The sequence below is a fragment of the Schistocerca piceifrons genome, chromosome 7 (assembly GCF_021461385.2).
Source record: "Schistocerca piceifrons isolate TAMUIC-IGC-003096 chromosome 7, iqSchPice1.1, whole genome shotgun sequence".
NCBI lineage: Eukaryota > Metazoa > Arthropoda > Insecta > Orthoptera > Acrididae > Schistocerca > Schistocerca piceifrons.
In genome coordinates, this window is record NC_060144.1 from 475,971,677 (window position 1) to 476,115,855 (window position 144,179).

General features: G+C 42.6%; 1 protein-coding gene across 1 annotated transcript; it reads left to right on the forward strand.

Annotated features, from left to right (window-relative positions):
- The first annotated feature begins 22,126 nt into the window (after positions 1–22,126).
- On the forward strand, positions 22,127–115,577 carry LOC124709026 (transcription factor SOX-5-like). Its single transcript, XM_047240673.1, has 10 exons — positions 22,127–22,293; positions 44,159–44,381; positions 63,360–63,479; positions 75,320–75,418; positions 102,672–102,824; positions 107,501–107,852; positions 108,974–109,150; positions 111,112–111,159; positions 111,264–111,416; positions 111,646–115,577. The coding sequence occupies exons 1-10, from the start codon at positions 22,127–22,129 to the stop codon at positions 112,137–112,139; spliced, it is 1,986 nt and encodes a 661-aa protein (XP_047096629.1). The 3' UTR covers positions 112,140–115,577.
- Positions 115,578–144,179: the final 28,602 nt, after the last annotated feature.

The window sequence follows — 144,179 nt, forward strand, 5'->3', positions numbered from 1 at the left end:
CTTCGGCCGCCCAGCAGTTCATTGTGAAGATCATTAATATAATTTCTGCTGCTTTCCACCGTCGCACGGAGTATTCCTCGTGTTATTATCGATCTGTTTCCCTCAGCTGAATTAATAGTACATGAAGCAATGCGAAAAAATAATCAAAGACCCGTTGGAATCGTTTAGAAGCGTAAGTGGCAACATGTTTGCTTTTGCCTGTCTTGACGCCTTTGTTCTCTGTGTGCGACTGTTGCTGCTTAATGTACCACGTCAGTCCAAATATTTCGAAACTGTCTTAATAAAAGACAGGGAAAAGTAAAGATAGTGCATTTAATGCTCCAAGTGATTCATAGTCTCCCCCACTTGAGTGCAACGCACCGAACGTTCATACAACCATGCGAAACTGGCAGAAAAGTCCTTCTTTGGAATGTTGGCCTACTCGCGCGTCACATTTGCACCTTTTTCGGTCTTAACGAATCATCAGAGACCTATTCGCACTTTGTCATTTTGTGGCTGATTCGTATTGTCAACACCAAGTTTTCTTTTTTTTTTTTTTTAAGGAAAGAACCGTCTGCGGTTTTCACTCCTACCGAGTCGCGGCTGACTTCCACGTGTCGTTGGCTTCTGTTCGGTAGTCAAGATGTGCCTGAGAAATTGTGCTCACACTTTTCTCTTCTTCAAACCATTGTGGAGATTGTCTTGAAGGCGTTTCTCGATTGTAACTTGTGACACAGCAACGTTGGCACACGACAGTCGCACGTCGATTACTTAACCACTGACTGCTCGCAACTGACAGATAACAAATGCAAATTTGTTATTTACAGTTGTTAGTTCAACCTACCACAGTAGTTACTGTACTGACCTCGCTTACAAGCCAGGAATAAAATCGGTCTCGGAACTTTTCGGATGGACGGCGTATATTTTTACCGCGAATAAGTGAGTATATAGTGCCGTGCCGTGTTTGTGTAGCTGATTACGAAAGGAGAGAGTAAAACCAATATTATTCAACATAGCCTCCTCTCGATTAACACAAAGTGAGCCCTAACACTCCACGGCTATATCCAATAAAAGGATCATCATCGGCAATTGGTTTGTTTCGGGGAAGAGACCAAACAGCGAGGTCATCAGTCTCATCGGATTAGGGAAGGATGGGGAAGGAAGTCGGCCGTGCCCTTTCAAAGGAACCATCCCAGCATCATCATCGGTAGTGTCCTACTTTTATGAGACGCTGTAAAGGGCTTTTGGATTTAACGCAGGACAATGGTGCACAGTTTGGCGGTTGGGAACTGTATACGTAGATCTTCCGGCCTCAGTTCAGTAAGGAAAATCTCTCTGGACATAGAAGTTACATAGCTACAGCTCACTTCTTATTTATATTTGTTTTCTTCCCGTGCTGGTTTCAGGACAAAGCACCTTTTTTCACACATTCGGATGCGTTTTTCTCGTTAACCTATAATGTTATTGTGCAGAAATTTCCTGTAGGCACTGCCTACTAGAATTAGTGTTGGGATAAGAGTAGATTTAGCTTCTCGTCTTTACTGTGACATCTGGATTGCGTTATGTTAATATCTAGTTCTGTTATCATCTTCGCCGGCCGAAATGGCCGTGCGGTTCTAGGCGCTGCAGTCTGGAACCGCGAGACCGCTACGGTCGCAGGTTCGAATCCTGCCTCGGGCATGGATGTGTGTGATGTCCTTAGGTTAGTTAGGTTTAACTAGTTCTAAGTTTTAGGGGACTAATGACCTCAGAAGTTGAGTCCCATAGTGCTCAGAGCCATTTTTTGTTATCTTCTTCGCGTAACCTTACTAGTTGTCCAGTGGGGATATTAACCGATTATGTCCATGATACCATTTGGCCTTCCTAATAGTGTTATTAACGGGTTGTCCGATCTCCTGGATTTCTTGTACAGGTCCTCTTCTCGTTTCCTGAACCTTCTCCAGTTTGGTGATTCCCCTGCGGCGTCATGTAGGTATTGCGTCGGTAAATTCGTAGGCACATAGTAGATCTTACGGAGTGTTTTATTCTGCTGAGTTTGTAGCTTGTTCAGATGTGTCGCTGTCGCGTTGCCCCCTACTGCACTGGCGTAGTCCATAAACGGTCGTATGAACACATATTCCTAGACTGGCCGATAGCTCGGAACTCAAATTGATCAAAGGGTACACGGCACCAAGCATTTGCATCTTCTTCTTTCTTACTTCCTGAATCTGCTGCCTCCAAGAGAAGCTCTCTTCGAGAAGAATTCGAAGCTATTTAACTGCAGTTGGTAAACGTGTATGGCTTGTACAGCTAGTGAGAGTCATTTCGTCAGCACCATTGCCTGGCCTTTGGCGTTAAAGCCAACACACCATTTGTTCGACCAATTTTCTACATCGCGGCAGGCTTCCTGGAGTCCGCGGCGCGGCACCTGGGGCCACCTGCTCCGCCTGATGAGCTCTGTATCGTCGGCGTAGATGGGTCTGTTAACCTGCACCGTCTTCTGGATGTCCGTAGTATAGAGAAGCATCATTCACAAGCACACATTCTTGTTTAAATTGTCCAACTATAAAACCGCAGTTTGGCATCGTCAATGCTCACGCCTAAAATGATCAAGCCAGGTTGTAGTTTGCCATCTACGCTTATTGAGAACAGGTCCGCGACCACAAAACAATCAGCAAAGAAACAAATGTAAATAAAACACTTAAACCTAGTTGTGGAACTGTTATTTCCAGAAAAATACTTAATCACTTGAGTACCTACTAACAAAATTCTCCATATAAAATAATGGAGAAGATCGTGAAAAAAGAACCATTTCTTTCACTGCCGAGACTGAAACCGGTTATCTGCAACTCGATCTCCACCACGTTGGTGTACGCTATTCACCTCCTTTACGGGAACAAATCGTAATGCTTTTTATCCTGTAGTTATGGACGAATACAACCGGCTTCGTCAAACACCGTGATCCGTGTTCAGATGACATTCCCCAGTGAAAATCCTGTAGTATACTGGTCGTGAACGGTTCATTCAGCGGTCGGCCTGGCGTTGGTGGCGGTGCTTACAGAAACGGACTGGGCGTGGGTGGGCGGCCATTGTGGCGGCTGGCTCGCCGCGACGCCCCACCCCGGCTGTAAACAAAGCGACGAGGCGCACGCGCGGACAATGCCTGCGGCGCTCTCATTAGGCGGCGATTGGCGGATTACGGGCATGCCGTGGTCGCGTAATTAGCTGCAGCTACCTGCCGACACCACCGCTATGTACAGGGCCCCACCAGCAGCTCCACCTTACTGCCCCCCCTCCCCCCCTCTTACGTTGTCTCTCATTGCGCATTGTCGTGTTCCCCATCTCCTCACGAACGAAAGGACAACGGTACTTTCTTCTTACTTTGTCAGCATGTTTCGAAGTCAAAATCATGCCATACGGCTCAATACCACAGATACATTTAATCTCTTCGTTAGAGTCTCATGGTGTAAAACAGCTGAGAATCAGACAGTTCGCAGCGACAGTCCTTTCTCTCAGAACAACAGTCGGTTACTGGTTGAATTACAAGTTTCCTCAAAATTCAGATGAAACTGCAGGGTGTGATTCGCTAGAGATGCAGATGAAGCTGTATATATTGTGTGTGAAATGCATGTGACATATGCTTCCGCAAGCGAAGCCGCGGGCAAAAACCTAGTATTTAATCAGTCATATTTGTGAAGCGCTAAGAACGGCTGGTAATATAACCTTTTCCCTATCTGTTTCGACTGAAACGCTCATTGTCATGCAACTCGTACACAATAATTACTGCAGCAGATTCGCTATCACTCTTACTGTAAACGCAATTAAAATAAAATTATAAAAATGCCATTCTGTGCCACTAAAATTGAAATACCAATGTCCGTAGTACGAAATTGAAGAATATGATATTTAAAAAGTGTTTGTTACCTGTCGTCAAATGTAAAAGGAACTAATATGATGCATTTTTATTTTGACGACAAGCAACATTGTGCAAATTTATCTCGTATTCAACTACTTTGCACTACGTATTTAATTTTCTCTGATGCAGAGTGGCTTTTATACTTATACTCTAATTAGCGTCACACTGAGAGTGAAACGATATAGCCGGCCGACGTGGCCGTGCGGTTAAAGGCGCTGCTGTCTGGAACCGCAAGACCGCTGCGGTCGCAGGTTCGAATCCTGCCTCGGGCATGGATGTTTGTGATGTCTTTAGGTTAGTTAGGTTTAACTAGTTCTAAGTTTTAGGGGACTAATGACCTCAGCAGTTGAGTCCCATAGTGCTCAGAGCCATTTGAACCATTTGAAACGATATAAGCTGCTATAACAATTGTAGATTACTTTCCTTAAAAGAATTTAAGTTTCGCAGTTTCTGACTTCCATAGTTAGATGCATTATCGGTGACTTGTAATTACTTTAAGTACATGTACTGTTCACAGATTCGTGTCATTTTTTAAAATATTGACAGCAGGTTTGGAAACTTCAGGTTTTGTGTGCCTTTGTGAGTTTTTTATGTATGCTACCGGTATTCTGAACAACTGCTTCGTGTTACAGTTATCCGTCCTCCGCTGGCTACGCCACACCATTACACACGTGAGTACACAGGGACACATAAAGTCATAAGATTCTGGTGAAAGAAAGGAAAGAAATGAAATAGCGTCACTAAAATTACCATAGATAACGCTTTTATATATGAAAACAGTGTACGTTTTTTAATATATCCTCTGTTAATGTCTGGATTGTCCGTCCTATAGAAATACCAATAGGTAGAGCGTCCCAGAAAAGAATTACGGGTTTTAAAATTCTGTTATGCACAAGATGTTCTTGGTTAAGATGTACATTTAGGACATAATCAAAGAGAAAGATGTAAGCTGGAATTAAGAGCGCTTCGCGCATAAGATGTTAAACATCATTTGGATGTTATTTGCGAGGTTTTCTCAGCGATATTAGCTGTCGGTACGTTTTCAGGTTCCATGCCGATTTGACGATAGCATTTTGTACACAGATGATCCAGTCAGTAATCTCATGTGCGCTCGCTGTATTAATTTCATCCATACTGTGCAGCATAGAAACCTGAAAGCACGCCTCCAGTTAAATCGCTACACTGTTTCATGCCATTATCTTGTCAGTTGGTCGTGAGTTACGAATTCACAACGGCACCAATACGAATACTCTGCCTTCTGAGTGAAGTAAACGTTGACTTGTTTTTGTCATAATCGTACAGGCAGAAATTAGGTGTGACATCACAAGACCCGGTCCCTAATCTTCAGTTCCACAAACAAATTTATTCAATGTTGTTAGCGCTTTCGGTCGGTAGACCATCATCAGACATTTGCTAAAAGTAAAAAGAAGTCATAAGACGAAAAACGATAGCATAATAACTGCACAATACAATAAAAGGGAAAAAAGAACTGGAATATGTGTTACATTTGAGGCAGCAGCAAGATGGGCAACTTCAGTATGGATCCGTAAAAAACATTTTAAATGTTCCAAATTCCTGACTATACTACAGATCAATAATTTTAGATATGGTGTGTATCGAGCTACTGCAATTGCTACATCTCGATTGAGACTGGTTTTACTCGTAACAGCCGTAGATATTATGCAGTTCCACAAACATAATGGCTAGAATTATAAGATGACTTCAATAAGATAGCTCCCGACTTACAGAGAGGGATACCACCCTTGACGGACTAACTACACTGAAGCGCCTAAGAAACTGGTATAGGCTTGCGTATTCAAATACAGAGATATGTAAACAGGCAGAATATGGTGCTGCGGTTGGCAACGCTTGTATAAGACAAGTGTCTGGCGCAGTTGTTAGATCGGTTACTGCTGCTACAATGCCAGGTTATCAAGATTTAAGTGAGTTTGAATGTGGTGTTGTAGCTGAGGCACGAGTGATGGGACACAGCATCTACGAGGTAGCGATGATGTTGGAATTTTCCCGTACGACCGTTTCACGAGTGTACCGTGAATATCAGAATCCGCCAAAACATCAAATCTCGGACATCGCTGCGGCCGGAAAAAGATACTGCAAGAACGTGACCAACGACGACAGAAGAGAATCGTTCAACGTAACAGAAGTGCAACCCTTCCGCAAATTGCTGCAGATTTCAATGCTGGGTCATCAAGAAGTGTCTGCGTGCGAACCATTCAACGAAACATCATCGATATGGGCTTTCGCAGCCGAAGGCTCACTCGTGTGTCCTTGATGACTGCACGACACAAAACTTTACGCCTTTCCTGGGTCCGTTATCACCGACATTGGACTGTTGATGTCTAGACACATGTTGCCTAGTCGCACGAGTTCAAATGTTCAAATGTGTGTGAATTCCTAAGGCACCAAACTGCTGAGGTCATCGGTCCCTAGTCTTACACACTACTTAAACTAACTTATGCTAAGAACAACACACACACACCCATTCCCCAAGGGAGGACTCGAACCTCCGGCGGCAGGGGCCGCGCAGTTCGTGACATGACGCCTCAAATCACGCGGCCACTCCGCGCGGCTCGGAGGAGTCTCGTTTCTAATTGTATCGAGAGAATGGAGACAACCTCATAAATCCATGGACCCTGCATGTCAGCAGGGGACTGTTCAAGCTGGTGGAGGCTCTGTATTGGTTGGGGCGTGTGTAGTTGGAGTGATATGAGACCCCTGACATGTCTAGATACGACTGTTACAGTTGATACGTACGTAAGCATCCTGGCTGTTCACCTGCATCCATTCATGTCCATTGTTCATTCCGACGGACGTGGGCAATTCCAGCAGGGCAATGCGACACCCCACGCGTTCAAAATTGCTACAGACTGGCTCCAGGAACACTCTTCTGAGTTTAAACACTTCTACTGGCCACCAAACTCCCCAGACATGAACATTATTGAGCTCATCTGGGATGCCTTGCAACGTGCTGTTCAGAAGAGATCTCCACCCCTTCGTACTCTTACGGATTTATGGACAGCCCTGCAGGATTCATGGTGTCAGTTCCCTCCAGCACTACTTCAGACATTAGTCTGGTCCATGCCACGTCGTTTGCCGTACTTCTGCGTGCTTGCGGGGGCCCTACACGATATTAGGCAGATGTACCAGCTTCTTTGGCTCTTCAGTGTAGTTGTGTGGAATGACACAGTAAGCACTCTCGATGACAGCTTTTATCACGAAGGAGAAACATTACTAGCTCCAAGGACACAAAACACATCCGCTGGGTCTCCTTAATAGTATATAGATGAAGTCACGAAATCCAGTCGTCAAATTCATGCATTGTACCGTGAACTTTTTTTCATAAAAGGAAGGTCACTTGAAACCAAAAAACTAAACAACTTTAAAAGAAAAAGAAAATTTTCATTTTGCCGATTTAAAGCTATTGCCACAGATAACTTATAAAGCGTGTACTTGAAGACAGAATCATTTTCTGTGAATTGCAGCATAAAAAAGTTTCCTCTTACGGTGTCATGATAAAACAGCAGATTAAGCATCAAAATATCAAATCTAGCTCAAAGCAAAATTCTAACTTCTTTGTAGCATGAAGAAACTTCAGGATTAACGCTGCCTGACTACGTGTAAAGATTTCTCCCTGTAAAAAAAAGATGAAACATGCTTTGCATTATAAAACTGGATGTGATTGGAAGTCTGGGAATTATCATGTAGTACTGGGAAGTCTGCTACAAATAATGCTCCACGAAATGTTTATGCTTCAGCTCTCGCTTTCACCTTTTCGTTTCGTGTGCAGTTTCTTCAACCTGTGTATTGGCCTTACAGACGTCACAGAAGGCGACTCATTTCCAGGAAACTTAACGTCTGACACGCCACCACCGCGTATATATACACAGCGACAACGGATCACGTCGGACAGGCACATTTCTCATGATAAACAACGTGCTGCTCAAATTGAGAGACAGGCGGGTCGCCGGTTGAGAGTATTTAGCTGGCCCGGCGCTAAGAAATTTTGATGCAGAAATTTTGTTTGTTGCTGCTGTCGAGTAGCAGTGACGTCAAGTGAAAAGAGGGCCACCGGTCTGCAGATAATCTGTCCGGTTCCACGGCGCGGCGCCGTTCCTATTTCAACACGGGTCGCAGCAGCGCAAAAGGAATGGCTGGTGCCGATGCCGCCATTAGGCAGCTGTTATTGTTTATGCGATCCGCCTAATGCACGTCCCTCATCTCTGGCGAGTGGCAGGCGGTCGTTTTGACTGCCGGCTGCTGTTTGATTGTTGCGTCACGCCTTATTGGATGCCACCGATGACGGATCCTGGCGCCAGCGCCTCGCCTGCTGTTGGCCGGCTCTGCCAGACAAGGCACCTACTGAATAAGCACGCCTTTCTGAGGCAACGAGCTCTCGCTGACTAGGGAACTGTGACGTCTCGCGGCGGTTAGCTGTACTCCAGGCTACATTTCTCCCTTACGCCAACCAGTGGGCAACGACGTTACTTCATCACGTACAGTGTGGCCAAAATAATACCAACCTTAATATTACGCAAAATCTGTCCAGCATACTGATGAAGATATTTTGATGCATAACGCCGCGTGTTGTGTGAGTTCACATACCAGAACAGGATTAAACAGGTCGCACCTTAAAGAGTACCACAATAACTTTTGATAGAACTGACGACCACATGCAGCTTAGCAGGTTTAACTATTTCCACAAAGAAAGTAAGGACATCCACGTCTCATCCATTGTCACAACCGACGAAAAGAAAGTCCCATTCATGCTGTCGTTGCGCGTCAACATTGCTTGGCAACATGCCACACGGGCAGCCATGTGGTCGTCCGTCAGCATTCGTGGCACCCACCTAGATGACACTTTTCGCATTTTCAGGTCGTCATGCAGGATTGTGTGCACAGAACCCACAGAAATGCCAACCCTGGAGGCAATCTGTTCAACAGTCATTCGGCGATCCCCCAAAACAGTTCTCTCCACTTTCTCGATCATGTCGTCAGTCCGGCTTGTGCGAGCCCGAGGTTGTTTCGGTTTGTTGTCACACGATGTTCTGCCTTCATTAAACTGTCGCACCCACGAACGCACTTTCGACACATCCATAACTCCATCACCACACGTCTCCTTCAACTGTCGATGAATTTCAATTGGTTTCACACCACGCAAATTCAGAAAACGAATGATTGCACGCTGTTCAAGTAAGGAAAACGTCGCCATTTTAAGTATTTAAAACAGTTCTCATTCTCGCCGCTGGCGGTAAAATTCCATCTGCCGTACGGTGCTGCCATCTCTGGGACGTATTGACAATGAAAGCGGCCTCATTTTAAAACAATGCGCATGTTTCTATCTCTTTCCAGTCCGGAGAAAAAAAATCGGAGGCCTTAGAACTTGAATGCACCTCGTATGTCAGCCATAGGCAGCCCGCTCGTTAAACACAGACTGGACTGCAAAAGTGATTGTGTCTGGAGTGGAGAGGAGGGAGCGGTTTTGGGACGGCGGCAGCTGCCGGTGGGAGGGCCGGCCACAGAGGTCATCGAGTGACGTCATTAGCGCGGCGGCTGCCAGCTGGAGGGCGCAGGAACACGCTCCAGCGGACTCTGGAGGAGGCGCGCGTGTCGCCGCGAACCAGTTCCAGCGGGGAGGCGCCAATTGTGCGAAACGCGCCGGCCCCAGCTCAACGCAGAGGACGTTTCAGATGAAACATGTCTTTGTCCCTTTCCCTTTAGCGCTCACCTTCTACGGCGATACTAAATTCGCACTCCCGGTACGCTCAGCAAGGCTGATTGAAATACTGCAAAGTAAAACTTTCCATTTCAAAGACATGTGTTTCTCGACCGTGACTATTTTCAGAAACAGGAAAAGATGTTTCAGAGACTGTTACCACTCACAAAATTTGGTGACTTAAACTATTTAATGAAGGTAGATGTTTCGAGGTACAAACCTACAGTGGTATTACGAAAACGTTTAACAAAAGTAGACAGTTTAGGAATGGTTCCTCGGATTCCTGGATGCTACGTTAATATATGATAGGTACAGAAACGATTAAAAATGTAAATCAGATCTTGTGTAGAGCCATAAACTAAAATACACACCACTGGTTTAAGCTATCCTTGCCACCAAGAAGAGTCGAGTTGCTGTTTCCTGATAACAAAATCCATGTCTGGGGAAATGTTATCAGTGGACGAGAGGGGAAAAGGGTCGGGCTCGGAGGGGAGAGGCTCGGCGCGAAATCTGCTGCGGCCGTGGTTGCTCGCGGGCGGCATCCGGCCCGCTGGCCGCTATATAAAAGTTGACATATTCCCACCCGCGCCCAGACTCCCACACCGGGCCGCGCCACCGCACAGCCCAGCACACGGCACGGACGGCAGCATTTCTCGTAAATATAGTCAGCCGGCGTCCGTTTTTACCTCATTTCGGGCCTATTTTTAGCGCCGCGCGCCGCAGGAATAGGCGTGCGCGACCGGCCGCGTCGCTCGCCTACAACACGGGGACCCGCCCACCGCGGCCAATCTCAGGGGCAGCCACCGGCCCTGCAAGCTGCAGGGTCTCGAAGTTACCGGCCACGTTCTGCCAGTAGTAGGATCAAAGATATTTGCGCTGTGGCTTACTGAAACCATCTCTTAGTTAAAAAAAATCCTTAACAACAAACTGTGTTGACAGATACATGAAACAACACAAAAAGCAATATAAATAAATTAAACCATCTAACAACGCTCTCAGTGTGTGTGTGTGTGTGTGTGTGTGTGTGTGTGTGAGAGAGAGAGAGAGAGAGAGAGAGAGAGAGAGAGAGAGAGAGGAGAGGAAAGGAGAGGAGACTGCAGAGGATGGGACACTGGTAGTGGTGGAGGCTCCGTTGTGCAGCAGAGGAGGTGCAGTTTGACAGCTGAAGCCTTTGTGCGCAAACGTATGTCTCACATAGCTTGTAGGCTATAGTCGTCGAGTCTCCACATGGTCGCACCAACAAGTTTTGTCAGTACCGTCAATAATTCGACAAACACAAACGTTCAGAGTCAACAGCTTTTCACTAGAGTACGGAAAAAGAAATAGTCGCATAAACAAAGCATGTGCCGAAGCAAAACAATCCGACCATAAGCTGCTAGAAGGAAATCTTGTAAAACAAAACAAAAAATAAAACTTGTAGTGTACTGGACAGCTTCGATTACTACGGTACTGACGATATAAAACAAAGAACAGAGATCACATGACAACCTGTACGGCAATATTAACTAAGAACAGAATTTTCTTGATCTTTCTTTGCGTCTTCCAAACTAATGAAACCTTTTGAAGTAATTTTATTATGTTTTCTCTCGCATTTTTTACTCTCTTTACCGAGTGATTGGAATTGATAGCGGTTCCTGCAGTCCTCTAAAGCACAGCTTTTAACACTTCTTTTATTAGATCACTTACTCGTCTGTTTCTCTGTTCGGTACAAATTTTCAATTGATTTTAAGCTTACTTCCCGATGAGGTAGAGACTTGAAATTTTCAACATAGCTCAGAGTTGGATGACTATACAATATTAACTCGCCTTCCTATCTGGTGTGCGGCGGAGGGTACTTTATGTACCACTGCCATTTCCCCCTTTTACGGTCCCGGTCGCGAATGTTTATTTTTATGCCGAGAATGAGCTTTCTGATAAGTTACTGACCTGCCATTTCCTCTGTTAGTTGTTCAATGAAACAGAATTCCGTCGCAGTTGCAACTGCATTAGCATGTAAGTGAAATGAATCCTTGCAAACTGTTCTGAGCTATGGCAGAAGACGCAAATTTCAACACGGTAACAGGGTAAGTATAGAAGTTACTCAAAACATGCCACTGATGACACACTCCTGCACACTTTAGTAAGGGCACGAGTTAATAATTGGGGAGCGGCCGCAGAACTATCGTTCCCCGACTCGTTATACTCGCACAACTATATGGTGAAGGAGAAACGCCAGTGTAGCACTGACAGAACGGCGGCGCCTTGATTTCTAATTAATGCAATCTTCAACATTTATCTAGTAGTCATCCCGTTTTTGATTTCTAGTTTAGTTTTCTATCGATTCAGTAATTTGCATCAGTCACTGTACAGAGTCTTCTTAGAATAAATGATTAATATACTACCCAGCTGTTTACCTGGCTGCAAACTATTGGCAGCCCACCAATAATATGTAATGGCTGACGTAATACGTTAGAGGTACATTTCATAGAAGTTTCAGGTTATCGCTCAGGGTAACTGGCAAGTTACAATGCGCAATTAACAATTATTTCGTCGAATTGTTTAAACAATCAGCTAACGAAGTTTTGAATCTTACATTTCACAGTAGCTAAAAGCATAAAGAGTACGACTCACACAGAGCGGTATTCATCTCTTCGCTTGCTTCTGCTGCAATAACCATTAATTGAGATGCGAAATTAGAATTACAGGCCAGTTATCGATTTCAATAAAAATCTTCCTGGTTATGTCCGCCCATCATATTATAATTTGAACCAACGTTTCTGCCTCTACACATAATGATCATCGTCAGAGTGTCGTTTTAGCTACATCTGTAATCTGTAAATCCGTTGGAAGTGCCTGGCAGAGGGTACTTCCCGTAGTATCACATATTAGGGTTTCTTCCTGTTCCATTCCCGTATACACCTCTTTACATGCTGTAATTAGACTAATACTCTCTTTGTGGTCCCTACGGGAGCATAACGTAGAGAGTTATAGCATATTCCTAAATTCCAAACTGAATACTAATTTTTAAATCTTTGTAAGTATGCTTTAGCGGAATAGTAGGCGTTTGTCTTCAAGCGTCTGCAAGTTCAGACTTCCGTGACGCTCTCCCACGAGTAGAACAGACATGTGACCATTCATGCTGCCGTTCTTCGCATACGTTCACTATGCCCGTTCACGAAGTGTTTCTGTATTTTGAACGTTATGTGAAATATTGGTTCTATTCTTGAGGCGTGTATATGTGGCTCCAAAACGTTTGCACCCCTGACTGCATAGAGAAAGAGCGAGATATGAAGTGGCGACACTCTGGACTCGCATAATTTCTAGTCATGGAATGCTCACCAAGCTGGAACCGCGAATGCTCTTCATAAACTTAGGAATCGAGGCTCGTACATCCTGAGAACATCACGCGCTCCGTGTCGAGTGCTGCCGGGTCCTTAGTGATGCAGTGCTATTAGTCATTAACCAGTAACCCCCAACTGCGGCTCATTTAAGAATTGAACTACCATATACGAAACAGTTTCAAATGTATGATTACTTTACGAATGAGTTAATGTGTTAATGTTTGACGTTAAGCACGTAAAGGCTTTACGGATGAAAACGCACAACCCTAATGGTACTGGTTTCATCAGTATCGGTTTATTCACACATAGGCCAATGAAAAAGTTTAGAAAAGGTTTGAAACTATGTTTAAAGTTTGTTGTAAGTCTTTATGTGCTTTCATTGCCAAACACTGGACGTGTATAGTTAGGGTATTTTGTGCGCCGTGAGTTACAGTTCCTCTTGACATATACACAGACTCTAATTATAATACTTACCTTATAGTGTTAAATATTCAACATCTCTTAATGAGTAGACTACGACACCATTTAAAATTTTAAGTTCGGTCAACAGTTATATGAGATACTGAAAATGCCATTTTTGTTGCCTAGAAGCAGTTAGATACGCCACCTGCAACAGAAACCGTGCACCGGGCCGGGTTAGTCGTTTAGGAACTGATACCCTGTGTTAGGCATTTTACGTACGCGGCAGAAACTCATGATAGAGGTTCCAGACCACTGCGCCGAATCCTGCAATGCGCGTATCAGCGTCTACGCCGCTGCTGGATGCGCTCCGCTAGGAATGCCGCAGCCGCGTTCAGAAATAACGGGAGCTCCTATCGCCTCCTCCCCTCTCCCCACCCCCCCCACCACCACGCTGCGCTCCTCCTCCCCCGCCTATAATCCGTCTGGCCGACCCTATTAATCGCCGCTCGCGCTGGCGGACAAAAGGCTAATTCCGTTCCGCGCCGTTCTTCGAGGAAGTCACGGGGCGTTTTATACGGCGACAAGAAATACGCGCGGCGCACTTCGTCCTGCGACCGTTTATTTTGTCACCCCTCGCGGCCCCTGGGCCGTTTATCACCGCATTTCTCATGCACGCGCGCGCGCATGCAGGCGCGCACACGTACGCGTTCTCGACAATGCGCGGTCAAGATCTGCTCGCGGCTGCCTCCGCGGTAGCCGGATCTGTTATTTATACTGGGCCGGTCGCTTTTAAGTGGCCATCCGCTGGCGCACCGGTGGAGAGGGCCCCTAGACCCCAGCACCACAAATATTTACCCGCGCCCGCTCCGATAAACCCCACCGAGAGAATTATTCCTGCGGCCGCTGATTTATTCCTCGCGGAAGACGCCTGCTACATTATGGTATTATTTCTAGCCGATACTGACAGATGCGCTGCCAACGTAAACAGCATAATGTCTTTCACTGGCAATGGCGATGCCATAACAACGGAGCATCGAGTCTGCCCTTCCGAACTGTCCCGGACAGACAGATAGTCGCCCACTGCTTTCACAGAAGAAGGAAAAGTGGGCCCTAACCTCTGCTTGTGGTTCTGTAACCCATGATTAACAACTGTTCAGTTTCTTATTTTTAAGTTTTCGTGATTGAAGAGGCTTCCCCGTTAAGATTTCTTTCCCTAGTAACAGAGGTGATGCAGTAGACTGTGTCCTCCAGATTTACATTTTCCAGTTTTTGTCCAATACTAATGGACCAAAGACCAAATACCGGGAGAGTTCCTTTAAAAAGAACACGACACATCCTCTGTCCAATTTTCTTTAGTCATTGCTTGTGCTTGTGCCATCAGTGTTAAATCATAATTCATTCCTCGATGCCTTAGGACTAAACTATTCTTTTTTTCGCTTTATTTTCGATATATGAAGCACGGTGGAGCTGGTTTTCGCCAGTAACACAACGGATAGCGCCGCGCCTGGGTAGCCGCGCGGTGAGAGTCTCCTTGTCATGGTCCGTGCGGCTCCCCCTGTCGGAGGTTCGAGTCCTCCCTCGGGCATGGGTGTGTGTGCTGTCCTTAGTTTCAGTTACGTTAAGTTAAATTAATTAGTGTGTAAGCCTAGGGACTGATGACCTCAGCAGTTTGGTCCCTTGTTACTTACCACAAATTTCCAAACAACGATTAGCTAGTTCGTTTCACAATCTGAGAAATGATATTTTATAGCCTGTGTAATTGAACGCCATACAATATCACAGCAACAGATATATGAAGAGGGCATGTATGTATGTATGTATGTATGTATGTATGTATGTATGTATAGAACTGGAGACCTAGAAACGACGGAGAGGCTTCCTCCCCGCCGTTGCCCTCAGTGGTTCACAACTCCACAACAGGCTACAGCAGTCCACTCACCCCACCGCCGTCCCACACCGAACCTAGGGTTATTGTGTGGTTCGGCCCCCAGTGGACCCCCCGCCCCCCGATAATGTCTCATTCCAGACGAGTGAGCCCCAATCTTTGCGTGGTAGAGTAATTATGGTGTACGCGTACGTGGAGACAGTGTTTGCACAGGAATCACCGACATGGTGTAACTGTGGCGGAATAAGGGGAAACAGCCCGCATTCGCCGAGGCGGGTGGAAAACCGCCTTAAATACCATCCACAGGATGGCCAGCACACGGGTCATCGACACTAATCCGCCGGGCGGATTCGTGCCGGGGACCGACACGCCTTCCCGTTGGGAAGAAGTGCGTTAGACCGCACGGCTAGCCGAGCGGGCTATGAAGTGGGCATAATACCATATGCGCTCGGTAAATATACTCTCAACTTGGCAGTTGAGGGGATTTGCCGATCGAATTAAATCGGCCGGTGTTATTTCCAATTATAGTCATCTTGAAGTACCAAACAACGAGGTCTTTAGTGTATCTATGCTTACGAAAACAGAGTTAAAGTTCGCAAAATGTAGTATGTAATTGCGTATGAAACCATCTTTTTCATAGACATATACAAGAAAGATATTGTTATTTGCAAAGTAAAGTTGGCTATGATAGGAAAGCAGGCAAGACCAGTCAATTTCATTCGATTTTTATCGATTCAGCTATTTTCATTAGCCACTTCGCTGGGAGTCTTGGATTGTACGTATAGTGCGTCTACGTAATGCGGATACCGTTAGTATATATTAAACCATTAGTATATATTATACCATTAGTATGTATTAAAACTCCTGATTCGCTTCTGAAATATCTTTCTCCGCATAGAGACACTCATTCTTAAGTTTTTCTTATTGAAGCTCATTTTACCAATTTACTGGGGTATGCAGACACCTAGTTAGTAGACCGTGCTAGTTTGGTGAAATCTCCTGCATATGATCATGAGTACATGACACTCGATACCTGCCCAGACAGCCACGCATGTTCAGGCGCCGATTCCGGGGCTCGGACGTGCACTGGTCGCGGAACGAATCCATCCGCCGGTTAACGACGAAGCCCGGTGTGAAGGCCAGCTTGGAAGTGGTTTATAGGCGGTTTCCCACATCCCAGTAGGTGAATACCGAGCTGGTACCCATGTCTCGCCTCAGTTACACGGTTCGCAAACATTTTGAAAACATTCGCACACTTTCACATGAACAAACGCTCAGATAGTTAGGGTAAAGATATTCCGTCCCGCGGGGCAACGGTTTGGCGACAGAAAGGGCATCCCACCACCTCTTAAACTAATCATGACAAATCCGTTCATAGCCATGCCGACGCGGTATAGAGGCACTAGCAAAAGACGCTTGATAATAACCACGTGGTGACGTTGGTCTGCAGTGTCGAACTAAACATTTTATTCAAATAACAGTAAATGTTAGTGAAACTATAACTTATTTTCAACCGATGTGGTGGCTGTGGACCCAAGTATAAAAATAATATTTTTTTTGTGCCCTGAATGGTAATGGTCATACAGCTCTCCCTTAGGATACGTCCAAGACGACGATGCTCACGCCTTGCGACAGAGAAGCTGAACGCAGTGGTAAGTAGATTGAGCTAGACGTAGCTTTAAATACTGTCTAGAGGCCTTAGCGTACTACGGTTCTGTGGCGAGACGAGAGCAAATGTATGCCTAGTGCCGGGTAGACTAGGGCGGGCGTGGCCCCTCCCCAGGAGTCTGGGAGCTCGCTCGGTGGGCGGACGAGGTCTCCAGGGAGTCCGCTGGCGGGACAAGAGGCATTTTCAAACAGCGGCTGATGACACGCTACAAAGGCAGCCCCCGACCCGCGCGCAAATGTATGTTTATTAAAGAAAAGCGCGTCCGACGCGCCGGCACCGGCAGCTGGCCGCCGCCTGTGTGCGCGCTTGTGTACTTATTAACGAAGTTCTTTATAACAAACCTCGGGTCCCCTTGCCTGGCAGGCACCCTTTGAGGAGCCGGAGAGTGTATGAAACATGGAAATGCGCAGCGCCCTCTTGCCCGCCGTGTATGCCTGGCTGACGTTGCGAGGGGCGGGCGCGCTGCTGGAAGCATCTCCAGGGCGTCGCTGGCCACCGTCCGACGCTCCACTCAGTCCCTCTCTCTCTCGAGGGCTCACCTCGATAATGTACTGAGAAGCCGTATCTTCGTGTACAGCTGAATTATTGATTCCATCTTCTGCACAGTATTTCGATGGTCGACTCAGCCGTCTTTTTCATGTGCTGCGCCGGCTCTGTTATGTTTTCTAGCTGTCTGGACTGGAACCAGACTGAGCACTATTGTTGGTATCGCACCGTCATTTACACCCTAATTCGACTTGCGGCACTCACAACGTTTTTAGATGTCGATCTGTTTTTCGTAGCCAATACAGTTATTCCGTGAAACGCACATTGTCTCAGCGTTTTCCAGTTCTAATGCATGAGATCGTCGGCGATGTCTTAATGAACTGAACGCCAGTCCCCAAGCTTTGTTTCAGTTTAAATATCCGTCATGATTTGTTAGTTTTCCGAACATCTTTATTTCGACAAATTTCGTAAGTACTTTGTCTCAGAAACTTGGCGATTGCACTATGATAACTGGTATCGTCGTATTTAATGTTCATAATCGTGTCAGTGCAAGGCGATAGGTGATTTACTGGGTCGCTTCAGTCGAGTGTGTCACAGATGGTTCATTTGCCTCTCTTCGATTGTTTTAATAGTCTGATTCACGTACAACATTTCTGATTCGCATGGAACGCGATTCACTTCCTGATTTTGACATCGTAAATCGTCTTTAACATTACAAAGAGGGCTTTTCATCACTGTTGTCGGGTGTGAAAACAGTAGAACGCTGTACTTCAGAGCCTGGCTAGAGTACATGCAGCGCGTAAGCGTAATAGCTGGCAGTAAATGAAGAAGACGAGTGTGTAAGTTGTAGAAATTTTGTGCATAAAATGGAATATACAGCTCGCTATATATCCTAAGGCGCGCCATTAATCAGTCATGCAGATGAAACCTGAGGCAGTGGGAGAGGGACGGGCGGGGAGGACGCCAGTTCAAATCCTCGTCCAACAATCCAGATTTAAGTTTTCCGTGATTTCCATAAATCAGTTAAAGCAAATGCCAAGATGGTTCCTTTCAAAAATGAACGGCTGCTTTCCTTCCTGTGCTCCTTCTCTAAAGATCTGGTTGTCGACGGGACGTAATCTTGCCATTTTTTAGAAACCTGAGACAGCACAACTGAGAAGCTGCTATTCGTATCATCTCTTGCTAACTAACTGTCAAAGACTTTCACTTTCAAAGTTACATGCTCTCGGTTTAAAAACTGAAGCTGGTGAACCGAAGTTTCGTGTAGCGGTAAGGTTATGCTTCGAAAAGCAAGTTGGCGTCCTTTTTGAGCTTCTGCACGCAAAACTGATGTACTCTGTATTATCTGGGATGCATAGCCACGCTGATGTCACATTTTTCAGCACCTGCGGAAGATAACTTGGTCAGTGGTCGACATGTTGTGTACATTAATCGTATCGCTAACGCGCTGCTGTTCAATCACGGCTGCTACAGGGATCACGTACATTGCATTGTCTTGGTCGCATCCCCATTATGTGATTCTGGTTATAAAGAGAATGTCAACCACATATTCTTTGGCTGTTCGAACAGATACGATGCTACAAGTCAACTGCAACAATATCTCGTCAACGTAGGGTGTCCTCTGCCGACTTCTATAACGCAGCTGCTATACCTAAAAGACTTAATGTGTAACACTGGAAATTGTTAAATACATAGAACGTTACTTCAGTTTGGAAATCCCACGGAGTAAAACGACAAATAACTGCAGAATAGTTCTGAGGTGCACACTGTAGCTCTGTGTTCTGTTAAGGAACTTTCCAGTAGGTGTGAGACGTCTAGGGTATCCTATACTCCTTTGCGCGGGCACTAGCATGTTTTTCTAGTGATTTTTTTAATGAGGCACCGTCTTCAATTAGTTAATGTGAAACCTATACACAAAAAGTTTGGCGACGACATTTCTAACATAAGTTTCACACGTTCTTTGTTCCTATCGGCGGCAAAGCTCAATCAGCCGTAACATTTTACCGCCTGACGCGTAGGCATCGCCGCACAACATTTCACGATCTCCTAGCGTGCTGTTACATTACTCAAGTCAGTGCCAACTTCTGAATCACTACGCTTCCGCATCTGTAGTTTCGAAAAGTAACGGGAAACTTTCATTGTGGCACGACGTAGAAATCGTCTCTGTAAATACTACTGCAGAGAAAGGTTATAAAAGAGCAGTTTCGAGCCACAAAGCTGAATCAGAACACATGACTAACGTGTACGGAACAGGTGAATCAAAATCATTAATTACGGCGACAGAGCCGGTATGAATCTCCTCGTTAATATAAAACAACACAACATGCATTCTGAAATATACGGGTATTTATCAACACTGTCTTCCTTTACCTAACCTTTACAGTCAAGGAAAAAGTGTTCCAAATTGTTTCTTCTTGTTTTCATGGTTTTTTTTCCACCCAGAGAAATTCAACGAAATGACAAACGATAAAATGGGAAACAAATTGCCGACTGCATTTGGTAAACCACTCAGAACGAGATCAAAGAAACAAGAAGTATTATTCAGGCTAATGGTAAAAGGAGACAAGCAGAAGTACTGGAAAAGTAGAGTGCAGCTCACCTGACTTTTCCACACCATCAACTGATACTCTCGTTCAAAGACCGTAATAAGTTTCATTTGTGTTTCATTTCCTTACATTAAATAAAATTGTCTATTCTTCAAAAAACTTGTCTTGTAGTTCATGGTTATGGACAAATTTCCGCAATGTCTTGTTGCGAATAAGGCGATACTTCGACTCGAGTGACTTACAGGGAAGGCGTTGTCCCCATATTTTCGATTCTCCGTAGCATCGTTGTAAGAAGTTTCCGGACATAATATCACATATTCAATTAGTTCTTCCACGAATCATCTACAATGTTTACAGGCTTTTCGGTATCATTTTAAAATAGTTATTCTTCCTCTACATGGCACAAGAAGTGGTCCTGTCTGATATGGATTTATTTATTCCGGTTATATCCAAAAATGAAATAAAATTATCGATCATACGCCGTTAAATCTGGAAGTGTCAAATAAACTTAAAACCAACCAGCAGCACCAAACGAAGGGTTCAGTAACAAGACAGTTGAATTCTGGTGCCTTCAGTTCTAATAATTATATCCATGAGTTATAAAGCTCTGGTTTTAACACACGTTTGCAAAATAAATTTCGTGCTCATAACTCAACTTTCTTCAAAACACGAAAGTTACTTGTCTCCTTCTTTATCTAGACGTGTTTTACACGTATGCGCTGGTTTGGAGATTCTCACTACACTTCTTTAAAAATATGTTGCAGAGCTGACTGACTTTGAAGATCGTTAGTTCAGACCTACAACTAGAAAATGTGCGTCTGTTTTATTTGTAATTTGTCAGGTGAAGGTCAGCTTAGTCTTATATTTGACAAGTTGGTGTCGTTCACCGTACTTACAGCATCAAGTCTACAAAGTAATAACGCAGAAGTATAGTGTCTTTTCTCTGACAATCACTTTCGCAGAAAATTTCGCGAGGTACGGTAGTGGACGTGCTATATTTACGTTTCATGTCATGTCGCACTTCCTTGTGGTGTTGCCTATGTTGTAGTTCTCTCTCCATATCTTTGGTTAGTGAGGATTCAATACCGAAACGAGTGAAGAAGAATTTAGGTGCCGCCGACTAAAAATATTATGCTACTAGCGTTGCCCACGTCTTGCAGCATTGAGATTATTAAATGTCTGATCTGAATGTGCGCTAGTGGAGGTTTGACGTAACAACATGCGGCTTTGTGTGCGTGTGTGTGTGTGTGTGTGTGTGTGTGTGTGTTTGTGTGTGTGAGAGAGGTGTAAGCGTTCTTTGCTCTTCTTGTATCATTTCAGGAAAATAACAAAATGTTGTTGAACCAATGGGATTTCTTCGCGCCTGTTTCCTTGCTACAAGTTCTCCTGCTAAGTTAGTTTCCTGATTCCACAGAGTTCGTTGTCAAAAGTATATCACAAAAGTAGTACAGTCGGAAAAAGGAAACAGGCAGGGGCACATAACTGGGAACTTCGCAGACCTGACGAGACGGGACAGAAGGTCAGCAAGGACTGTATTTCATTCGAGGCTTTCCAGTTGCCGGCCGAGCCGGTTCATTCCGCAGTCGCCTCGCTGGCTGCAAAAATGGAACAAAAATTGCGGGGATTTCCGGGGCGGCGCGCGGGACGCGCCGGCAGGGGGCGCAGCCGTGGCGCACTTGTGTTCTCTTCTCGTCCCGTCTCCTTATGACAAGTGGTGCGTGAAATGACAGCGGCGGGGCAGGCTCCGCTTAATGTGTTCTGTTGTGTTGCTCCTCCGCAGGCGGAGATAATTTACATTTCCCTGCGGCGGAGAGCCGGGCAGGCCCAGGTAGGCCGCCGGTCCCCCTCCCCTTTGTTCCCTCTTCCCTTTTTCCTTTATACATCCCTCGCTCCGCCGGCGACACCCACCCCCTACCCTGCTCCGCCTCTGCACCCTTTCTCCGCTTTTCGCCCCGCCGGTCGGCCACTCCCGCGGTGACTCGCCGTCTCCCTTTCCTCCGTTGTTGCGTCTTTGTTTTCGACTCCTCTTGCCCATCTCCTTTTCTTTCCCTCGCCGTGGCCGATTCTCCCTCTCTTTTGCGTCGGGGATTGGTTGCTCGCGGCGGCGTCCTCCCGGGACCGGCCAATCAGAAAACACAGTGCTTTGTTCCCCGAAAGGATGTGTGCGAGCCGCGCCAGGAGGAGAGAAAGGGCGAACCCTGCGGGGGTGGATGTTCGCCGGCCGCCGCGCCCAGAGTGAGATTGGGTATGAAGTCTCGCGGGAGCCAGCCAATCGGAAAATAAGAGACCACCGCGTCCCTGTCCGGACGCCAGAGAAAGACAGCGAGGAAAACAAAGATACCCCGGAGGGCTGCCCCTGCCCTGCAGCTAGGGCGCAGTAATTTTGTTTCCCGCAGGAAAGTCCGCTAACCCTTTCCCGCTCCCGGACCTCTTCTCAGGCGGGCATTTATATTCATCCCCATTCGCGTCAATAATGGAACTTGGCGTGGAACTCTGCCTCAAAGGAAAACTGCAGCATTTCTGCCTGCTCTCCCTCCTAGGGCTTTCAGAAATTGTGAACAGAAGCCGCGGACCCAGAATCGCTGGGAACTTGAATAGTATCAGATAAACACAACTGTCGTTAATGTTAGCAGTAACAACGTCGTAACGGAACTGGCGCTGCTATATATTACTTTCGCGCTAAATTTATATTTTATGGTAACTCATGGAAAATTAAATCATAATCATCTAACTGCCTATTGTCTCCCAACATGGCACTTCTTTGCCGTGTAGAATCATTCTGCCGGTCCTAACCACAGCATAGGAGATAGCTTTTCACCCATCGACATAATCCGCAGTGCTTGAAACTCTGAAGTTGTATATGGAATATAACAATCCGACCATGCTGATTTTTCATGCGAAGGCCACGGAAAATTACATCTCCCTTTCTTGCCTTACTGCCATTCCTTCTAACATCGGCCGGCCGCGGTGGCAGAGCGGTTCTAGGCTAGAAGTCCGGAACTGCGCGACTGCTACGGTCGCAGGTTCGAATCCTGCCTCGGTCATGGATGTGTGTGATGTCCTTAGGTTAGTCAGGTTTAAGTAGTTCTAAGTTCTAGGGGACTGATGACCTCAGATGTTAAGTTCCATAGTGCTCAGAGCCATTTGAACCATTTTTTGAACCTTCTAACATCAAATTATATCCAGAATGAGATTTTCACTCTGCAGCGGAGTGTGCGCTGATATGAAACTTCCTGGCATATTAAATCTGTGTGCCCGACCGAGACTCGAACTCGGGACCTTTGCCTTTCGCGGGCAAGTGCTCTACCAACTGAGCTACCCAAGCACGACTCACGCCCCGTCCTCACAGCTTTACTTCCGCCAGTACCTCGCCTCCTACCTTCCAAGCTCTCCTGCGAACCATGCAGAACTAGCACTCCTGAAAGAAAGCACTATCAGGAGTGCTAGTTCTGCATGGTTCGCAGGAGAGCTTGGAAGGTAGGAGGCGAGATACTGGCGGAAGTAAAGCTGTGAGGACGGGGCGTGAGTCTTGCTTGGGTAGCTCAGTTGGTAGAGCACTTGCCCGCGAAAGGCAAAGGTCCCGAGTTCGAGTCTCGGTCGGGTACACAGTTTTAATCTGCCAGGAAGTTTCATCAAATTATATTGTTACCTCATATGTAATGTTACACCAGAATGGCTTTTAATTTCGTGCTACCAATAGTTTATTTCTCTATCTTTTCAAATGCGCACTTATTTCAAAACAAATGTGCAGTTGCATTACACTTTCAGCTGAATAGACGGAGGATGGAAAGGTTGGGTCTCCACCTTCATTTTCCATTGCTTTAGGATACATTCTTCTCATACAAATGCGCAACTATCTCCGAAATCTATTTGTTTATCAGAAAATAAATATCTCGTTTCGACTTTGTAACGATGATAGAGGGTGACTTTTTCAGCGTACTCGAGACACAGTCCACGCGGATAAACTAGACGATAAATTTTGGAGATTCCATACTGTAGCGATTTTACAGCACATGAAACACTGTTAGCGTCATCTGACTTGTAAGCTGTAGAAGCTAGATAAATATAAATCACACTGAACGGTTAAGTAAGCAAAGCTATCCTCAAACTAAAGACTGGTTTATATGTGATACTCTTTACTAGTCGCGATACTTGGCTTCCGACCCTTCAACTGACTTGACCAGCCATTTATAGCCGGACCTGCAGCGCAACGTGGACTCCAACCACGGCGCACAGCTGTTTCCAAGTTTCCAAATCATTTCCAAAAGTGAAAAAGCGATAAACGTCAGAAAAAATCTTAGGATCGATCAAGGATTCAGCTCCTGCTCTTTGTATTTGCAGGATGATATTTACCCACTGTACGATCAAAGGCACACGATTAGCAGCTAAAACTGTCGATGGACTTGTCATGAAACGATTGCTAACTCTCGCTTTTTCTTGCGAATAGTAGTGCTGATATTTATTATATACCCGTAGATTATCACATTTCAGCCCCAAAGCAGTATGTATAATTGTTTTCCTTATTTTTCAAAAATCTAGCAACATTCACTTAAAAATGAAACTAGAAACCATACATTACTTGCCCTATTATTTAAGCTAATTCTACGAGTGTAGTTAAGACAAGGCATACAGTATTGTCCACTACAACAAGAAAAGGACGATTTTACATTGTGTCTGTTAACTGAAGAGCATGCTTCCATGTCATATGGTTTCCAGTAATCGAAAACATTAAAATACTTGCATACCTTATTGCAGCTGATCATCTTTTACCCAGTTATGTTACTGCACCGGGGATGTGAATTAGCGATGGGCTTGTCCGGCATCAGTCGTAACTAACTAATTCATGAAAATTAGATACTTTAAAACAAGACCACCACGAATGGATTCAAATACGAATGCAGGGCTTTATCACTTCTCTGGAGCAATCGATTTCTCTTTCTCTTTAACCGATCAGAAGAGAAAGAAATACTGGTGTACAATTCTGTGACCAGGTTGTTCAGCGGAGTACACGGTGACTCAGTTCCTGAAAAGTATCTGCTTGTTGCACAATGTGAGGCAACTGAGAATGTGACCGTCTTTTTATAGTTTTTAGTCTGCCATCAAGGGGTCGACAATGAAACTCTCTGACTGCAATTCATTACTGGTTATGAGTCAGACATCTACTGTATGTCTGCACACTTTTTTATGAGGCTGAGAAAATTATATCTTTTAACGATCTTTTCTCCAGTGCAGTCTAATGACTTCGATTTCTACGGCACGTTAATACTAACCTTCAATTAGAAATAGAAAACACACAATAGTCACACAACACGTTAAAATTTCAGTTTATAATTAGTTGAATCTAAACATTATAATCAATGGCTACTGCGGAGACCTATTGCAGTTGATGTTTCACTTACTAACGATATTACGCCGTGTACACCATGGGAAGATACAAGTACGGTACATCATCGCTGTACGATTCTTACGAGCTCACTTCAAGGACTTAGTCTCCTACGAACCAAGCGTGACAGCTGACAAATCGCTGAAAGTGAATTGGTATGGAGATATTCAAGAAAAGAAAAGTGATGACTCCATCGTAGACAATTTTAAACGTGGCTGACATAAAAGTTTTCTGAGTATCGTACCGCGTCATAATGGGGAAAAAACACTATACTGAGGAAACAAACGTTTCGGCTGCCATTACAATGACCTTCTTCTGGATCTACTGATGTACTTTAGCAGTGAGGAGTCGCTTATATTTCGTTATTGCCGTTCACTGAGCATGACGTTTCGTCATAATTTTAAAAGGTCGTAGTTATAATTGGTCACTTGAGGCGGAAGGAGAGAGAACTTTATTAAAGTAAGTTTCTACGGTGGAAGATATATGCTGTTATCTATTGCTTCGCGCATTGTTTGTTATGACTGATGGTCATCGGCGAATGAGACGAGACGTGGGCTTCTGTTTTCCTCCTCCTGGACGCAGGCCGCGCGGCTGCGGCAGCTACTCGCCGGCAGCGCTCGCATCACCGCTCGCATCACGTTTTGGTGCGGCCTGTCGGACTCTGTCGGCTGACAGCCAGGATGGGGCAAGCTTATATCCATCCTCTCTGTTCATATTGTTAGGGTGTTTTATTGTTTCTATGTTTATCTGATCTTGCATTACGCCAAAGCTGGCTGCTTAGCCAGTACGCGGGTTTCGTTAAACTTGATTTCCTTGCCACAGCCCTGTCGGTGTTCGGTCATAGCAGACTAGCTGTGCCGCCCCAGACGAATGTTCTCGTATGCGCATTGCTATCACCGACGTATACTTCTCCACACTGACATTCCACCTTGTACACAATTGCAGTGTGCAAAGCATCTTTATGGAGCCTAGCAAATCCTGAATCTTGCGGCAGCTGTGTTAGACAGGCTGGACACCAACCCAACGGACGAGTCTGCCTATCCGGTAAGTGACATTTGTCATCCAAGGTAAGCACGCTGCTGGTTGTAGTTTGTCAATTTCTTGCTTGCTTCCGTTTGTTGCCATGACTGTTTGGACCGATTTATAGTTGCAGCCATTGTCCACGGACATGGTACGCAGCCTTTTGAGCTAATGTTTTGAGCATGGCATAGGCGCTGCGCAGGCATGGCCAAAGAACGGACAACTGAGTTCTTCCGCAATGGGTGGTGGTTGGTGGTCCACAACCCCACAACAGGCTACAGCAGTCCACCCACCCCACCGCCGCCCCACACCGAACCCAGTGCAGTTCGGCCCACAGTGGACCATCTTCCCTCCCCCCTCCCCCCCTTCCCACCCCCAGGAACGTCTCATACCACACGGGTGTAAGCCCAAATGTTTGTGTGGTAGAGTAATGATGGTGTACGCTTACGTGGAGACAGTGTTTGAACAGCAATCGCCAACATAGTGTAACTGAGGCGGAATAAGGGGAAACAGCCCGCATTCGCCGAGGCGGATGGAAAACTGCCTTAAGAACCATCCACAGGCTGGCCGGCACACCGGACCTCGACACAAATCCTCCAGGCAGATTCGTGCTGGGGACCGGCACGCCTTCCCACTCGGGAAGCAGCGCGTTAGACCACGCGGCTAGCCAGGGGGCAAGTTTAGCTCAGTCGACACTGAACTTTGGCACCAAATATAGTGCGAATGTTTATTGTAATTTCTATTCTACTGTTTAATTTTAAAAATGCCATATCTTTAACACATCGAAAGATCGATTTAAATCATCCTTCATAGCATGATTCTTACGAGCTTAAGCAACTTGACCTCCTACGGATCAACATAGGTAACAGACAAATCGCTGAGAGTGATTGGTCTGGAGAAATTGAAGAAGAGAAATGAGAGAATGTATCGTGGATAAGTTATGCTCCTGCTTCGTCGCAGGGAATAGGTTTATCTGCGGCTATGTCCCCACCACCACCTCCCTAGCACAGAACACTGGCCGTTTGGTTTAGTAACAGTGCATTACTTACCGGGCACGCCGCCGCCCGATTAAGCGCGCACGTGGACTCGACCGCGAGTATCGCGGCTGCTGTTGTGCTTATATTTAGGATTGCGCTGCTGGACGGCGAAGCGTGGGTGGATGCTAAAGTGGAGCCACCTGCCTCACGCTGCACCTGTCTGGCTGACGCCGCTCTGCGCCCTGGACGTCCCGTTCTCCCCTCTCTCTCTCTCTCTCTCTCTCTCTCGAAAGAGGTCTTCCCTCCTTGTCAGCGGCTAGTTAACTGGCCTCAGCGTGCTTCATTCATCTCCGTACTGATCCTTACCCGGCGCTACGACATCGTTCTGTTATAGCGCTGGAGGCATCGCATTACACACTTTTCCTAATCGTTGGCTGCTCATCGCAGACTGATTTCCACACGACAGTGAAACTGGTCTGGAGGCGTGACGTCTCAAAGAGTACTTCGCAGTTCGACAACTCACGGTAGGGATCTGGTAATCTTTTGCGTAACCACTGTACAATTGTACCACAATATCAGTAATGAGATGATCACGCACCAGTTATGCAGATATGAGATTTATTTAGTTTAAAACGCACCGTACTTCCGGAAATCGATATCCTGTTATCAAGTTCTATACGCAAGAAACACATGAATTATTATTTTGTATACTAAAATACGTCTAATGGATATTTGTTTACGTTTTACATATAACATTACGTACCCTAAAAGTATTATGCCATTACGGACAATCAAAAATACGCAAGTGTCAAAAGTGCATTGTCAGACATGTAATTTTCTCCGTTATGCTCGTACACGTAATGGTATATATTGGTAGTTCTCAGTACTTCCGCGGGCAGCTGACTTTTGTATCTGATTCCTTTGATTGGATAAAGATAGTTAGTTAGATAGTTACATGTTCCATAGATCATTAGAGATTCTTTTATCGAACTGGCGTGGAATGATTCAGTTTACAGGATGTGTATACGTACATTTTTAGTGCTAACATAAAAGAATATATTATTTTTAGCCCTAATCATGCAACTACACTTACCGCCTGGCGTTTTATGTTTTATTTTTTTAAGACTTCTAGTTTTAAAATAGAAAATCGTCCTGGAATAGGAGGAGCTGGCCAGGAGAAAAGATTTTAGGTTAGACTTAAAACTTCCTATACTGCATGCCAGATCTGTTATTGGGAGCCGGCCGGAGTGGCCGTGCGGTTCTAGGCGCTACAGTCTGGAACAGAGCGACCGCTACGGTTGCAGGTTCGAATCCTGCCTCGGACATGGATGTGTGTGATGTCCTTAGGTTAGTTAGGTTTAATTAGTTCTGAGTTCTAGGCGACTGATGACCTCAGAAGTTAAGTCGCATAGTGCCCAGAGCCATTTGAACCATTTGTTATTGGGAAAACGATTAAAAATTTTTGTTGCTGCATATTGGACTTCCTAGCAACTGACACCCTGAATAACTGGTAATAATGGTTAAATTTCCCTCTAGTGTTGTAGTTCTGGCTATCACTTTTGTGTTTATTTATGATGAATTTCATTAACGAATATAAGTATTGTGATGATACATTTAAAATTCCTAACTCCTTGAAGAACTACCTACACGACGACTGCGGGTGAAGACAACATATTATTATTGTGCGCTTTTGTGCAATCAATGTTTTCTTTCACAATGATGAGTTACCCCAGAAAATTGTTCCATAAGACATTATTGCGAAGAAATATGCAAAATATGTTAGGAAGCTGATTCGTTTGTTTTCAAGACTAGCAATTATACGAAGAGCGAAAGTGGCTGAAATAAACTGATGTACCGTATCTTCCGTATTGTTAAGGATGAAAATCTCTCATACAGCACAAGGTCTAACAACATCATAATCATATACCAAGCTCACCTGTTCCTTGCCACATTATGGACGCTATCCATCCAACATGACGGCTGCATCTAAGTTATATAAGTTAAGTTCATGCAGTCCCACTATCATTTCAAAAAATCATTAATTGGAAACTCTTAGAGACAGAATTTAGAGGTTTGTTGTAAAACGTTTAGCAATCCTGAAAGTTACTTTCTGTTATGCCAGAATTTCAGTGTGTGTCCCATTCGTCGCTCGTAGAACATCAAGGCAATATTTGAGTTCTGCCCTCCTGCGGGTCAGATTTGCAACATCAGTGGGTCTGATTGCTTTATTGATTGGTGGACGAAGAGTAGCAGTGTCAATGACTGGTTCTGTACACAAGCCATCCTTCACTTAACGACACAAATAGAAGTCTGATGGCTTGTCGTCGGGAGAGCGCGATGAAGGTGTTTGATACTGACTGGCCCTTTCAACACAGTCACAAATTTGGATTCTGCATACCAGATGATACCTTCTCCTTGTCTGTCGTTATTTGGATGTACTCCTAGTTAAATCTGCAACAAACGACAAAGGATAAAAAACTCCGTGAATTGCTAAATCTTTTACAATAAACAACGATTCTCTGTCTCTGATTGCCTCCGAGTTATGACTTTTTTTAAATGACGGCGTGGCTTTATAGACGCCCAATGGGAGGACATAAAAGTTCCACTGGTTGGCTCCTCAATGTAAGCTCAGTGCTTGTCTGAAGTTTTATACCACCACACGAAGTGATATTTCTAGATCAACTGATGTGCGAATCAAAGCCGCGCATGTTAAGAGTGTGCCGGGTTAAACTGCGAGAGTATACGACGAAAGATGTGCAGTGACCTACTACACGCGTTCAGAGACTTTAGCGTCGTAGAAGCTGCTACCTTCTCAGTGTGAAGTGAGGCGTGTGGAAGACGGGCACGTGTAAACAAAACGGCGCCGATCGGTTTTCGTCGCGAGCGCCGTCAGCGAGCAAGGGCTGCGGTGTTTACGGTGTGCGCGTCCTCGCATTGGCAACACTGATAGCGCCCTGGACGCTGGCCAGCGGCGGCGACAGGGGCGCCAACTTTGCTGGCCAGCCGACTCCCTACGGCCGTGGGAAACACATCGCGTGATGTGTCCTGACTGAGAATACTGATTAATTGTCCGTCCTTTTATACGGTCAACATCAATTACATACCGAACTACACGACCTTTCCGCTTTATGATGCTTATTTCGTAACTTGACTCGCTGCGAGAAAATTTGTATCCGCATCACGGCAACAATTATCGCATTTCTTCCCACTTGCTTCCAGAGAATTCCAGAAAACTAATTAATTAAAATTTCAGTACGTGGGAAGTCATTTATGTACACCTCGGATTATTGCTTTAATTAGGATGGCAATCTGACGTTAAACGAGTGTAATTCGTCACACTTAGGTTTCCGCTTCGTGCACGAACTAGCCAGATGTAATTACAAAAGCAAGCGTCTACTCGCTGACGCGAACACGCAGACACCTAAGAGAATACGTTTGAATTCTTTTCCATACGGGATCCAAAGGATCCACCTGGATGTGTCTCCAGTCGTAATAATTGACCGAATATGTACCCCTTTGGTATCTTCCACTATTTAGGGCATTCTTTCCTTCTACATCTACATCTACGTCCATACTCCGCAAGCCACCTGACGGTGTGTGGCGGAGGGTACCTTCAGTACCTCTATCGGTTCTCCCTTCTATTCCAGTCTCGTATTGTTCGTGGAAAGAAGGACTGTCGGTATGCCTCTGTGTAGGCTCTACTCTCTCTGGTTTTATCCTCATGGTCTCTTCGCGAGATATACGTAGGAGGGAGCAATATACTGCTTGACTCTTCGGTGAAGGTATGTTCTCGAAACTTCAATAAAAGCCCGTACCGAGCTACTGAGCGTCTCTCTTGCAGAGTCTTCCACTGGAGTTTATCTATCATCTCCGTAACGCTTTCGCGATTACTAAATGATCCTGTAACGAAGCGCGCTGCTCTCCGTTGGATCTTCTCTATCTCTTCTATCAACCCTATCTGGTACGGATCCCACACTGCTGAGCAGTATTCAAGCAGTGGGCGAACAAGCGTACTGTAACCTACTTCCTTTGTTTTCGGATTGCATTTCCTTAGGATTCTTCCAATGAATCTCAGTCTGGCATCTGCTTTACCGACGATCAACATTATATGATCATTCCATTTTAAATCACTCCTAATGCGTACTCCCAGATAATTTATGGTATTAACTGCTTCCAGTTGCTGACCTGCTATTTTGTAGCTAAATGATAAAGGATCTATCTTTCTGTATATTCGCAGCACATTACACTTGTCTACATTGAGATTCAATTGCCATTCCCTGCACCATGCGTCAATTCGCTGCAGATCCTCCTGCATTTCAATACAATTTTCCATTGTTACAACCTCTCGGTACACCACAGCATCATCTGCAAAAAGCCTCAGTGAACTTCCGATGTCATCCACCAGGTCATTTATGTATATTGTGAATAGCAACGGTCCTATGACACTCCCCTGCGGCACACCTGAAATCACTCTTACTTCGGAAGACTTCTCTCCATTGAGAATAACATGCTGCGTCCTGTTATCTAGGAACTCCTCAATCCAATCACACAATTGGTCTGATAGTTCATATGCTCTTACTTTGTTCATTAAACGACTGTGGGGAACTGTATCGAACGCCTTGTGGAAGTCAAGAAACACGGCATCTACCTGTGAACCCGTGTCTATGGCCCTCTGAGTCTCGTGGACGAATAGCGCGAGCTGGGTTTCACATGGCCGTCTTTTTCGAAACCCATGCTGATTCCTACAGAGTAGATTTCTAGTCTCCAGAAAAGTCATTATACTCGAACACAATACGTGTTCCAAAATTCTGCAACTGATCGACGTTAGAGATATAGGTCTATAGTTCTGCACATCTGTTCGACGTCCCTTCTTGAAAACGGGGATGACCTGTGCCCTTTTCCAATCCTTTGGAACGCTACGCTCATCTAGAGACCTACGGTACACCGCTGCAAGAAGGGGGGCAAGTTCCTTCGCGTACTCTATGTAAAATTGAACTGGTATCCCATCAGGTCCAGAGGCCTTTCCTCTTTTGAGCGATTTTAATTGTTTCTCTATCCCTCTGTCGTCTATTTCGATATCTACCATTTTGTCATCTGTGCGACAATCTAGAGAAGGAACTACAGTGCAGTCTTCCTCTGTGAAACAACTTTGGAAAAAGACATTTAGTATTTCGGCCTTTAGTCTGTCATCCTCTGTTTCAGTACCATTTTGGTCACAGAGTGTCTGGACATTTTGTTTTGATCCACCTACCGCTTTGACATAAGACCAAAATTTCTTAGGATTTTCTGCCAAGTCAGTAAGGAAAACATTTTATGGGAAATTGTAGTTCATTTTCACGGACTCTTACAATAAAAACAAGTATCTGGGAGAGACTAGCACCAAACGACATCATTTATGTTGATTACACCATTGCAGAACAATTACTGAAATCAGACAAAACCACCAAAAAATTACAGGTGTCCGCCACGAGATTTTCAAGGTGGAATAACAACATAAACTCAAGCTTTAGGGAAGGCAAATGCAAACATGAGATTCACTGAGAAATGCAAAGGAAATGTATTTTTTCTCTCACGACGGAAGTCGATTACAAAATTCTCGTCTGAATCCTAGAGTTTTTATTTCACTGAACATATTGTCAATCATTTTTGATACTACGGTGCATTTCAAAGGCAGCTCCTGTTCTTTTTCTCTTATGTAATTAACCGTTTTATCCACAGAAAGAGCTATCCCAAAACATTAAACCGCAAGTGAATAAAAACATTCAAAGTTCGTTAATTTACCGTTTTGCTGTGACCAAATGTTGTTAATTTACTCTTTTGCTGTGACCAAAGATGTAAATTATTGATGTAGCAAAAGTAACGTCATTAGAGACCTTTTTTTTTGTCTCGTCAATATATACTCGCAAATATTCAGAATACCCCACTGTCTTTATTTATTCCCATCTGTCATTTTCGTAGTTCATTTGATGATGTTATACATTTTCCAACAGAAAACTAAGTACAGATAAGCTGTCATCAGTTATGGATACCAGTAAGCGTAAAACGCCCGGAATGTGCACTACTGGTTGGTCTATTTGTATACCAGTGTGACAATATTGCATAATCAAAACTTTCACATAATAAGGAACTGACGTCTTGGCAGATCTATAAATTCCAAGTGGACCATTAATCATTTAAAAGTGCGTGATGCCTATCAGCATCTGTTTCCTTCCGTGTCTGAGCATGACTGATGATATGGCTGACGCAATTCAACGAAAATGTTGTCAGATGCTGTCAGTTGCAGATATCCAGTGTTACCTGGCAAATCGGGACGCTTACATAAAAAATACGAACATGTAGTCGCAAAATCCTCCGAAGTACTTGCTGATCTTCGCAAGAAAGGATGCATTAGGCTGTGGCGTTCAACATCCAGAGGCGTGAGGTTTATTTTTGCTCTCAGCCGTTCCACGTTTCGATCAAAAACAATAAATAATAGCAACAGGAGTCCACTTCCAGTTAAGAGGCAGCAGGCACGCTCGTATCTTTGTTTACCTCCACTTTCCTCCTGCTGGCTTTCATTAAAAGCTTCACGGCGGCTCTCTGACTTGCCTCCGGTGTTCTCGGAACACTTCACTTACGTCCACAGTTTTCGAACCAGGGAACTGTGGAAACCGGAAAGTTAGAAGTTTATGCGCTTTTCTAGTCTGTTCATCGTGTGTCTTTTATGCAATATTTTCCCCATCATATAAAACTCCAGTTGCAAACACAACAAGAGACTCGTCGTGTACCACGGAGAGGTTTACTACTGAAGTTCCGAGAGAATACGTTCCGGGGGGAAATCGGGCAAGGTATTACTTCCTCTCACATACGTCTTGCGAAATGACCGTGACGAGAAAATCAGGGTAATTACGGCAAATACTGCAGTTTACTGATAGTCATTCGCAAATAAAAGAGTGAATGGGAGAGAAGGTATTGACATTAGAAGTAGCCTTCGTCATGAACCGTAGAGTGACTTACGGAGTATAAATGTAGATGGTTATATAAACCAGTTGATAATAAGCTATTCCAATTTATAGTCTAGTTTCTTTCTTAACTACTCTAAACAAAGAAATATTATACTGTTCCAATGACCCGACAGCTGGGCGTAGTGTACTTATTTTCAATCACCAGCATGACCGTAACTGTAGAACGCCGAACACATGATAGCAAAGTTTTGCTTCGACACGCAGTATGGCCACCTTCGTTAAGATTGTCGGAAGTCACTGTAAATTATTTTATGTGAATGAGGGATGATCTTTCAGCCTAGACTATGACCTTGCTTTTCCATCACTGTTGCCAAACCTAATGCTAAAATTCACCTCAAATGATCCTGCTGTCGAAGAAAATTTGAAGATTAAAGCAAAAACGAAACGAATTATAAAAATGCGTTTGGCAGAATTGCAGTTACATACTTTGCAATTCTTTTCGATATTTTAATTGTGATTGATTTCTAAAGAAGGATAAACAATTTTAAACTGAGGTATACAGTGATTCACTGGTCGTGGAGGTCTAGCGAGTGGAAGTGACGGATACAATCCCGAATAGGGGCGGCGATTTTTCCTCATTCCAGCCCCTTCAGGACTGCCCCAAGATCATACAGCTTGCCATCAAATGATTAGCGAGGATCATTCCTGGGGGTAAAACGCGCCCGAGGCAGGGCAATAGCCTGGTCAAGGACTGGCGTCACGGACTTTTATGCAGGGGATTAATGAAGCCATTTCTAGTAACTAGCCGACCATAAATATAAATGGTCGATTTCTTCCCATGCACTTTTCCCACTAGATTAGTACTTCGTATAAGAGCTTCAACGCTTACGAAACCAGTTCCAAGTTTTCTACCGTCCTTTGTTCTTGAACCAGTTTTCCTCGTAATACAGCGTCTGTAAATTCACATAGTCTCGCAGTGTAGGACCTACTCTGTCTCCACTGGACATGACTGACCATTCGACACATTTTCAACCATTTACATGATGTTCACATTAGCTGATGCCACCAGGATGACACCTTTGGCGTTTATCATAGTGGTGTTTTTCCACCCTCTACAGCTACATAGATACTCTGCAAATCATATTTAAGTGCCTGGCAGAGGGTTCATCGAACAATATTCACAATTCTCTAGTATTCCAATCTCGTATAGCGCGCGGAAAGAACGAACACATATCTCTTTCCGTAAGAGCTCTGATTTCCCTTATTTTATCGCGGTGATCGTTTCTCCCTATGTAGGTCGGTGTCAACAAAATATTTACACATTCGGAGGAGAAAGTTGGTGATTGAAATTTCGTGAGAAGATTCCGTCGCAACGAAAAACTCCTTTCTTTTAATGATGTCGGCCCAAATCTTGTATCATTTCAGTGACACACTCTCCCGTACTTCGCGATAATAAAAAACGTGCAGCCCTTCTTTGAACTTTTTCGATGTATTCCGTCAGTCCTCTCTGGTAAGGATCCCACAACGCGAAGCAGTACTCTAAAACAGGACGAACAAGCGTAGTGTAGGCAGTCTCCTTAGTGGATCTGTTACATTTTCTAAGTGTCCTGCCAATACAACGCAGTCTTTGATTAGCCTTCCCCACATTTTCTATGTGTTCCTTCCAATTTAAGTTGTTCGTAATTGTAATTCCTAGGCATTTAGTTGAATTTACGGCCTTTAGATTTGACTGATTTATCGTGTAAGCGAAGTTTAACGAATTCCTTTTAGCGCTAATGTGGATGACCTCACGATTTTCGTTATTTAGCCAATTTTCGTACCATTCAGATATCTTTTCTAAATCGTTTTGCTATTTATTTTGATCTTCTGATGACTTTATTAGTCGATAAATGACAGCGTTATCTGCAAACAACCTAAGACGGTTGCTCAGATTGCCTCCCAAATCGTTTATACAGATACGGAACAGCAAAGGGCCTACAACATTACCTTGGGGAACGCCAGAAATCACTTCTGTTTAACTCGATGACTTTCATCAATTACGACGAACTGTGACCTCTCTGACAGGAACTCACAAATCCAGCCACATAACATTCCATAAGCATCCAATTTCACTGCAAGCCGCTTGTGTGGTACAGTGTCAAAAGCCTTCCGGAAATCCAGAATTACGGAATGGATCTGAAATCCATTGTCAACAGCACTCAACACTTTTGTGAACAAAGAGTTAATTGTGTTTCACAAGAACGAAATTTACTAAACCCATGTTGACTGCGTGTCAATAGACCGCTTTCTTCGAGGTAATTCATAATGTTCGAACACAATATATGTTCCAAAATCCTGCTGCATATCGACGTTAACGATATGGGCCTGTAATTAAGTGGATTACTCCTACTACCTATCTTGAATATTAGTGTGACCTGTGCAACTTTCCAGTCTTTGGGTACGGATCTTTCGTCGAGCGAACGGTTGTATGTGATTGTTAAGTATGGAGCTAATGCATCAGCATACTCTGAAAGGAACCTAACTGGTATACAGTATGGACCAGAAGACTTGCTTTTATTAAGTGCATTAAGTTGCTTCAGTACTCCGAGGATATGTACTTCTACGTTACTCATGTTGGCAGCTGTTCTTGATTCGAATTCTGCAATGTACCTTCGCCTCTCGATAGTTCGAAGTTTACGTGACCTAACAAAAAGTTCGAATAAATGAGAGTTCAATTTAGCGAAAGTTTGACGTATCGAGGAGGAATCAGGAAAAATCTGAAATAAGAGTATGATTTAAAAGAAGGACTGCAGCTTCGATAACATTCGTATTTCCATACAAATGTAAGCAGACAAAAACAACTAAAATTCAAATTAAATGGAGGTAGGTTTCTTACGCGCTTAATTTTTCATTTATTTTAACGCGAGTAACCCCACATCCCTGATTCTTTAAAGAATCGAATTCCTATGAATAAAATTGCTTGAAACGTGTCATTATTGTATAACTGAGTTAATGTGTTAATTATGTGACGTTAGGCATGTACAACCTGTATGCTTTAAGACCCAAATGTTTTATTAGTTTCGGGTTATTCACCCATACAATAATGAAAAACTTCAGAAAAGGTTTAAAATTATGTTTAAAGGTTGTGGGAAGTCACTAAATGGTCTCATTATCAAACACTGGATGAGAAAAATCTAGAAATATAGTTTTTCACGCATCTCTATGTTTATGAAGTCAAATCTCCTGAACAACGTGTCGTATGATGATACACTTTTAATGGCACATTCAGTGGTATATGAGGTTACTGTCTGAAAAACGTGTTCCGAATAAAGTTAGCAATAAAGAAGTAATAAATTAAAACATCATGAATGATGCTGAAATTTTACTGCATGACACAGTAAAAATGTCGTAAGAGATAAGCTTATTTTCTTTCACTATGTTGTGATGGGTGTCATCGGGAAAAAGTTACGAAAAAGTTTTAAATAATGTGTGAAGTTTGTTGGAACCCGCTTAATGCTCTCATTCTCAAATACTGGGTAAATGTAGTCTGGGTAATTTGTACACCATGATTTACGCTGCCTCAAGACGTATGCACTGTTTCTATCTTTAATACTAGTCTTATTGTGTTAAAACTTTGAAGTAAGGTTGTACCTCTTAATGTGTAGGTTATGAAACATTTTAAATTTTTAAATTCGGTAAATTATTATACGAAATATTGAAAATCGAATTATTGTTTCACTTGAAAGCCGTTAAATAGGCAATCTTCCAATGGGGCCAGGCACTATGAACAAAGTTAGCCGCTTAGTAATACAGATATAACCTGCGATAGGTATAGTTAGTCCTCTACACTGACTATGCCATTTGAAGAAGCATGCAAGACGCGGGCACAGACCTATCCCGCTCCACTTCCTCCATCTCTATGACTCATTTTCAGCTATCTTATCTTTCTGCTACAGACCGCTCCACAGCGTGGATGACGGAATCCCGAAAGTTTTCGCCACATCCCCCATTCCTTCCTCTCCACATGCCACGGCCTCAATACCTTGCTTCTTTTCAGAGGAAGTCACACACCTGTACTGCTTCGAAGTTATTTTTACAACTGATTTATGAACTGAAATATATTATGCATTGTTGAAGAACGAAAGAAGTGACGGTTTTATCTAGGTTCAATTTATCGAGAAACTCGATCCATCGAGCTTCGAATTAGCAAGAGTCGACTGTATAATTAAGTTCGACCAAAAGCGCACAAACACGGAATCCTGTAGTATCTCTGCAGTACAAGAGGAGTTAACAGAACAGCAATGTCCACTCTTTATGAACAGCGTGGCGCTGAAGTAGGATCCCAGGCGTCGGGGCGGCAGTGGGCGTCGTTAATCAGTAAGGCGAGACGCGGACCACCGAGGTTGCGCCTTGTCCGCGCATACCGATAAAGCGGGTGGCCGCATTTCTCAGACACGCGATCCCAGTGTGCTCTCGCCAAGCTGCAGTCGAGGATTCAATAGCGTCCCAGCGGGCTCCCGAGGCAGCGGCAACATTTTCTTCCGGATCATGCTCAGTCCAATATTTTGGAATTCGAGCAAAGCGCAGCGAGCCACGGTACACGTTAAGGCGAGCTAAAATATTCAGGAATGAAAACAGAAAACTGATAATCTTCCACTTCTTTTTGTGCTTATAGTGAGCCTCAACATGCGTTCTTAAATCGGAAATTGTTGGACTAAGAAGCGACGGAAGTCTGGCTTAGCAAAAGCCGATAAACTTTCGTTTGCCATGTTTTGTATGACATAATACACCAACAATATTTCAACTGGATAAAACCTGAGGAAGGTGTTGGTCTACATGTTTCATAAGGAGCGGATGGGAGACGTAAGTTGTGTTAGTAACCCACATTGAGAATGTTTTTGCTAGGATTCATGGTTTTATATACATTTCAGTCACAAGACAGAGACCGAACGTGTCCTTTACTATTATTAATTATTCAAACATCGGATCAGCTTCATCTTTTTATTCAAATGTGGATGCTATGATCTATATCACTAACAAAGCAGTTCTTACCTATATACAACTGCGTACCTTTTTGTGATAAATGTATCATAAGAGGCAACTCTTGCTAATGTGTCGATTTGACATTCAATATACGAAGTAACAGTCCCCAACATAAAGATTTAGCATTGTATATATACGAGGGTTGTCCAGAAAGTAAGTTCCGATTGGTCGTAAAATGGAAACCACTGTGAAAACCGGAAACGTTTTATCTGCAACAGTTAGGTACACCTTCCACCTACTTCTCTACAAAGTCGCCGCTCCAACTTCGAGTTTTGTCGTAGTGTTGTATCAACTTTCCAATATCCTCGTCATAGAAAGCAGCCACCTGTGCTTTCGGCCAGTTATCTGCACTGGTCTGCAGCTCGTTGTCTGTGGAAAAATGTTGTCTTCATAGTCAGTGGTTCTTGTGAGCAGAGATGAGACTCTAGCAGAGCCAATTACGGACTGTATTGTGAGTGATCAAACACTTCTCATCGGAAACGCTGCAAGAGCGTCTTCATTGCCCCTATTGTGTGCGGCCGAGAATTGGCATGAAGAGGGAACTGCTCTACAGTTGTGTTATGTGGGCTGCATGACACAGGCGAAATCTCTAACCAGGCGCTCATAGTTGGCGGCAGACGCTATTCCCTACGCATCTTTACGTGCTCACTGTTCACTCAAAGGGCGACGCGACACGATCGACGGGCATACTAGAGACTCTGCCCAACACATCTGTGCAAAGCTTTACCGGATTTTCCCAGTGGTTTCCATTTCGCGACCGATCGGAACTTACTTTCTGGGCAACACTCGTACTATCCAGTCACATTAATGTGACCATCTGTCAAAAGCCTGAATAGCCACCTCGTGCAGCGCAGATCACTGCGAGACGTGTGGGAAGAGTCAGTGAGTTTCTGGGAAGTATCGACAGGGATGTGGAGCCACGCCGACTCCAGTGTTGAGGCCAGCTGCGCTAGGTTACTGGTTGAGGATCCACGGCGCGTACACCCCGGTCGAGGTGGTCCCACAGATTCTCGACTCGGTTTAAATCCAGGGAATTCAGTGGCCAGGGGAGTGCGGTAAGCCAGCGGCTTATTGCAACAAGATACGTTATTCATCCGACCAGACGAATTGTTTCCACTGCTCCGCGATCCAGTCTGGATGATCCCACGCTCACTGCAATAGCAACTGATGATATCGTTGGGGAACATTTAAATGTCATCTGGTGCAGAGTCCCATGTTCAATAATTCCCACTGAACAGCTGTGGAACACTGGTGTCTGCACCAGCATTGTACTCCGTCGTCAGATCTGCTATAGATCGCTGCCTATCCTGATTTACAGAGCAGGCAAGCCTCTGAAAAAATGGTTCAAATGGCTCTGAGCACTATGGGACTTAACATCTATGGTCATCAGTCCCCTAGAACTTAGAACTACTTAAACCTAACTAACCTAAGGACAGCACACAACACCCAGTCGTCACGAGGCAGAGAAAATCCCTGACCCCGCCGGGAATCGAACCCGGGAACCCGGGCGTGGGAAGCGAAAACGCTACCGCACGACCACGAGCTGCGGACCAAGCCTCTGGCCTTCACATTCTGTGATAAGACATAGACGTCCGATACCTCGACGCCTACAGGTGGTTTCATCGCACTTCGAACACTTACCATAGGTGCTCAGGAAAATACCACGATAGCACGCGAACAGAGGCACTGAATCGCATTCTGCTGATCACTGCCATCGGAGCAACATCTACGTGCAGCACAGTAAAACTCCTCCCGCAAGCGCGGCCTCACGAGAAGCCAATTGTGGTATACTTTGTGGTCCGCCATGCCGGAGAAGAAGCAGACAACACCCTCGGAAGAGACAAGCCAGCGATTCGATGCAACCAGCAGAAGTAAAAGGGGCCACAAACGTCTCCAACACGTCTGCTACTGAAATGGAAGTCGTGAGAAGTGACAAGCTGCCGCCTACAGCGGATACCGCCTGATCCAGCACACTGCCTGAACCAGAAGAATACAAGTTCCACGTCTCCCATTATGCTACACACAGGAGGAAGGGCGAGGACAGAGCTACAAGCAGACCTCGCAGTGGCCACACAAGGAGAGTTAGCTGCTACAACAAAATGGTAACGACAGCCTGCTATTATCCCTCACGAACACCGCAGACTACGACACAGCCAGAGGGATGCTCTGTGACTTCGTTATGGAAGATCGTTCTGCCCTTGAACATAGGTGGAAGGAAAGCGTCAAGGCCAAAATCCGTGGCTTGCCATGGCTCGTCACGCCAAACGAAGTGACCAGGGCGCTAAAGCGCAGATACTATCATAGCATCATGGAAATACACCAGCTCTCAAACAGGACAGACCTCCTGTCTTCCCGCTCGTGGACCCCACCCGACACAACAACAACGACGAAATCTTCATCGTCAAGAGGCTCCTTCTTTGCGAGGTGACATGGAACGAGCAGTGCTTTCACTGCCAGAAAATGAGGCATGTAGCAAAGCACTGTCACATGACACGCGCACCTGCCGGAAACCGTGTCATGCCACAACAAAGTGCGCAAACTGCGGGGGAAGAGCGTGTAACCCGCTGCCGGGGCTGCAGGTACATACTAAACTGGTATCCGGTAAAAGAGAGAAGGCCATGTAGAAGAAAGAAGAGCCCAGGTCACATGATCCTCTGTGCAGTTAGCAGACAAAGGCATGGGTCCGCGCTCGCTACCAGCTTGTCAGCCACCACCACAGCCAAAGTAGACGCTGACACGCGCGGTACGACCGCGCAACATGTCCCCAGCTGCAAGAAGCGCTGCTGCCATTCTGCAGAAGAAAGGCGCACCAAGCCACCACTTGACGAGGTGGCCACACAGGCTGAGTGGCCGTGGCAAGCAGTAGGAACGATCGTGACGAGTATGCAGACCACCCTAAGCGCTACCAGCCCGCACAAGCCGGCAGAGCCTGCGCAGGCTGCTCCGAGCACCGTCCGATCCCAGACAACAGCAGCGTCGTCGCAGGACGCACTCATCGGCGTTCGCGCTATGACGCCACAGCTCAACGCCCGCGCTGCCTCTCCCTAGGGACAGGCATAGCTACAGAGTTCGGCTCCAGTCTACGTGACAATGGACGAGGCGAACTCCGAAACGAAAACGAGGTGGTGCCTCTACGCCATTAGGTTGCTCAAAGAGCTGCTTCACAGGCAGCGACCCCCCACATAATTCAGCCAACATGTCTTCCCAGCCAATAGAGGTAGAATGGTGCCAGTACGCATCCTAGGTATTCAGGACGCTCAGATACGAAGCCAGACAACCAGACCAGCATGGGCAGTCCTAAACTCCCATCACTGCAACACCCACAATTGACGTGTGCCAACGTGGAAACGAAGCACGGTCCCAAAAACTCGCTATCTCCACCTACCAAAATAGGAGATTCATCTTTACAGATCATCAGAGGCCAATTCACCAAGTGAGGCCACAAGCCGCCACACCGAAAGGATTTGCAGGAACAGCACTGAAATGCGTTAGCTGCATTGCATCAGGCCTAGGAATAAGCCTGTCAGTATCAGCGTCAGCATCAGCACGTAAACAGCTGATCAGCTTCGTTTTTCAAAGATGCTCGTTTTTCAAAGATGCTCGTTTCCAGGTGCCGGGCTGTAAGGTCTGTCCCCTGTTAAAATCGCTTATGTCACTGTATTTACCCATTTGCAGCCGTATAGAGGCTAGAATGGTTCCCTATTCCTCTCTGTCTGGCTTATATTCTTTCCTTGCCGTGTTATGTGCCCATAAAGCAACCAAGCAACATCCAACTGACGTTGGGCAGTAGTCACAAGGTTTGTTATTAGTGTATATTGGAAAGTGAAACTCTTGTAGAGCGTGACGAAGATAAAAATTTCAAAACATTCTACTCTCTGGAAGAATACCACCTAAATTACAGCACGAAAAGTCTAGATGACTCCGGGAGTATTTATGGAATTTTTCGAGTTGATACGAAATGACGTACTAGTTCTCGCCTGAGAGGAAACAGCGACCGCTTTACCTGAGGCAGAAGCTCAATGACTAACGTACTTCACTCTCCAGTGTCGACGAGACAAAGCTGTGAGACTTAGTGAAGAGTAGCGATTTTGAGCTAGCAGCCTACGGATAACTCGGCCTGCGCCACTAGCGCGCTGCACAGAGGACACGCGGGTCCACGAGGACAATGCAGGCGGGCACATGTCATTAACGAAACGCGCGCAACCTTTGGGCCGGCTTGTTATCCGCGGATTTCCCGCTATCTGCCCGCTGCCCGGCTCTCCACCCATCCTACCACCACGTATTTTTTTTTATTATCCCGGCGCCAGTGTGTTCCGGCTGCGGCGCCCGCTTCTGTGTTTTGTCGCTGCGCGGCGTTCGGACCGTGCTTTGGCGGCGGCGGGTCCCTTTTGTGCCTCGCCGGGGGCTCCCGTATTGAAAGTGTGCCATTGATGCCATAGAAATGGCCGATTTTTTGTTATCTGGCTTCCTTTGTAACTTAAAATAATGGAGGATTGTCTGTGTCCATTACACCGCGGGCGCGTCCGCTCGCCGCTCGGCGAATTTTCTGCCTCGTGTGTGTGTGTGTGTGTGTGTGGTGCATGCGCGCGGTTTATTTTGTTCCTTTTCTCTCTCATCCCTCCTCCCAACCCCCAATCTACCCCTTCGCTTCCTCTGTCTCTGTGTCCTCCCTCCTCCGGTGTCCTGCCTGTGTTTAGCCAGCAACACATTATTTCGAAAATCTAACCTCTGCTACACTGGAGAGGCCCGGCCCCACCGCGCGTATATATCTGTGTCGCGAAGAATGAAAACAGCAAATCCCTTTCATTTTTACTTTGATGTGTTTTAGAGACGCGGCCCGCTGATTGGACTATGATTAATTAATCAGATAACCGCTTTCAACTGTTCCAATTGAAGCCCGAGCCGGCACAAAGAGCGGCGGCGCGACGGCTGCTATACCCCCGCCTACTGCCTCCCTGCCCCCTTTCCCCGGACAGATCGAGCCCCCCAGCTAGCGGCGAGTGCTGTGGAGCGAACCAGGCAGCGGGCGAGGCGTTTTCGCGAGTTGTTTGTTAACCCTCGCGCCGAGGCGGCGGCGGTGGTGCTGCCGCTGGGGGAATTAATGCACGCCGGAGATTGTGTTCGATGTCTGCATAAGCTGATTGTGGTTCCCTCGTCCCATTGAGAGGCGCCGGTTTTGCGGTAATAGCGTCTTACACACCTACGCGCGCTAGCCAATTACGGGCGTGGCCTCTGGGGGCGGCTTAAATCCGCCTAGTCGCGTGTACAACGCGCGCCGCTCTTCAAAGGCCTGGCGCTGGAGGCCATTCATATTCGGCAGCGTCACCGTTCGCCTTTGTGTCTGGCTCCATCCCTCCTGCCGCGTACAGCACACCTACGATTACTAATTTATCGATTCCGATGTAATAATGTAGCGCGGAGGCGGAGGCAGTGATGTGCAGCGGGGTCACTGCGTAAACCGAGTGTGAAAGAGAACCCAGATTCGCTGCTGACTGAAATTTGATATTTTATCAGGAGAGAATATCCGCTGAGAACATTTTCCTTGTTCGGCGACATCTATCTCTCGAACCTATGCATTGTTACTTCTTGTCTCGGTACATTCCATGTACAGGCAAAATTATTTTGTAATTGAACAAGTAGGTAGGTAGGTAGGCGTGTTTATCTATACCTGTATTCAAAACAAACTTTTTGCTGAGACAGAAGACTGCTTGATCTCGCTACGGTTACGTCTATTTATTGCCGAGTGCAGGTAAGCATGGACTTTAGCCGTAAACAGTGTTTCCAAAGGGTTCGTAAGTATGTTATAGAATGGTAAGACTGCAACAAACCTAACTACGCAATGCAGATCTCATTCTAATATTTTTATTTACTTACGGCAGTACGTAAAACTGAAGAATATTTAGCAGAGTTCAGACAAGTGTCTGCACTGAGACAGGCCAAGCTAGTCGCGAAGGTGTTTGGCATCTCTCAACAGCTTGTGAATGTCTGGACCCGGCTTCAGAAAAAAAGGGAGACGATAAAGAACAATGAACTAAGTGGTCGGCCCGAAAAACCACCCAAAAAGAAGTTAATGTATGGCTGATCTCAAAAAATCAGCCTGGGTAAAAACGTGATGATCTATAGGTCAAACACGGGGTGAAGGTCCATGTTTCGCTTACCATCTACAGATCTGAATAGCAGGCGACCTTCTTGAAAAATAGGAACGCCATACTATAGTTTGCTAAGAAGTAAGCGTCACTGATCGCTAAAAAAATTGGTAAAAATTCTATGTAGTGATGAAAGCAAGTTTTTTTAATCTCTTCTCCTCAGGCGGGATACAGTACGGTCGATGGCTGAAAAACAAGAGCAATAACAGAAAGAACCAAGTACTCACCACGAAGCGCGGAAGAGAAAGTACCATTCAAATGGTTCAAATGGCTCTGAGCACTATGGGACTTAACTACTGAGGTCATCAGTCAGAAAGTACCATTGTGTACGGTTTTTTTCTCACGAACTGGCATAGGTCCTCTCGTCGAAATTCGTGATGAAATATTAACAGACGTATGATACTTCACGGAAGAGGAAATATGGCTCGTAATTGGCAATTCCAGCATGAAACGATCCGAAGCACACTTCTGGCCATGTGAAGATGGTTCTGAAGCAACACAAAGTAAAAGTATTTGAATGACCAAGCTAAAGTTCAGATTTAAGCCACGTAGAACATCTTTGGGGAGAGCTGGATAGACGTGTTTTCCAACAAAAACAATGAGGCTTTCTACAAAGAACTGTGGGAACAAATGAAGAAGATTCCTCAGGGACGATTAGCCAAACTCGTGGATTCTATGACGTCCTGGTGTGCTGCAATAATACATGCTGTGCAACCAAGTATCAAGCCAAGAACATCATGGGTCAAGACTTCATCACTGTTTTTTTCTGTTTAGTTTTAACAAAATACTTTTGAGCCTCTGTAATTTGTTCATTTGTGTTTTATTATTGAGGCAGAGATTAGAATATTAGATTTGTATAGTATATGTAAGAAAATAAAGTACACAATAAAAAGATTTGGCAATAAAGTGCTTCATTTAAATTTTGTCATAAAAAATTGGTTTTACGAATTTATTATCTCTTCAAAATACTTTTGAGCGATTTTATATTACTTAGGAAAAGGAAACCTGTATAGTTGAAACATCCAGGTCAGTCCTTTCCTCCCTTAACACTCCTTCATTTCTTGTTGACCCTCCCTCATTCCTTAGAGTGTTGTGTATCTCCCCCCCCCCCCCCTCCTTCTTACATGGAATGCGGATTCAAGCCGTTCCCCAGAAGCCACGCCCGTAATTGGCTAGCGCGCGTAGGTGTGTAAGACGCTATTACCGCAGCAGACGCGCTGTACTCGCTCCCATGTTGACCCAACGAGGATCATCTAGACTGGACCATGTGAATGCAGGCCGATGCGGACAGTATTACACCAAGGCATTAATTCAGCGCTGCTATCTCCAATTATCTACGGACTCGACGCTAGCACAGCCCTTTCCGATGATTTTACATCTTACCTCCTTCACACTTCCGAGGTGTCTTACCCCGGATAGTAAGCCATACACGTCCCTAATTTGAATGAAATTGCTCCAAGCGTTCTAGAGTTATGCTTAAATGTCACCACTTCTCCATCTCTAAACAGAAAAATAAGGACTGCTAGAGGTTCCTAACCCAATATTAATTGTCACCTGGTACTTAGTCATTGCCGGCCGGAGTGGCCGAGCGGTTCTAGGCGCTACAGTCTGGAACTGCGTGACCGATACGGTCGCAGGTTCGATTCCTGCCTCGGGCATGGATGTGTGTGATGTCCTTAGGTTAGTTAGGATTAAGTAGTTCTAAATTCTAGGGACTGATGACCTCAGATGTTAAGTCCCATAGTGCTCAGAGCCATTTTTACTTAGTCATTCGTGTGCCAAATTCGGTTCTAATTGCATCAGGCGTTCTAGGGCAGATTCAAAACAGTATGAAGCAAATAATTGAGGACGTAGGTTGCAAGTGCTACTCTGAGATGAAGAGGTTAGCACAGGAAAGGAATTCGTGGCGGGCCGCATCAAACCAGTCAGTAGACTGATGAAAAATGGTTCAAATGGCTCTGAGCACTATGGGACTTGTCATCTGTGGTCATCAGTCCCCTAGAACTACTTAAAACTAACTAACCTAAGGACATCACACACATCCATGCCCGAGGCAGGATTCGAACCTGCGACCGTAGCAGTCGCGCGGTTCCGGACTGAGCGCCTAGAACCGCGAGACCACCGCTTTAGACTGATGACCAAAAAAAAAAGAGAACACTGACCACAGCGAGACCGAATGCCGCCTAGTGGTATTGAGGGCACGTGACGCGTTTAAGAAATTATATAAACTGAACAGAGACGATGGGGAATCATTCTAGCGGCGACATGGGCCGTCAATGGAGAAATTCATTGACAAGCTTCTTCGACAAAGGGCAGATTGTTGCAGCACGGCACCTGGGAACGAGAATCTTGGAAATGGCGAAGCTAGTCGGTTCTTCGTGAGCATCTATGGAAAGTGGACGGTGAAACCACGAGATGTTGGATGTCCACGTCTCATCACAGAACTTGGAAGTCGGAGGCTTGCTGTCCCTCTGCAAAGCAGAAAAGGCGGCGATCTGTGGCAGGTATGACGACAGAGTTCAGTGCTGATGCAGCCAAGAGAGTTGCGTAGCACACCATTCACTGCGTACTGTTGAACATGGGGTTCCACAACAGACGACCCATGTTGACCCAACGGCCTCGTCGATTACGATTGTAGTGGATACAGGATCATCGAGACTGGACAGTGAATCAATAAAAACGTGTCGTCTGGTCGGATGAATCCCGTTTGTTGTTCATTAGGTCGAGGGTCGGGTCCTGATACGTCGTCAGCCGCGTTAACGGCTGCTCGAAACATGAATACATACCAGTGGGGACAGTACTACGCTATGGGGAACAATCACCTTTGGTAATAATTGAAGGCATCATGACGGCTGGGGACCACGTGAACATCGTTACGTAACTCCTGCTTCCCTTCATGCTTGATTTCTTGGGGTTCGCGTCTTACATCAAGACAACTGACCACTCACGTCACAATCATGCTACAGGGTGAACTCGCGTTGCTGTCTTAGTCATTATTTTCTCCTGAGCTCTGCATCTACAAACCACCGTCCTGTAATTTACGGGAATTGCATGACCTGTGCTCGGATATCTGGTGTGACATACCTCTGGGAACCTACCAAGGACTGGTAGAACCCATGCGACGCAGGATCGCTTCTGTGCTACGTTCAAAAGGTGGAAAGAAACGCTATGAAGTAGGTGGTCACAATGTTTTGTCTCATCAGCAGATACTGCAACATACACACAAATTTTATATAAATATAAAAATAAGCGACATTTCTTGAAATCTAGGACTTGCAGCAGCTTATCTAAACCATTAAATTTACATTCGTAGAAAGTTGTCGTACCGGAGAAAGATATCGCCTGTCACATCGCTGAACCGAGCCATGTGGTACGATGGTGACCATGTGGTACGATGGTGAGACTCTGTACTATTTCGGCGAATTCTGTGATGGTCCCTTTGAAAAACTTCGTCTTAAGTTTCCTTCCCATCCTTGTCGCATTCGATCATGTGCTCCGTCTCGAGTAACTTCGTTGATAACGAGACATGAGGCCCTACCTCGCCGAATCAAATTGTACATCGTTCCACGCTGCAGTGATGTTTTCGACATTGTACTGGTCTGGTTACGCGCACTACCGTTCACTATGCTTGATCCCCCCTCTCAGTAATAACAACACCACATATTTGACCTTAAATTAAAACACTTCACATATCATAAATTAATTTCAAACGACTATCTAGTAACAACTCATTACAACTCTTTCAGTGTTGCAAGTACTCTGTTAACGTACAGTTGTAATGGTAACGTCTTTCCAAATTCAAAATAAACTAATATTTCATCTCGTTGAACAACTTTAGCTCCACCTTTATTTATGAGTGAGTTCCCGATCACCACTGATCGTAACTTTTCGTAATTAGTCACTCATTATCTTCATCAGGACCGACTCCAGGAATAATTATTGGCTAGGTAGGATTGTAGATGCAGGAATGCAACAAAGCGTTCATACATTTAGTGCAGAAGAACAATTTGTGAGTGGCAATACCGTGTCCTTTCTCATGGATTTAGAAGAAACCGTATCTGCATGGTACCTCTCCATATGTCTAGATCCAAAAATTACCAACCCACTAGATGCGTTACAAAAGTAATTAGTGTCACAGGAAAGTGAAAGGACCGTACAATCGAAAAGGAGGTGGGTGATTTCAAAATCTTTTTATTTTCTTTCACCTTGATCCTGTATCCCCCGCACCCCGGACGGAAAGAAGGGTATATCTATCAGTTTGCGTATAGTGTTAGCCATGTGGAAGTGTAAGGACATGTTCGAAATGTTTGTGAATCGTGTTACTTAGGTGTGAAGTAGGTCCAGCCCGGTATTCACTTAGTCAGTTGTGAGAAACCACCAACAAATCACATTCAGGCTGGCCTGCACACCAGGCCTTGTCGCTAATTCGCCGGGGAGGGGAAATCGATCCGAAGACGGCACCTCCTCGAATCCCGAGAGCGCCGTGCTAACGCGCTCGGCTGTTCGGGCAGGTCTGGATGATTCCAGAATGTGACTCAAAACTTTTTCTGTATTTTTTGTAGAACTCAAGGTCCGTCTGCAGAATGTGAAGTTGGTGTGCGTCCCTGCAGACAAGCACTTAAAAAAACCAACATACAGCTGTACAATATGTGACTGACACTGGTAGCTCTTCCTTGTCAAAGCTAGAGCTTCTATTAATTAGTCTTCAGCAAGTGAATAATAAGTTCATGTAATGGACAATGTCGGATGTGTCTTGTATGGTGTATTTTTTAATTATGTTTACATCTAGAATAATATATGTTGCGTATCATAGAGGTGTTGTTTAATGGCGATGTGCGATGCACACATGACACGAAATGCACAACTCTTAAGTGAGAGTCGCGCGCACAGGAGGCGCACAGGAGGCTGCAGTACATTCTCGGCAAGGCTTTGTGGTTTTAATGAGGCTCTTTCATTTTATTGCATTTGCGCCGGGAATTAAGGGCTGCTGCGGAGGGAAAGGAAGGACATAAGATGTCGGGACGTAAGAAAAATCTTTTTCCACGCAAAATAACGATACGACAGATTTCCATAAACGCCGACACGACCCCTCCACCTGCCACAATCCGCATTGTATTCACAAAAGAAGTCGCTGCCCCTGCTTCAGTATAAATTTCTCCAACTTGCTTTCTAGAGAGAGACGATTTAGTGTACATTCCGGATTCCTTTTATACAGACCATTTACTTTCTTTTTCTTCTTGGAATGAAATAGCCAGCTCCTAAGTCTGCGCCCTTTGAGACAAAGCGACCGAAACAAGCGCGGACAAATGCATAATAGCGGACACGCCGCGTAAACGATTATTTGCGCCCGCTCCGCTGCAGAGGCCAACCCACAGTTTCCTTCCATCCACTCCGCCATTCACGCTGCCGCCGAATAAATCCCCGAAACGAGCACCCGAAGCTTCACTTTGTTGCAGCAAGACGTTAATGTACTTCATTATCTTGTCGATTCATTATGAGTTCCTTTCTTTGCTCGGACCCCTACCCTTTCTGTGAAGAAAAAAGATACAAAAAAAGGAAAAGAACACAAGAAAGGGCGGAAGAGAGACAGAAGACGTGGAGTCGGAGGCTGCGGAACACCTTTGAGAGGCGAGCGAGCAATAACCGTAATGTGATATTGCTCTGTCATTCAGGACCGAAACATAAAAGAAGGCCGAGGGAGGAAAATAGATGTGGAGAGTGAGAGAGACGGAAGAAGCGCAGAGCAGCTCGGCGCGTGCTGTCCCTGAAAGGAAAGTTTTTGTTCGAAACAAGAAGGAAAACGAAACTCCACTTTTTTAATGGAAGCGGGAGGAAAAATAACACAGAAGTAAGATTGTATCAAAAAGATGGCTGCATAAAGAGGCGAGGCGGGCCGTATCGTGCGTTGGTAGCGGCCTCGGAGAGATAGGGTCAGCTTGGGGGAGGAAGTGGGAGAGAGGGGAGGGTAGAAACACAGGCAGGGTAAAGAGTCGGGCGGAACCATGGAACAAAAGTGACTCCGGCCGCCTGCTCACTTCGAGAAAGAAGGAACTGTTGAGAAGCATCCACGCAGACCTGTGCTACGACATTGCACTAAAAGAATTATTCTGGGGGCGGTGACGCGAAGTCGTTGTGCTATCCACTGATAACCTTGCTGAAATCTACCAAATTTTCAATACGATTGGGATCCAAGTGAATGAAACTCCTTTCCCTACAGTCAGTCCCGTGACGGTGCTACATCTGCTATATCTTGTATTACATTGTTTACTTCAGCGGTCGGACGAATTTTTTTTTAAACGTAAGACACGAGGAAAAGACACGCACACCAGCTTTCTACGACTTGGGTAAAAATTTTTCGTCTACGCTCACATACTTATGGGAATATCGATCCAATACTCCAGCAGGAGCCTCATTGGAAATACACTCCTGGAAATTGAAATAAGAACACCGTGAATTCATTGTCCCAGGAAGGGGAAACTTTATTGACACATTCCTGGGGTCAGATACATCACATGATCACACTGACAGAACCACAGGCACATAGACACAGGCAACAGAGCATGCACAATGTCGGCACTAGTACAGTGTATATCCACCTTTCGCAGCAATGCAGGCTGCTATTCTCCCATGGAGACGATCGTAGAGATGCTGGATGTAGTCCTGTGGAACGGCTTGCCATGCCATTTCCACCTGGCGCCTCAGTTGGACCAGCGTTCGTGCTGGACGTGCAGACCGCGTGAGACGACGCTTCATCCAGTCTCAAACATGCTCAATGGGGGACAGATCCGGAGATCTTGCTGGCCAGGGTAGTTGACTTACACCTTCTAGAGCACGTTGGGTGGCACGGGATACATGCGGACGTGCATTGTCCTGTTGGAACAGCAAGTTCCCTTGCCGGTCTAGGAATGGTAGAACGATGGGTTCGATGACGGTTTGGATGTACCGTGCACTATTCAGTGTCCCCTCGACGATCACCAGTGGTGTACGGCCAGTGTAGGAGATCACTCCCCACACCATGATGCCGGGTGTTGGCCCTGTGTGCCTCGGTCGTATGCAGTCCTGATTGTGGCGCTCACCTGCACGGCGCCAAACATGCATACGACCATCATTGGCACCAAGGCAGAAGCGACTCTCATCGCTGAAGACGACACGTCTCCATTCGTCCCTCCATTCACGCCTGTCGCGACACCACTGGAGGCGGGCTGCACGATGTTGGGGCGTGAGCGGAAGACGGCCTAACGGTGTGCGGGACCGTAGCCCAGCTTCATGGAGACGGTTGCGAATGGTCCTCGCCGATACCCCAGGAGCAACAGTGTCCCTAATTTGCTGGGAAGTGGCGGTGCGGTCCCCTACGGCACTGCGTAGGATCCTACGGTCTTGGCGTGCATCCGTGCGTCGCTGCGGTCCGGTCCCAGGTCGACGGGCACGTGCACCTTCCGCCGACCACTGGCGACAACATCGATGTACTGTGGAGACCTCACGCCCCACGTGTTGAGCAATTCGGCGGTACGTCCACCCGGCCTCCCGCATGCCCACTATACGCCCTCGCTCAAAGTCCGTCAACTGCACATACGGTTCACGTCCACGTTGTCGCGGCATGCTACCAGTGTTAAAGACTGCGATGGAGCTCCGTATGCCACGGCAAACTGGCTGACACTGACGGCGGCGGTGCACAAATGCTGCGCAGCTAGCGCCATTCGACGGCCAACACCGCGGTTCCTGGTGTGTCCGCTGTGCCGTGCGTGTGATCATTGCTTGTACAGCCCTCTCGCAGTGTCCGGAGCAAGTATGGTGGGTCTGACACACCGATGTCAATGTGTTCTTTTTTCCATTTCCAGGAGTGTATTTACTGCTACCATGCTCTGGAGCAGACATTGGCCAAGCAGTGTTTATGGGCTAGCTATAATGACTAGTCAGTTCAGTTCACACGAATTAGGTAATTGTTACCTGTTCAACACCTAAAGTCCGCAACTTACTCGAAACTTTACTTACCGCCAATACCTGAACTCTGTAACTAGCAGCAGACCTGTAATTTTCTATTACCCACTTCCCAAAACAAGCCAAGAAGCCACGTTATAGGAGAGAGTCAATATTAAGCTAAAGAGCAGCAGTACATTTTAATTACAAAATTTTTAAAAAAGGTAAATTATTATTTTAGATATCCTAACTGAGAAAATAAAGACGAAAAACCGTTGAAAGAAAGGATATAATAAAGAGACGTCTCTAAGCTAAAACAGCATTTAAGCCTTGTACGAAATACACTTCAGGCATTTTGACATTGTACATTTTTATTATTATTTTTTGATGAGTATTTTTGTTTCCTAGGTCTTCTTCTCAGTTTTTGGAGCGGAACCATAAGTGAAGCAATTTAGTCGATTGTAAGAATTTGTTTCTCTTCTCTCATGCTACTCAGAAACGTACATGTTATGACGAGCCATTTAAAAAAAAAAAAGAGTTTGAACGAGAATGGAAACTCCCGCACGCCTAAACCGTTCTCCAAAGCGCAGAGGATTTGTATGTCCAAATATATGCACGCTCACTTCTATCTCAAAAACGAGTTGCGGAATTCGGGTAGGTTTGGTTAGCGTAGCCTTCCTTGACTTTTCCTGAATTGCGGAGTTCGTGTGCGCCTACTCCACCGAAACCGATATAGCCGTTAAACAATTTCTGCATTTAATGAATTAAACTTTTTAGTTAAAACTCTATACTTTCGGTGCGTCAGTCACACTGCTATGCCTCCTTTGAACGGTATGTACAGTGCAGCAACGCAACCACAACAACCACTATGGAGAACTTCTGAATGCGTTCTTCGCTCTTCATTCTGTATTAAGGTCTACATTATAATCCCTTTGCTAAATGTGGCCAGCGATAGGCAAGAAGACTCGACTCCATTCCTTAATCAATAATCTAGTTAGCAGTTGCAAACAGTTTTCGTATACAGGTCGTATGTCAGCGGATATCGACTGCGTAGTAAAGAGGGCAGTGCGTATGGTTACAGGTATCTTTGGCTCGTGGGAGAAGCTCAAAGGAAAGCTGCACAGTCTGAATCGACAAAGGCTCCAACAAGCGTGCCTACTATCCTACGGAAATTTCAAGAACATTAAAACAGGCAGGAGCCTAGGAGTATCCCCCAGCTCCAGTCATACTTCTTTCGTTCATACACTGGACAGGTCTGGAAGGAAACCTTAATACAGGGCGTATAAAAAAACACCAACACTTAGTATTTATGGTACGTGGGACGAAAACTGATCATATCTTTTCCAAGAGGGAGTCCTTGTTCTGAAATAGATGGTTTGGGCGTTCCAAAGCGTACAGATTTGAGAACGGTGGTGTCAATGTTTTTTTAGTTGTATTTGCCGTCCTAATTAGTTATACAACCCATTAAACATCAGTGCAAACAGGATGCACCGCCTTCAACTAGTCACAAATTTTCAAATCACTTACTTCCGTACATGGATTCTCCCTTGGCAAGTGATAAGTTTGCCGCTCCGTAAAACATACTATGCGTTGTCGGTGTTTTTTTTTTTTAAATACAGCCTGTAAATCAAAAATAAAAGTTATATTTTACTATTCACTTCAAACTGATTTTTAGAATGCAGAAGTCCATCTGTAACTGTTTATCCCAGTGTATCAGATAAGTTATCGAGCGAGGAGAGACAGTCGTTTCGAAATTTGACTCGAATTCAGTAGTAGCACAGTTTAAATCAGTATCCATCAAAATGTAGCTTTCTCATAATTTCCCGAAATCGATTAAGACATATGCCTGGTTGTTTCCTCTGTAAAAGATACGGCCGATTTCCTTTTCCGTCAACCAAACACACATTCGGTATCAGCGCAGTTTAAATTCCTGCTCGTCCATCAAAATTTAGATTTTCCATAGTTCCCCATTAAAAAGACTATGTCAAATTCCAGGCTGCTTCCATTCCAAACGATACGGCCGATTTCCTTTCTCAACGTCTCCTTTCATAGTGTGATCTTCAGCTTCAGTGACCTCATCTTCGGAATGATTGTAAACCCCAACCTTCTTTCCTTCATACAAAACAAAAAGGAAAAGGAAACAGACAATTTGTCCACCTGCAATGCACATAAAATGTGATTCGTAACTTTATTCTGAATTTATTTGCATATCGGTGCTTGCATTACGACTGTAAAAACCATGTGGGAGTAAGCCAGTCAGATCGGGATCTTTTCCCTTTAATGCCATATGTTACCAGCCCAGAGAGCACACTGCCGACGGATCACAAGGGAATAAAGGGCTAACAAAAGGCTGGGCTGATGCGGGGTGATAACACTATTTTAGTCAGGGCGACGCGCCCTTGTTTAGGGCTTTTTAGCTGGCAGGCTCTCCCCCTGCGGCCGGATGATTGACGCGTTGCGCGGGGAACAGCGCGCGCCTTGACGGCGGCGAGCAACACGTGTGTTGCACGTGCACTGCGGTGGACCTGAGCCTAAACCTGCCGCCTACTGCCAGCCGCCTCCGCCTGTGCAGAATGACGTCCCGAGCGCGGTGCTCGCTCCCAGCATGAACACATCGACTGACCCTCCTGATATCACCTCTGCGTCCGCGGAGTGTTTAGCAGCTTCTCTTTTCCCTTCTCAGGTTGCGAAGCCTACTGTGGCGTGCACTCTGTTACGCCTTTGTTTCTTCTAATTCGGTTTTTACTTCCTCTTTATATATATATATATATATATATATATATATATATATAGTCAGCAGTTTTTAGACTCATTTGATATACCACCCTCCCAAACTTCATCATACTGCAGATACCGGTTCATATGTTAATCTTAATATTACGTCTACCAAACCTATAACCGTATCTACGTATTTTGCAGTCGGGCGCCAGTTAATTCCTTTTACTGCACCTCCAACTGCCAGTTCAGTACTCAAGTTTGCTTTAACATATTTTTCACCTTTCTGTTAAGTTCTCCACCGCGGGCTTTCTGCAATTTTCTTTCCACGTCTGTCCTACCTACCAGCTTAAATCTTCGAAGTTTAAATCTTTCATTTCTGTCTACACTGATACTCCGCAAACATTCTGGGGTATACGGTAGAAGATATATTGTGTTATAATTAGCTCTCACTCTCTCGACTCTACCCTTCTCTTATTTCATTTGCGAATGATACGCGGAACAAACGACTGTCTGTACATCTCCGTCGCGGTCGTGGATGTCGTCGTCATCATAAAGGCCTCTACATTACCCGTTTTATTTTATCTTTAGCTGTAAGCTTATATGTTCTTCCAGAATTTTCTAAATATTATCTAGCTACCATCCATTAAGTCATCTTCTCGGTGTTTTTTTTTTTTTGTCCTTATTCCTTCGTCCACTCATTCGTGTGCCTAAAACATATGTCCACCTCCATTTTCATTGAGATCACAAATGCGTATTCCTTTCCCCTCTTTTCTCTGCCTGATCCATGCGGACGTGTTGCAAAACCTCTCCCTAATGCACCATACGCGTGCTCGATAGGATTTAAAACTGGGAACGGGGAGGCCGGTTCATTTACCGAATAGTCTCTCCTTCCAAGAACTCTTCCACCTGCACTGTCCGATGCGGTCGCGTATTGTCATCCATAAAACTGAAGTCAGGGTCAAATGCACGCCTGAAAAGCCGCACGTGGGGAAGAGGCACAGTGACACAAAAACACTGATCGACGAGGGTACCACATTCAAAGATTTGTAAGCTGGTACGCCAAAGCAACCAAAGATTTGTAAGGCAGTATGCCCAAGCAACATTATGCCTTCCTAGAGCATAAAACCTGGAACACCAAAACAATCACTTTCGACAACGTTCCTGGGTATATTACGAGTGTCCACCTCTCGCCATCTAAGAGTACATCCAGTCACCACTCACACCGAATCTGCACTCATCCGAGATGAGCAGGCGATGCTGCTACTCGGTCCAGTCCCTACGCTCTTCGCCCCATCGCAAACGGTGCCGCCAATTTGCGGATGTCAATGGAACATAACGTACTGATCGTCAGGCAAATAGACCACCACCATGCAGTCGCCGCGCCACTGTAGAGCGGTGCGCTGCTTGCCTTGCAGTCCTGTTAAATGTGGTTGCAATTGCACCCGATGTTTGACGTGGGTCCCTTCGTTTCTACTGCACATTGTAGCGGTCATCTGGTGCTGTAGCTGACCGTGGTCGACCACCTCATCTCCTTTGGGCAGCAAATGCATCTCAAACCAATGCTGTGAGTAATACGAAACTCCTGGATTACACTCACCACACTTACTCCTTCTTCCAGTTTCCCTTTGGTTCTTCACATTATGATGTTACCCAATGTTGTCTCCGGATGACGCTGTGATGATGACCACCAACACAACTGCTCACTGATTGACACGTACTCTTTTCCCGTTCCTTCAACTACCTTGCGCTGCGGGGGTCAGACCCATTTAGCGCTATATTCACGCTTACTTGGCGCTATGTGACGTCCACCTTTCTGTGCACGACTGGGAGACTTATGGCAACATGCACCCGCACTTTTCATTCATTTCCATCGAGTTGTTAATATGTTATGTTACTTATTTATATCGTCCTTAAGTTCTGCAGAGCACTGTAATTGGGAGCATGGTTTCGTACGAAAGAACACGTAAAAATCTTCCATTACTCCTGTACATTTAATTACGACAACGAACCCATACAAAACTAGAAGAGTACCAATTGCAAACATAGATCACTAACTGAAACGGGCGTAAAGGAACTGAAATATTTAGCAAAGAAATGAAAAGATGAAAGGATTCTGGGGGTCTAATTAATGGCTAATTAAGTGTGGCTGAAGATGAGCAATTGTTGTTGAGATACGTAGCTCGAACATTAATGAACGAACAAAAGTGAATGGTTTCTATTTCCGTAAGTACTCTGAAACAAACCTGTCGTACATTCAACTGTTCTGTGTTGGACGTCGCGGCCTGCCGCTACAGATAGTAGACAGTTGTGCGTCGGAACCCGAGGACACCTTATTTACGTTGGTGGGCGCCGCGCCGTGTGTTGTTTGAGGGAGTCTTTCCAGAGTCACTCCTTTCTTCTGGTGAGCAGCCGAACGTCTCGTGGGCGCATGCGCAGATGCGCGGTCGCGTCTCCTGAAGGCAGCGCCACAAACAGTTTCATTCACGGGGGCAGCAGGAAGAGATCCATCATGGCGCATAATGACCGCGTCGCCCTTTTTGTTCTTCTCGCGGCTTATCTGCGCGCCCTCGCCGGAGGATGAAGGACCGTGTGTGTGTGTGTGTGTGTGTGTGTGTGTGTGTGTCGAAAGGGGGGAGGGAGAAAGGAAGACGCCGGCGGCTTTGGGAGCTTATTTAAAGATGTATGAGGAATAGTTTGTATTATGTTTCCGGGCCGAAATAGAGGGGCGGTTGCGGAGAAGTCGGAAAGAGAAATGGAGCAAAATTATTTTTATTGTCACGTGAGGACACAGGAAGAAGGATCAGAAGCTCTGTTTCAGCTAGCCGTTCCTTTCCCTCACTTTCTACATGTTCTATCCCGCACAGCACGTTTTTGGAATGGTAGAAGGCTATCAGCAAACGATCACGGAACAGGAGAACTTTGTCATCCTTAACTCTAAGCAATACATAGCACAAAATTAATTTAATCCACTAATGCACAACTCGCGGGCTCGCAAAAGTACTTTCAAAATTGGTGTAAGCGAATTTCGTTTACAGAATATTGACGTGATGCGGTGTTCGGGCAATTGGCCACAGAAGCGCCTGCCAAATATCGGCACGAGCCAAGATCTCACCGGAAACCGTGACCCACTATGGAAGGATGAAGCTCTTCTAGCACACGTCTAGATGAGCTATCTACTCTTCATAAACGAAGAAGCAGATTTTTGCAAGGGTGAGAATATGATATAGAAGAGCGTAGCGCAGGTCTTCATACACAAGGAAGTAGTTACAATTTTTAGTCGGATAGCAGCTAGAAACGCACAATGATACAGTGAAAAGTATGCATTTTAGCAGTGTTTCGTGTTGTAATTTACTAATCGTGTGAAGATAAATTAGCATAAGTAATACTTGAGGGTATTGACAACTGAGTGAAGTGCTTTGCAGGCAATGAACGTTGCCGTAGGGAGCATTTTACGCTAGAACAGCTAGCACATAAAACGCTGTTTTGGAATGCTTGGACTACAACTCATCACAGACTTGTTTAGCGAGGAAGGAAGTTTGAGATTTAACGTTCCGTCAATAAGAAAAGCATTAGAGATGGAGCACGTTGCTCAGTGTATTCATTCGAGATGTACAACCAACAACGTTCAGTGGCTGTTCCTACTTAGGAGGTGACAATTCCTTTTCCTGACCGTTGGGTGTTCGACAACATCTGAACATGCCTTACAGGGAGCTATGCGTAGCAGATTCAAGCCCATTTGTTTGGCCAGAGAACTCATTTGACTCAGAGATTTCATAAATGTCCTGCAGACCATCTCAGTTAGTAACTGATCATCAGCTATTTCTTGATTTGACAAATTCGAAACAAACTTCAAATATATGACGCAAAAATCTTAATAATATTCCCACTGTGGTATAATAAATGCAGTCTGGGTCAGAGTAAAGGTTGAGTAAGTATGTAAATACTGATTTGATTTGACAGTGTTCCATGACAACTGCTATACACTCAATTACATTTGTTAAATGATCTGTTGGTGATCTTGTGTTGTCTGGTAGCTAAACACAAGTCATGTTTTAGCACAGTAGGCATGAAAGTATACTGACAAACTCGAACAATACTGGCATCATTTGTTTCAAATGAAGTGTAAGGTGCGCTAAAGTAACTTAAACTGCTTTACTTGAAACGCGCATCTTCTTCTGAATCTTCACTATCTTTTATATTGTTCCAACTTGAAAAGTGTCTCAGATTTATTAAGGCGCGGTACGTCAAGTGTTTTATAAGCGAGATCTTGTTATACTTCTGGCATCTTCTTAATGTTTTTCCAATGAAAGTGGATCTGACAGCCACCTTTAATTAAATTTTTGCTATCGTTCTGAATGGATACTGCCACACAGTTGAAGATTCTAGCCAATCACCGATGGCGTAATAAAACTGTAACATGCCTTAGATTTATGTGTGTGGAGGGTGACCTACCAGTGTTCGTCTCCATATACATTAATACTCAGCAGTTCCCACTTAACACCTAGGCAGACGGCTCATAGAACTACTTTCTAACAACTTCTCTAACATTCCAGTCATTAAAAGCACTCAGGAATAATGAACACTTGACATTTTCCGCGTGTGCTCTGATTTCTCTTATTTTATCACGATGTTCATATCGCCGTATGTAAGTAGGAGTCAAGAATGTATTTTAGCACTGAGTGTAATTCGTGATAAAATCTCGTCGCAACGAAAAACGCTTTTGTTTTAATGATTACCACCCCTGCTCGCTTATCAAATCTTATCAGTGACACTCTCTCTTATTTCGTGATCTACAAAGCGAACTGCCCTTCTTTGAACTTTTTCTATGTCCTCCGTCATTCCTACCAGGCAAAAATCGCATACTAATAAGGACGGACAAGCAGCCTCTCTGATTTCTTTCATCCTGTAAGTGTTCTGCTAATAAAACGCAGCCTTTGGTTCGCTGTCTCCACAGTATTTCCTGTGTGATTGTCCCGATTTAAGTTAACCGTAACTGTCATTCTAAATACTTAGTTGAATCGACAACCTTTAAATTTGGGATTTATGATGTAATCGAATTTTAAAGAATTTTTTATGGTACGCACGTGGATAGCCTCACAACTTTTATTTTCAGGGTCAAATGTCACTTTCTCCGCTATTCCGCTGATCTTCTACAGGTCTTTCTGCATTTACTGCCAGTTTTGTAGCAATGAATCACTAATAGTTCAAGTTTGTCATCCGTGAGCAGCCTCAGAGCTCTGTTGTGTATTATGATTGAGTATGTAGGAAAGAATAAAGTCTAGCTCAGCGATCTCGAGTCCATTAGAGGTAGAGTAGAAGCTCGGACAGGAAAAGAATAGGAAAGGAAATATAACATCGCCGACTGCAAGGGACTAGTTATGGTGCAGGGCGCCCTAAGCCACGCACCGTACGGTGTCTTGCGGAGTATGAGTGTAGATATAGATGTAGATCGTCACAAAAGACAAAAAGTCAAATCGATCTTCAAGCCTCCGTCGAAAATCCGGCAAATCCTGAGATAAGTTAAGAGTCGTGACAGGTCTTAAAACAGCTGATGGGAGGTTACAAAATACCCTTTGAGTACGGCTCATCTCGTGTCGGACATACAATGCGCACTTAAGAACATCGCAGGGAGGAACATGAGAGGTTTTATGGCATAAGCTATCCCGGAAAGTCTGTTTTAGCTGAGCATGATGTAGGAAGCGGTCACCGAATGAAATTTGACGATTCGCACCTACGGCATATGGGACAGTGTAATTAAAAAAGCCATCAAAATAAGAATCACTGACAGTAACCACAACAAAGACGGTGGGCCACAGCTCAGCGCGGAGTGCCATCCAGCCATCGTAAGGTTGAAGTAGGGACGTCGAACGTAGGGTCAACATATGGCCACATAGGTCGAACCGTGGGCACCAGTTATGTTACAGCCGGCAGGTGACGTGATAAAAGTCATGAGATACCTCCGCCCCCTGAAGAATTACTTAACCATGCTGCCTCTACAGTCTTTCATAATTACAGAAGTGTTGCCGGTGCAGGATTTTCTGCACGAATTGACCTATCGGTTACGACCCATACGCGTCCGATGGGATTCATGTCGGGCGATCTGGGAGGCCACATCATTCACTCGAAATATCCAAAATGTTCTTCAAACAGACATGGTCCGGTGACATGGCATATTGTCATCCACAAAAATTCCATCGTTGTTTGGGAACATGAAGTCCACGAACTGCTGGAAATGGTCTCCAAGTTGCCGAACATAACCATTTCCAGTCAATCAACGGTTCAGTTGGACCAGAGGACCCACTCAATTTCATGAAAACACAGTTCACACCATTATGGAGTTACCATCCGGCTTGAACAGTGCCTTGTTGACAAGTTGGGACCGTGGCTTCGTGGGGACTTCGTCACATAGGAACCCTACCATCAGCTGAAATGAGGACTCATCCGACAAGGCCTCTACTTTCCAGTCGTCTACGGTCCAACCAGTATGGTCACGATAGGCTCTGCAGACGATGTGCTGCTGTTAGCCGAGGCACTCGCGTCGGTCGTCTACTGCCATAGCCCATTAACGCCATGTTTCGCCGCACTGTCCTACGGATACGTTGGTCGTACGTTCCACATTGATTTCTGCAGATATTTTAAGTACTATTGCTTGTCTGTTTGTTAGCACTGACAACTCTACGCAAACAAGCCTGCTCTCGGTCGTTAAGTAACGGCCGTCGGTCACAGCGTTGTCCGTGGTGAAAGGCCTGAGATGTGGTATTCTCGGCACACTATCGACGCAGTGGACCTCGGAATACTAAAGTCCCTAAAGATTTTCTAAAATGGAATTTCCCAAACGTCTAGCTCCAACTAGCATCCCGCGTAAAGTCTGTTATTTCCTTTTGTGCGCCCATAATCACATCAGAAACCTTTTCACATGAATCATTCGAGTACAAATGACAGCTCCGCCAATGCACTGCCCTTTTATAACTTGCGTACGCGATACTACAGCCATTTGTGTATGTGCATACCGCTTTTGTCACATCAGTGTATGAGAGCGTACCAGCAGCCTACGAGCGGTCATTCCACTTAACTACAGCCAGGAAGTACCTGGCCGAAAGCTCGTGGCATCTGAAGCACTTGACGCGGTTGGTAGTCTGACAGCATTTTATTCAATGTTACTGCCACGAAACTCTGCATTCTTACAACCTCAAATTCACTTCGAACTGTCAAGATAAATCGAGGAAAACTTAGATCGGAACAGAATAGACGGGGTTTTGAACCTCGAACCTCCCGAATATGAGTATAGTATTTTAAACACTGCATCTCTTCACTAGAGTCTGAATAGTGTGTTCCGCCTGAGGTACAGGAAACGATGCGCACCAGAAGCTGAGGAAAACACGAACAGGGGCGGCTATTTTCGGAAGATCAAGGCCACGGCCAAGAGATCGGGGTCGGTAAGAGAGGTAGCGAGAGCGTAACGGGGCGTCCTTGCGGCGAGGTGCGGCGCTGTCGGCAGCACATGGTGGGGGGGGGGAGGGGGTCGCAGCTGTCGCCGGTCCCGGTCCCAGCGGCAGCAGTGGCAGGTGGAGCCCGGAGCTGCTGAATGGGCCGCCGCCCTGGACCGCTGCCCGCGCGCTGTATATTTAGAGCCGGCGAGTGGGTGTGCGGCCGAAAAACTGCATTTTCTCTGCCTCTGCCTTCGCCTTAGCTTCGGCCCACAACCGCCCTCAGCTCCATCCACTGCTCCTCTCCCATCAGCTGCGTACAGCAAACTACTCCTCCTCAGGTAATTGCTGAAGCATTCTGAACAGCATTATCAAACTCTCTACTCAGTAAGATGAATGACTTATAAAAACTATGGCCCTGTCAGCCTCCTCTCTCTAATGTACTAAATATTCACTAGAACTCTCCCCATCCGCATAGAAAAAACAGAAGCTAATCTGAAGAAGTAACATGCTGGCGGTAGAAGTAATATAGCACACATTGTACCTTTGTAAACTATCAATGAAATTAAAGAACGGAGCAATAAGAGTCAAATTTCCGGAGCTTACGTCCCAAGAACAATCAAGCAGCACGTATATTACTTTCTCTCATTTAGAGGTAGTCATAAAGCTTTAATTAACACCTCAAAATGATATATTTACGTAACTATTTTTTTCATTCGTCTGCATGCACATGTATGCAGTCTAGTACACATTTAAATCCTGATGTCACAGTGCCGTAGCACGCCGCCAGAGGAGCCGAAACAACGCAGCGCATTGATAAACTGAAGATGGACACCACCGTTTTGTTTTGGCTCCTCTAGCGGCTTGCTACGGTACTGTTGTGCGGAGATTTCAGCGTGTACCAGGGTAGCAGACGTGTGCCTGCAAAGAAACAAAAAGAGTAGTTATGTAACTTTATTTTTTCGAGTTGGTACTTAAAATTTAATAATTACACCAACGGAAAAATAAAAAAATTAGAGAACAGTTTCATTCGTGAACGAAACTGAAAAATGGGGAAATTATAGTGGTACCAGAAATACAATGGTCGGCTAATACATTACGACCACCTACCTAATAGCTGGTATGTCCACTTTTGGCACGGACAACAGCGGCGAAGGGTCGTGGCTTTGATGAAATGACGCCTCCGTAGGTCGCTGGTGGAAATTGGCACCACATCTGCACACACAAGTCACCTCTTTCCCGTAAATTCCGAGAAAGGGGGGGAGGGGGCACGAGCACTGACGCCATTTTCAATCACATCCCAGATATGCGCGATTATTCAGATCGGGCGAGTTGGGGGGTCAGCATATCAATTGGAAGTCGTCATTGCATTTCTCGAACCACTCCGTTAAACTCCTGGACTTGGCGCATAATCTTGTTGAAAAATGTCACTGCCATCGGAAAACACGATCGTCGTGAAGAGGTGTACATGGTCTGCAACCAGTGTACGATACTGCTTGGCCGTCATGGTGCCTTGCACGAGCTCCATGGATACCCACGTCAAAGTTGCCCAGTGCATAATGGAACCGCCGCCAGCTTGCCTTCGTCCCGTAGTACAGGTATAAAGGAGCTGTTCCCCTGGAAGACGACGGATTAGCACACTTCCATCGGCCTGGTGCAGAAGGTATCGGGATTCATCAGACCATGCAACGCTCTGCCACTGCGTCAGCGTCCAGTGCCGATCGTCACGTGCCCATTCTAGTCGTAGTTGCCAATGTCGAGGTGTCACATGCATGGGTCATCGGCTGCGGAGGTCCATCGTTAGGTGTGTTCGGTGCGTTCTGTGTCCAGACTCACTTGCACTCTGCCCAGCATCAAAGTCTGATTTTAGTTCAGCCACAGTTCGCAACTTGTTCTGTTTTATCTGTCTGCTTAGCTTACAAGGTCCGACATCTGTAATGAGGGTGGCCGCCAAACCCCACATCTGGACGTGGTTTCATCCTCGTTTCGCCACGTGTTGAACACACTCATTACAGCACTCCTCGAACACCCGACAAGCCGTGTAGTTTCCGAAATGCTCGTACCGAGCCTCCGGGCCATCACAATCTGCCCTCGTTCAAACTCAGATACATCGCGCGCCTTCCCCATTCTACACACGGACAGCACGCTCACTGAAACTACATGCACCAAGTGTATGTCTGAGTAGCAGTCATTCCTCGCCAGGTGACGCTGCTATCGCCTGGACGGGTTTATAGCGATAGTAGGTCGTTTGTCATAGTGTTCTGACTGATAAACGTATCTTCCGATACACATCTTAAGGTGGCATAGCGTTTAAATGCAGATGAAGAATTACCACTTTACATGATGAAAGATAAATACCAATGTCAGCTGCATGAAGGCATGTAAATAATTAATGGTGACAACTGAAAATTTGTGCCGTGCTGGGACTCGAACCTGGATTTCCTGCTTCACGCAAGCGGCCGGCCTGAAACGTTTCGGCTATTCGAGGACGATTCCTGTCCAACCCAAATTTCCAAACTGTCGCACAATACTTCCGTAGCGCCCCCCCCCCCCCCCCCCCACCCAACTTTCCATTATCCCCAATGCTTGCAGCATCTCGCGTGATTCCCACAAGAGGTGGGACCTAGGATGCATCCACACTGAACATATCATGAAATGCCGCCAAAGACTATGTATTACTCTCATATGTGTGGTGTCTGTTCTTTTGGACATGTGCGAAAGAACAGAGGCCACACATATAATAATAATTACCATTTTGTCTAAGAAACATAGATTTTTAAGGTAGCGTTTGGTTCAGATGCACTACCGTCCAAACGGCCATAGAGCCCTTGAGAATCAATGCACTGATCCAACTAATGTTAGTAAACTAAAGACTATATACTGTACGTCAATGCTACAGCTTCGATCAGAGTTCCTCGGGATGCTAGGAAATAGTGAATTGCAAGGCGAGTTAGGCAAGGGAATTCGATGTATCCAAAGCTATTCCCATCTTTCCTAGAGCAAGTTATCAGAGCCTTAATTTAGGAAAACATAGAATGAATACGTGTTAATATAAAGTAACTTAACCATATTCGTTTTGCTGATGAAACTGCACTGTTTGTCTCTGGTGCAGATAAACTTCAACAAAAAATGGATGAAATTAATAGAGAACGTTTTAAAAAGTGGCCTCACAATAAATTATAATAAGACTAAAAAAACACAATGAACATATAAAAAAAAAAATTCGTACGGTTACCAGTGACACCGTAGAGTTAGTTTATGAATCTTGTATACATCATAGCTGAAGACAGTGATTGTATGGGCAGCACAAGAAATAATCAGTAGATTAATATTGGCCTGGAGAACATTTGTTAAATTAAATAGGTGCTTAGCCGGCCGCTGTGGCCTAGCGGTTCTGGGCGCTTCAGTCTGGAACCGCGCGACCGCTACGGTAGCAGGTTCGAATCCCGCCTCGGACATGGATGTGTATGATGTCCTTAGGTTAGTTAGGTTTAAGTAGTTATAAGTTTTAGGGGACTGATGACCTCAGATGTTAAGTCTCATAGTGTTCAGAGCCATTTGAACCATATGAAATATGTGTTCGGAAACTAAGTTTCCGATAAGTTTGAAATGAAAAGTTTACAATCGATCTATTACCAGTTTTACTTACGATAGTGAGACACGTACTTCTCATGCGGAAACTATTAATTAACTGATGGTTGCTCAGTGAGCAATAGGGAAAAGCATGCTGGGAATTACTAGGAGGGACTGAAATGCGAGCAAATGGATTAGGGAGCTGGCTGGGGTCGAGGACTTAGTTAGGACTGTGGTGAAAATTTAATGGAAGGGGAGTGTGTTATGGAGTCAAGCTGGACAGACGAAGCAAGGCTGTCGCTAGGTACTAATTAATGTGATCACCGCCTATATTCGACGTCGATATGCAATAACCCGTCACAGACGGCAGGTGGCAACATTAACAGTGGAGGGTGTATAAAACGTGTGGGGAAGGGGGGATGCGGCAAACGGTGCAGTCGTTGTCACAATGCTGAAACGGAGCGAGTTATGTGACGTCCAAAAGGACACGATCATTGGCTTTCGAACCAAGGATGGAGGTATTCCGGAAACGGCTAAGGCTGTAAACTGTTCCATGAGAATTAAAAATACTGTGCATGGCAAAATTGCGGTATCCAAAACCGGTGCTGAGGTAACTGTGGTGCACCACAGGCCATACATGACAGGGGTGAACGACGGCTGCTGAGGTATGTACGGGCCAATGGACGTGTAACTCTCATGCAACTGACCACACAGATTAACTAATGGGCTACCAGCAGTGCTCCTCAATCACCGTTCAGCGAGTGTGCTGCGTATGGGCCTCCGTAGCTGGCACCTGGTTCTCGCATTCGTGCTAACTGCTGCTCATCAACGACGAAGGATGGAATTTGCCCTGCATTACCACAACTGGACGTCCACTGAGTGGTGACAGGTGGCCTTTTCAAATTACAGATGGCCGTTGGTGTGTACGGAGGTAAAGGTCTGAAAACAAACACCAGGCAACAATCGTCGGAAGGATCTAGGCCAGAGGAGGGAGCGTTATGGTCTGGGGAATGTTTCCATGACATTCTCTAGGTGACCTCATCATTTTAAAGTCACAATGGAGAAACACAAGTATGAATCTATCCTTGTCGATATATGCAGTCTGGTTTTCTTCGGCACAATGGCATCTGCTAGCGGGACAATGCAACGTGTCGCAGTGCATAGTTCGAAGAGCACCAAGACGAGTTTATAAGACTGCCTTGAAAACCATACAAAGCATCAGGCATGGTAATATGTTGGGTTTTTGGTGTTTCCATACTTTTGCCCAACGCCTGTACTAGCCGTAAGAGCGAAGACTGTCGCCGGCCGCGGTGGTCTCGCGGTTCTAGGCGCTCAGTCCGGAATCGCGAGACTGCTACGGCCGCAGGTTCGAATCCTGCCTCGGGCATGGATGTGTGTGATGTCCTTAGGTTAGTTAGGTTTAAGTAGTTCTAAGTTCTAGGGGACTGATGACCACAGCTGTTAAGTCCCATAGTGCTCAGAGCCATTTGAACAATTTTTGAAGACTGTCACCCAAGCGTAGTGTTACCTCCTCACAAAATCAAATGCATAATCAGCCTGAAACGGAGTTCCTTTTGTCCTTTGTATCTACCACACTTCCCAATTATGGATTCTGTAGCCATTATTGATGCCGGTCAACAGTTGCACAGCTAAAACCCCTATATGCTCTCAACAAACTGTCTTAAAACCTTTCCATGTTACGTATCTAGAAAAGCCTTGAAGTTTTGGCTTACCTTCAATGAGTTGTCAGCCTCAATGATAGTTTCTAAAGTTGCCATTCCTTAAATTTTATTCTCATTAATAACTTGTCACATTAGTCTGTTTTATATTTTTGGTGTTTTCTATTTCTTTTCACCTGAGGAACGAACTAGTGAATGAGAACTAAACTGGCCAACATGGGCGCAGCCTCCCCTAAGACACTGTAATTTCTTGTAGCTTTGAAATGCAGAGAAATCGACTCTTACTGTGTAGACGATGTCAGCTCCGTTACACTTATCCCTCTTTGCTAACTCATAAAGAATCTTCCACTTTCCTTGTATTCCAAAGAGTTTTTTTTCCTCCAAACGTTGTAAGAGGGCAAATGGTACTCCTATACAACTCCCACTGCCCTTTCGTTTTCCTCTTGAATACTTTTTTCCACGTCTGTGAGGCGTTGTCTCATTGCCTTTGCAAATTCTTGTGTGTATTTTTCTTTTTAAGCTGCTCTTTCCACAAATAAGCCGTGTCTATAAAGTGCTTACTAACAGCTAATTTCGCCAGAGTGCGTTGTTCAGTATGTGGGTTTCGTGTAGAAACTCTGAAATCTTTTGTTGCGTTCACAAAGTTTGGATCATTCTGGGACTCGCTAGACGCTAAGGTACATATCTTCAGAAACGATGTTACTTGCGGGCGAACAAACAGTACTGTTCTACGAAATTTCCTCAAAAATTTGAGTGGAATAAGTTCGGATGACAAAATACATCTCCGAGCTGGACTGACTTCTGTTATGTGCTTGTAACAAAGACTCCGGGCTGCAACTAACGAAGTATGTAGGCCTATAGCGTGTAACGTAATGAAGCGCAAGGCAAAGGGGAAACTGTAGGCCACGTTTCCCGCGTTAGAAGTGGAGTATACGACCTGCTTGCTGTGTCGACAACACACGAAACAGATCACAATTGTACATAATTTGTAAATGTTTGTAATTTTACTGTCGATCATGGTAGCACAAACGCGTACCACTGAAAACTATTGATACACGCATTTGACACTATTTGTCGATATAATTCATGTAAGCTACTGTACACAAGCGCCTAGGCCGAAACTAGTTTGTTCGAATAAATTTCGGTAATAAAAATATGTCTCTTCAGTGAAAATTCCATTGAAGATGGTACATTTTTACACATTCATCAAAGAGAAAATAATAGTTTTATAATATATCTTATGTTAATGACGGTTTCCTCCGCTTTATAGCAAGTCGCATCAGTAAAACCTGATTCGAAACACCTCCTGAAGAAAAATGAGAAGGCAACTAAAAGTTTTATACAGGAAGCATTACTTAGATAGTTCTCACAAGGGAAGGAGTCTTGTCGAATTAGTATTCAAAGCGGTAAAGTTAATATACACCTGCCGGCCGGAGTGGCCGTGCGGTTCTAGGCGCTACAGTCTGGAGCCGAGCGACCGCTACGGTCGCAGGTTCGAATCCTGGCTCGGGCATGGATGTGTGTGATGTCCTTAGGTTAGTTAGGTTTAATTAGTTCTAAGTTCTAGGCGACTGATGACCTCAGAAGTTAAGTCGCGTAGTGCTCAGAGCCATTTGAGCCATTTAATATACACCTCTGCATTGTCAAGTGATGGCTCTGTGTGTTTGTCATACAGAATATTTAAACTGGGTTGTTTAAGAGAACAGAGCACTGTGGATACGAAAATAATTTAACTGTCACAAAGGGAAGTACTAAATGGTACTTCTCCATAGTTTTTAGTGTGACACATTTTGACATCGTTAAATAAGAGTTGTTGAGTGTAATGCAGTTGCGTGTACATAAATGTAAACAATACTGACACAACAGTATCACTAATAAATGAACGAAAATTAATAAGATTACTTTGTGGACGAACAGTGGGGCCTGCTGACATGTTTACGGCCGGCCGCTGTGACCGAGCGGCTCTAGGCGCTTCAGTCCGGAACCGCGCGGCCACTACGGTCGCAGGTTCGAATCCTGCCCTGGGCATGGATATGTGTGATGTCCTTAGGTTAGTTAGGTATAAGTAGTTCTACGTCGAGGGGAGTGATGACCTCAGATATTAAGTCCCATAGTGCTTAGAGCCATTTGAACCATTTTTTTGACACGTTTACGCCCCGTTTCTCTTAAAGCTGGATTCACGGACACAGGCTACCTGTCTTTAAAGGTTCAATAAATTTCCTGTTAATAGTTTGCACATCACCAAGAATATAGTTATCTAAACCAGCATATGATTTATGGAAGTATAAGAATAAATAACAAAATGCCTTTAAACGACTTAGAGGCAGGACAGACATCCAGCCACAAAGTTACAATAAATAATTTGCCAAATCAAGTACCAGAGCGAAGTCTGTGACCACGAGACCAACACGAAGAAGAAGAAGAAGAAGAAGAAGAAAAGCATGTGCGATGAATTGTCAACACGATATTTTCTTCACTCTATACAATCCTTTTGATGTTAAATGGAGTTGGCTAACAGTATACAACTCCTAACTATTTTAGTTTAATAATTTATTATCAAACTATACAGTTAACGAGCCCTGGCTTCGCAAGCATCCGATCCTGACAATCTCACTTTTAGGCCTAAGAGCATTCTTCAAATAGTGTTGTCGAGCCTTTCCGGAACATTTACACATACACTGCACAAACGCTGGAGCAAACATAGTGCATCCTAAGACAGAACGATTGCTTTTTTTTTCTTTCTTTTTTTTTGCATTCAAAACTTCACAAATTTTACACGTAACAAAAAGAATGGAACAAAACACTTGTACTGCTTTTAGTAGAATAGATTCTGTAGTTTTTTTGCTGTCTGTGTACATTTCTTAAGCATTTCCACAGGAAACTTCAGCAATGCAGAATTACAAAATATTCGATTATTCCATGTTTGCACTCATTGTAAAGTCTCGAGTTTAGATTCAAAATAATACATTGCTGAGGTACAAATTTAAATCTAACGCACGTGTTTGAAATTTGTTATTGTCCCATAAAAGTACAGGAGCTTATTCTATCCGTAGCAGAAAGGATTTTTCAGTTTTCACAATTTCGGTATCATAAAATGTACTAAAATATTTTGTTGTTGCCATAGTTTAAATGCTGAGTTCCAACAACGTGACACCCAACGAATGCTGGTTATTTGAAGATTTTCTTGGTACTACTACAAAATTACGTGGAGTAATATAGGAGGTTACTTACCTCTTTTCACTGTAGGAAAATAGTGTGCAGAAATTAGCACTTGAGTTTCAGGTCGTGGGACATCGTAAGCCCGAAAACAGGACTGATTGGCTGTGGAGACAAAATTACACGTACGTTCTTGAATTATGTTTCAGTAAATGCATCTAATTTGTCTTACAAATGGAATTTAAAAGACATTCTTTGCGGGAAACAGTTTCTCCCATGACGATCACGAGGAGCAAAGCCTACCCTGCCATCTAGTGGTTCCTCATGAAATTAGTCCCGACTCTTGCTGAGAGGGAAACTCGTGTGCTCGTGCCTCACTTCATCCGACATCTTCTTATACGATAAAATGCTAAAATAGCTAGGCTTAAAAAAAATCTTATACTTTACGAAAGGCTAACAGAAAGCACCTTAACGAAATTAAATATGTTTCCTCACTAAACAGACAAGTTGTCTCCCTCACTTTAATGTTATATAGGTCACTTTTGAAATGCACTTGCTAATAAAATGTAACACAGAAAACTATTTTTCATATATTGTACGTACACTTGTTTAGACTTCATTAGAATACTCTGTTAGCAAAGTATTTAGCAAAACGTCCACAGATCTTACACTGAAAGCTGGGGAAACGAGATGCTTTAAAAACGCACGTTATTTGCTCTTTTCTTTATAAATTACACGCATTTAAGGATTCTGGAGTTGATGAACGGTATTAATAGTTTAGAGCATAGTTTACTAAAATAAATCTTCCAGGACAATGACAACTTTCGTTCGACATTCGAGTGGACGCATGCAGTACTAGGGAGAAAAGAGAAGCAGACCGATTTTCTGTGTAATTAGGCTATAGTCACACCTACTTAAAAAGAGATTACAGTGAATACCTTTGAGTAAACAGTACACGTACATAACTATTTATTGGTACCTAATTAGTGCTTGTTATGCAAAAAACTTGATAATAGCTGCTTCTCAGAAATTACGTGTACCTATACACAGTACACGTCCGTGAATGTTCTCTTACGCTCGGATCTTGGGTAAACACTAACGAGGTCAACGATTTCCGGGAACACCTGTGTTTAAACTTTGTTTATGTTTTATGTGCTGTCATTACGAATCCACGTGCTATTAAAGCTTTTCGGCACATTTGTCTTCCTAACAAACAAACAGGGAGATAACAAAATTTAAATTCATGAATTGGTCAGATGCGGCACAATCAAACTTGACTCATCCAGTATGCCACAGTGAAACGAATACCTGATTAAACAACAGTGAGAGACATGAAGTAAGAATCAATTTCGAAATAAATAAACACTTTCAAACAGATTTGATGTTGTCTCGATGGAGGACAATCAGTGTGAAAATTAGCGACTGCTGGATATACCAGTGACGAGAAATGTCCAAGTTTTATTTTCTCATACATAACAACAAATATGCGCAACAGCAAGAAGATACAGGTCGAGACAGAAGAAGTCAAATCTTGCCGAAGTTAGTTCCGGAGGGCGACATATTAAGCGCAGCGAAACAGAAACAAAACATTTTACTGGAGTTGGACAGAAACTAGGAGGGCAACTGGTAAACTACCAACGACAGAATTTCTTAACCATGCCCGAAACGGAAACAAAAGGAACACACTTGATTACGTGAATTCCTGTAACACGTGGACTTCATAACGGCGTAATAACACTTGCCAGTCAATTAATTAATGAGCTAAAATCGTTAACGTAAGGACAACGAAATTGTATTACACTTGGTCAAGTCCAAAACGGAATAAATATTGATAAGTAAAAAAGGAAACTGAATGATAATTGACGAAGTTGTAGAAGAATTTCAAAATCTACAGCTGTAAAAATAAGTGAGCATTAGAATAACTGGTATTTAATTACCACAGATGCAGTCAATTTAATGAAAATTTACTGGTCTCGTAGTAAGTACTCGATTTTCTTTGTTTTGCTCCTTTCAGTATTGGGCTATGACAACTGGTAGCTAGAAATTACAATTTCGTAGTTATAACGGTCGATGTTGCTTTGGACGTTTACAATTCTAACATTTATCTACAGGTGGCAGTAAACAGTCGTATCTCTTTTTCCTTGTATTATGGAAACTACCACAAAAAGTTTAATAACTAAGAAAAGCATACAGAAATTTCATTAAGCAGACTGTGCACAAATGAAAAGACTATAGAGGAAACCTCTCTTCAAATTAAAATGGATTGCGATTTGCAGCACTGGTTACTGCCTTTTGTCATTGTTCTAATATAATCTCTGGCTCGAGACAAGAAGCGTGATGTCTACCTTCTTGGTCTCTGTCTTTACGCAGATAAAGATCTTTGATCTTCTGTTGCTGTACGTGGTCCTTCAAACAACATGAAGAGAGTAGAAAGATTCGTGACCATCTCAACGTTTTGACAATATCAGATATGTTGATGACATTGTCGTGTCTTTAGATCTTCAATAAGTACTAAACAGTCTATTTGAAAGTAGCAAATCTCATGGTTTACCCATCAGTAAATAAAAAATCAAAATTAATAGTTTTTTAGAGAAAAGAATAGCATTCAGAAAACACTTTGGCTAGACTTTTCTATAAATGAGATAGCTGATAAAATGGGACACCTGGGGACCTCTTTTAATTCAGAATGGGACAGTCAGATTGAAATTAAATTTCACGTTGAATGGGCAGTGTTTAAAATTCAGTTCTGTACTTATAAAACAAAATGAGCACTCAGAGGAATCTATGACTGACGGCCTTCTGTAAGAAACATACGGTTAGACACTGAACGGGGCAAGGAGATCACGAAACACTTGAAGGCCTCTGATATGTGGGTTTACACTTACATATTCAGAATCTCCTTAAATGGCCACGATGATAAGTGCGAAACACTGAGGAAAATTGAAAAACTGTTAGAAATTGAAAATAATACCAAGAAAGGAAAACTAATTCTGTCATGCGATGCGGCATCCTACGAGGTAAAGGTTCCTACAGCTGACACTTCAACGTAATATAACCTCTAGACCAAGAATTTAAGAAGCGGGTTTGAGGCAGATCTTTATTCGAACGTCGATGGACAAACAGAAAACTGGCAAATGAACCGCTAATATCCGGTAACGGATCGGTTCTTGAAAATGAACTGTTCGAGTAAGCAGCTGGATTGGAAGTATATCTCACTAGCGTACCCTGCGAGGTGATTTACAGTTTTGTGTCTGAGTGGTGAAAACAGGATTAGCCATACTTGGTCCACATAGTTTGATAACAGATATGTTAATTATAGAGATAAATTTAGCGGTCCCGCAAGTCTCACACACAACGATCAGTCTTTCAGCATACGTAGTACATGTAATTTCGCTTTGTTGTTACCAACTTGTGACTTAGTGGTGTACTCTGTTGTTGCAGGCATTCGCCAGCGCAGAGACGCAGAAGCAGCTGGAGTTGCACCGCTTCCAGCACCACCACTTCCTGCAGCAGCAGCACAACAAGATTCAGGAGCTGCAGGTCTGTGTTTTCTTATTATTATTACTTTTCGTTCCCCACCACTAAAGGTGGAACGGGCTGCTCGAGTAAGGACCCATTGTACAGGCAGGGACCTTTCAGCCAAATACTAGGCGAGCTGGTTACAGGAGCACAGGGAATCCACATTACGAACATTTTGGAGGGGAATTCCAATTCTGGCATTTCGTTTGTAGCCAAGGGAACGTTGGTCAGAACCTGTGGTCGCTTTAATTCTGGGGCAAAAAATATGAAGCCTAGTGTACGTGGACGTGTATTTCTTCATGCGCATACTGAGTGAAGTCAATGACTTGCTCTACCTATGTTACAGGTCTGTGCCACACTTTTTTCAGTATAAATGACAAGCATCCAGAAATCACATGAATGGTAAAGAAAGCATTCTATAACGAATACCTGAAACCGATTGACGAATGAATTTTTTCTAGGCATCCCTGATGAGACAATTTCATATTTAAAAATACAAAAAAAGAGTAAATTATGCTGCAGACTTTCAGATAACTAGACCATCGTGTGACAAATGACTATGTTCGACAGTGACGATACGGTATAAGAAATATAATTTTGAAAGTACACAGAGACTACAACAACTGAATGATGACTTCATCTAGTGCAACAAATACGAAATTATCTCTCTCCCTCTCCCTCCGCCCCCCCCCCCCCACTCACTCTCTCTCTCTCTCTCTCTCTCTCTCTCTCTCACTCGCTCTCGTTTGCGGATGAGAAGCTTCGTCATTTCCGCACAAATCGGTTCAATAAAAACCAATTTTTTCTCACTTCTTAGGGCTAATTATACTCATGTTTTTACTGCTAAAACTTTAACACAATACGCGTTTAAGAAGATAATTACTCTGCACTTTCTGCAAATTATCTGAAATGTCATACTGGTCAGACAGTAGCGAAGAAATATAACGTGTGTCAAGCGACTGTTATCAATATACGAAATGAAGTAGGCTACCTTCCTTCCCTTTTGTGTTCAGCGTCACAACCTTTTGTAGAAGTACTTTCAGAAGAAAGGCTGACGAATATAAACATTTAAATAAAACCTAATTTCAACCCTGTTTTGATGCCATCACATTTCCATTCTGTGAAAAATGTGTTCTCGGTGATTTAGTTCTAACTGAGTGTTATAAAATTAAAAGTGGTAACGCAGCCGCGAAACAAGACTTCCTGGATAAATAATGTTAAGCAGTACTTGCTAAAGGAGAATACATTCCAATTAGTCTTAAGACAAGTTCTGGCCAAACAAAATTTCAACCAGCTTGAACCTTTATCCATTCCATCGGACGATGCTGACTGTGAGCAGCAAAAGCACTGGAAGCAAATGAAATGGAATCCCTTGAGGACTTTCCACATTACAGATGACTGTGCTGCGTCCGCAGCTGAAGCCTTCATTTTATACGAAAAAGCAGCTACTAAATGCATGTATTTTGTATAAAAAATAAATACATTTAGCAGTTGCTTGGTGTAATTTTTTCTCATATATAAATGAAATAATTATGTAAACGCAGTCAATAACAAACGTAAAAACAAATTCACCAGGATATCAAACCGAAAGATGCCAACTGCTTAGAAAATCGATTATTTTAGCTTTACTTGACTATCGGTAATGGTCTCCCAAAACGAAAACCGCATTTCTTTACAGAAATAAAACTTGCTTGTTATTCCATAATACATTTAAAAGTTATGATAGTCTCCTGGTAGTTAATATACGCTTGAGAACTAAATGATGTACGTATTAAGATCCAAAGTTGTATTAACATCATTAAAATTGTTGATGAAATAAACATTTCAGTCACAGACAGTGGTTCTTTTTTCTCACTGATAGTTTTCACAATAAAAAGTAAATTTAAATAAAAAGTAATGAGTGAAGGGACAAAAGGCAGATGTGTCGGATGTCGTATTTATATTCACTTAATAGTAACTGTGTTAACTGCCAACATTCAACGAAGACTAACGTAAAATTGCTTTATCCAGAGCGGATGAACAGATATTCACGGTTGTTTCTGGGCCACCTAATGCAGAAGACACATATTGATGATTCCACCCAACGAGGAGATGCAGTGATTAAGACTGGAAAAGTGTTTGAAGGAAGTAGATTTAAAATAATCCGACCTCCTTGTCCGTGATTGTTCGTAGTGGCGGTTTATTTGTACTTTTAGCTACTTGTAAATATGCAGCAGCTGCGTGGAGAGGTATGCTTGCATTGGGTTGTGATTACGCCGGAAAGAAGAGTATATAAGTTTTGCATTAGGCAAGAATGCCGTACCAGACAAATCTACACAATTCCCGTTATGTAGAAAAGTAAAATAAACAATGTAAGCTACTCAAAATGGATGTCATATCAGCGATCTACTAGTGGAATAAAATCATAAATAAATCTTAAGCGTAGACCATATTAAGGAAGTTATTCGCCAGACGGTTTCGATTTATTGTTAAAACAGCACCAGTGCCACTTTTGTAAACAACTTATAAGAAAAACAAATCAAACACAACATAGTAATGAGTGTAGCTACAGTAGAATTTGTATAACGTCAACTTGTCGGAAGTTTCACGAAACTAAACTGATGAGAGAACGGAAAACACCGTAAGTAACGTGTACGAAACATCTCATTCGTAAGCAAAACTATTTTAACTCTAGGAATACAAATCTAAAAACGTAAAATGTATGCAAAATGTTTACTACCAGTTCTTAAACAATACAGCGAAACTCGTCTGGGGAATAATTTGCTTAATGTGCAACGCGGTGAGGACAGAGGAAAAACATGCTTGATGAGTAATAGCTACTGCCGAAGAGGGCCTTCCAAACAAATTTATCATAAAAAACACTAGTGAGTTTCATCCTAGAATACTGCTCGAGTGTGTGAACCCTTACTAAGTAGCACTAGTTGGGGACATTGAACATATAAAAAGAGGACACCAAGAATAATCGCAGTAAAAGTCGGAGTGGATATAAAATAAGCCCAATAACATCGTAGGAAATATGGCATTGCATTGATTATAAAACTGCACATTTTGATACACTAAAAATATTGACAGGCTTTACCATTAAATGGAGTTATATTTTGACATGTTCGAAATTTTAAGATGCATGCTTCACCAATGAAAAACGTAATTAGACTTAATAACATTCTAAAATATTTGTAGTGGACATATTATATCATGCGTTTTCAGTTTCAGTGTCAGATACACTAGAGAATGGCTTCAATAACAAAGCAGATACCGGTCGTGTACTAAAATGATGAACTTCCGGGCAGCTAGAGCACTCTCCAAAGAAGGAGAAGCTCATAAAAAATTAGGCCATTTACAACGCGTAAAGAGGCAGTTAAGCGGTTATTCTTCCCGCGTTCCAAAGACGGAAGACTCCCCTAGTCCTCTACACGTAGGAAGTACCCTCTGCCATGCACTTAGTATTGATTTTCAGAGTACGGATGTACATATACAATAAAGGTTCTCGTAAATGATCAAATACTTAGTCAAACTTTCTTATTATGTCAAATTATTTCGCATTGCACTGTTTTGATTGACGTGTTTGACTGAAATTTTGTCTGATGGCTGATTTCACAAGATGGTGAACGTGTTAATGTTTCGCTAAGAATGTTTATCAAGAAAGAGTCTTTATTGTAATGTAACTCATTGTATCGCGAGTTTCCGCGCGGGAGTGCAATAAAGTAAAATAAAATCAAAGCTCTCCGGTTCTTACATTGGACGAGGTAGGTTACGTGTTCCCACATTGTGGTATTTTAATTAACTTTCACTGGAGGAGTAAGAAGAAGACAACATACTTTCGCATAACTGTGTCTCCTTTTTCAGTTCGAGTGCGTAGTAATTCTAAGAAGTTATTAAAAGCTTCACTGTCCATTCGGAGAAAGTTAACGAAATCATCAGCTTTTGAGAGTAGTATTTCTTTTAGCAGATTTTCATGGGTAAATTTATATTTCAATTTTAGCTACGCCCTGAACCAGCTTCTTTTTTTCTTCTTTATGGACACTGCTAAGGTAAACGCATGACACGCTTAGTCTCCATTGGCACCTATTCATACCAGTATCAAAATACTTCGGAACACGAACACTCAACGTGACAGCTGATTCAAAACTGAGGTTATCCTATACTTGACAAACTTGGTTGGTACATCTGCGGTCTTCTTTGAGAAACCATTGGATAGGAAACAGCGAATTTGACAAACAAGTATGATCGTTACCAGGGGTGCTGTTGCTACTAACGTAGAACCGAATAAAAAGCGTCGAGTCATTCGCTGGAGCTATCTAAGGAAGCCGCGCAGAAGAGGCTGGGACGGGATTAGAGCATCCTAGTAGCCCCAACGCCGCATCGCTCACTTGCCAGATGAAGCGTGGTACGCAGGTCTAATTATCACCGAACAACTCCAGAGAAGAACGGTGCTGTGACGATCCGTGACTGGGATGGCCACAGTATGTGACGAAGCGAGCGTGCTCTTCGGATATCGGCCAACAAAGGCAGTTCTTTTCGCATTCCTTTCTGCGGACGGGACAACTGGCGGATTAGAGCCCGAAGGTAACGGTCGGCGGAGGGGCTGTCGAGCACAAAGGCGGAGGGAGCGCCGAGGCAGCGAGCATCAGTGTCCCGCCAGCATCCGAGCAGGTAGCGTCTCGAACAACACAGCACCACACCACACCGCACGCTGCGTCTCTCCGGTGAGACGGCCGGCCCGCCAGCTGATGCAGCGTCCCGTCACCACTGCCCTTTGCATTGGCTTTAGAGGCATAACTGCGACATCTCCGGAGGCTTGGGAGAGGTTTACAATAGCGAAGGAACGGACGCAGTTCCACAGTGGCTGGGACTCGGCCGTCGTGTACTTCTGTAAAACTGACGACATTTAGGACGACAAAGGAAGTGGCGCCGGTTTAGAGCGAGGATGTTCCGATCCACAGTGGCGCCAGTGCAAATGAATTTCCAGGCAGTGTCAGCTTCCAAGGAAGCTGAATGAATAATCACCCCCAGCGGGAGTCGTTAGTGCGGAATAACTACAGCGTAACAGTGCTGCGCAACATCTCCGACGAACGTAGCGTGTGAAGGAAGTCTACACTGACGCTCAGGTACCAACGTGCTTAGAAAAAAGTTCTGCTCGCCTTGCTCAACCACCCAACAACGGTCCTGCGACTGTGATATAAATTGAGGATAATTCTGCAATAAACATGCACTGGTTGCAAATTTTTCTTATATTTTCGCTGGATCGTTTTCAAGCACCAACACCTTCACCATCGTATGTGAAATTTGCTGTAGATTTCGCGAGCAGACCGTCACAAAAGCTGTAGCACTGACGGAAAAAGTTAAGCTCGAATAATGTAGAATGGAATTGTTGTTTCTGACTAAGTGTCGTAGAATCAACAAGAGCGTGTGAAATTATTTGATAACTTAGAAACTTTTTGTCAGTTATAGCGAATGATGACGCAGCAGAAAAATCACCAACATGAATAAACATCGTCAGGAAAGCACGTAATATTTCTACAGGATAGTGCGAACTTCAACATTTAGTGTTCCGAGGTATTGTGTAGCATTATTCATTCACTTAACGATATTCATCACGCTCAATAATGCGTTCCTCGTGTCTGTTTTAATAGTGACGTCATCAGTAATTGAGGCACATAATACAGTGCTACCAAAATCACCATTTTGCCATATAAGAGACTGATGCGAAAAATTGTCCCTGTCATTCGATGAGGCAAAACAGTATCCCACACCGCAGTAAACTAATTATCTGTCGTTTCCTCAAACGTACCAGTGAAGCTCGCTCAATACTCAAAATGCGAATTTCCCGCATAATCAGTTTTCATTACCTATGTTACCAGTACAGACAGTTTTGTTGCTAATGAAACGAAACACACTGCAGTTCTTTAATGCATCGTCTCCTGTATTTGCGCTATACTCCAGTCACAGCAACACGCGTGTGCGCACACTGTTGTCGTATCATTAGCAAACTCATTTCCACGATGTTTAGACGAGCCCCATTATAGTTTGTTTGTTCTGCTGTTTGTTTTATTATGGCATAACACACGGCAAGCAAGTATGCAATCAGCTACATGTGACGAAACATGTACTCTGTAGGCCCTGCTGCATAGCTCGATTGCAGCACAACCTCCGATCACAACTATTCGTTCTCTTACTTTCATTTTTCTTATTCTGCCCTGCAGTCTTCGGAATCCCGCTTGCTTTTCCCTCCCTTCTTCCGATCGGTAATTCTTTATGAGGTTCATATCCTGTACTGTATGCACCTGCGAGTATTACGCCCAGGATTTACCACTATCCACTCTGTCTATTGCCTTATCTCATAAAAATTATGTCCGTTTCTATGTGCAATATATGGCTGTAGTTTATAATACAGCTTTCTACAACTCTAACGTACTCCCGTTGTCTTCTACATTTCAATTGTAGACAATGAATACACTTGCATTTAAAGTCGTACGCATACTATTTTCGTACAGAAGCGACAGTGGCAAAACCCGACGAATTTCAACTCCGAAGTAGAGCCTTCGAAACAAAACGCTTGGCACTAATTACTATTGACGTGTCCCCTGTTCTATGACAGTCGAGGCAAGGTTTCATTTACTGTAACTTCCCGTAAAGTGGTAGAATTTTGCAGTACCAGTATGATATTTTTGTTTCATTGATCTTGCAACAGTCTTTGTGTGCATCATTAGAACTTACCACCTTCCTCAAACTTCGTCTTTTAATTCGGCGCTGGCACTTTGCTCTAGCTGTATTAGTAACAATCTAGCAGCAAACAATGTATACATTTGTATTTCAAGTAGTACGCGTACAATTTTCGTATGTGAGTGATGACCGTGTAGCACAGCTTTGTACAGTAACTGTCTTTGCGAGAAATACTTACTAACAGGACGTTGTTAAGTGCGTTCTTCCTTCCATTGTGTTCCCATGACGTCCGAAATGTCAGCTGTGATGCTCCCCATACTTTTCCCTTTTTTTGTCTTGTGTAAGTATCCCCCTAGAGATACGTGAGGTAAAACGGTTTTGTTTTGCTCATCAGACACGACATGGAACATTCAACACTTGTTCACCCCTACCGTATTCAAATGTTCAAATATGTGTGAATTCCTAAGTGACCAAGCTGCTTAGGTCATCGGTCCCTAGACTTACACACTACTTAAACTAACTTATGCTAAGAACAACACACATCCATGCCCGAGGGAGGACTCGAACCTCTGGCGGGAGGGACCGCGCAGTCCATGACATGATGCTTCAAAGCGCGCGGCCACTCCGTGTGACTATCTTATTCTACATCTACATACATACTCCGCTAGCCACCAAGCGGTGTGTGGCGGAGGGCACAATTCGCGCCAAAGTCATATCCCCCCCCCCTCCCTCTGTTCCACTCGCGGATCGCACGAGGGAAAAACGACTGTCAGAACGCCTCAGTACGAGCTCTATTTACCTTCTCTTTGAATGATGATCATTACGCGATTTGAAAGTTGGTGGTAATAATATATGCTCTACATCCTCGGTGAAGACTGGATTTCGGAATTTAGAGAGCAGCCCCTTCTGTTTAGCGCGTCGACTATCTGTGTGTCCCACCTCAAACTTTCTATGAGATTTGCAACGCTCTCGCGATGTCTAAATGTACCAGTCACGAATCTTGCCGCTCTTCTTTGGACCTTCTCAATTTCTTGAATCAGACCCAACTGGTAAGGGTCCCATACAGACGAACAATACTCTAAGACTGGACGAACTAACGTATTGTAAGTTATTTCCTTTGTTGAAGGACTGCATCGCTCAGGATTCTATCAATAAACCGCAATCTAGAGTTCGCCTTACCCGATACTTGTGTTATCTGATCATTCCATTTGAGATCATTTCGAATAGTCACACCCAGATACGTACTTGACTGATGTTACCGCTTCCAAAGACTGATCATTTATTTTGTACTCGTACATTAATGGGGATTTACGCAGTAGGTTACACTTACTAATACTGAAAGATAACTGCCAGTCATTACACCACGCATTTATTTTCTGCAAATCCTCATTGATTTGTTCACAACTTTCTCCATTCATATCTGATGTGACCCTGGTGAGTCGTCAGCTGGAGAAGTTGAGTTACACTTATGAAGACTGTATACAACCATTATTTATTTACCACCGTTTCATGGGCTGTTGTCCGAATTTTGAAAAGCAACAATAGAAGTTGTCAGTACGATTTTGGTACATATACTGTGCTCGAACATTACGAATTACCTCGAAGAAAAAGATTTATTGTCAAATCGTTCTTGTGCAAACAACTAGCTCTTTATTCTCATTAAGTAATGAATGATGTCGACTGGGAAACTGAGTGAAATTGATTTAATATTTCTACGTTTCCAGAAGGCTTTTTACACCGTTTCTCACAAGCGCGATTTCTAATCAGATTGTGAGCCTACGGAGTATCGTCTCAGCTGTGCGACTTTGATTCGTGATTCTCCGTGAGAGAGACTACAGTTCGTAGTAGTTAATGGGAAGTCATCGAGTAAAAGAGCAGAAGTGGTATCCGGCGTTCTCCAATCAAGTGTTACAGGGTCTCTGCTGTTCGTAATCTATATAAACGATTTAGGAGACAATCTGAGCAGTCCTCTTAGATTGTTTGCAGATGATGCTGTCATTTGCCGTCTAGTAAAGTCATCAAATCATTAAAACAATTGCAAAATTATTTAGACAAGATATCTGCATGGGGCGAAAAATGGCAATTAACTCTAAATAATGAAAAGTGAGAGGTCATTCACATGACTGCTAAAAAGGCTCCATCAGATTTCGTTTATACGATAAATTACACAAATCTAAAGGGTGTGATTTCAACGAAACAGATAGGGATTACAATTACGAACAACTTACATTAAAACTATCACATAGATAGTGTTGTGGGGGAAAGCTAAGCAAAGAGTGCAACTTATTGGCAGAGCACTTTGAAGATTCAACAGATCTACTGAACAGACTGTCTACACTGCGCTTGTCCGTCCGCTTCTGGAGTACATAGGACTGACGGAGGACATCGAAAAAGTTCAAAGAAGGGCAGCTCGTTTGGTATTATTACGAAACAGGGAAAATAATGTCACGGATATGATACGCGAGTCGGGGTGGCAACCGTTAAAATTAAGACGTTTTTCGCTGTGGCAGGATCTTTTCACGAAATTTCATTCACCAGTTTTCTTCACTTTACATTAGAAGAAATGATCATTGTATAAGAAAGAGTCACCTAAAATAAGAGAAATCAGAGCTCGCACGGAAATATTTAAGAGTTCGTTTTCCCCGCGCGCTTTTGGAGAGTGGAACGGTAGAGAAATTGCTTGAAGGTGGTTGAATGAACCCTCTGCCAAGCAGTTAATTGTGAGTTGCAGAGAGTCGTGTGGATGTAGTGCGTTCGTAAACATTATTTAGCACTTTGTAAGAGAGTCAAGATTTTAATCTCTGTCGTACAGGCATAACCTTAAGCAAATGACAGTGTCGTCTCAATGATGATATCTCCTGCACTTGTAGGTATACTCTGCGGACCGCTTGGCAATATGTGAAAGAAGCTAATACGTTTTGTGCTATTTAGCCTTCCTCCCATTCGAATCATAACGGAATGTAGGAAGACTGATGGCTCATGACTGCACTATCTCACAACACAACCAACTGACTAAGTTCTTGAGCCTTCGTAAATAGACGTTCGACACAAGTGTTTAACAGTACACATAATTCAGAGTTTCTGTTACATTTATAGCATTATCGCATGAAACTAAAAAGTCGCAATCCGTAGACGTTTTATAGCATTAGTTTGTCGAATCCCCCATTATCTATCGAAACGATGTAGTGGTTGGTACTGAAATGGTGTTCGACATCGGCGACATTCAAAATCTAGTTTACTTTAGGTTTTCGTAATGTCTCTGACTCAACCGAGGCGAAAGTCAGAATGGTTTTAACAGAAACGCGGTCGATTTCTTCATCTATTTTTAACAATTCCAGCCTTCTGTTCCGTCTCTAACTCAGTTTTGACGGGATGCTAAATGTCAGCTTCCCCTTTTTCGAACAGTATCACAGAAGGATTAATGCGATATAAAATGTAGATTTTAATATTATTGTTACTGTAATTATTATGTACAGTGTGACTTTTCGATTCCGAGCGTGCATCTACGTCTATCCTCTGTAGACCGCTGTGAAGTGCGTGGTGGAATGTACTTAGTATTGCACCACGTATTAAAGTTTCATCCCGTTCTATTGGCGTATGGAACGCTGGAAGAATGACCTGCTGAAATACCGCACAACAATTAGTCTAATGCTGTCTCCTCGGTCCCTACGGAAGTGATAGTTCGGGAATTGACGCTGCTGTGGACTGGTGCTCCTTCACCCACACCACGAAGAGCTACACTGAAATAACGTGAAGTCGACTGTGATTTAACAAGTGCATGGTAGGCGCCAGACCTACAGCCGACATAATAGTTATACAGTGTCAATCAAATACTTCAGTAGCAGGCCGAAGTGGCCGAGCGGTTCTAGGCGCTACTGTCTGGAACCGCGCGACCGCTACGGTCGCAGGTTCGAATCCTGCCTCGGGCATGGATGTGTGTGATGTCCTTAGGTTAGTTAGGTTTAAGTAGTTCTAAGTTCTAGGGGACTGATGACCTCAGAAGTTAAATTCCATAGTGCTCACTTGAACCAAATAATTCAGTAAACAAATTATAATGGTATTATTAATATTAATAACTGCTACAACATGCAAAATTTCCCCCTCAGTGTTATGATGGTTGCGTATTACTATGTATAACTAATAGAAAATAGCGCTTGCCCCTTTCAGTAATTCGTGTCAATAGTATAGGACATTAAGATATACCGTATCAGGTGCAGAGAGTGGTTGGGAAGGTCCTCTAACGTCTGATATGGCGGAAATTTAGCCAAAAGCTTCAGCCATTCTTTGTGCATAATATGAAATGTGCCTGTGGAGTCACGTAACTAGGAATCACTGTCCCTGTAACTTCTGACCGCTACCACCCGTTCCGCCTTCATTCAACGTCTGAGAAGCGGAAACGGTCGCCAGTTAACTGCAATCAATACGGCCGTCTTCTGGCAGCGACAGAACAGCCTGCGTTTTGTCCGAGCACAGCTCCGCACACCGAAAATAAATATGAGTGCGCCGTGTCAAATAAAGGTATACTCCGTAAAAATTACAGCTTCCGGCGCCCGCGCGGCTGCTGGCTCGAATTAACAGGAACTAGTTGCTACAAATAAAATTATGCCTTCTGTTGTTTGTTTGTCTGTTATGATAGGCGCGGGATTCACAAGCGCCGACTGCCGTGCCGACGCTTTGACCAGCTTTCTGTCTCTCTGTTGGCCTTTCTGACATCAATCCTCAGTCTTCCAATTCGCCTGCATGTCACAGCACCTCGCTGCACATAACTGCTGGCAAACTCAGCAAGTTAAATTAGAAACTTCGCGAGCTGTATGTTGGCGTCCCTTACGCATGTATTTCCCCCTCTCAATACAACAGTTCCATTTCTGTTGTCGTTACAGAGAGAAAACTTCGGGTAAGTAAAGTGCAAGGAGATGTTGGTCCAGAATTCATTTACGTGTGATGGCAGCCACTGAATCCGACATCATATAAGATGAACTTTCTTTCTGTCGAAACACCCTTTTCATAATTCCCAGAAGTAAGAAACGAATGCCCTGCATTAAGTGTCACTTCACTATAAAATCGATTACGACATTTTATTGCCATTAGTATTTAATTTCATGTTGTTACAAATTCTCCATTAATATAGGCTCAAAATATTTTCATCAGCTCTTTCGTATTCTTTCTCTTTATATTCCATGAAAAATTGATATGCTTATATGTAGTCCAAGTGCAGTTCTTCCTATTTAAGGGGAGCCAGAGGTGCCTATGCTGCCCATGTTAAAATCACTAAGTTTGAGGAACATTTATGAAAAAACTACCAAATAGAAAAATTTGAATTTTTTTTACATATAGAGTGGTTTAGTATTGCAGTTATGACAGAGGGATTTTGGAGTATCTTTTCTAGTTTCCTTCCAATTATTTTTTTTATTAATGATCCAAATTTTTTTACAAATAATTGCTTTATAATTAAACTGAAATGAAACTACTGAACATATTGCCAAATGGCTGTGTTACAATGTAAGTTTGACCACTAGGAGTGCTGTATAAAAATTTCATCTCTCTAGCTTGAGTGGATTTTGAGAAAATGTTCCTTATATTCGAAAAATTCTAATTTACGGGAAATGGCTATCAAAGTTTCTCAATACATTCCTGCACTATAGGATGGATTATCAGGGTCTTCTTCTTCATCCTCCAAAAGCTTCCTCTTCTGTCTTCTTTTCTGGCCCGTTGTTCCATCATACTTCATATGCCTTTCTCTTCTTTCTGCTCCTCTTATCCTTTCTCTGTCAATATTTCTTAGTGCTCGTACAGTGTTCACCCCAGCTGTAAATCCTAATGCCTTCAGAACTTCACACTTCACACTGTTCCCTTGGTTGTAGGTTGCTATTGCATCATAAATGCCAAAGTGCAGTGTTTTTATGCTTACAAACACCCTTTTAGGAATCACTTTCCAAATCAAATTGTTTACACTCTCATTAGGATTCTGTGTCTTTCCATGTAGACATTTGTGTAACAATTCTGGCTGTGCTAAGTTATGAAAAATTGGTTTTATTGCATTTATCACAGCTGCTGGCAAACCATGTTTGTGATCATAGTTCTTTCTTGCATTATATTTGCACCAGGAATCTTTTGGGCACAGGCTGTATTGAGGGTGTTCATTGGAAGAGGCAGTATGAAGGAACAATGCCCACACTGCTTTTCACATGTCACTAACATTACTAGTATTTTGCCTTATAGCATACCCATAGTATCTCTGTAGACGTTCAATCACCTCATCAGTAAGCCTGCCTCTCCCTCCTATTGTCTTTCCATCACTGAGATTACTTGAACCCAAAGTTTGTTTGAGCCTTCGAAGCCATGCACCCATACGCTTTTGCACATGCCCAATGCATTCCAACTTTTCTACTACAAATTCATTTCCATATGGTTTCAGTTCCTCTATAGTCTTGAAACCTTTGGAGTCACCATCCCCAAGGTAGTATTTGTACCTAACGTTGTATCTGGGAACTGAATGTTCAAAAATTTGTTTCACTCCATCCACTTCCATTGCTCCACTTGATCCACTAAAATTTGCCTCACAGGTTCCACTGTGCTCTCCTTTGATTTTATTTTTGTACCTACAATGTTTTGATAATATTGCAACATCTATCACCACAAGTAGCAGTTACAACCCCATTCAGGGATTTATGACCCCTCTTTTGCCAGGAACCATCTAATGCCACTACCAAATTCCTAGAACCACCGTTCATTTCTACAGATTCCTCCACTGCTTCCTTCATGGTTTTCAAACCACATCTTCAACAGAGGATCCTACCAGTTCACAGTAGTACCCAAATTTGCTGGGAGGCGATGGCAAGTTCATAATACCACAAAACAGTTTACCAGCAGCAGACCCTTTTCCAATGGATCGAAGACCATACACAAGTCGAACATTCACATCAAACACTCTAGATCGTCCATTTTCACCAGAGAGACTGGCATGTGAATTGTAGAAAGTCACTTGATACTTCCAACATGCATAGATTATCTTCATCTCATAAGCTAAACCAAAGTGCTTTGTTATCTCTAGTCCCACTCCTACACTTGAACACATTTTGCACAGAACACTTTCTTTCAGCACAGAAGATAATAATCCAATATTCAGTACTTCGTTAATATCATCACTGTCACTAACATATTCACGAAATCTGTCACTTCCACCAGTCAGCTTCTTGCTAGAAGATGTCACAGGGCTATGGCCGGCCATGTGTTGCTTAGCAGAAGAACGCACTGTTTCAGTAATTGTAGTATCGCAACTTGGTATTAGTGTTAATTTTCTTTTCCCTATGTTCTTCCTCTTCTTATATACACAGATACTAAAACGTGGCACCGTAACCAGAACAACGTTTTACACAAGAAGTATAATACTACCAACAACAGGCGCAACACTGAACTAATTCGAAACGGTAAACAGCAAAGAGACTATGTTCCGCGCTCTTAGCGCTTCATTTGTTACAGAAAACAATGTAGCCAACCCTTGCACACTCGCTGTATGCGTAACATAAGGCGCTGTATGCGTAACAGGTCGAGACAATCCCAAGCAGTTCGCCAGGAAGTCACAAGAGGGTGTTAGATGCATTCAGCGGCCGCCCATTTCCTCTGCAGGCGTGGGGGAAAATGGTAATAACTCCACTTCTAGGGCGAGTAGAACAATAATTCAAAGTTTACATTAAAGAGGAATGTTCCAATTAATTTTCGGCAGCAAAAAAAAAAAAAAAAAAAAATCGTAATTTTTTGGATTTGACCACCTGCGGCTCCCTTAAATATTTGTTGATAGGTGACAAATTTAACACATATATATTAAATTTGTCACCTATCAATAAATATTTAAATTATATATATATATATATATATATATATATATATATATATATATATATATGAGCAAAGAAAGGAAGGAATATTAGAGTTTAACGTCCCATTCTGTGTTCTAAAGTCGTACACATAACACATACATGCTGTATTATATCGCATAAATTCACCTGATGATGGAGGTTCAAACCTCTGAAACGCGTAGTGGAAATACAATAAGTTGTGTCTGGTAACAATAAACTTGTTAAATCGTTTTTCCAATCGATATCAATAAGAGCCACGGTACTACCTAACCTAATATGTTCTATTTAAAGTAGATCATTTGTTGATATGATGCAGCAATACAGGAACCAGTTGAAATGCGGCTTTGTAATGAACGAGCTTCAGTCTTTTGCAATAATACGTATGCTTATGCCTTAGTCTTACTTTTACACTTAAACAGAATACACTACGTGTCCGTTTAGCTTTTCAAGATATAGTCATCTGCAACTTACCAGCAGGCACGATTAGTGTCGAATTGGTTTACCTGTATATTTTAAACATCCTTCCTTACTTCGTCATTTGCTCTCAACAGTATAACGGAGAAGACATGATTCACCACCTGGGAGAGCAGAGGAAATTAATACATCTCCTCCAAAATAGCAATTTAGATTTTGTTCAATTCTTTCTCACCTTTTCGTCCGCTGAATGCTGTTACCAGTTTCTGCGCCAATTTTCCAGTGACTGCCCCAATTTTCAATTCCCTGGACATTTCTGTAATTTCTTTATGTTTAGGTCAAACCTTTCGTCTGATAGTTTAGCCAGTAGTAGTTCATAAACCGTAAAATTTGCTGCATGTTCTGTTACTTACCCGAAATTCTTCATAACACTAGGTTACTGTATGCTATGCGTATGTGAAGCTGAGCTCCGTGTGCTATTCATTCAAAAATAATTTTGTTTTGTTCGTCCTTGTGGTATTGTTTCTGATGGGTCTTACTACTGTTAATCAACGACAAAATAAAATAATAATCTGATATTACGAGGGTGTGCTGATAGATAATGCCTCGGAATTTTTATGCGAACACTCTTAAAGTTTTTTTAAATTAAATAAACGTTGTTAATATTCCAAAACTTTATTCTTCGCGTCTACATATTTATTTCTCAACATAAGTACCCTCGCGACACTGTGGAATGTTTCACTTCGTTGACGGAGCCACAACCTCACCTCTGTTTGCACCGCTTCATCAATATGAAAGCGAAGGTCTTCTATAAGTTTTGGAAACAGATGAAAATCATTAGGGGCCAGAGGGACCGTATGGGGAATGATCGAAGACAGTGAACCAAAGGAAGACAGTGAACCCAAGGCGTCGGATTGTTGGTGATATCGCAGCGCTTGTGTATGTTCAAACATGTCATGCCAAAGGAGAGGATGCTCCATATGTGGACGAACTCTCCGAATTCGAAACTCGATTACAGCACGCTGTTTCTCACATACCTACATTTTACACGCTACAATTCGGAGTTCTCTAATGGCAGAGGGCTGCAGAGATGTAGACTTGCAGATAAATATGTAGAATGTTAAAAGTTTCCTTTATTTAAAAAACCTTTAACAGTTTTCACATAAATCCGGAGGCATTACTTTTCATCATGCACTCGTAGTTTTCTGCAAGCAGAGCTTAGCTCGCTAGCTGGTATGGCCACCTCGTAGCATATTGCACTGATATGCAGTGTCCATGTTGCGGATGTGTCAGTTCTTGTAGTGTTAGAAGGGGACCGTCAGATCTGTTAATAGCGGATTTTGATAGTTGTTAGATACGTTATAAAGGGACCTGTCCTGATTACCTGGCTACCGGCTTTTCATGCGACAGCCCTAGTTTCCTTGAAATTCGATGCTGACGTTTTATTCGTACGAATTACACCTGTAAAGTAGCCATATTTTGGCACAGCGACCATAGCACAGCGGCCAAGTCCAGGGCTATCACGCTGACGGCGGCATAGCTTCAAATCCTGCACAGGTACTTTCTTTTTTCTATTTCATCGAAAAAATCATTCATTACAACAAGCTTCCTGCAGACGAGTATTCCGTTTGTTACAGAACAGATTACAGAATCTGCTTACTTGTTATCGCTTGTTGTGCAAGAACAAAATTTTGGATGGTACAGTAGCCTATTTATCGTAGAAGCAACCTAAACACAAATTGGTAGAACACTATGCATATTCATTGCCTTGCAGGCACATGGATTTTTCGCAAGCGATATCGAAAATCATTTCGTTTCAAATCAAAAACATTGTTCTTTCTGCGATTAACTTCGACGTGAACCACGCGTATCTGGTAATTCCTGTGAAAGCAGGTGCACTAAATTCATGCAGAATTAAAGAATTTTTTTTGTGGAATTTTCCACGAAATGATTTCTCTATTAGTCTCTAACAAGACTCGAGCATTTCGAATTTCTTTCGTGGATATTTTAACCTAGCTGTAAAATTAAACAGCAGAGTTAGCAGTGTACCGACTGGATGGTAGTCCTGAACCTTAGCCGCTGCGCTACGCTTGCTTGGTGCCAACATGAGTAACGTTACGGGTGCGGGAGGTACACATAAAACATCAACATCGATTTTCACGGAAACTAGGCACTGTCGGAAGAAAAGCCGCCGGCCAGGTACCCAGTACAGGTCTCTGTGCAACATAACTAAGACACAACGAAATACGCGATTAACAGATCTGATGGTCCCCTTGTTAGACTAAACCATAATTTTCCTTCCTTGTGGTCTTCGACATTATTTGTAAATGTTAGGCGTCGATTGTCTGAACCTATCCCGGGAGTTAGGTATTCCGACTACTTGATAGAGCTCCACCGTCGGGAAACCTCGTGTCAAGAGCAAATTGAATGTGAAAGGACAGTGTCGCAGCTTGAACGGCTAAAAACGAATGAAAATTAATTCACCATACGGAGATACGTCCGTTCTACTACTCATAAAGGCGATTTACCTGTCAAGTTCTGTATTTGTATGTAATCGAAATTTGAAACTTTACCAATTTAAAGTGACACAGGCACCGGCCGCAGAAGAAATAGCACCGCGTAACAGTCAGTTATGGCCAGCAGAATCGCTAGAGCACAAATGAGAATTTTTGAGAAGGTGATGCATTTTAGAATAGAATCTCATCTGAGCAACAATAATATCGTCAGCAAATCACAGTTCAGAAGAGTTGCTCTACTGAGAATGCCATTTACGTGTTGCTCACCAAATTTTACTAACATTAAATAATAAAATAGCGCCGGTTGGTTTTTTCTGAGACTTATCTAAGACGTTTCACTGTATGAATCACAGTATTCTCCTAGTCAAATTGAAAGTTTAAGGGATTGATGGTATAGCCAAGCAATGGATAATGTCATATCTAACCGAATGAATGCAGAAAATAGTACTCAGTAATTGAACCAACGTAGTCTAAGGACATTATTTTGACTAAGGAGAAATCACGTTGGGGATCCCCAAGGCTCGATCTTAGGTCCACTATCGTTCCTCATATATGTAAAAGATATTCCGTTTAATATACAGCAAGCAGAATTAGTTCTTTCTGCAGATGACACTAATACTGCAATCAATTCAAGCATACATACAGTAACAGAAGAAATGGTAAACAGTGTTCTTAAATGTATGATTCACTGGTCTTCTGCGAATGCAAATGATATCACTGTGGGTTTTAAAAAGGCACACCATATTTATTTCTCAAACAACTTCTTTCAGCCACATCTGCACTTGCATTTGCACTGCAAATCTTGGGGAGAGACAAATCAGTAAGATCACCCATTTTAATTCAGTGATGCCACATGGAATAATATTCTGGGGTAACTCATCTTTAAGAAAGAAAGTCTTCATTGGTCGAAAACGTGCTGTAAGAATAATGTATGGTGCACACCCGCAATCATCTTGTAGGCATCTGTTTAAGGACTTAGGCATTGTGACTACAGCTTCGCAATATATTTAGTCCCTCATGAAGTTTGTTTTAAATAATCCACTGCAGTTCACAAGGTACAATGATGTACATAATTATAATACCTTATGGAAAAATTACATTCATTATACCACATTAAGTTTTTGTTTAGCACAAAAAGCGGTGCACATGCTGCAACTAAATTTTTTGATAACTTACCCTGTCTGACAGACAGGAAAGTAAAATTTGAAAGCAAAGTGAAAAAAGTTTCTAATTTACAACTCCTTCTGTTCTGTAGAAGAAGTATTATTGTAATGTATAAAAGATGGTGAGTAGGTATTACTAACTCACACCTGTATTTAATTTTATATATATATATATATATATATATATATATATATATATATATATATAATTCAGCATATAGCCATATGTACAAAACAGCGATGTGAGTGTAACATGACTCGTTCCACAACATTACGATTTATATAGAAGTGTAAATGTGCCATTTCAATTATGTGATTAAAACACATTGGAGTGGACCAACTCGTGGGAAGACTTTGGATCGTGGGGTCACTGTGTGGCTTTTGATACTGGTCTACCGCAGTGCGGATAAACTGAAAACGATGTATTCTATTCTCACATGTCGCCCTAGGTGAGTACTGTTCCTTTCACCTACGTTTAATCAGTTCACTGAAACTGCACATTTGCACTACTATTTTCGGAAATATGACGCTGTAAGTAGTGCATGCGTTAACATGTATTGTTTCATGCAATAGTCAAACTTTGTACCAAATAATACCTCAGTTAATTACCTTCATGTTCCACGGATCATTTGGACGATAAATCGTAATGTTGTGGAACAAGTCATTTTACATTCACATCGCAAATTAATTTGTACATACGGAAGAACGCACGACAGCACATCAACTTCTATTTTGGGAAATATGGTCTTGTAAGTATGCATGTGTTAACACACACTGGCTCAAGCAAACGTTTAGCTTTTTGCCAAATAACACCTCATTTATGACCCCCGTGACTCTGCTGGTCATAAATGCCTGTCACGCGCTATTGTTTCTCCAGCAGCTCGTGCGTATTTCGATCCGTTAACTTTCAGACATCGCCTGAACACAAATGCACAGCTTTGCACATAAATGACATTTATGACTGGTAGAAAAGACACATCTCCGCATTTTAAAATAATTATTATTCGGTTTTAGCCACTATCTTCGGTGTGCTTTCCTTGTAAGATCTCGGTTTTTCACCCACTGTTGGCGTTACTACTCAAAAACTTCCCACAGAAACCTGCGAGATTGTTGGAATAGGTACGGAGACAGGGTTTTAACGTCCCACCAATAATGAGGTCATTAGAGTCGGACCATAAGGTAGCATTCGGGGAGAAAATTGACCTTATGCGATTTAGGGAAACTACGGAAAATCTAAACCTGGTTGACCGGACTTGGATCTAAATAGCTGCACTCCCAAATGCGAGTCCAGTCTGCTAAAAACTGTGCCACATCGCTCGGTGGCAACTATTGTATTCCGCATCGGCTAGCGTTGTAGCCAACCAGCTGTTTTTACTTTCGGTTCGTCAGTAAGCTAGCGCTAAGTTAGTGGTGCTTCTAAATCACCAAGTTTGAGTGAGGATACCCAGAAGAGCAAAAAGTGTTTCCGTCCATAAACGAATAGCCTGTGCTATTTGTTCCTTTAAAAATTTGATGTGTGTCGGATGTAATTTTAAGTTCTATTCCCGTGCTTGCAGAAAATAATAATTAAAGAGCACATTTTTCTTTTTGTTTTGTTTAATCCCCAAACATATGTCACCACACTTGTGGCCTCTTCATTATATTTTTCTTTTATTATTTCTTTTTTTTCATATTATTTGTGCCCTGTGGCTGCCAACGTAAATCAGCCACAAGTCTAATGCTGTATTAATTTAGACTTGGTGATTTCTGTTGGTAGCCACAGGGTACACATATTTATTTCGTGTATGGCATATTACATCACATGCATTAATTACACATAAGCAGTCTACAATACAGACATTAAGAGCGCATAAAAACATGCAGGTCATATAGAAATTAAAAAAATATGTATACAAATACATAAAACCACAAAATACGAGGGTTGGAACTTTAATAGCGGAAACTATTTATTTACAGCTCGTACAAAATAGATACGTGTTTCAAAGTTTTACTGGCCTTCAGAATAGTCACCAGCATTGTGTATAACCCGTTGCCAGCGATGTGGAAGTCGTAGGATACTCTTAGCAGTGCCATTTGTGTTGATAGTGCGAGCGGCGCGGTCTGTTGCCCGACGAATTTGTAGCAGTTCTGAAGCGAATGCCGTCAAGTGTTTCCTTCAGTTTCGAAATCGAGTTGAACTTACGAGGGCTTAAGTCAGGGGAGTGCAGTAGATGATGTAGCACTTAGCAGCCCCATCAGTCAAACAAAACAGTAACAACTTGCACTGTACGTGCTTGAGCATTGTCCTGCAAAATGATGGTCAGGTTCTGCAGAAAGTGTCATCACTTATGTCTCTATGCTGTTCATTTTTGGAACACAACCTACGACCAGCTTAGAGGCATAAGTGATGACACTTTCTGCAGGACCTGACCATGATTTTGCAGGACAATGCTCAAGTGCGTACAGTACAAGCTGTTACAGATTTGTTTGACTGATGGGGCTGAAGTGCAATACCAGCTACTGCACTCCCCTGACTAAAGCCCTCGTATGTTCAACTCGATGTCTAAGCTGAAGGAAACACTTCACGGCATTCGCTTCAGAACTGCTAAAAATTCGTCGGGCAATAGACCGCGCCGCTCGAGCTGTCAACACAACTGGCACTGCTAAGAGTATCCTACGAGTTCCACATCGCTGTCAACGGGTTATACACAATGCTAATGACTACTTTGAAGGTCAGTAAAACTTTGAAACACGTATCTATTTTGTACGAGTTATAAATAAATAGTTGCCACTATTAAAGTTCCAACCCTCGTAAATGGGAATACAACCACAGCCGAATGTCCATGTTGCTGATTTATTCTACGCCTTTTCAGTAGCGTGCAAGAATTTGGAGCGGTCGCTAGCGAAGGCTGTCAGTGGGCAATCTTCTATTACATGTTTTCCGGTTTGTCTGGAAGGGCCACACTCGCATTTGGGGGAAGCTATTTTTCCCCATGAACACAGCGAGTATGCACATCTGCCACAGCTTGTGCCTATTCTATTTAGATAGCCCATATTTTGCGAGGCTTGTCGAATCCATACGGTATTGTGGTGAGGCAACGCGTATGATGAAAGGCAGGAGGTGCCTCTTTGGTCCACTCCTCTTACCAGTAATCACTTAGGCTGAATGCACTTTCATCCAAAACTGTTGCGCACTTTAGAGGTTGATGTCTAGAGCGCAGTTTGGTTCCCTCACTGTCGAGGATGTGTTGATGAATTTGCGGAAGAGGGTTATTATCGATCTTTTTCAGTTCTGTAATGAGTGATTTGTCGTAGCAATTAGGGAGCAGCTACATTGCTTACTGCGGTTATCCAGTAAGTTGGTGTCGCCATCATGCGGCCCGTTATAGTGGCGCATAGTTATTTTAGCTGGATATCAATGCGACTAGTGTGAGTACTGTTGATTCAACACAACAGTCGTGGAAAATATTTCGGGATTAACTAAACAAAACAAAAATTGTGACTTTGCAAGAAGGTGGACACTTTTTAATTCATTATTCAGATGAAATTCTTTACTGGTTTAATGATTTCAGTTCCTAAAAATTAAATAGTTTCCGGAGTGCAACTGGTACTTGTATTTGCGTTTCTTCATTGCGACGAATACTGGCAGAACTTCAGCATACTAACTGTTGTCGATATTTTAATTTTATATGCGTTTCGCGCCTATTCAAAAAGTCTGCCTTACACAAGAGTTTAAACGCTTAGAATGTCTCAGTGATACAGCATATGTACGCGCATAATAGTTCCAGCTGATTACAAATTAAAAGATTATACTTTCACATCGCCTGGAGTAAACGAAAAGATCGTCTAGCATTACTGGCCGAGAGATCTCGAGTAAATTATTTCGGCCGTTTAGTGCAAGTGTTTTTACGTGACACTACTTCGGCGGCTTGCGCGTCAATGATGAAATGAAATTAAGAGTACGACATAGGCACTCAGTCCCCGAGCAGAGGAAAGCGCCGACACGGAGAGGAACCGAACCCACGGACTAGAGGCAGCAACGCTAACCACTAGACCACGAGCTGCGCACTGGCAGGTGACTATTGCGGCCTAAGCTTAGCGCATAACCTGCGCCTGCGGTAACTGCCAAACGCCTTCAGCCTATCACGGCGCCTTCTTTTGCTTTTTCTGTCGTTTACTAGGCAGTCCACAACATGTGCGCGTTCAAGTGGCTATATCTCCAATCGCAGAGCGAATTAGTTATCACTTGGACAGATCTGTACATTAACACATTTGTCCTGAGATATGTCTTAAATGTTGCTAGCATGTACAGGGCTATTACAAACGATTGAAGCGATTTCATAAATTCACTGTAGATCCATTCATTGACATATAGTCACGACACACTACAGATACGTAGAAAAACTCATAAAGTTTTGTTCGGCTGAAGCCGCAATTCAGGTTTATGCCGCCAGAGCGCTCGAGAGCGCAGTGAGACAAAATGGCGACAGGAGCCGAGAAAGCATATGTCGTGCTTGAAATGCACTCACATCAGTCAGTCATAACAGTGAACGACACTTCAGGACGAAGTTCAACAATGATCCACCAACTGCTAACTCCATTCGGCGATGGTATGCGCAGTTTAAAGCTTCTGGATGCCTCTGTAAGGGGAAATCAACAGGTCGGCCTGCAGTGAGCGAAGAAACGGTTGAACGCGTGCGGGCAAGTTTCACGCGTAGCCCGTGGAAGTCGACGAATAAAGCAAGCAGGGAGCTAAACGTACCACAGCCGACGGTTTGGAAAATCTTACGGAAAAGGCTAAAGCAGAAGCCTTACCATTTACAATTGCTACAAGCCCTGACACCCGATGACAAAGTCAAACGCTTTGAATTTTCGGCACGGTTGCAACAGCTCATGGAAGAGGATGTGTTCAGTGCGAAACTTGTTTTCAGTGATGAAGCAACATTTTTTCTTAATGGTGAAGTGAACAGACACAATGTGCGAATCTGGGCGGTAGAGAATCCTCACGCATTCGTGCAACAAATTCGCAATTCACCAAAAGTTAACATGTTTTGTGCAATCTCATGGTTTAAAGTTTACGGTCCCTTTTTCTTCTGCGAAAAAGAAGTTACAGGACACGTGTATCTGGACATGCTGTAAAATTGGCTCATGCCACAACTGGAGACCGACAGCGCCGACTTCATCTTTCAACAGCATGGTGCTCCACCACACTTCCATCATGATGTTCGGCATTTCTTAAACAGGAGATTGGAAAACCGATGGATCGGTCGTGGTGGAGATCATGATCAGCAATTCATGTCATGGCCTCCACGCTCTGCCGACTTAACCCCATGCGATTTCTTTCTGTGGGATTATGTGAAAGATTCAGTGTTTAAACCTCCTCTACCAAGAAACTTGCCAGAACTGCGAGCTCGCAGCAACGATGCTTTCGAACTCATTGATGGGGACATGCTGCGCCGAGTGTGGGAGGAACTTGATTATCGGGTTGATGTCTGCCGAAACACTAAAGGGGTACATATCGAACATTTGTGAATGCCTAAAAAAACTTTTTGAGTTTTTGTATGTGTGTGCAAAGCATTGTGAAAATATCTCAAATAATAAAGTTATTGTAGAGCTGTGAAATCGCTTCAATCATTTGTAATAAACCTGTATGTTAAGCCAATGCCTTACCTCATATGGAAACGTCCTATTCGAGTGTTAATTGTGTGTCGCTCAAGAACGTAAATCCCTGATATCAAATACCAAATACGTTCCATCAACGTAAATAGGTTAAGTAACTTACTAGCAGATCAAAAACATGTGCCGGACCTGGACTTTAACCTGGAATATTGCCTTTCGTGAACAATCCTCTTACCGACAGAGCTATCCAGGTACGAATTAATCCGTTTCACGCCTGTAATTCTGTCAGTACTTCCCTCCGACTTTTTACTTTCCTTTCTTTTAGAAGTGTCAGTCCCGCAAGGTACGCAGAAACACTTCTGTGAAGTTTAGAGTAGGGGAGAGGTATTGTCAGAAATGAAGCTGCGAAGGTGGGTAGTGAGTCATGCCTGCACAGCCCAGACGATAAGAGCATTTCCCGTGAAAGGTAAGGTTCTGGCTTCGAGTCTCGGTCCGGTGGACAGAATTAAATTGACCGGAAGTTTCAGAAAAGCGTACACCTCGCTTCGGGCTTTAACTTAATGTGAAAAATTCGTTCTGGAAACAGATGAAAACATTAGGAAGTATTTCATTAACAGGTCTATACCCAATACGATCCAAAGTATCCGGACACCTGTTAGTGGACTTAATATGGGGTGTTTTCAACTTTCACCAATATGAAGGCTTGAACTCTGCTCCGCTTCAATGAGATGTCTAAATGTCTGTGGATGTATGGTAGCTCCTTCTCCGCCACGAGACGAGACAAGAGAAGGTAGCGATGTTCGACGACGGGGTTTGGAGCGAAGTCGACATTGTACCTCGTCCAAAAAAGGTTCCGGGTTCAGGTCGGGATTCTGGGCAGGCCAGTCCATATCAGGAATATCACTGTCCGCAACCCATTGCCTCACATCAGCTGCTTTATGACAGGGTGCATTCTTTTGCTGATATGACCAGTCGTCATCTCCAAACTGTTCCTCTACTGTAGGCAGTATACGATGCTGTAAAATGTGTTCATATCCATCCGCATTTAACGTTTTCTTAAGCGCAATAAGGAGACCACGCCCTAACTGCGAAACACATCCCCATACCGTAACACAATCTCCTACATATTCACTGTTAATACTACACATAATTGCAGGCAATGTTCTTCAGGCATTCGCCAAACACAAACCCAACCATCGGAATCCCACAGATTGTAGCGTGATCCATCACACCAAATCTCTTATTTCCAGACATCTCCTGCCCAGAGACTTTGCTTGTTACAACGCCTCCAGCGTCGCATAGCACTGACTGGAGAAATATGCGGCTTATGACGAGCTGTTCTACCCCGTTCTTTTTACCTCACTACGCCCAGACAAGGTGTTAGCTGGGTTGCTGGTAGCACTTTGGAACACGCCAGTGATTCCTCCTGCTCATTTCATACGATTTTTTACAACCATCCTCCGCAATGCTCGACGGTCCCCGTCCATCAGGGAAACATCCATATATATTCTATGTGCCTATATATATTTTATCTGTTTATTTTCATTGTATTACAATGACAGATCCAGTATTATTATCAGACGAGCCCTGTATGAGTAAATACACTGCCATACAAAAAAAAGGGAGCACCAGAATACATGGTCGGAGGTCAGTTTAACGAACATACTACCGGCCGGTATATAAATGATTAAAATTGCAATTCTCTATAACAGGTTGTACGACCACCAGAGTGCATTTAGTGTTTTTCACGTTTAGCGTTGTTACCAGGCTTGATAGAATATATAGGGGAGTGAGAAGCGTCAGGTGTTGCTTGATCACTGTGAAGAACACGGAGATGCCGCGTACTCGTATGTTGCAGCGTTATCAGCACCTCACAGAGGCCCCCATTGTGTGTCTCCATTTGGCCGGCTGGTCGAATCGCACCTATCCAAATCTGTGGAGCATTCGAATGTGACAGTAGCCAGATGTTGTATAGGGACGTGAAGACAGGTATATTCGTCGTTAAGGTTCCGGTCAGCCACGACTGACCACCTCAAGGAAGGATCACTGTACTGTGCACCACGCACATCGTATCGCCTTCACATCTGCGTATGTTATCCGAGAACGCGTAATGGGCTCTCTACAACATTCTGTGTCATTCCGCACCATTGGTCGGAGATTAGCAGTGGGCAGACTCGGAAATTACCATCACAAGCGTAGACTGCCGTTAACACCACAACATGAACAGCCGCAGCTCGACTAGTGCCGTGACAGGAAGCATGGACTGCTGATAAATGTCGTCATATTGTGTTCAGCTATAAATAGTGGTCCAGGACTACTCCGGATGACCATCGACGGTGAATACGGCGGCGACCTTGGGAGAGGTCGTATTCTTTTAATATTTTGGAGAGGTACAGCGTGTTAGTACTGGTGTCATGGTGTGGGGAGCCATCAGATATGACTTCAGGTCACGTTTGGTAGTGATCGAGGGAACTCTGACAGCAAAACGGTACTCACGGATATTCTTCGACCTTATGTGTTATATATCATAATGGTGTCAACAGAATAATGCTCGTCCACATATAGCTCGTGTCTCTATGAACTGTGTGCATCATGTTGAGGTACTATCGTGGCCAGCAAGATCCTCAGATCTGTTCCCGATGTAACATGTGTGGAATTACCTCGGACGTGAACTCTTGTCCTAGTGGAAGCATTCGGGATACCAAGGACCAGTTACAACAGTTGTGGGCCATCTGCCTTAAGTGAGGATGCAACGGCTTTCAGATCCTTCCCGACCGAATCAGCGCTTGCATACAAGCCAGAGGTGGCGCAAAGTCATACTGATAAGTGGGCTCATACGGCCAAGTTCTTTGTAAACTTGACTCGATTTTGTATCACAGAAATAACATCAAATGCCCTTTCAACCCGTGAAGTTTTCATTTCGTTTCCTCCTGTCCTTCCGGATGCTTCATGTTCTTTTCTTTTGTGAGACAGCATAAATAAATGAATGAAATGTCCAGCAGTTCTATTTTGAGTGTAACTGGAGAGAGTGGTTTGTTACGAAAGACTGACGTTTTATTTACAGAACCAGATCTCATCGCAGTACGCGTCGAAGGGCCTGGGCGCGCTGCAGGGCCCGCAGTCGCTCATGTTCCCGCCCTACCTGGAGCACCTGCGCGTTTCGCTGGCCGGCGCCGCCTCCGGACTGCAGCCCAAGCCGCCTGTCGCCGCCGCATCGGTCAGTACTTCCACGTCCGCCTCTGCCTGCATCTCTCTCTAAACTCCACGTTAAGCCACTGCCTTCTGGGATTGCCGGCCACAGATAGTCCTCCTTCGTTTTTTGCCTAACTACAACATGACAGCCACGCTGTGTCACGTGCTGGCAAAAGAAAATACTTTCCGATTGCCACGGAAGACTATTACATCGCATGTTCCAGTTTTTTGATAAGAACAAAATTAACTGTTTTAAAACTAGTGCAAAAATCTGTGTCACATCTGCTGTGTCATTTCAAAACTCGGTAAAAGTGCACTTGTGGTGTCCGCGGCTCTTACGTTGCAAGCTGCTGTTGGTAATGGTTTGCATGATGAATAATAGCAAGTGAACACTGCGAATCGTGAGTCGGATGTGGGAAGCCCATAACGGTGGTAGTTCGTAATTTTCTATACTTCCTAAATGAAGTTAGCTAATATTCTCTGCCATGTATTTAACTGTGTTTGCAGAGTATCTATGTAGATGTAGAAGTTAAGCACATCCTCTGAAATTGCGGCAAATTCCAAAGTAAGACACACAAGTAGGTGACTGCAACGTCGAACGTAGGCCTTGGGCTAACGTACGTATCAGTCTGTTACCGTTAATTCCTTATCGGTGTTCACATTCATTGGCTGTGCCAACTCACAACCAATTTACCACATTCCAATCTAACCTAGATCTGGGGTTCGCTACAGATCAATCTGTTACTATAATCGTGCTTGATGTTTACATTAAAGACCAATAACAGCTACTCTCGCATTGTACAAATAGAAAACAAAAATAATCAGTTCGTATCTTCCGGGAATTGAAATCATTAGAGTAACCGATTCTCATTGGCTGCCATATACTATCACCCGACTGGCTACGACTGTCAATAAAAAAATTACGACAGCACCGCGCAACGTACGAACCACGGATTAAGACAAAGATTTTCTTCCCACTTGGCGCCCTACTCCCATCACTATGCAAAAGTTTGTAATTCATTATCCTATATTACATTTGGAATTAATATTTCAAGGGGAATAAAAAAAAACAGATGGAACTGAACCGCTACAAACATTTGCACCTAACTAAATGTGCAACTTGGGAAACTTGGTAGAGAAATGTAATCACAAAAACGTTGTATTTATGAAGATATAAATGTACCACGACGCTTGAAGAAGGGTAAAAGCCCGAAATCTGTCTTGGTAGAAATAAAGATTTAACTCATAAAGAAGGTTGTGGGCTATATTTCTTCAAATATTTTGACACATAGTTGGAGAACTCAACCAGCATTTCTTCTTCTTCTTCTTATTCTGTAGAGATCAGTCAGAAGACTGCATGGCAGCCGATCTCCACTCTTCACATTTTTTCGATTTTCTCTTCATTTCTCCTTCGGTCTTACATTCCTCATCTTTCATAATTTGGTCTGTGTATCATAGACGTGGTCTTCCATCAAGTCTCTTTCTATTAACATATATATCTCTCATTGTGTTCAGAGTCCCTCATGTCTCATTAGATGGCCAATAAGTCGACTCTTCTCTTGACAGCTGACTTCCAAAGGCTTCCATTCTCAGCCACTTTTTTAAGGGCCTCTTCGTTTGTAAGCACTTTAGTTCACTTTATGTTCACTACGCATCTACAGTTCTCAAGAATTTAATTTCTTCTTTCTTTCAGTCTCCATTGTCTAGATTTTGTAGCCATAACTTGCCACACATCAAACATAGCCTTTAGAATTCTTTTCCTGATTTCAAGGCTGCCAGATTTTTAATTTAAGTTCTTCTTCATCCTGTTGTGGGTAATGTGTGCTTGAGATATTCTATTTCCGTCCATCCCTACTGTTCTTAACTCCCAAAGTACAGGAATCCGCTTCCTCAAGTAGCTCACCACCTACGTAAATTTGGACCTTGGCTTTCTCTTATTTATCACGTTCCATTACCACCATTAACAAGGATATATTAATGGACGGCGTGAGGTTATTCGCTCTCGTCTATGCGCATGACCTCTTATAGACAGCTCTTTAAACACTTGGACATACTGATAACGACCTCACAGTACATTTACTCCCTTATGAAGTATTCCGTTTGCAAACAACATTAACATTTATAAATATAACATAAGATGGAGACGTGATTAAATTATCAATCACTCAGTCTTAGTGTTGCACAGAGTGGAGTGAGATATTTGGCCATAAAAATCATTAAGAATTTAATGGGTAATTCCATGTCAGATAAATACAAAAAAAATAATAATAGGCCTTATAATATTAATAATAATAATAATAATAATGCTTTACAAACTGACTATTTCCGATTTTTGTCAAATTTAGCGAATTCATTACACATGTTGAGAGAAAGAAAACTGCCAAATTTCAGAATTGTGGCCAAAGTACGACAAAAGTATGGCCGCAAAAAGTTCTGAATAAGAGCGGAAAATTCGACAAACACTGCAGACAAAAACGGCTGTAAGTTCTGTCCTAATAGAGGTAGAACTGTAAGACTCGTAATTATGGAAATGGCTGGGAATAAGCTTTCAAATGATTTGCAACGTGGCCATGTTCAATCAATGTACGCAATTACGGTCAGTGACCTTGACCGTTGGCCTGAATATTTCAGAACAAGTCGCCTTCAATTTTCTGAAAAAGAAATATATTTGCTTCTTCAGGTTACATGTTACAACACAGTAAAAAAAAAAAAAATCTAGTTTGTTTTGAATTGGCCATGCTGCATATCATTTGAAAGCTTGTTCCCAACCTTTCCCAAAATTACCTGCTTTACATTTCTATCTCATTAAAACGGAAGTTACAGCCTCTGTTGCCTGCAGTGTTCGTCAAATCTTCTGCACATTAGTTCGGGCGGCCATTACTTTGGTTGTACTTCAGCTGTAATGCTATTATTTGGCATTTTTTTCTCTGCTCATGTGCAATGAACACATCAAATTTGACGAAAATCTAAGCTGGCCGGTTGGCGTCTGTGTTGATTTGACATGGAATGACTCTAACGCATGATAAAATTAGCACACAAACTGAAATCACGTCTGCTTGACAACTACTCCTACTGCATATAAACTGAAATCGTATGATTGATAATTATTTCTACTGCACAGAATGAGTGTGTGTGTGTGTGTGTGTGTGTGTGTGTGTGTGTGTGTGTGTGTGTGTCTTACGTGTCATATATATATGTATCTTAAACACACATACAATATACAGGGTGTTTATAAATGAAAATCGGGGTTTTAACGCTTTATAATATTTATTACATTAAACTTACAGTTATAAATGATATTTCAAATGAAAGAGCAACTCAGTCTGCAGTTACTGTGCAACGTGCGTTCCGGCTGAAGTTCGGTTGTGATCCTCCAAGTGATAATAACATCCGTAGATGGTATCATCAATTTGAAGATACCGGCTGCCTTTGTAAAGGGAAGAGTACACGACGACCAAGAGTTAGTGAAGAGACTGTTGAGCGAGTGAGAGAGTCGTTCACTCGTAGTCCACAGAAATCAGTCCGGAAGGCTAGTCGTGAATTACAAGTTTCCGTGTCGACTGTTTGGAAAGTTTTAAGAAAACCCGTACAAATACGTCCTTACCGTTTACAGTTATTACAGGCTCTAAAGCCGGCAGACCATGGATTACGTGTCAACTTCGCAAACGAAATGTTGTTTCATGACGATGAAGATTTTCTGGATCATGTTGTCTTCAGTGATGAATCGACCTTTCACTTTAGTGGATATGTTAACACTCACAATGTGCGCATCTGGGGCTCAGAAAATCCTCACGAGGTGGTACAAAAACAACGAGATCCCCTAAGGTGACTGTTTTTTGTGCCGTATCCCGTCGTAAAGCTTAAGGGCCTTTCTTTTTTAGTGAACTTACTGTAACTGGCACTTCTTACCTTGATACGCTAGAGCAATGGCTCTCCCCTCAGTTGGAAGAAGATGAGCCCGAGAACTTCATTTTCCAGCAAGACGGTGCGCAACCTCACTGGCAGAGCGAAATACGCGATTGGTTGAACTTCACTGTACCCAAGTTCAGGTTAGGCCGCAAGGGGCCCAATGACAGGGCTTGCTTTGCATGGCCTCCACGTTCACCCGACCTAACGCCATGCGATTTTTTCCTTTGGGGCCTCATCAAGGATCGAGTGTACATGCCTTCGCTACCAGCAGACCTCCCTGAATTAAGAAACCGGATTGAAGCAGCGGTTGCTACAATCACTGAAGACACACTTATCAACGTTTGGGAAAAACGCGGCTATAGACTTGATGTGTGCCGTGTGACAAATGGTGCACACATTGAACATTTATAAGGTTCTTGGTAAAAGTGTTTGATTTGCTCTTTCGGTTGACATATCATTTATAGTTATAAGTTTAATATAATGAATATTATAAAGCGTTAAAACCCCGATTTTCATTTATAAACACCCTGTATATATTGTGTGTGTTTCAAGACAGACAGAAAGAGTGAGAGATTAAACATGGTTAAGTACAACAAGACCTTAAGAAATCATGTAAATGGTCTGCATATGGCCATTCTTTCTGCCGAGATGATGTAGGACCCAATGTAATTGTAAAACTGCCTCATTTCCTATCGCAGCGAAGGACTACAATAATTATAATGCACGGAACATGCAGATAACTAGCAGTGATGCATATAGCATGACTAAACCGCGCTTCGTTTTGCGTCACAGATGATGGGCGCCCACCACGTGCCGAGCTGGATGCACACGCCAGCGCCTGAGAAGTCTCCACCCCCACCGCCTCCGCCCCACCTGGCGCCGCCGCCGGCCCCACCGTCGCCGCCCCCGCCGCCGGCCCCCGCAGACCCGGACGCACCTCTCAACCTTAGCAAGCCCAAGGGCGGCGGCGGTGGAGGCGGAGGCGGCGGTGGCCTCTCGATGGGTGCCGGGGCGGGCGCCTCGGACCAACAGCCAGTGGCCGCCACCACCCCCAAGCTGCTGCCGCCATCGCTGATCGTGCCACGCGCCTTCCTGCCGTACGCAGGCCTCCCGCCCCCGCTCGGGCCACTGCCCCCAGCCTCCGGTGAGTAACGATGCCACTCCTACCTCCTACTGGCAAATGGGTCAAATGGTTCAAATGGCTCTGAGCACTATGGGACTTAACATCTATGGTCATCAATCCCCTAGAACTTAGAACTACTTAAACCTAACTAACCTAAGGACAGCACACAACACCCAGTCATCACGAGGCAGAGAAAATCCCTGACCCCGCTGGGAATCGAACCCGGGAACCCGGGCGTGGGAAGCGAGAACACTACCGCACGACCACGAGCTGCGGACAAATGGGTCAAGAGAGCAGTATTTTGAAAAGGGGTAGCTATTGAAATGGCCATCTGAAGCTGTGATGAAAGTGCTTGGGAGTAGAAGAATGACACTATTACAAGAAAATCACATTGAAACTGCAGAACAATACTGATCTGAAACACAGACACTAATTTCAGACGTGAATAAAAGCTAATACCTTCGAGTACGCTGTCCCATAATCATGTGCTCCTGGGGGCAGTCGAGTGAGAAAGGGCACAGATGGGCAGGCATGGGCAAACTGCTGACATGCGGGCAGTCTAGCAGTCGGACAGCAGGGTACATACTACTCCACTGGCCAAGCGCCTGCAGACAGGGATGGCCAAGCAGCTCACGAGTATGCAGAACGTGTGCAGTCTGCCCATCTGGCATGTGACCTACACTACCCGCTTCTGCATACGAGCACACTGAGGGACGGGCAGGGGCACTAGAGAGACTATAATATAGGCTCTCTAAATGATGCCCTTGCCCCATGGAGTACTGTTGGACCAGCCTATCTTAAATCATAGGACGTCACTCATATTAAAAATATCTGCCATAAACCAAGTTTAAATTCACTACCCTTGTATAAAGCAAAAACTTTACATTTGGAAAAAGAAGATAATGTTAACCACATAGTCAGTTAACTCTGGCCAGCTGAAAAAGTATAGCATCCATAAAAAACTAAATATCTTTGTCTCTTAAATGTAGTGTTACATTTTATAACAATAATTGAATTAAACATAGAGCGTCTGGATCGTCAGCAAAATTATCATCCACACAGAAATAGCTTGTTATAAAAGGCATCCTATGAATTTTTGTTTCAAGATCTACAGGAAACTAAATGCTTTTGTCGTTCAACAGGTAAGCTGGGTCTTCCTTCAAGTCAAAGCAAGGATGGGATGATCTCACCTGAAAAGCACTCACCCTTCCCACTGCATATGTATGGTCTGGCCACAGGATCTCACCTCACCTCTACAAAGTCAGAGTCTTCTCTCAGTGGCAGCAAGGAAGATGCAGATTTTGTAGCTACACAACTAAGTAAGTCTTCTTTATTGCTAAAATACTCAAGTTCAATACTGACTCCTATTACAACTTCAGTACTCTGTTATCTCTCAAATAGACACAGTACAATCAGAAACAGTCTGGAAAGCTTTTAAGGGTGTTGCAGGGTATGTTGTACTGAGAAATAACTGTCAAGAAAAAAATTGACAATTTGTGTGTTTCTGAGCTAATTAGCAGTGAAATTAGCCAATCAGGCCATTGCACATGTAAATTCATGCAGCCTGCCAGAGACAGTGTCGCCAAATATGTTCTTCAATTGGTTTTCTAAAACCAAACAAGGGGGTGATGCAAAAATTGGACATGGGGTGGTAGCAAGGATCAAACTCAAGAAAATGGCTGACAAGGCTTGTGCTCTATCTACACTATGACAACAACTGACACTAATTGTATCTGGTAGGCTGCTTGAATCTGTGTGCCCATGACCTGATTGGCTAAATTCAAACCAAATTAACTCAAAAAACGTGCACTGTATCAATTTTTTTCTAAATAATTATTTCTCAGCACAATCTACCCTGCAGCAACCTTACAAGATTTTCTGACTGTTTCAGACCACTCTGTATACACATATCAAAAGATTTGATCAAAACCATGAAGAACACTTGTAATGTTTGGTAGGGGAAGCAGTAACTAGCAAAGCCATTAATATAGGTTTATGTTCTAACTAAGCAAGTTATTTTATTCAGCTGTGGAGGTTAACAACATAAAATGTGAAAACTACCGTAGCCTAGGGGGAGGGAGGGGGAGGGGGAGGAATAAAACAAAATAAAGAACACTAATGAAAATCTGCTGAAATAAACTTGTGTTCTTAAGCATAAAAAAGGTATACACAGAAAAAATTTAGCTGATAATTGCAAAGAGACTAATCATAAAATTACTGATGTAAGCAATTTTGAGAGCTAGAATTTGGGGTCAGGTCAGTGTGTACGCTAAATACAGAGTACAGATTTCAAGCTTATGAAAAGAAAAGATGGAGCATGTGTTGTGTACAAGCATAGAACAAAAAATTTCAAGAACACTAACAGACGACAACATAGTGGAAGGAAAAAAAAAACAGAGGATGATATCAGCAGTGTGGATTAGGCAGTGTCATTCACTGGTGTTTAAAAGTTTGTAAAATACAGAGGTCTAAATATAGCTCTAAAGTATGGTAACAGAAACGGATTTTGAATTTAGATTGATGCTGACATTATGGGACATGACTTATAGCAGGCTTAACCACATTTATCAGACACCGCAAATACCTTATGGAACAAATTCTCAAATGTAATTCTACAAACTATTATAGGATTCTAAGAAAAAAACAAATGGGCAAAAACAATAATAATTAATAATTTTGATAATAATTTTCTACTAAAATAGACTAAATTATTAAGTAATAGGTTTCTATGTTTCCACAACAAATGTGCAACTAGATTCCACAATCTGTCAGAACTGTAAGCTCACTCTACTTAATAGAACTATGAAACAGTACTAATGTATGACAGAAAAAGGAAAAGGCATGTACAGTTCAGAAATTGTGCTGAAGGATATCTTCAATTAAATGACCATTATTTTCAGGCAACTGTCACAAAAATAATTCCACTGGTTGGAAAGGTTATTAACAAATTGTAGCCTTGGATGATACAGATACAAAAAGAATGTTGTTTTCCCATAATCAGTAAACATTACTCATTTTCATGCATTCCTCTCTCTTCCACTTTCTTCTTGTTAAGACATGACTTCTCAATTAATTATTTATAATTGTATGCACTTTCTGGTGTTTGGTAATAGTAATTTGTAATCAAAATTCAGATTCAAAACTGCTTGTCCTTGCTGACTGAATAACATTGCTCCTTAATAAACTGATTGTTGCAATGTCTAATAATGCAATGACAATGTTGTCTTACTTGCAATGAATTTGCTTAACCTAATTTGTTGTTTTTATTCTTTGCTTTCAGTGTGGGGAGCAGAGGGTGGCTACAGATTAGATGACAGTGGAGAGAAAGGTATGTACAAATAGACGAACTGACTGCTTCTCTTTTTCAGCAGACAATATTTTAAATGCTTATATTATTGAAATATATGACTTATTTTTAACACTTGTTTACAGCAAAGATTGTAAGGCAGCAAAAGCGGGACAATGAAGCAAAGCCACACATAAAGCGTCCAATGAATGCATTCATGGTGTGGGCTAAAGATGAACGAAGAAAAATACTGAAAGCCTGTCCTGACATGCATAATTCAAATATTTCCAAAATATTAGGTAAGTTAAATGAATTTCAGGTAAATGAAAACTAAAACAAAAACTTCTATTTCATTCTTTGAAGGACCTTCATATTAGCTTCGCCTGTTTTTCTATTTCCTTCTTCCTATTTCTCTGCTTCATTCATCATTTCCTCTCCCCTCCTGATTCACTTATTGATTGTGAATGAAAAAAAAAACATTAGTACATATGAATATACAATTAGATTTTACGAATTGTGGTCTTTCAGGAGCACGATGGAAGGCCATGTCCAACGCCGAGAAACAACCTTACTATGAAGAACAATCTCGTTTATCAAAACTGCACATGGAGAAACATCCTGACTACCGATATAGACCACGACCTAAACGTACCTGCATTGTTGATGGAAAGAAAATGAGGATTTCTGAGTACAAATCATTGATGCGACAAAGGAGACAGGAAATGAGGCAGCTGTGGTGTCGTGAAGGTGGTGCCGGTCCTGAAGTCAATGTTGGTGCATTCTTAGGACCTAATGAGCCCAGCACAGCACCACCCAGTACATCAAGTGGCCAGTCAAGCACTCCACCACGTTCTATTCCCAACGGTGCTGCAGGTCCCAGCACTGATACCACAAGTAGCCAGCACCACCCATTTTATTATCCTCCAGACAGTCTGTCTCCACCTGATGTACTTGGATTTTCTCCAGATGCAAACTCTGCTGCAACTTATGACACCAGTCCGAGGCATCATGAAGAGGACTGAAGGCTGGCGGGCTTCTATAGCCCACCTCACAGAGTGCATATAAACTATTCCTCAAACTACCTACGGTATCGAAATGATCTCGGTGGTTTTGAATGGGACACAGTGTTGTGGCATTAATTCGTAAATTTTGTCAATTTGCTGTGCCCATCAGAAACGTTGGTGTATTTTGATATGATACACTGCATTAATTCTGCAATAAGAATGCAGTGCACAGACAGTGTTAAGTGAAATATATGAACATATGCATAAATACACGTATATAAATGTTTTAGTGAACTCTGTCAGACAGTTAATGGAAAATCTGAACCTACTTGTATGTACCAAGTGATAATGTTGTGATCTGTGGTGTTCTGTGAGACAGTGACTGGAAACGAAGAATCACACAGAATTTGTTTTGTTTTTGTTTGGATTTTGATTATTCGCTTCTGAGGTTGTGATAATTCATTGTGCCATGTTATGCCATGGTTGGGTTTGATAATCAAGCAGGTAATAACATATTACATAATAAATAAAGTGGTAGTTCCTTTTCCAATGACATAACTGAAATTTATTTTATAAGAACACATCATCTCTGTTAGAAAGCAATTAGTGACAAATCAGTTAATCAAATATGCTGATATTTCACATGTTATGCCATGTTCTGCTTAATAAATATACATTTAACTCATGCTTCATATAGCATTGTATCTGTTAAAGTCTCACTGAGCAAAAACTTACAGACTCATTTTCCAAGGTATTTACCTCTAATATCAAATGTTTATTCAGTCTCTATCGCAAGTCCACAAACCAATTCAACACTCAATCAAAATTCCAACTCAATACAAATTGCTTGTTTTGTTTTTCTAGATAGAAAGGAGGTAAAAAACTAAAAATTAAAGACAGCTTTGTGAATCAAGGCAAGTAAATATACTATTTCCCAGATATAAAGCATGAGGAGAAGTAAAATACATTGCTGTAAACATTTTAATTACAGAACATGATCACTTCTTCTTGAGACGTTGTACAGAATGGTAGGAAATTGTATAACACAGACCATCCACACAAAAGTTCTGCAAACTGCAATACAAACTTTTCATGTTCCAATTGATGCTACATGTTACTAGTCTACAAATAAATATGATTAAAGAAATTTTTAAGGGAATGGTAGAGCTTTTACTTCCATTCATTATATTCAGGGACCACATCATCATTAATTTTGTGATTTCTGGAATGCAGAGCACCAAGAACTGACACATCTGTGTGGTTAACCCAATAGCAGGGTTCAGTATGTGTTCACATGCTCTGCAATCAGGCATGGAAAAGATGTACTAAGGTGATTCAGTCTGGCTTGTAAGGTTCTGTCTTGTTAATTCTCTGTGACCGAAACAAGCGGTACAGACAACCCTTTTATCATCTTAAACCTCTCAACCCACAAGCCACACCATGCCATAGTAACTTTTCTGCCCCACAAACCCTACATTCATTAGATTTATAGTACTGGCCATGGCTGTCATAAAATATTTTGAACTTGTGCCTCTCTCTATAACCGTAAACATTATTTTATTTGTGCACAGAGGTACATTTTCATGACTTAAAGATTATCTTTGTCAATATTTGTTCACCAATATGTCTATTGTCTGACTTGTTAATTTCATCAAACAAAAATGAACATTTTGAAGAACATACCTCATTTGCAGTCATGTTTCTGTCAAGATTTGGTGGCATATTTGTAGTATCTATAGACAATCCCACTCTTTAGTCCATACTTTAAACAACAGGCAAAAACACTGGCTTTCAAGCTGAAAAAATAAAAAATGAATGCTTTTCCACAAGGCATATTTAAAAATTATTAATTCTTGTTTACAAACACTTTCCAAATGTATTTATTGCAGCAAACATGTCATATCATCAAACCATACAGATCTTTTTTTATGAGAGAAGGTGATAATTTTTTGCAGTGTACACAGTATTTGTCAAATTTTTACATTTTGCTCATTATTCTTAGATCCTGCTTCCATGTGAAAAAAGTGCATGCTTGAAACCTAGCCACAGACCCTGCAATATTTATTTATCTTTGAAAGGGTTGAAATGGCCAGTAATGTTAATTATTGTAATTTATTGTTGTTATTGAACATTTGCAGACTGAGTAAAGTAACAAGTCATGGAGGAATGTAGAGAGATGATGCATTTTTAGAATTCGAAGTATAGGAAATTTAACTTGATTGTTGGTAGGAATGGTGCTATTGTACTTGATAAAAATAATATTATTTCAAGTGTGTTATTTATTTGGGTGCATGTTTAATGGAAATTCCAAATCTTTATCACTGTAGAATAAATATTGTAAATGGAAGTTTATTGTAAAAATGGATGGTGAATTTTTTATTATATGTATATTGTAAGGTAAGCTATGAGCTAACACTGTCATTTATGTTTCAGATTTAAAACATAGCAATTTTGATAAAATAATTTGGGGTATAAAGTATTGTTACATGTACAGTTATTATGCAAGAATATAAAATGTGATAACTTATAGTAGGTGCCATAGAAACCAGTTTCATTTTTCTGTAAAAATAATGAGATGTATTCTTCTGTTTGATACTGTTATTAATGTAATGCTGTACAGACTGATTTCATCTGTTGTGTTGTTTTAAAGTAAATTATTTTGGCAGTTTTAAGTATGAAACTATGTCAAGTACACTTATCTTCCTCTAGAAATTGTAAATGTAAAATCAGTACAACAAAGCTTCAGCATGGATGGGAAAATTCACTGCATATATTTATGCTTTCCATTAGCGTAGGAAATCTATTCACAAATAAGTAATTCTTCTGCTTAAATGCAGAATTGGTAAAAAGTGACAGTTTGTATGGTTCGGTCCATGTAACTGTTCATACTTTGTCATGTATCACATTAAAATATTTCTGGTAACAAATTTAGATCAGAGAAGTATTACTACCAAAATATGCTTAATGTAAATTGCCAGTTACTTGCTGGCTTATTGTGGCTCACAGTTTGTGCCAAATATATGTGTAAAAGTTTGAAAAATATTGTACAAATTCCAAAGAAAAATGAGTGTGTGCTTCAGCGAACAAAATAAATAGAGGGGATATAAAATTAGTATATAATATCAAAAGTGATTGAAAGTAATGTTACAAATATATATATATTATCACTATATATGGTGTTTTATGGAATAAAATATGCCAGTTTCATGTACAGTAATAACTTCCTTTGTGTACTACTTGACTTATTTTATCAACATGAAGTTTCCACATCAACAACTTGGCTTACCCAGAAGCTTGCCTATCTAATACCTACATAACAATGCTACAAACTGGTTACTACATTTGGTATTGCTTCTGTGACCATACAGTTTGATACAAGAAAACTGGTCTACTAGTTGTTTACATGTCTTCATGTACAGTTCTTAGTATAAATAAATGGACATTTTTTGGACAGTATGAGTACTGTGTTTCACTGAAAATATTATTTCTAGGAACACTCCACAGTCAAGTTCACTTCTGATTGCCTTTCCCAGCAGTTTTCTCCTTGCAGAACTCTTTTTTGATTAAAAAGAATTGAGACTGAGGATATATGTTTCTGGTGTTTAATTATCAGACTCTGGAATATAATAAATAATTTTTTTCATGTTTTGTAATCATATTCTAATACAGTAACATAAAACGAGGAAACCAGATATCGAAGGAATAAGGGAATCTGCAATATCACAGAAAATAATTTTCAAGATCTGTAAAGTTGTAGCATTCTTCCAGAAAATGTGACTTCATCCACCACGAGTACTGTTCACGTTTCAGTTTGGAGACAGACTATACCTTCCCAGCATTAACTATCCAGTTCCTCTGTTAAGTGGACAAACAACTTCACTGAGCTCACATTGTCTAGAGAAGCTAATTTCATTTCATTAGTGAATTCTTATCTGCAATCTGTAAGTGAGATTTTATGCAAAACACATTCCTGTAATCAAAGGCTGAGGAGTGCTTAAGTTGTAAGTGTGATGTTGTCAGTGACCTATGCAGTGTTGATAGCATATTGTAAGGCCACATAACTGTGCTATAATCACTTGGCTGTAAATCAGTGAATGACCACAAAGTTACTGCACTTGTCTCATCATTGTGATACTGGTATACTGCATAATTCTTAAATTCAGGAATTTCTGGCACTTGTAGAGTGGGCTCCACCTGAGTGGAGCCACTTATCATACATCCACAATATATCTCACAAGGTGGGTATCAATATATCAGATGGAATAGGACTGATCATGTTTAAATCTAAAACAGTAATCAGCTGTAAGGTCCTGCTTGACTTGTGTTGAAATGTTTGAAGTTCCATAACATCTACATGACCTACTTCTGTTACAGAGAGAGCCAGTTTAAGTAGAGGCTTAAACTGTTCTTCAGATGCTGTGAGCTGAGACTAGGTTGATGCATTTGATACCCTCAAGCTGCAAAAAGTGTTCTAGCCATTGATAGTGCAGCCAATTAAATCAAAGTTGTCAAATACATATTAACAGCATGCTACACTTGGGAAGGTTCTCCAGTACAGTAGTCAGTTGGCAGCTCCCACTTTGCATAATACCTCATTTAATAACTGAAAATAAATAAGCACTTAATAAACTGAAAATAACTCCACTAAATAAACACGAGCTCAGTGAAGTTATTTTGTCTACTCACGTGAGTCAACTGGACAGGAAATGCTGGGGAAGGTACAGTCTGTCTGCAAACTGAAAAGTGACCAGCACTCATCTTTGGGGAAGTTGTCTTACCTGAAAGAATGCTACAGCTACCATCCAGGATGACTAAGAATCAATTTCCCTATAGCACTGTAGAACAGTGCACAGAGATTTACTTAGATTCTGTTTATATGCGTTTGTTGTCTTAGTATTATTAGTAATTTATATTTGTATTCCATGTAGTGTAAACACATCTTGCAGAAAATAAATACCCAAGGTGTGTCTGCACACAGCATCATCAGCGATTCATAAGGTGAGCTGCAAAAGGGTTGGTATAAATGTGTGAAACAGCCTGTAGTTGCTTTTTGTGACTTCTGCAGCAGAGAGAATGGATCATTGCCTACTTGCTCTTTATTTAGCAAATATATGAAGGAGGCAAGTGCATGATCACAATCCAGCAAGCTTCGTTCATTCCCACTTATAATCTCCACCTCTGCTTTCCTCCCTCAGAACACAATTTATCCCTAAGCATGGTCCCACTGCACTCAGATACTGTACAAACATTTCGTGTATGTTCTTACCCCTAACAATATACATTAATTTTATGTCATTAAACACTATTTTCAATAATCTGTGATTTCTCCATCCCCTGTGCTGTGGAAACTATTTTCCTACAGAAAAATGAGTAGGACCCTTTTTGTAGGAAATTTAAAGTAGTTCAGTTCTCCACTAGGAACCTTTTTCGCTTAGAAGTTACCTTTAAAGACCACTCCTCCCATGCTTACACCCCACCTGTCAGGATTTGTAGTTAGTTCTTCATACCACAATTGTACAAAAATTTTCAACTGTATCTACTTTTTCCCTTAATGTTTATTGACTGACTGGACTATTAAACAACTCTGCAAAAACAATGAGAAAGTTTCAGTGATGGTGGTGTGTGATGAAAGAAAGGTAAAACTTTGCTGTAGGTAATGTTGGTAGAAGCTCTGTCTAGGAAATAAAGCGATGGTTCACTGAATAAATCAGTTTATCATCATGTGACTGTCATAACAGACTTAATGTATATAAGTAATAATAATATTTGATTGTCAACCCTACCTGAAAGTACACATCTATTGTGATTTACTGCAAGAAGAATACAAATGGATTCTGTAACTTCCAATGACTGGAATTTTTTCTTTATTTCCTGATATGGTCATTAAATCACCTGTATACCTTTTCAGGCCTTACCTGTTAATCAAAAACTAATCTTTACAATCAGTTAAATACTGTGTACCATACGATGTTTATTCACATTTCTCTCTTTGATGAGCCTCTTTCAGTCCTTTTCTCTGTTGCTTCCATTTGAATGTTGTATGTTTTTTTAATAGAACTACATTTCAGTACATCCTATCTCAGACCAGAGAAACTGTAACTGCCTTTCAGCAACATAAGCTTCTCCTATTCCCATTAACTGAAGTCAGTATGCCAAACTTTATTGATATTCGTTTGCACTCTCCCTTACTGTACACCTTTCATGAGACAGATTGCACCAAATGCAATTCCACATCACACTTATGCACAAAGACACATACTGAAGATCGATGATTACTGATTACTATAGTCTTTAAACGTATAATATCAAGAAGCTTTAGCACTGCCATGTCAGTCAATCCCACAACTGAAGCTACTAGTCACAGTATAACCAAAGAGTTAATGACATACCCACTTTTCAGTTATAAAAGGTACAGAGAAGAAGTTCTCTGCCGGGTAGTGAAAATGAGAACTTAAAAAAGTACTCTAACAAGAAACTGCTTACAGTACATTTTAAGGAAGCCAATATTTTAAACAGCGTTCAATTAATTACACAGTGATCTTGTTGTTTCTGTGCTCATATGAAAACCTGTAAATTTCATGTGCTTGTAAGGGTATCACAATTTGAAGTACACACATCAGTGATAAAAAATGTACATGGAGCTATGATTTACATGTTGCACCAAGATTTAGGTACTCAAAAAAGAGATTATGGTGGCCATCTTTCTTATGTGTGTCATAGACCAACATACCTACGATAAACAGAGAACTGAACAATCTAATACACTGAATATTTTCAAATATGCAGCTGTAATTGAATCATCTTAAAAATGTGTTTCTTGATTTAAGAAGAAAAGCATGCAAAAATTAAAAAAGGAAAATATAATGTTCACAACAGAGTCTAAATTTATGAACAGATTTCTCTATTTTTCAATACTTTTGCAACAACATTGCAATATTTCTTCAGTAGCCCCATTAAATAAATGAATGGCCAGTATTTAAGTTCCAGTCAGTGTTTCATATCTAAATTAACTCTCCAACCTCTGATACACAGAGTCATTAGATTTACTCCAGCAAATACTGTTTATACCATCAACAGGCTTTCATTTCAAAAATATCACATGAAGGACATTATAAAAGTGGCAGTTCTTCATATTACTGGCTTGATAGGACCACTACTGAGCTAGTTTTGGAATCAGTCATTGACTTAAGAGCTTCTTAGTATCGCTTTTGTCAAGTATTCTGTACAGAAAGAGAAACATATGATCTCATAAATTGAGCAGTCTTATCTTCTTAGCAGATAACATTGACTGGGTGCACCAGAGGAAAATAGATGAACCTAGAATTGGGAAATATAAAAAGAAGCTATACAAAGTTTGTGTTCATAATCAACATAAACTACAGTGACTTTAAATGACTGTTCAAAAAAACTGTAATGTTTGCTGATGACACAAGCATACTAATCAGGGATCCAAATTCAACCACACTAAACACAGCCATCATAATAGAAACACAGCTAGGACTGGTTCACAGTAGATCATTAAGTCTCAATCCCACAGAGACTCACATTATGTAATATGAAAAAACAAAAATGCACTCTGATATCGGTAACAGATATACTAAATATACTAAATGAAATACTAAGTGCAAAATTTCCTCACTTTTAATTGATTAACAAGCTAAAATGGAAACAGTCAGGCAGTCTAATCAAGGTCAATTCAGTAATTAATTTCCATGTAGACTTCCTTGCTCATTTTGAGTTCAGAGCTGAGTTCTCTGTGCACTGATTCAATCAAAGTAGCAACTTTCCATTAATTTCTTTGTTTGAAGTTTATTATAAATAGTGTTAACAGCTGCTTCACTTTGTTAAAGGGTAACTCAGCCTCATGGTGAGATTTACAGAATAAAAAAAAAAAAAAAAAAAAAAAAAAAAAAAAAAAAAATATCACTCAGAGATGAATAAGGAGGACGATCAAAGAATCCACATTGAACATAGACATGAAAACTAGGTTGAAAATCGAAATTAGAATTGTTACATTAAGATGAGAACACAATTTTGCACAAACAAGAGTACTGAGTTTTCTCACTTCATTTACACATCTCTAAAGTTAGTATTTACACACAAGTGTTGCAACTTAAATAGTGGCACATATTTATTCGCAACCGATACAAGAGAGTTACATGTTTGCACCTGTTACTGTCCTTCAAAGTAGTCACCAACACTGTGTAGAACCCATTGCCAGTGATGTGGAAGACGTAGTATACTGTTAGCAGAGCCTGTTCTGTTGGTGTGAATGGAGCGGCGTAAAGTTATGGTTATTCTCGTGTACGACTGTGATGGTGTTATTCTAATTACATTCCCCCACGGCAGACTGTCAATGCACAGTATTACTGTTCGTTTTTGGAGCATCACCTGTGACCAGCTTTGCAAAAGAAGTGGCGATACTTTCTGTGCAACCCACCCATCATTTTGCACGACAATGTGCGGGCACATACAGCGCAAGCTGTGGCTGCTCTGTTCAGTTGACGGGACTTATGTCCTTGTGACTTTGATTTGATTCCGAAGATGAAGGAACCACTTCATGGCATTCACTTCAGAACTGTTCCAGAGATTCAACAGGCAGTAGACTGCTCCATTCGCACCATCAACAGAACAGGCTCTGCTAATGGTATACTAAGCCTTCCACATCACTGGCAATGGGTTCTACACAACGCTGGTGACTACTTTGAAGGACAGTAACAGGTGCAAACATTAAACTTTTTTGTATCAGTTGTGAATAAATAGTTGCCACTATTTAAGTTCCAACCCTCATATTTGCTCTCACGGTGTTTACTGAATACTTCAATAACTGGTAGCAACAATGTCATTTCAAAAAAGCATACTTATTGTTAATAAGGTGTGTGACAATACCTGTCTCGAAAATGCTTTAAGTCATTATTATTAGTTTGCAACTTCTTACCAGAGGCATTTCCCAAATATTAAGAATTAGGCTGCTTTCTTTTTGGGAATGTATGTGTCAAAAAGATGAGAAGATCAAGTATCACACAAAGTTAGATGCCATACTTGACTTTTACAGATATAATCTAGAACTGACCTTCAGGTGCACATCTCAGTGTGACCTGTATTTTGATTTGGAGGGAAGTAGTAGTAGTAGTAGTAGTAGTAGTAGTAGTTTTATTCCATACAACAGTTTTTCTGTTAAACTTTATTGCAAATTATTTGACTTGTCCTATATCATTATGTACCCCTGTACAGTGTATGATTCACAGGACCAATAAATATACAATACAATACATCCAAAGATTAGTTCTACAAGGACAGGAAATCATATTACAATGCAAGAACAACAAAAATGACACAATTCATATACGTAAAATAGAAAGTCCAGGTTGGAATATCAACAGTAGTATGTAAAAGATATGTTGCTATTCACCATAAAGATGACACATTGAATTGCAGCAGGCACAAGACTGTTACACACTGTGCTCTGGCCAGAGCAGTCAGAAGTAGCAGTCGTGTGTGTGAGTGTATGTGAGTGAGTGAGTGAGTGAGTGTGTGTGTGTGTGTGTGTGTGTGAGAGAGAGAGAGAGAGAGAGAGAGAGAGAGAGAGAGAGAGAGAGATAGAGGGGGGAGGGGGAGGGTTGCACTTGGTTGTGTGAATGTGTGTGTGTTTTCTTTTCTGAAGAAAGTTTTGGTCGAAAGCTCAATATATAGCAGTATTTTTCCTGTACCTGTTTGCAACTGAATGTGCCATGTTTACAATGAGTACCAATCTAGTCTTTTCATACTATTGTTTATAATTCATATTTACAGTGATTTACACACTTACAGGACTAGTTTGACACTGACTGGACAAGTAGTGGCCATGGCTTTATAGCAGGAACCATCATAACATTTACATAAAGTAAGTTAGGGAAACCATAGAAAATCTAAATCAGGATGCTTGGATGCAGGCTAGAGGCTCCAATCTCCCATATACAAGGCCAATCTGTTTGAAACAGTGCTACCTCATTCAGTTTATCCCTAGTGTACAATATTGGTTTGCAATTAATACTGTAAAATATTAGTGTTACACTGTTCATTCATTTCTTACTCTCAGTCACTGCATACACTTTACACACACTGGTTCACAATGTAGCACTTCATACCCTATCAGCTGATGCCAGGTCCATGGCAACAATGTTCGGTTTCCACTTTTTGTGCCACAGTTCCCCATTTGCTAGCCTAAAAAACGAAGCCAGCATCCCTCTATAATGAATGAGATGAGCTCAGAAGGAGGATGAGGCATGGACTCCACTTAAAGAGAAATAGTAAGCTCAAGTTAGTGAACCAGACAGCGCGGCTTTGTAATGGTCTGCATAAAAGCATGAACCCAATCATCCTAGATTATAATCAACAGAAAAGTGATGTGAAAAGGGATATGAAAAACCCTGTTCCTATAGCAAGGAAAATGGTTTGGATGTGAGTAAATTATCATTACAGCGAGGAGTGTAGGACCTGGGTAAAAATTTCACTGCTACACTAGGTACTTCCAATGTATGTGGTAGATATAGGACTAAGGCTCAAAAGGCTGAAATATAGATGAGAGTACTATATCATTTTGGTATTATAATATACAAGGTTTATGAAACAAAACAGATGTTTTTGAATCATTTATCACAGAATTGGTTCCACATCGTAAATCAGTACATAGCATTCACTATTTCAGTTTAGAATGCTACAACCTATCAACAGTCTACTGTAGACCACATAATAAAGGTGCTGGTGCTGCTATTTACTCAAGAAAATTTAAGTTTATAGTCTCCACAGAAAAAGTACTTTGGGTGAACAAGTTCTGTGGCAATAAATATTTCAAAACTGCGATTCTCAGAGTCACGTTTCACACTGTCTCTTTCTTTGTTAGGGGTACATACGAGGTGTTCAAAAAGTCTCTCCGCAGTGCCGTATGATTGTTAGCCACACGTGCCGTATGATTTTTCGCCTGCCTGGGTTACTTCCCTTCAAGTGGACTCTCCCAGCATACCGAGCGAGGTGGCGCAGTGGTTAAACACTGGACTCACATTCGGGAGGACGATGGTTCAATCCCACATCCGGCCATCCTGATTTAGGTTTTCCGTGATTTCCCTAAATCGCTCCAGGCAAATGCCGGGATGGTTCCTTTGAAAGGGCAAGGCCGACTTCCTTCCCAGTCCTTCCCTAATCCGACGAGACCAATGACCTCGCTGTCTGGTCTCCTTCCCCAAAACAACCCAACCCTCTCCCAGCATTCCACTGTTTCGTTTATCTCAGCCAGCATCATTAGTATCGTTGGTGTGTGTCGTTACGTGTTGTCGTGAATGTTTGAGTTTAGTTCCTTTGTTTGTTTGTCTCGTTTCTGTCACTGTCAAAATGCTAACCACTGAAGAAAGTGTGTTTTTAGTCAAACAAGTGTAAAAGCTGATGGTTCGTCAAACATTTAATTCAGTTTTCCCAGAGACAACACTCCCACATTGCGATACTGTGCAAGATTTGATTAGCAGATTTCGAAGTACAGATTCAGTGTGAGATGCACCGAGAAGTAGTTGTCCTGGCGTTTTGTCTGAGGATAAACTACTCGATATTGCTGATAAAATGTCCATGAGTCCAAAGTCACTAAGAAAACTCACCCACGAAATCAGTGTTAGTGTCAGAACGGCCCACACAGCTGTAAGGAAAAAATTAGAACTTTTCTCATACCAAGTGACAGTTGTGCAAGAACTGAAAAATACTAATCATGGCAAGAAACTGCATTATTATCAATGGTTCAAAAAGTTCTTTCAACAAAATGGAAGGGATATTCTCAATGAAACGTTCTTCACTGATGAGACGTTGTTTCATTTATCCGGGTACATAAACTCGCAAAATTCTCGTTTGTGGAGTACTACAAATCCATTGTGTATTCATAAGGAACCACTTAATTCTGTGAAAATAGGAGATTGGATTGCAATTTCTAGACATCGGATTGTGGGTCTCACATTTTCCAATGAAACAATAAATACACAACGATGCTGCAGTGAGTTTAATTTCGGTATATTCACTGCAGCATATGGCACGTGCGGCTAACAATCGTACGGCACTTCGGAGAGACTTTTTGAACACCCGGTATAAAGCCTCTTGTGGAACTTTTGATGGTTTGCTAAAATCACTTTGCTAGAGTTTTGAGCAAACTGATGTCAGGTAGCAGAAGTGCAAATCTTGTCATACTTGGAGATCTGAACACCAACACTTCACTTGGTTGCCAGGAAAGCAAAGTTTCACAGCACTGTGATAGATCATGTTATAACAAATAATGACTACATTGTCAGCAGACTTTATAATTAGTCACCTTTCAGATCATTTACATCAGACACTAGTGCTAAAATGAAACACCAAATTCAAACAAAGAAAAGTATACGAGCAGAAGAGAATATTACCGCCAAGCAACATTGTTAGGCTAAGACACAATTTAAGTCAGGAACCATCGGAATCAGTTATTACTACCACTGGGGTCAAACAATAAATGGAACACGTTCATACAACTTCTGACCAGGCAGATGAATAGTACAAATCCATTAAAAAAGGGAGTATTATAAAAAAAAATCTGCCTCTAAAATCAAAATGTGTGTTACTAGATGATAAAGCAAAACATCTGAATGAAAATGAGAAAACAAATATAGCTTGCACAGACTGACTAACTCTACAAGTAATATAAATATCAGTGCCATTAAGGAGTTAGGAGATCAGAAGCAGAAAGAATTAGCCAACAGATATGAAGTTCAGACAATGTCGCAAAGCTCAGAAACAACACAACAGAAACTAAAATTAATAGTGTACGATTAACTGTGAATAATGATGTTGTTTTTGACCCCCTTCGAATTACATAATTACTTAATAAATACTATCGAAAATGATATCTGCATGAAACCAGATACACACATTTGATTCCATTAAGGAACAGAACTGCAGTACACTACCTGCAATAAGCACAGATGGCGATCTGCAGCTTATTGACAGCATCAGAAAAAAAAAACACAGCATTAGATGAAATTTCTTGATATCTATTGAAGAAATGCAAACATGAACTAGTGGAACAAGACAGTGTATTCTGTGACAATTTGAAATTGACTGTAGCCAAACCTTTACACAAACAGCAAAAAGAAACCATGTCCATAACTACAGACCCATTGTCCTATTTTTCACATCTGGCAAACTGATTGAGAAAGTAATGTTAAAAAGGAATCCTGAAAGTGTATAACTCTGACATATTAGATGATTTCCAGCATGGTTTCAGAAGTTGAAGTACTAAGTAGCAGGAGTACAATTTGTCCATTACATATTTGAAACAATAAACAAAAAATCCCAAGTAGCAGAGTATTCCTGCATCTTTCAAAAGCTTTTGACAGAGTACATAATGACATCCTCTGAGTATTAAAAATTGTGATAAGTGGCGTCACTGGAAAACTCACGCAATTGCTCGAAACATATTCAAAAGGTAGACAACGGTGTACAGAAATTATATATAGTAATGGAGAAACAGTAGAGTGGAGATGATCAAGAATAATAAATAAACATATTGATGTTCCCCAGGGCCCCATTTTAGGTCTGTTTCTTTTCCTAGTCTCTGTTGTGTAGGCAGCAAGCCCATCTCAATTTAAGACATCTAAAACTTTGATTTGAAAGGTTAGAGCTCACTCTGAAAGAGAGAACTTAAAACTAAACATGGAAAAAACCAATATTATTCACTTTAAACTGAGTGATCCAAATGGACAAAATATTGTGATTGGTGAAATTCTATCAAGAAGTTGCTCAGAATGTAAATTTTTGGATTTGTATCTAGATTATCAGCTTTCATGGAAGCAGCAAGTTGCCCATGTTAGCAAAAAATAAGATCCAGTCTATATGTATTAAGGAGGTTATCTTTCTTTTGCTTGTGCCTTTATCCTGCAGTTTTGCAGGGTTGGCATGGTTAGCGTCAGATTTGGCAAGGTTGATGTTAAGGGGTGGCCGGATGCCCCTCCTGTTGCCACCCCGTACCCCTCCCGGGATGGAATTAGTGTACCCCAGCTGTTTGTGTCTAGTGTAATCCATGGAATAGCGTGAACATGTTCAGATGTCTGCGAGTCATGTAACTAACGCGGGACGTGGGGACCAGTCCAGTATTCACCTAGTGGGATGTAGAAAACCACCTAAAAACCACATCCCGACACATCGGTGTTCATCAGCAATCCGCTGGGCAGATTCAATCTGGGTCCGGCGCGCCTACCCGAGTCCAGGAAGCAGTGCATTAGTGCTCTCGGCTAACCTGGCGGGTGTATTACGGAGGTTATCACCATAACTTTATTCTGAAACTCCAAGGACTGTATATTTCACATTAGTATACCCTTTCTTGTCTTATAGAGTAGTACTCTGGGGTGGGACTTGCCACACTAATATGAAAAAGGTTTCATAATGCAGAAGTGGAGGACATTGAGAATCATAGCAAAAGTTAAACAAGGAACATCTTGCAAAATACTATTCATTAGATATTCTCACAGTTTCTGTAATGTACAATTATGTCATGGAAACCATTTGGTTTGTGAAAGAAAAGAATAAGACCACAAATAGGAATTTGGAAATTCGCAAGCATGATATAAGCCCCCATGTCAAGCGAGCTGTTCTTCATAATTTGTTACCAAATGAAGTTAAGATGTTGAGAGGGGATACTTTTAGAAAGTAACTCTAGCAGTTGCTTATCCAAAAGTGCCACAGGTACTTTTTAACTGACTTTGTAAATAAGACTGCTTTAGTGATCTCTTTAAGCTTTTTGGGCAATTTATTCCTTGACAGAAAATGCTGATTTGAGTATTATGTTTATTCTTTCTTGGTAGACATAAGTTCAGTTCACATTTTGTTCCATGCTCATGGATGGACCTGTATGTGCAGTAATGATCAATGTTATTTTTTATGTGTACAACTGACTGGTAAATGTACTCATGTGGTGTAGCTAAAATCTGTAGTATTTTCAACAAACCATTACAATGAGCTCGACTACCATTTTTGGTTATTATTCTTATTCGCTTTTACTGTAATTTGAAAACTTTGTTCCTATTTTGTGCTTTTGTTCCCCAGAAAAGAATGCCATAGCTAAGAATTGGGTGTACATACAAATAACTAAAAGACACTGATGAAAGTACTCTAAGGACATAATATGCAGGTGACATTCTGTCTGGGAGTACCTTTGTGTGTCCACACCACTACAACTGAGAATCAATATTCATTCCTATAAATTTTGTGTTTGTTAACAAAGGCTGTAGAAATGTCATCTACATTTAATTTAACAGTGTCATTTTCACTTTTCAAACTAAAATTCATGGCATTTGTTTTCTTTATATTCAATGTCACTTTTTTACACACTGACCAATTGTAAGTTCCCTTGAGAGTTTCATTTTGTTTCTGTGGAAGGAGTTCTCTTGTTTTCTCAGTCACTATAATATTGGTGACATCACCAATGAAAATATTTTCCCCATGACTAGCACTACTGGGAAAATCACTAATGTGTATTGGTCCAAATATGCTACCCTGAGGAACTGGTTCTGATAAGTGTTTTACTTAAACATTATACTTATCTGAAGTTTGTATTATCTCTATTCTTTGTATGTTGGAACCTGTCATAAGCTACTTGTGTGAAGAGAAGATTTCAATCATGCACAATAGGTATCATAATACAATAATTCTTCGTACAGGCTTATTCAAAAAGACGAATCCTATTTAACTGATTTTATTCATGAAATATGAATTGTACATGAACAGTCTGCATACCAATGAAAGGAGGAAGTTTCAAAGTTTTTTTTTAACACTGTTTATAAATGTTCAATGTACCCCCCTTTGCTGCACGGCAAACATCTACGTGGTAACAAAACTCATTCCACATGTGAAGAAGCATGTCTTGTGTTACAAAGTTCACCGCAGCAGTGACATGGTTCCACGGGTCAGCCAGAGCTGTTGGTAGAGGTTGCACATAAAAATGATGATGATGATGTTTCATTTGTGGGGCGGTCAACTGCGCAGTCATCAGCACCCGTACAAAGTCCCAATTTTTTCACATTCCCATTTTTTTACGCAGTCCAATCTAGCCACTGTCATGAATGATGATGATGATGAAATGATGAGGACAACACAAACACCCAGTCCCTGGGCAGAGAAAATCTCCAGCCCACCGGGAATCGAACCTGGGTCCCCGTGATCCAGGGGCAGCAATGCTAGCCACTAGACCACGAGCTGCTGACTGCATGTAAACAGCCTCAACATAGTGCCACATGAAAAAGGCACAAGATGTGAGATTAAGAGTTCTTGGTAGCCAGAAGGGTAGAGCCAGGTCTTGTTTTCCCATGCGACCTATACATTGCCGAGGAAGGGGCTGATTTAAAAACTCTCCAACAACATGGTTCCAATGGGGCAGAGCTCAACCCTGTTGGAAAATGAAGGCTTGTGAATCTTCAGTAAGTTGAGGCAAAAGTCATTGTTCAGAAATGTCCACGTACATTATTCCACTTATGGTACTTTCCACAAAAAGGAATTGCAAGTAAACTTTTGTCCATGACAAGGTACAGAACATGTGTAGCTTCACCACATCTCTCTCTTGCTGCAATATTGTACATGGATTTTGTGGACATCACTTTTCCACTAATAAAGAATGTAGCTGCATCACTAAAAATTAATGCGGTAGAAATGTGTCATCCTCCATCATTTCTAGCATGTCACCACAAAACTCAATACACAATTCCTTGTCATTTTCAAGGAGAGCCTGCACAAGTTGTAAGCAGTAGGACTTATACAGCAAATGCCACCTCAAAACTCACTATACATTTGGTTGAGGTTTTCCTATTTCCATACTTACTCTATTAGTTGATTTACAAGGGCTACAAACAAAACTGTCATGTATTCATCTGATATCATTTTCAGACACACATGGTTGGTCTTAGATTTTTCCTTTGCAGAGCTAGTCAGTTGGTTGAATTTGCTTGAAACAATGATTTATGCTTTTCCTAGTTGTTGGATTAATGCTCAATTGGAAATGAAATGCCTGTTGTACTGTAACTGCTGACTCACGTCCTGCAACCTCAAGAATGCAGAAAACCTTCTGCTGCATTGTAGCTCTCTTACTCACAATTGGTCATTGGTGTGAGTACCATAGCAGCCATTTACAATACTATCACCACTACAGCAATGATTTATGCAACTAGTAGTAAACAAAACAAAACTTTGGACCTTCCTCTTTCCCTCAGTATGTAGGCTGTTCATGTCCCATTTATATGTTGTAAAATGCAAATTAATTAAATTGTGTCCATATTTTTGAAAAAAGGCTTATACAATACAGAATCAAAAGTTTCAGCAATATTTCAGAAAACAGCAGCAGGATATTAAATGTACAGTAACAACACTGAATAATTTGAGAAAAAGAGGAGTCACAGAAAATTATTGTATCTTAAAATAGTAATTGATCTTATGATCACTTAGTTTTAAAATTACCATGTGCAATCAAAAATATATTTAACTAGTACATCATCTCAGACACAGACAGCACAAGAATAACAAAAGAAGTGTGAGGAGCCCATCAGAAAATAATTAAGGGCATTCGGAGTGGTATGAAAAGTGTATGGGAACAGTGACAAAGTTTTCTGAAGAACAGACATGAATCTTCTGACTCACAGGTTATTATTCATTTATTCAAAAGATCTTCATCCCTAAACATACAGAACACACCGTTTTGTCACACATACAAATGTTTTTCAGTCTTACAGTATCTCTTTGCACTTATTGAGATCTTTACAAGTATATAATTGATAGGAGAGCACCACCTGTGTCCCAGTAAATTGCATACACATTTCTATTGTGTCAGGAGGTGCAACCATTAAGACACTGGCCTCATTCTAAGATTTGTCCAATTATTTGACTGCTGAGACATCGTAACTAAAATGAAGTGAAATATTTACTATTTATGATAAAATAACCATAAGCATACTGAAGCCCTGGGAGAGGGGATCTATTTGTTTAATTGACCACAAGTGAGATTGAAAATATCCTAAATATTTATTTTTTAATATATATTAATGGAGTAAGAGGTCACTTGAATTACTGCTCAATTGTATAGCCAACATGTTGTATGGCCTCCAGTATTTTACATATTCAGTTCCTATCAGACTGTCAAAATAATACAATCAAAGCAAAATATTAGAACACCTGTTGAGAGATTTCCAATATATCCACAATTTATTTAGAAACAAGTATATGGAATGATTACATTTACAGATAAATAGTTCAAGCAGTTCTGAGGTACCAGGTATGGACCTATCTGAAACAACCACTTTTTGCTCCATGGGCAGCATTTTTGACATTGACTCTGGCGTGCAGTTGAACATAAAGATGGCGAATATGGTTCTACACATGATCCACGTTTTTGTGTGCATCTGTAAGAGCTCTGGGTGGGTGAGTCACACGAGTCACTTGTCGTGTCACACACATGCTTGATTGAATGCAAGTCTGGCAGTTGTGCTTGCCAGGGATTGTATGCCTTGCAGAGGATGTTGAGTTTCACAGGTAGTGTGTGGATAAGCATTATCCTCTTAGGACAGAACACCTCCTTCCTGTTGCTAGAACAATAGAAGAACTGTTTGAAGAACATTCTGTATATATCAAGGGCCGGTTAGCACTCACTCCACCAATACCAAAGGTGAACAAAAGTGGTAGTTGGTTGGTTGATTGGACGGGGGTGGGGGTGGGGTGGGGGAGCTAAGGGAGCAAACAACAAGGTCATCAGCCCTCAATCTAAGAGTGATGCATCCAGAAATAGAGACATTCACCATGAATGTTTTCTGATTTAGTTGGTAAATTCATAACAGTAAAAGCAAGAAGGCTAAAAATGTAATGTACATCTTTTGTATCGTCAATAATAAGAGCAAGATGAAGGAGATAGGGAAGTCAGCAGGTAGACATCGCAGGCTCTGCATGCCATCCACAGCTGTTTCAACGCTGACCCATTACAGTCAATAATGCCCATTGTTCAACAAAATGTAGTCTGGCCCCAGTAGCTGAGTGGTCAGCGTGTCGGAATGTCAATCCTAAGGGCCCGGGTTCGATTCCTGGCTGGGTCGGGGATTTTCTCCACTCAGGGACTGGGTGTTGTGTTGTCCTAATCATCATCATTTCATCCACATCGACGCACAATTCACTGAAGTGGCGTCAAATTGAAAAACTTGCGCCCGGCTAACGGTCTACCCGACGGGAGGCCCTAGTCACACGACATTTTATAACAAAATGTACACCCAGAATAGAAAACTGGGTGTGTCAAAAAGGAGGTAAACAAATCTGAAGGTGATAAAAACAGATTAAGAGAGGGATGAAAGAGTAGCACAGTTAAGAAGGTGGGGTTAGGGGTCCCCAGATGCAGTGTACAGTGGGAAATGTCCCATCCCCATTCACCCTTCCCCTAGTCTAGAGGTAGATTAAGACCCTATAACTGGGAATAAAAGCCACTTTCACATAGAAATTTGAGAACCATTTCAATGCAGGGCCAGTTTAAGGGCCATGTGTTACAAACCATTGCTTGGGGTGCCAATCTGAGAGGAACACCCGAGGTGCTACAGCTGTAAGATTTCTATACAGGACATATCACAATTAGTAGCTGCCACTTTGGATGCCAAACTAACTTTGCATATCAGAATTAGTAATGAAAACTGACACAGATAAAAGTGTATGAGGGAAAAGAAGGGGATGCCAAACAATAAGTCACTTTTGTGGAAAACGCTCTCGAACTGACACTGGTTCAATCACCTATGACCTGTAAGCCAGTATTAGAGGCAATGAGTCTGCAAGTCCATACTTAGCTCCGAGGACCAAAAGGTTGGCGGATTCCACCAGGATATGAGCTATTGTCTGTAAGGCTCCACAACCACAATGTTTGTTGTACAAAATAAAGCTATGGGTTAACCAGGTGTGACCCCTGGAGACAACATGGGACAATGGACTCCTTCCAGGAGAAGTGGAAGGAAGAGCACCTATAGTAGAGTTCCTAATTGTGTGAAATTATTAGCTGGGGAAGTAGCCCATTACATGTCATTCCATTTCTGAGCAACCAGAGGTCTCATGTGCAACCGTATATCTGCACCTGGGTTCAACAACGCAAACAAGAAACGAGTAAGTGCTCTTCTAGCCAAACGGTCAGCCACTTCATTCCACGGATATCCATGTGACTTGGGATGCAGAGAAATTGAACAAGCTGCACGATGAAGGTCAGCATGAAGGTCATGAATAGCAGACAACAACGAGTGGCAAGAACAGCACTGGTCAACAGCCTGGAGACTTCTCATTGAGTCAGTACATATTAAAACATGGTCAAGGGAGGCCCATTTAACCACATGGAGGGCTTTGTTAACTGTTGTCAACTCTGCTGTGAACATACTACATGACCCTAGCAGGAAATGGCATTTCTTACAGGCAGGAGATGTAAAAGTATATCCTGTCAGATCCAGAGTTTTAGAACCATCGGTGAAAAAGATAATAGCACCCTGAATCTCTTGAAGATCTGGACATAACAGATGCTAAAAGGTCACAGGGGTGATAGGACCTTAGAAGAGATTAACCCTAATCTGTGACCAAGGCACCATCCAAGGAGGAGTGTATGAGAAACACTAGGAGTACAGTCCAGGGAGGGCAGATGGACATTTTGATAGAGAGAAGTGAGAAGCATACCAACTGGTAGCATTACAATGTGAAGGTGGGAATCAGGAGGATGACACCCCTTGTACATAAAGAAAATGGGTTACGTGGGATGATCAGGGAATTGTTGAATGCCAGTTGCATAGAAGACCAAGATCTGAAGGGGGAAGATCCCCACTTCAGTGAGGAGACTGTCTACAGGACTAGTCCAAAAGACACAAGTGGCCAGATGCCTGACACAGTGGTGGACTGGGTCTAACAGTTTTAAAGCTGAAGAAGCCACCCAGCTATAAACCTGGCAACCATAGTCCAGTCGAGACAAAGCCATGGTAAATATGGATAAGAGTGGCACAATCCACACCCCAAGATGTGTGAGCAAGGAAGGAGAGAGCGTTAAGCTCCTGTGTGCAGATAATCTTCAGGTGATGAAGGTGGGGCAACCAGGTCAGATTATTATCAAAAAGGAAGCCCAAAAAACAGGACTGTGTTACAACATCCAGATGCCGAGTACCTAAGCAGAGTTCTGGGTCAAGATGAACCATGGTATGATCGAAGAAATGAATGATGCATGTTTTTGTAGAAGAGAACTGGAAAACAGGGGAAAGAGCCCATGCAGAGGTCAGCCAGATGCCACATCAGGGCTGGCGTTCAGCTGCTGCTACTGAGTGGGAGCTGTACCAAATGCAAAAACCATCGACATTCAACGCAGGGATGACAAGTGGCCCAAAAGGGGCCACTAACCTTTTAATGGTGATGAGGAAAGGAGTGACACCCAACACAGAGTCCTGTGGGACACCATTCTCTTGGACCTGTGGAGTGCTAAGGGAAGTGCTGACTCTAACCCACAAATGGTGGGATAAAAACTGATGAATAAAAGTCGATAGGGGGTCTTGAAAGCCCCAGTCGTGGAGGGTGAGTAAAATGTGATGACAAGTGTCATACACCTTATGCAGGTCGAAAAAGACTACAAAAAGGTGTTGACATTTAGAAAAAGCTTGTCAGATTCCTTTTTCCAACCTAAGCAGATGGTCAGTTGTGAATATTCCCTCCAGGAAACCACACTGATAGGGGGACAAAAGGCCTCTAGATGCAAGACTCTAGCATAATCTGTGGGCAACTATCCTTTCAAGCACCAAGCAGCTTACAGAGTACAGTTGTCAGGCAAATCCGCTTATAAATATTGAGAGACATTAGGTTCTTGCATGGCTTGAGGATTGGGACAACTAAGTTATCTCATCATTGTGAGGGGAAGGCATCTTGGAGCTAAACACAACTGAAGACCCTGAGGAGATGTGGCCTTTGGGGAACATGCAGGTGTTGGATCAGCTGAATGTGAACTGAGAGTCTGGGGCTGTGTCATTGGATGAGCCAAGAGCCTGAAGTAATTCCCGGTCACTGAGATGTTCATTATAGATTCAGCTTGGTATAGGGAGAAACATAATGTCTTTGATTTGTTGCTTCTGCAGTAGAAAGTTAGCAGATAGGAAGAGGATGCCAATGCTATTGCAAAGTGGGTCACAAGGTATTCTGCAAGAACTGATGAATCAGTGCAAAGACCACCCTGTAGTCCAAGATCCAGAACAGCTGTTGAATGTTGGGAGCCCCTAAGATCACAAACCTTGGACCACACTTGAAATGAAGAGGCACATGCCCCAAGGAAAAGGGATAGCATTCCTTCTTACTGTGTTGCTGTGTTTGATTAAATAGTGAGCCTTAGCACAAAGTCGCTTAAAAGTGATAAGGTTGGCCTGCAAAGGATGTTGATCAAATCATTGCAGGGTGTGTTGGTGATTCTGAATAGCTATTGCAATGCAATGTCTTTAGTCCACCATGGCTTCAGCCAACAGTGGGGATGGGGGGGGGGGGGGGGGTGCTCTAGCAGTGTGCAATGTGGATGATCGTGTCTGATACACCTTGCACAACCTCATCCACAATCTGACAGACAGGTAATGAATATAACAGCAGAGGTACACAAAGGGCAGTTGGATCTGCAAAGCACCCAACATGGCAGTTGGTCTGTCCAGCAGTGGCATGGAAATATAGGATCACCAGAAAGTGCTCACTGTCACAAAGGTCATCATGTAGTGGCCAATTTAGTGAAGCCACAAGGTTAGGGAAAGAGATCATTAGATCAATAGCTGAGAAGGTGCTGTGGGCAGCACTGAAAAGGGTAGGAGAATCATCACTGAGGAGGCACAGATCATAATCTATTAGAAGCTGTTCAAATAGAAGGCCCCTATCAGGCAAAGTGGTACTCCCTCACACGGGGTGGTGTGCAGAAGCCCCCAGTAGGAGAAAAGGGAAGGGGGAGAAGCTGATGGATTAATGCAGTCAGTTGAACATAAATGGTCTGACTGGAGGTAGGTAAACTTTGTAAATAGTAATAGCTGAGGTTGTTTGTACCCACACCGCTATTTCCTCCAATGAGGCATGAAGGGGAACCCATTCACTGACATCTGTGTGGACCAAAGTATAGACCCATCCACATGCCCTCTCACAGCCAGCATGGTTCCCACAGAAAGCATGATACCACATTGTGTTGAAGAATGGTCACCAATGAAGTGCGTTTCTTGGAGAGTAATGCAAACTGCAGAAGATGAAATAAGGTGTTGTAGTTCCCGCAGGTGACAGTAGTACCCATTGCAATGCTACTAAATGATCGTGTGACTGGTGGTTAAGTTATGAGTGATGAGGCCGGGACGGCCGATCATGCTGCCATATCACTGCTCTTCACAAGTGGGAATGGACCCACTTCCACAAAAATCAGCTCAGAATCTGACTGTGTGGGGTCTGGTGCTTCCAGCAGCACCGAAGGAGCCTTGTTCCAATTCTTCTTCTTCTTTTTTTCCTTTGTAGCCTGTGGTCGACAAGATTCATTCAAGGGGCTATCCATATTGAGTGCAGGGACATATGAAGAGTGGACAGCCACAGAACCCACAGGCCGTGGCTCTTTCAGCATCTGTTTGGCATTTGGCCTCCATTCCAGGGAGAGGGATCCCAAGAGGGCATGATGTTAGCATAATTGACATAGGTGTTCATATTTCTGCCATGCCTCAGTATGGTCAATAGAGTTGTACTCCCGGATCTTCTCTTCTTCCTCAAAAACTTGGCAAATTGATGAACATGGAGGGTGACATTTCACACAGTTGATACACAAAGGTGGATGTTCACAAGGACTACCTTTGTGGAGTGATCATTTCACAGTTGGCACATTTTGCGTCCTCCATCCAGTGGGATGACAAATGTCCAAACCGCAAACATCTGAAGCACCTCATAAGTGATAGGATGTAGGATTTCACATCACATATGTACACCATGACCTTAACCTTCTCCAGGAGGACATTCACTTCAAAGGTTAAGATAAAGGTGCCTGTACCTGTACAATTACTCTTACACCCTTTTTGTACACATCTGATAAAAGGTCCAGAGCTCCTCATGTGTTTGGATCATAATATCTCTCCGGAAGATGATCCCTTGGGCCATGTTCAAAGTTTTGTGTGGAGCAATGGTCACAGATATGTCACCTAGACAGTCACATGCTTGTAGAGCCATAGATTGAGCAGCAGAGGAAGTTTCCATTGATAACAAACTAGTTCACATTTTCCCCAGAGACTCAATTTCCCCAGACTTTGTCTTCAATGTTTTTGACAAAAAATAACGGATTCATTGTAGCAAAAGGATCCCCACCAGTCCAAGTACAGACCAAGTATTGGGTGAAGTATTTGACTCCCAGATGGCTGGCTTGTCCCTCTTCCCACAGCAAAGGTTACCTGGACAATAAACCACTTCACAGACTCCTCATTCCCCAGCCATGGTGGACACACAGTCTTTGGCTCACATGGGTAGTTTCCAGCTCAGGCACCAACTATGCAGTCCAGATGTGATCTGCAGGTACTTGCCGACCCCCCCCCCCCCCCCCTCCACACACACAACAGAATGGCTACAATGCCGGGTTTTGGGCAAACTACCTTTGCAAGAAAGGATGGGTGCAAAGAGAGCTGGTATATACACCACGCTGGGCATCCTTCCTTGCATGATCTGCATTTCTGTAAAATTTGGAAAATGGAGTAGCAAGTCAAACCCAACAAGGGGACCATATAGTTGAGAATGAAAAGTTACAAAATTACAGAAAGGAAGAAAAAGGGTGTCCAAAATCACAAACCAGAGCTAAGACACTCAGCAACAAGAAAACCATCCAATGGAAGGCAGAGAGGAAAAAATAACAGTAGGATAGACTTACAACACAGAAAGGGAAATATTGTTGCAAGGGCCAAGAATATACTCACAAACAGAGATGTGAGCGTCCCCTGAAGTGGTTGAAGGGCAACAGTTGTAGTTTATCACACAAGACTTGGGATGGGAAAAGTGCGTCTTGGACAAATGCAGTGTTCAAGACAGAATTCACCAGTGTCTACTTGGTACACTGAAGTGAGTATCACTTGCATGTAGGCAGAATCTGCTTTCATTTCTGAAGACCACAGTGTGCCATTCCATCTTCCAAGTGATCCCCTGATGGTACCAATTGAGCTGTGTATGTTGATGATGTAGCACAAGTGGAAGACGGGCTAGGGGTGTGCATGCCTGTAGTCTCACAGCTAGTAACCAGCTCACAACAGTCTGTGTTGACTCTTGTGGTGCCAGGTTTGCTCTTACCTGTGCTGTGGGAGCTATACAATCTGGCACTGCTGCCCTTACAATATGATGGTCTTGGTAGGTGTCTGTGCTGCATGGAAGTCCAAACCTCATCTGTTGTCGTTATTGTGGTCTTCAGTACAGAGACTGGTTTGATGTAGCTCTCTATGCTACTCTATTCTGTGCAAGCTTCTTCATCTCCAAGTAACTACTGCACCCTACATTCTTCTGAATCTGTTAGTGTATTCATCTCTTCATCTCCCTCTATGATTTTTATCCTCCACACTGCCCTCCAATACTAACTTGGCGATCCCTTGATGCCTCAGAATATGTCCTACCAACCGGTCCCTTCTTCTAGTCAAGCTGTGCCACAAATTCCTCTTCTCCCCAATTCTATTCAGTACCTCCTCATTAGTTACTTGATCTATCCATCTAATCTTCAGCATTCTTCTGTAGCAGCGCATTTCGAAAGCTTCTATTATCTTCTTGTCTACACTATTTACTTTCCATGTTTCACATCCATACCTGGCTATACTCCATAAAATACTTTTAGAAAAGACTTCCTGACACTTAAATCTATACTTGATGTCAATAAATTTCTCTTCTTGAGAAACGCTCCCCTACGAATGTGAATATGCTCACGTGTCCTCTGTTGTCAACATTGCTGCACAACTTATGTGGCACAACCAAATTGGGTCAAAATTCTCTGAAGCAACCATCATACCACTCAAGAGGCCATGATTTGACCACTCTCAAAACCTGTATAGTGTGTCTCCAAGGCACAGTGTCTGCTTGCTCTACATATGTTACACAGTTACAATCTTCTCATTAACATGTAACGATACTCTGCAGGATTTAGCGGTACACATTTCCTGTAGAATCAGTGCTGTGTTTAAGTGTAGGTTTAGCTTCTCACATTTACTGCACCATCTGGGTTGCATTAGCATAATATCTAATTTTGTTACCTATTTCTTGTAGCCTTACTATTTGTTCAATAGGGTTACTGACTGCTTGTAACAGTCCCTGATGCTCTTTGGGCTCCCTAATTATCTTATTAACGGGTTTTCCAGCATTTTTAATTTCCTGTTCTGGTCCTCCTCTTCTTTCTTGGACCTTACCAAGATTGGTGATTCCCCAGTCGCATTATGCAAGTATTGTGCTAGAAAATTCACAGACACATGGTAGGTCCAACAGAGAGCTTTAGTCTTCTGTGTTTGTAATTTGTTGAAATATGTCACCACAGTAGTGCTGCAATAGTATAATCCATTACTGGCAACATGAACATTCTAGAAATAGTAAGACCTAGACTGGTTGACAGCAAAAAGTTCAAATTGATCAAAGTGTAGGAAGTGCCAAGCTTTGTGGCTTCTTCTTCCACACTTCCTGAACCTGCTGCTTCAAGTGAGTCTCTTGTAGAGAATAATTTCAAGGTATTTAACTGTATCTGTCCGTACGATCAGTGTTCCGAAGAGGTGTATGGGTGGTACAGCTGTTGGGCATCATTTCATTAGCAGCACTGCCTGGCTTATAGCAGCATTAAAATCAATATGCCATTTGGTTGACCAGTTATCTACATCATGGCAGGCTTCCTAACTTTTGCAATGCAGTATCTGGGATAACATGTTCAGCATGATTCATGGCATTACAGCTCCTATCTGTCAAAAGTCACATCACTGGCTCAAATGTTGAATGTTCACCCACAACATAGATGGTAAGCACCTAGCATTCCCAGGAAGAATACTTTAAACAAGAGTCTCTCACACCATAAACTGTCAAATACTCGTGATATGTCACGGAAAATCACACAGCAATATTCCCTGCTGTTACAGTTCAATGTCATTTCCTCAACCATTTGGACAAGCTCCTGTGTAATTGAGTGTTCTTCTCTGAATCCAGACTGCTCCACAGTGTTATTCTCTGAATCCTCCGGAGACAAGATATTTCCATCATTTGTGGCACAGAATTATTTTCTTTAAGATCTTGCTAACAAACAGCAGGAGACAGATAGGCCTAATTCTTGGGGTCGATGTGATTCTATCCCAACTTCAGAACAGCCACAACAATTGCATGTTTTCATTTCTTTGGGCAGCCCTCTTCTCAGCATTGCAGTTGATTCCCATGTCAGTTCTGTCAGTGCCATTTGACAGCTCCTTTAACATTCTTGCAGTATGTTATCATTTCCAGGGCCCTGTTGTTGAGCAGTCACTGGATGAGGGTGTGGGCTTCCTCTTGTCTAACTGATAGTATCTGAATCTTATCATCCTCCACTGCTACAGTGGACAAAGCTTTAAGTCACTCTTCCATCACCTATGTTTGATGTTGGCCCTTTGGCTTGTCTATGGGGCTGAAGTTTTCTTTGAACACATCAGCATTGAGCTATATTGCCATGAGCATTCAGTTTTAAAGGGCAGACAGAATGGCACTCTGGTAGTTATGCTACTACACCATGTGCTGACAGATGATGTTGTTGTTGTTGTGGTCTTCAGTCCTGAGACTGGTTTGATGCAGCTCTCCATGCTACTCTATCCTGTGCAAGCTTCTTCATCTCCCAGTACCTACTGCAACCTACATCCTTCTGAATCTGCTTAGTGAATTGATCTCTTGGTCTCCCTCCACGATTTTTACCCTCCACGCTGCCCTCCAATGCTAAATTTGTGATCCCTTGATGCCTCAAAACATATCCTACCAACCGATCCCTTCTTCTAGTCAAGTTGTGCCACAAACTTCTCTTCTCCCCAATCCTATTCAATACCTCCTCATTAGTTACGTGATCCACCCACCTTATCTTCAGCATTCTTCTGTAGCACCACATTTTGAAAGCTTCTATTCTCTTCTTGTCCAAACTATTTATCGTCCATGTTTCACTTCCATACATGGCTACACTCCATACAAATACTTTCAGAAACGACTTCCTGACACTTAAATCTACACTTGATGTTAACAGATTTCTCTTCTTCAGAAACGATTTCCTCGCCATTGCCAGTCTACATTTTATATCCTCTCTACTTCGACCATCATCAGTTATTTTATTCCCTAAATAGCAAAACTCCTTTACTACTTTAAGTGTCTCATTTCCTAATCTAATCCCCTCAGATGATGCTGAAACCATTTTCACTACATCTATTATCTCCCACATGGCATATTCCGTCATCAGATCAAAATCAACACTGTAGTTCAAAATTTTCTCATTTTTTCTGTCAGATCTCTGTGAGATCTCCAAACCAGTATTTACGATCTGAATTTCCACATGTTTAGCTTCAGTTTTAAATGATATGGAGTAGGTTACATTGTATTTTATTACTTTTCTCCATCCCCAAAGAGCACAATATCTAGCACATATTTTCTTACACCACTCAGCAAAATTCAGGCTTCCCTTACATTCAGATTTGATCTGGTTAGTATAATGAGAATATTTTTTACATGGAATACTTTGTGACATAGTAATCTAGAACAGTTAGATTGAGGGTCTGATGAGTGACAAACTATGCTTCTAAAAATTTATGGAAGACTAGAAAATGTGTGATTGTTGTTTCATCCTTATATTTATCAGATCATACAAAATAACTGGACAGTTATGAAGCTAGTTCAAACCAGAACATACTAAACAGAAAAATTTTATTAATATAACCATAGGCATAAAAATTTTGACTTCTGAATTACTTGATGTGTACACATTTGTAGCACAATGAAAAAGGCATCTTGGATTGCCAGTTTGAGTAAAATCTGTTGCATATGTGCTATTTTGCTCCTTGGGATTGTTAGGCTTTCATATCAAGGAATTTGACTAATTCCAAATTTAATGACCTCACACTTCTTTTTTCTGTCACAATAATAGACTGGAACACTTCACTAAAGCTTAATTTTTGTTTTTTATCTAGACTGAAAAACCCAAACTCAATTCCTTCTCACATAATATACTATAATTTGAAGGTTGTGAGTCACATTCCTGTAATTTCTATTCTCTTTCTTTATCTTCAAGTTGTAATTACTTCCTCTACCATCATGTCCTACTGGAGCTCATCAATGTCATTTTCTTCTCTATGCTATTGCTCTTTTCGTTCACTCACTCGCGCTCCATGTTCCATAAATCTCCTCATGAAAAAGAGCTGTCAGGGATGTGGAACAAGTCAAGTTATACATTAAGAATCAGATGTAACCATTGCTGGCTACCACAGTAAAGTATAATAACAACAAATTATAAGTAGTGCTAAACTACTCAAACCGACAATTATGATAATTACTTCAAGATAACTTTATAAGTTAAGAGAAAAACAGCTACTTTGGAGAATGACCTAGTCCTATACCAATCAGCTACTGTTTTCATCTAATACCTTAAACAAAGTATTTACATAATTTTATGCAGACCACTATCAGCTGTCTATGTACTAGCAAAATCAGGATCTATCTAATACAAATATTAGAGTAATGTGGAATTTACATTCTTTAGACCAAGTAATACGATACATTGTTAGAGGAGGCACTAATGAGATTATCTTTTATTTTGTTTTAAATATTTGGGGATGTTCAGTTTCCTGCCTGATGTCCACTGGCAATCTGTTAGATTTTTGCACCAGAATATGAGAAAACCATTCTGAACCCTAGAAATGGATGGAAATTATTTCTGCTTTAGTAATGTGGTTGTGAATTGTTGAGTTCATCCTAATAATGTTCAGAAAGTTCTGGCTGAGAATGATTAATTATTTAGGAATAAAGGCAAAAGTACTGCATCGTCGATAGATACACAAACAAAAGTTACAGAGATTGGGTAGCTTTTGGAATGCACTTCTTTTTTCAAGCTTGTGGGAAAAACATGCACACAAACACATACACACTCACTCACATGCACACACCTGTCTCTCTAAATTGTGCTCAGTCGACTACTAGTTTTTTCCTGGCCAATGGTGAGTGTACGTGGGTGAGGTGGGGGTGTGGGGTGGGATGGGGGGAGGGATGGAGAGAGGCAGGGGCAGGGAGGGGGTTGGGAGAAGTGTCCAGTGACTTTTGGGGCAGTGGGGAGCCGTCTTTGAGCTAGTTAGAAGTGCAGGTGGAGGGGGCAGTTGGCAGATGGCTGGACACACAATTTCATAGGCTAGGGCATGAGAACAGCACACAACTAGTTGATGTGGGGACACGAATTGGTGGGGAGGGAGGGGGAGCAGTGGGGAAGGGGATGGTACACACTCTCTCTCTCTCTCTCTCTCTCTCTCTCTCTCTCTCTCTCTCAGTCACTTGTTTGGGGGGGGGGGGGTGGCAGTGAGCATGTTAGGTTAAGGCCAGGAAGGTTATGGGAGCAAACAATGTGCTGCAAGGTTAGCTTACAGCTCAGAAAAGATGGTGGTGGAGAGGATTAGGATGGCATGGGTTGTGAAACAGTTACTGAAATCTTACATGTAGTGCTCTGCTCCATGTTGTGCCACTGGGTGATCCAACTTGTTTTTGGCAACAGTCTGGAGATGGCCATTCATTCTAGTTGACAGCTGGTTGGTTGTCATACCAATGTAAAATTCTGTGAAGTGGTTGCAGCAGAGCAGGTACACAACACGGCTGCTTTCACAGGTAGCCCGGCCTCTGATGGGGTAGGATAAGCCTATGATGGGACTGGAGTAGTTGGTGCTGGGTGGCTGGATTGGGCAGGTCTTGCATCTGGGTTTTCCACATGAGTTATATTCCTATGGCGGGGTTGGGGCAGGGAGTGGCATAAGGATGGACTAGGATGTTGTGGGGGTTGGGTAGATGGTGGAACACTACTTTGGGAGGGTTTGGGACTATCTTGGGTAGGATGTCCCTCATTTCAGGGCTGATGAGAGATAATCAAAGCCTTGACAATGGACATGGTTCAGCCATTTTTCGGTGTGGAATTGGAAGACACGGGGAGTGCTTCTTTGTGGTTGGTTCTTGGGATGGATGTGAAGATCAGGTGTGTGTGAGGGTATGGTACAGGAGATCTGTTTGTGAATTAGGTCTGAGGGTACTGCCTGTCTATGAAGACCTCTGTGAGGCCTCTGTGAGGCCTTCAGAATACTGGGCGAGAGAATTCTCATCACTGCAGATGCGTCTACCACAGGTGGCCAGCCTGTATGGTGTGGAAGGGGTAGCAGCTGTCAAAGTGCAGGTACTGTTGGTGATTGGTGGGTCTGATGTGGACTGAGGTGTGGATGGAGCCATCTGACAGGAGGATATCGACATCTATGAAGATGGCACAATGGGTGGAGGAGGACCAAATGAAGTGGATGGGAGAGAAGATGTTGAGGTTGTGGAAGTCCCTCTCTAGGAACAGCAACCTTTGAGCAGAAGAAAGAACTGCCGTACACAACCTACCGGCAGACAAATGTATCTAGCACTGTTATGACGAAACAGAGAGACTAACTGGGAGAGGGCCTCCTCCAGTTGTCCTACACATCCACCTGCAAGCTCTGCCACAGTGATACCATCCCAGAGGTCTAACATAACCTCCAGTCCCTGCAGAAATCTGTGGGCCCTTCCCAGAACCTCTTGGCTGAATCCATCTCCCTACTCAGCTCTTCAACAGCCTGCACATCCACCTTCTATATGCTCCCCCAAATCCACAAACCTAACAATCCTGGGCGTCCCATTGTGGCTAGTTACAGTTCCTCCACTGAAAGAATCTCAGCCCTTGTTGATCAAAATCTCCAATCAATGGTCCAAAACCTAGCCTCCCACATTAAAGATACCAACAACTTCCTACAATGGCTTTTCACCATCATCACACCCTTTCCTCCCGGATCCCTACTTGTC

Bases quoted from the DNA above. Each gene is read 5' to 3' on its own strand.
- LOC124709026 (XM_047240673.1), top strand. From the start codon at position 22,127: ATGTTCGCCGGCCGCCGCGCCCAGAGTGAGATTGGGTATGAAGTCTCG. The intron at 109,151-111,111 runs GTAAGTCTTCTT...CTTTGCTTTCAG, and splicing joins TTTTGTAGCTACACAACTAA to TGTGGGGAGCAGAGGGTGGC. The intron at 111,417-111,645 runs GTAAGTTAAATG...GTGGTCTTTCAG, and splicing joins AAATATTTCCAAAATATTAG to GAGCACGATGGAAGGCCATG.